This window comes from Nipponia nippon, unplaced genomic scaffold (assembly GCF_047370975.1).
Source record: "Nipponia nippon isolate SJK-2023a ecotype South Korea unplaced genomic scaffold, ASM4737097v1 scaffold_33, whole genome shotgun sequence".
NCBI classification, from domain to species: domain Eukaryota; kingdom Metazoa; phylum Chordata; class Aves; order Pelecaniformes; family Threskiornithidae; genus Nipponia; species Nipponia nippon.
Window position 1 is genome coordinate 2,686,133 of NW_028262351.1, and position 144,179 is coordinate 2,830,311.

Genomic DNA, 144,179 nt, shown 5'->3' on the forward strand with positions numbered 1-144,179 from the left:
CTAGTACCCAGAGCTTTACAAAAGCTTAAGTTCGTGCTCCTTTGTGAATGGGAACTTGCTCTGGCCTAGTACCAGAGTGCTTGTGTAATGGGGACCATGCTGGAATATAGACTTGCTGCTCGCTTCCTGCGTTTTAGCACCAAGTACAACACAGCAGAAAGTGCTTCTTTCCTTTTTTTAGTGGCAGTTTATAGAAAGTTCTTGGATGAATGATTTCTATATGTTTACCAGAACAGCCTCAAAGTACTTGGCAGAGTGTTTCTGAACTGTCTGTAAAGAACTGTTTTCACATATTGTATTTGATGTTTTACTTTGATTAGAACTGAATGTGAATGTCATGGAGAAAGCTGCTAATATTGCTCATGGACAGCAGAATGAAAAATTTATAAACAGCAGAATGAGAAATGTATAAACAGCAAAGGATTTCAGAACAGCTATAGCTTAAGACAGGTTTAAAACATTCTGTTGTGATTAAATTAAGAACCCTGATATTGGCTACCTACAAAATCCTGGCCCAGAATAAGCGATAAATGCTGCTGCAAGCCCTGCAGAGCAAGTGTTATGGAGCCTTCTCAGTCCCTATCAGTGAAGGATTACCTTCGTAATTGATCTGACTGCTCCTACAAACAGATAAAGACGTTTTCATGCATGAATCTAAGCACTGTAAAAAATGCTCTCATAGAAGAAGAAAATGTCTCAATTTCCTAAGCCAGGTAATTGATAGTCCTACTACATCCTAGGGGATGCAGTACTGGACCTGGTGGTCATCAATGCAAGTGAGCTCATTGGTGATGTCAGGATTGGAAGCAGCCTCGGCTGTAGCGATCACACACTGGTAGAGTTCACAGTCTGGAGAGATAAGGGTCAGGTGAAGAGTATAGTCAGGACCCTGAATTTTAGGAAAGCAAACTTCCAGCTCTTCAAGGAGTTAATCAACAGGACCCCCTGGGAAATGGCCCTCAGGGACAAGGGAGCAGAACAGAGCTGGCAGGTCTTCAAGGACGCTTTCCATGGGGCACAAGAGCTCTCGATCCCCAGGTGCAGGAAATCGGGCAAGGAAGGGAAGAGGCTGGCATGGCTGAGCCATGACCTGTGGGTCAAACTAAAGGGCAAGAAGAGAATGCACAGGCAGTGGAAGAAGGGACAGGTATTCTGGGAAGAGTACAGGGATGCTACCTGGTTGTGTAGGGATGGGATCAGGAAGGCCGAGGCTTGGCTGGAGCTGAACCTGGCAAGGGACGCTAATAAGAAGGGCTTCTACAGGTACATTAACCAGAAAAGGAAGGTTAAAGAAAGCGTACCCACTCTGATGAACAAATCTGGCAAGCTGGTAACAACAGATGAGGAGAAGGCTGAGGTACTCAACAACTTTTTTGCCTCTGTCTTCACTGGCAGCCTCTCTCCTCACACCTCCCGAGTCAATGGGCCATTTGATGGGGATCAGGGGGGCAGAGGTCCTCCCACTGTAAGAGAAGATCAGGTTTCTGACCACCTGAGGAACCTGAACGTACATAAGTCTATGGGTCCCGATGAGATGCATCCCAGAGTCCTGAGGGAACTGGCTGATGTAGTTGCCAAGCCACTCTCCATGATATTTGAAAAGTCATGGCAGTCAGGTGAAGTCCCTGGGGACTGGAAAAAGGGAAACATTGCAGCCATTTTTAAAAAGGGTAAAAAGGAGGACCCTGGGAACTACCGACCAGTCAGCCTCAGCTCTGTGCCTGGGAAGATCATGGAACAGATCCTCCTGGAATCTATGCTAAGGCACATGGAGGACAGGGAGGTGATTCAGGACATCCAGCACGGCTTCACCAAGGGCAAGTCCTGCCTGACCAACCTAGTGGCCTTCTATGATGGAGTGACCGCATCAGTGGACGAGGGAAGAGCTACGCATGTCATCTATCTGGACTTCTGTAAGGCCTTTGACACGGTCCCCCACAATATCCTTCTCCCTAAATTGGAGAGATATGGATTTGATGGGTGGACTGTTTGGTGGATAAGGAATTGGCTGGATGGTCGCATCCAGAGGGTAGCGGTCAATGGCTCGATGTCCAGATGGAGATCAGTGATGAGTGGTGTCCCTCAGGGGTCCGTTCTGGGGCCAGTGCTGTTCAATATCTTCATCAAATGACATAGACAGCAGGATCGAGTGCACCCTCAGCAAGTTTGCAGATGACACCAAGCTGAGTGGTGCGGTTGACATGCCTGAGGGACGGGATGCCATCCAGAGGGATCTGGACAAGCTGGAGAAATGGGCCCGTGTGAACCTCATGAGGTTCAACAAGGCCAAGGGCAAGGTTTCTGCACCTGGGTCGGGGCAATCCCCGGTATCAGTACAGGCTGGGGGAAGAAGGGATTGAGTGCAGCCCTGCCGAGAAGGACTTGGGGGTAATGATAGATGAAAAGCTGGACATGAGCCGGCAATGTGCTCTCACAGCCCAGAAAGCCAACCGTATCCCGGGCTGCATCAAAAGAAGCATGGCCAGCAGGTCGAGGGAGGTGATTCTGCCCCTCTACTCTGCTCTGGTGAGACCCCACCTGGAGTACTGCGTCCAGCTCTGGAGCCCTCAGCATGGAAAGGACATGGACCTGTTGGATTGGGTCCAGAGGAGGGCCACAACAATGATCAGAGGGCTGGAACACCTCTCCTGTGAGGAAAGGCTGAAAGAGCTGGGGTTGTTCAGCATGGAGAAGAGAAGGCTCCGGGGAGACCTTATTGCGGCCTTTCAATACTTAAAGGGGGCTTATAAGAAAGATGGGGACAGACTTTTTAGCAGGGCCAATAGCGACAGGACAAGGGGCAATGGTTTTAAACTAAAAGAGGGTAGATTCAGACTGGATATAAGGAAGAAATTTTTCACGATGAGGGTAGTGAAACACTGGAATGGGTTGCCCAGAGAGGTGGTAGATGCCCCATCCTTGGAAACATTCAAGGCCAGGCTGGATGGGGCTCTGGGCAACCTGATCTATTTGTAGATGTCCCTGTGAGTTGCGGGGGTTGGACTATAAGACCTTTAAAGGTCCCTTCCATCCCAAAGCGTTCTATGATTCTATGATCAGCACTAGTCTCCAAAAGCAAGGTCACAAATATATGTTTCTATGTGATCCCTGTGGGCAGAAAGCCCACAAATGCCTTGGACTTGTTGCCTTTTTATAGTATCTGCTGCATCCAGGGCATTTGAGATCTCTCTGCACAATCTGATACTTGTAGTGCAGTGAACCAAGGCTGACATGACACCCATCAGTCACTCAGTAACCACTCAGCTACAGTCCTGGGCATTGGAAAAGAGGAAAAGAATGCCTTGGGGTATCATGGTGGCAAAATTCCTTCTAAGAGGGGTAGGTCTTGCATTCCTTACTCAGTTCATAGCCAGGAATCAAAATGTGCTTTTTCATCTGAGTAACGCTACAAGATTTAGGTTTTAATGAGAGTAGGAATATTATGAAAATATTGGGTGCACCTTCTCTTGTTTGAAAGAGATGCTGACCTCTGTCTTGCCGACTACCGGAGACAACGGCTGGCCCCTATCATGTAGAGGACAGCATCTCAGTGGCCCTACACTGTGAATGCAGGGCATAAGTCTAAGGACATAGACCTGTACATTACATTGGAGATACCTGAGCTGACCCCACTCGTGCTAATTCTGGAGCCAGAAGTACTGTCCCTGTGTGCTAACTCAGGTCAGAAAGCCCAGACTGTCCATTGCTGTGCACAGGCTAAAAAATCATCCCTTATTAAAAATACTTTCACAGATGAAGAGACAGGAGAAACATGGCACTACAGCTCAGGACTCCCCGTCCAGGTTAGTGCTAGCGTGGGGATCTTGGCTCTCCACTCTTCAGTGGGCTGTAGCCTTACCACAAGTCCCATCAAGCTCCTTAAAAAGACACGCTCTTTAACCACATGGTAATACCACTGATGCCAGCATTTTCAGGGGGAAGTATGTCTAGTAGCCACTTGCACAAGTAGGATTGATGCAAGTAGAGAATCATTTACAGTTCCTCTCGTGTTCTTCGGTTTCTTTACTGTGCTTTGGGCTGACCCTGACCCCAGTGAGTACCCCTCTTCTGCTGATGAAGCATGCTGCTCCCGAGCCCTGAGAGCTAATACAGAAGCAGCAGCAGGTAGGTCTGTGTACAGAGAGGAGACAGAAAATTGTAGGACCAGAGTGGGCTTCAGCACATAGCGAGCAAGGAAGCCCATCAGAAGTGTCTCAGGGGAGCAGGAAAAACACTCCAACTGGTTCAGAATATATATTTATATATTTTAAGATTTTAAGGAAAAATATTTAAACCTCCTATGAGAAATATTTGACTTTTTTATACAATGAGCATTTTTAAAGGGCTGAGAAAGACATTTCAAAATTACTTTAACTAAATTTAGGTTGTTAATAGAAAAGGAATACCATATGTGGACTAAACCCTTGGTGTGCTAGAATGAAAGAATACGACACCTACTATCTTCAGCTACGTTTCTTTTCAGTTGCACATCCCTTTAATTTTCCCATCCATTAATTGTACATTCCTATCATGTAAGCAGAGATACCATGGCAGAATGTCCAAAAGTTTCATTTGCTCTTAGCAGAGTTGGATGACATGGGGCTTAAAGTGTGAGTGCCCTATCTAAACTAGCCACCCCAAAATTACTACAGTCAAGTCCTTATCACCTCATGCTGGTTTACTGATTCACTGTAAACTAATCAACATGCGCAGTCATCTCTCTTGTTGGCTCTGCATGGAATTGGTTTGATCCAGCAAGACTTCCTCATTCAGGTGCCACTGTGGAGCCTCCAGTGCCATCTGGCGTCTCACTCTCTCCTACCACAATATTGATGCAGCACAGAGCTCAGCTGGCTGCTCCTGCAGCTGATTCAGATGTCCAAACAGGGCTCCTGCAAATGGAGGCACTTGGGAAACACCGTATGGAAGCAGCCAGTTGGTGCCACAAGGGGCCAGGTCACACACAGCAGGGGCAATCAGCCGGGCTCCAGCATTAGATGTGAGTGGTTCCCTGTGAGTGGATGGCTGCACAAGAGGTAAGATGGATCAGAAGATGTTTTGGGGTCCAGTGGCAATAATTCCTTTATTATTAGTTCCACTCCTCATTTTCCAGGATATCCCGCTCTCCTCTTTTAGCCTGGATACTGGAGTTAACTGTTCCACAGATGCTGCAGCAGTGCAGTGGTGTAGGCACTTATAGCAGGCATAGCATTTCTGAGTGAATGAACTGATTTGAGTTTGGATGTTGGGTTTAAATAAGTCCAGGTCTTTAATAGCGATAGCATTACATACATACATCAAATTAATGAAGGGAAATGATTTTCAGAGTGTGGTTTGACAAATAAAAACATAATTCTTGTACTCTCTTTTACAAGGCAGACAGAAACTCATGAGCTACCTGCAGTGGTGACAGCCATATGCATTTTAATAGTATTTCAAATATATTTTTTGTAACTTTATCATAATTATCCAAGTCCTGGCATCATGATCAGTATGCATTGTACAAGATGCACCATAAATACAATCTCTGCCTTAATGTATATATGAAGCCTGAGGGCTTGATCCTGGAATGAAACTGATAGGGACTCAGTGCAGATTAGGAGACTCTGAGGCAAACGTATTCAGAAATATGAATTCCGAGACTCATTCTATCGCACTACCCATAGCAATATTTATCTGAGACCTTCTAGAAATTTCAGCCTGAAATGGTTACAGTGTGGAGACAGTTAAGGTTTCCAGATTTATAGGTTTAATGGTCAGAAGGATCAATGATGATCCCTAGTGTGATCCCCTGAACAGAACCCACATCGTCTCACTTGCTAATTTCCTCATGAAGCCCATAATATGTTTAAACAATAAGTAAGACATCAAATCTTAATTCAAAGACTTCACTTGATAGAAAACCCATCACACTCCTCCATAAATTGTTCAAGTGTTAATAATCACCATGGCCAACAAAAAGCAGGTTTTCCCTAGCCCTCTGAGATTTGCTCAGTGATATAAATTTAACCCTAAAACTAAAAGTAATAGTCTGGACAGCTCTTGGGACAGTTTTTTTACTACTCTGATGTTGTGAGTTATTTTGTGTTAAAAAGATATAAATGTTTAACACCTGCTGCTAAACACCCTCTTTAGTTACTAAGAGAACACAAAGGAATTCATTGTCATTAAAAACTGTGAATATCATTTTTCCACATAAAGAGCAGAAATATTTATTTAATACCCTTTGATATATTTAATATCTCTCCTGTATCACAATTGGCAGTTTTGTCATCTTCATGCCATACTCATCTAAACTATTGTTAGGATTTTGTTTATTCCTCTGGAAGTCCTGCCTGTTGTCCCACTGGCCATATAATTTTTAAAATACCTTTAGCTTTTTCTCATAACTGTCAATTGCTATTTCTTGCTATCAACTTCTTAATTTTTCCATTTCCACTTTCACTTGCCCTTTTTGTAATAATGTATTTTAAATTCAGATAATTCTACTTATATGAATACAGTTCTGTATTCTTCTAAATGCATACAGAGCAACCATAGGCAGGTTCTGACACTGTTTCTATTAAAAATTATCATCTCTTAACATTTCACTAATGATATGGGATGCCCAGTATGTCTCCAACACTGAAATCCCTTCTAAAACAAGGGTTTAATAAGGAAAGTGACAGGCTGCACCATCTGTGATAAGGAATTCATACCTCTCACCTTCTCACCAATACACAGCCCAAACCAGGTACAGCAGGAACTTTCTTCACCACCTCATCCTTTGCAGGCCTCTATGTTTGCCAAAAGACCAGCAAAACCTAAAAGGTAAAACATTTACCTTAGAGTAACTTAATGCCATTTTCAGCCACCGAGGTTCTCAGAACTCATCTCTTGAGCTGACACAGACAACATGAATGCCTCCTTGGCCATCCTTTCTTTACTGCATGTCCTCAAGCAACAACGCAAGCTAAAATTTTCTCCTTGAAGGTAAGACAGCAATCTCACTTTTACTCAAAATTTAATGTCACTGCCTCCTGCTAGCAGAATGCACTCTTAGCTTAAACACAAGCACTGAGAGAATGGAAGATACTTTGATGGCAAAACTGCCATCAAAACTGGTCTGTTGCCTAAGTTAGCAAGAACTTGTTCTGGTTTCCAGGCTGAGACTGAGAAGTCACTCATAAGGTTCCACAATGGACAGTAAAAACTCATGGACAAATAAACTTGAGTTAAGGCTCATTCATCCTGATCAACTGACAGGTATAAGCGAGGAGCTGCCAGTGACTAGTCCTTCACTCTGAGACCAGCCTCTGCCAGCCACCTCTCTGCACAAGGCCAGAGCAACTTGAGGGTTGATGTGAACCTCTTCAACCCAAAGGACCCAAGTCCCATGGATTTCTAGAACCCAACAGCATTTATTTGCCCATGATAAACCCCTGTAGAGAGTGGCCAGGGTTAGCACAGGCACAGAACCCACTAAGAAGGTCCTCTCTGCAACTTTTTGTCCTGGGTGAGGATAGAAATACCTGCATGTGGGAAATGAATGAATGCTCAGTCCTTCATTCTTTCTTTATGATACTTTATTCATCCTATACAATGGGTTTGTTGCTGAGGTCACTTTATTACTGAGATGCATGTCAAGGACTGGCAGTCAACCCGGGCCCATTTGTCTGTAACCACGAAAAACTCTCAGCACCATCCAGAATGTCTGTCTAGCACATGCCCCCACTGGGGGCATGCCACAGCATGGAAGAACTGCATACATAATGGATTTATCTTGACAGCATCCTTAGATGGTTGTGAAACATTAGCTCTTCAGACAGAGAACAGACAGACATGCATTCCAAGCAATATTAAATGGAGGTTAAGAATTTCTGAGTAACAGTCATCTATTACACAGACGGGGGCTGAGATAGCTAATACATATTGCAAAGGTCAAACAAGAACCTCAGTGCTTCTGTTCAATTATCTCTAATTTTACACAACCTAGTTCGAAAAAAAATTCTGCAACTTTATGTTCCCACTTGAAAAATATTTTTTCTCCTAAATTCTACCGCATCTTTTCCTAAATTCCATAGCACACTATAAAGTGTCTCCATTTCTGATACCTGTTTTATGTTTTCAAGTATGATTGTACAAAACATTTAAAAGCTAATCATATTCGATCTTTTAGAAGCCGAAAATTTAAAAAAAAAACAAAACCACCAAACCCTAGAATAACATATGTGTCACATTTATTGCATTTTCTTCATTGCTTTGTTAGTTCAAAGTCTTTACTTGCTTTTAGTCTGGTAACTTCAGTGTTTAAAATCATTTTGTGTCCTCTAGTGGCAGCCCTGCCAGGCACGCCGAACTGCTGCTCTGGGAGGATTGGGAATTAGACATTACAGTTACAGATGATGTAGAAATGGAAGAAAAACAGTTTATTACCCTTTTAAGTGAAATTTATTATCCATCTCTATAGTTCAAAAAAATTACAGTTGTTTCTAGTTATAAGATAGTACCACCAGCAAAACAAAATCTAGAGATATAACATAAATAGCAACAATAAAAAATCACATACTGAGTAAGCATTTAACTGAGTTTGCTCTTAGAAATTATATCGATGAAAATTAGACTGTAGCCATTTCCTTGCACAAAGCACTATTCAGTGTGTTTCCTACTAGGAAATTGTCCACTATGAAGATGCACAGTTTTTCCAGGGTCCACAAAGGGGTATCGTCATAATGGTGACAGTGAAAAGATGAAATGCCACCAAAGCTTCATCTTCTCTCATGGAAAATCACTTTGATTTTCTTACTAAAGCAACAAAATGATATCATAGAGGAAAATTAATTGTGCTGGTTTTGGCTGGGATAGAGTTAATTTTCTTCACAGTATCTAGTATGGAGCTATGTTTTGGATTTGTGCTGGAAACAGTGTTGATAACACAGGGATGTTTTAGTTACTGCTGAGCAGTGCTTACACAGAGTCAAGGCCTTTTCTGATTCTCACACCACCCCGCCAGCAAGTAGGCTGAGGGTGCCCAAGAAGCTGGGAGGAGACACAGCTGGGACAGCTGACCCCAACTGACCAAAGGGATATTCCATACCATATGACTTCATGCTCAGCATATAAACCTGGGGGAAGAAGAAGGAAGGGGGGGACGTTCTGCATGATGGCATTTGTCTTCCCAAGTAACCGTTACGCGTGATGGAGCCCTGCTTTCCTGGGGATGGCTGAACACCTGCCTGCCAATGGGAAGCAGTGAATGAATTCCTTGTTTTGCTTTGCTTGTGTGCGTGGCTTTTGCTTTACCTATCTCAACCCACGAGTTTTCTCATTTTTACTCTTCTGATTCTCTCCCCCATCCCATTGTGGGGGATTGAGCGAGCGGCTGTGTGGTGCTTAGTTGCTGGCTGGGGTTAAACCATGACATAACAAAATAAAGAAGGAAACATTTGGGGGCTTCAAGGAAAAGTTACCCGGGGGTGATACACATTTTTATTATTTTTGGTTTTAGAGCCTCTATTCATTCACTTTTTCTTAATTCAAGATAACCTAAACTCCTTACCTTTTCCCCAAAATATTCCCAAATTTTTTATTATAATAAAGCTTCTGCACCTGAGCAGAAAAATAAATCACAATGCTTTCAAACACCCCTTTCAGCATAGTTTCTCAGGGGTCTTGAGATGCCTAACTCCAAATGAAAATAATGAGATATCCCATACATAGACATCTGTAGCCATTTGGCTTTATTTTGGCTTTCAGTTTCACCCCCCAAATTACAAATCCCTAGGAACACATTAAATAATAAACATTTTCACTGAATTATAGCTTATCAGTCTCAATAGGATCAGAATAACATTCACTTTGTCTCTGAAAATTTAATTCCCAGTGAAGATGGTAGAAATTCCCAACCAAGCAAAGCATTCAGATACATGTTTTGTGCAGCTAAAATGCCACAAGTCAATATGTGCTATTCTTATTTTGAAATCCTTGCCCCTGCTAGTCTGAACAAGAAGCAAAGCTCAATCAGTCCAGCTCTTCTACTTGGTACTGTAGATGGTTACCAAGGGCCTAAAAAGTTGGCTTCTTCAAACCCTTTAAAAAATCTTTTTTAGGGTGATTTCTAATTTTGCAGGTTGATTTTCTTGAAGATAATCATTGAGTTTTTAAAAATGTTAATTTTAACATCCACAACAGATTGCCCGCACACAATGGTAATCAGAGTTGACTCACTGATGGGAGTGAGATGGAAAATGTAATTTCAAGCTAGTTATTGTTCCAAGTTCTCTTTGCAGTTTTGTCCACCAGGGAAATAATATAACACACTTTTTCCTTTCATAATTTTGCCTTATTGATTGTTAGTGCCTGAAAAAACATGACAGTTTCATGTAACTTAATTTTTGTTAAAATCTCAAGATAAAACTGGAAGATTTTAGAGAATAACTACTTCACTAGTTTACACTTATTTATTTAAGAAATATTATTTTCATTAGCTTTACAGATTTTATGCCTTCAAATTCTCCTGGTAGCAGTTTTTGTACCTGTTGAGCTTGACGCCTTTGCTTGTGTCCGTTTGAGATACAAATAATGAGACAGTAATTATTAAGAAAATGTCAGATCTAATGCACTAAGGGGGGCAGGGGGAAGCAGGACAGCTGCCACCTCCACCACTGCACCCAAGGAAGTAAGTCAGGCCCTCTGTTCAACTTTGTCCCTTCTTCCTGCCCTGGCCATGACAGCCTCAGCCTGTCAGGCATCAGCACAACTCCTCACCACTTGGAGCAGCAAAATCCCATTCCTGAACTGGCTTTGCAGCTGCGCAAGGCATCTTGTTCATCACTCCAGATTGTTCAATGAAACAAATCTTAAACGTGTCTATTTACACAAATCAAGTAGGTCAGCATCATTTCCAGTACTGATCACCTCCATGTGAAAAAGACTATTTCAGAGAAGACAACAATAATGATTAAGGGCATTGAAAAGTAAGATGAAAAGGGACTGAAAAGTTTGGGAAAGGAGTTGAATCAGATGCAGTAAAATGTATATAAAACAATAAATGGTACAGAAAAGGCAGATCAGGAACTAATTTTCCTGTAGTTTAACCTGTGAGGATTCATGTGAATGCACAAGACTGCCCAGATCAAATCATGATCAATGATAGGAGTAACTTTGGAAGGAATACAAAACCCCGATCACTTATCTTGATTTGCAATAGTCAGAATTTGGGATGAAATCTAAGACAGAGGTTAAACTGATCCACATCTACCTCCTGTTGGGGTTTTAGCCCTTACTCTAAGATGGCCACATGGGTGGAGGGCAGCATGCTGGACCTTGGATCAGGTACCATAGGAATCCCTGCATTTGGCAGAAGAGAACCACATCTGCATCAAAGGCAGACACTGACAGCACACTGGCTGCAGCAGCAGAGAGATGATGATCACTAGTCTTGACAGAAAAAGAGCTTTGGCAGTTCTAAGAGCGCTGATGCAGGGCTTGAGGAGCACCTCGGAGACTGCTGGGGGGTTAATTGTGACCAGGCCACGTCAGGGTGCTTCTACTAGTACCAAGTGAGCTGGCTGGGAAACCCAGAAGCCTTGATACAGAGTTGTTTGAAGTCAAGATCTTCAGCTGTACCATCCTGGGCAGCTGCCAGCTCTCTCTCAGGAGGAGACTGATGCTTCTCACTTTATCACTGATGTGGATATTCAGTATTGCTCTCTGTAAACTTGCTGCTGCAAATTTAGCACTTGGGTTTGGAGATAGTGGCACAGATGATGAAACATGAATGTGTTCCACTGGGCTGGCCACCGAGGAGCTGGTTGTGTGGTGAACTATGTGGTTCTTTGGGCACTATTGGTATAGGCTAATTAAAACAGATTTCCAGAGTTAAGCAGTGAAGGAATTTGGGGCTAACATGCTAGGCTGGGGTGAGCTGATATATTCAAAAAATGTTAAGTACACAAGCCAAGCAACAGTAATAGAAAAGTGCTATGATAATATATGCACTAACATTGGAAAAATAAAGGTCAGAAGAAAAAAGTGAACAAAAGCAAAGCCCAGGTATCAAACACTAAAACCAGTAATGAAAGCAAGCAGTGGGTCTTGTAGGATTCCAGTGAATCGCCCCCAGATGAAGACAAATTATTTGACACAAAGACCTTTGAGAAGTAACATACACTTTGAACTATGTCAGAGAAATAAACAAGAACTGCGTATCTGGCAGGATGTTGATGGGAAAACATGAAGACCTGGGGGCCAAACAGGCACAATCTCCTCCAGAGAACTTCTTTCCTAGCAGGGGCAAGAAGCTCACCACAACACGGCAAAGGCAGCGTTTACACCCAGGAGGAAGACAGCAGGCAGAAAAAAGTTTGTAGCCAGTGTGTGCCACACAAACTTTATTTCAAATTGGTCTTTAACAGGTAGAAATCTTGAGAGAAACTTGTATCCAGGGATCCAAAGACAGCTCATCATTAATGGGATCGGATCCATGTGATTAGACAACACAGGACCAGGTGCCACAGGAGTTATGAGGGGAAATGATCAGGGCAGGGAAAAAAGCACAGGGACGGGATTGAGGCTGTTCCACAGAAAACCAACATAAGCAGCATGATCACATTTTTCAAGAGAGATAAAATACACATTATCCACAACTAAAACACATGCTTTCCTAATTCTAACCTTACTTTTCTTGCTTCTTTGTAAGCAAGAATCAGCTGGAGGAGGACCACCAGAAACAGTGTAACCTTCCCATAGCATCTGCGTAATACACCTACTGCAGAAAAGTTCAAGAAGTGATGGCATAAATTCTTCCTTCTCACAACATGGAAACCCTGAAAAGAAAACAAAGCATCTGAGAAGACACACAAGCTTCATTGCCAAACCTGGAGAAGTGCTGAAACATCTTTGAGGGGGGTCAGAAGTAATCATCATGCATTTGAGTCGCAGAAATCTTGTAGACTTATGAAAATTTAATCAACAGATTTAAAGAGACTGAACTTGCAAGTATTAGAACCTGTAAAACTTAGTATAAAACACTCAAAACACGGCAGTTTGGAAACGCTACCAGATTATAACCGTGTTATTGTTCTGGCCGCGAGGCCGGAGTGCCTTTCTCGGGTGAGGGCAGAGGCCGTGGAGGAGAGGGTGAGCAGGTACATGGCTGGGGTTTGGCGCCCACACCGCGGCCGGTCGGACGCCAGGGGGCAGGCGGGGAAGGGGCGGGCCGGGCCCATCGATGGGGGCGGCCGCTCTGCGCTCGGCTCTTCCGTCCTGCCTCTCGGCTCTGGATTAGCGAAACTGGCGACGTGGGACGGTTGCCGGCCCGGCCCCCGCGCCCTGCCTCGCCCGCCGGGGTGAAACCGGGACTCGGAGCCGGCTGCGCCGTAGCGTAGCGGAGCCGGGGGAGCCAGCCGCCGCAGCGTCCCCGCCGGCGGGACGCGGAGGCAGGGGGCAGTCGCGGCGCTCTCCTGCCGCAGCCCCGCCGGCGCGGCGCGGTGTCACCGCGGCGGCGGGGAGCCCCCGGGGGGCGGCAGGGCGGTGGGGCCATGGCGCTGCGGGCCCGGGCGCTGTACGACTTCAGGTCGGAGAACCCGGGGGAGATCTCGCTGCGGGAGCACGAGGTGCTGAGCCTCTGCAGCGAGCAGGACATCGAGGGCTGGCTGGAGGGCGTCAACAGCCGCGGCGACCGCGGCCTCTTCCCGGCCTCTTACGTGCAGGTGATCCGCGCCCCGGCCGCCGAGCCGCCGCCGCCCGCCCCCTACGCCAACCTCCCCGCCGGCGGCTTCGAGCCGCTGCCGCCCCCCGTCGCCTTTAAGCCGGCGACACAGCAGGCCCCGCCGGCGGCGGCGTCCGAGCCCTTCTCGCTGCCCCCTGCTGTCGGATACCCCTTCCCGCTGGCGCCCTACGGCGGCTCCTACCAGCCCAGCCAGGGCAGCGATGACGACTGGGACGACGACTGGGACGAAAGCTCCACGGTGGCCGATGAGCCGGGCACCCTGGGCAGCTCCTACCCTGACTATGAGATGGTGGGCAGCCAGGCCTCTGGCCGCTACCGCCTGTCCACACAGTCTGAGCTGTCCCTGAGCTCCCGTGGTGGCCACCTGGCAGGCCACCCACACCTGCCCGGCAGCGGCACCAAGAGCTCGGCCACGGTGAGTCGCAACCTCAACCGCTTCTCCACCTTCGTCAAGTCCGGTGGGGAGGCCTTCGTGCTGGGCGAGGCATCAGGCTTTGTGAAGGATGGGGACAAGCTGTGTGTGGTGCTGGGCCCCTGGGGCCCTGAATGGCAGGAGAACCCCTACCCCTTCCAGTGCTCCATTGAGGACCCCACCAAGCAGACCAAGTTCAAGGGCATGAAGAGCTATATTGCCTACAAGCTGGTGCCCAGCCACACTGGGCAGCAGGTGCACCGCCGCTACAAGCACTTTGACTGGCTCTACGGGCGCCTGGCTGAGAAGTTCCCCGTCATCTCTGTGCCCCATTTGCCGGAGAAACAGGCCACTGGCCGCTTTGAGGAGGACTTCATCTCCAAACGTCGCAAAGGCCTGGCCTGGTGGATGGACCACATGTGCAGCCACCCAGTGCTGGCTCAGTGCGATGCCTTCCAGCACTTCCTCACCTGTCCCAGCACGGATGAGAAGGCCTGGAAACAAGGCAAGCGCAAGGCTGAGAAGGACGAGATGGTGGGTGCCAACTTTTTCCTGACCATCAGTGTCCCCACTGGCCCTGGGGGCGGCCTGGACTTGCAGGAGGTGGAAATTCAGGTGGATGGCTTCAAAGCCTTCACGAAGAAGATGGATGAGAGTGCCCTGCAGCTTAATCACACTGCCAACGAGTTTGCCCGCAAACAAGTCACTGGTTTCAAGAAGGAATACCAGAAGGTGGGGCACTCCTTTAAGTGCCTCAGTCAGGCATTTGAGCTGGACCAGCAGGCCTTTTCAGCTGGCCTCAACCAAGCCATAGCCTTCACCGCAGAAGCCTATGACACTATCGGGGACCTCTTTGCAGATCAGCCCCGGCAGGACCTAGATGCTGTGATGGATTTGTTAGCGCTGTATCAGGGGCATTTGGCCAATTTTCCAGACATCATCCACGTCCAGAAAGGTAACACCCTTACGTGTTTTCTGAAATGATGAAGTTTTATGTATCAGTGGTATGCACACAGATATAGAGACAAAGGGCTAAATTTGCTCTGCATCTGGCTTGCTGGCCTTGGGTTAAATCTTTCAGTGTTTACTCAGATAAACTGTTGCTAAAAATACAAAAAACACATCAGTGACAATTTTCATTCTGTGCCAAAGGCCTAGATGTTGCTGGGAATTTTATTTGTCAGAGGTTACTGTGTTTGGCTGTGTATCTCTGAAAGAAACCACATCTGCCTATACCGCTGATACATTAATGATTAACGACACTTGTTCAGATAAATAGAAGTTTGTAGCACTATATATGTGTAGATGATTTCCTTGCTGTGAAGTTAATACTATTCATATATTCTTCACCATTGTGAGAAGACTAGCCCATCGTTCATTCTTTTTGCTGATATATATGATCAGGGATGTGTGGGGATTAGAACTGTAAAAGAGACCAAGAAAACATCACATATGCTGTACAGAAATGGGTGTGTGTAACAGTTATCCGAGAAAATGCGTGAGCTTCTTTATTGAAAATTATTTTGGAGATTAATAAGTGGTGTTCTGCACCCCAAGAGGCAGAGCTTGAATTGTCACCCACAGTGAATCAGTCTTTTGTGCCCTTACGTGACATTTTCAAGGTTTTTGCATCTGGAACAGTGCCTTGAGTTTTATGATAAAAGAGTTGTAAGAGTTTTTTCAACAGATCAAAAAGGCAGTCTTTCAGTAGGTATGCATTATTGCTGGGAAAAACTGAAGAGGCAGAGTTGGTATAAAGTGCACAATTTGTTGTTATTTTAAAAAGTAAGCTTTTCATTAAAATTACATGCATTACAGATTTTTTTATTAGGTGGAATAAAACAGCAGATGATATATACTATTTAAATATTATATCCTCAAGCTTTAAGACTATATAGAGTTCTTCGTTGTAATATTTTTGGAGACTTTACTTTTGAGGAGAGGATTGGGAATAATAGATAACTTGAGTGTCTGTTTCCTTTATAGTTCTGTTTAAATTTGCACTTATTGGTTAGGTTTACCATGCTGAACCAGGGAAAGTTAATCTAAATGAGCTTCCACTAGAGCAGTGCATGAGTATGATGTATGTAGAACTGATTTTGCCAGAACACTGTCCTGGTTGGAGAAATGTACAGCTGGTCTGCGTGCAGGTGTTAATGCTCCAGCACCTCTGGGCTAACACTGCCTTCAACACAATATTATCCCTGGTACGTACTTGCCATCAGAAAATGGCATGGGCTTGAGATATTGGTCTCTTGAGTGTCCATGTTCATCACAGGAATAGGTTTAGAGCTGGGTTATGTTTGTTGTTGTTGTTCCCTTTACAAAATAGGCAAACTGGAAGAAAACTGAGAGGAAGATGTTTTTTACCCCCAGTATATCGCTGTTTTATTACTTTTAAGAGTTACTTGTAACATGGTATAACTTTTCAGTTCCAAATTGTAAACTTCAGATGAAAATATGAACTGTTTGGTGTTCTTGCAACATAAGAGCTTTCTTTTAAATTTATTAACTGGGATAGTTGTCAGTATTTGAGAATTATTGTCTGTATAGACCAAACAAAAATCAGTTGGTGATAATAGATCATCTGAAAAATAGAGTTGATGTGTCTTTCTTTCAGTGTTTTATTTTCTAGCGTATAACTTCTTTATGCAGTAAAATGACCCCAAAGTGCCCTTAGAAGTGGTAGAAACAGCAGGGTGATTAGCACATTCCTTACATGGCCATGACTTTAAAAAGATGATCTCTGAAGTTAGGAGTACTTCTCTCTTTTTCTTCTACATAGTGCAAACGTATTGCCCACTTGGGATAAAAACTGAAGCCTTTTCTAGACTCCATTTCTATATTACCCTAGACCTGAGAAGGACCAAAAAATAAAGGCTGCTATGCCCAAAACATACCCATATCTGTGGGTATAATATTAGACTGCCTTGTCCTGTTATGGGTTTGCTCCACTGCAGATAGTTGAACAGCTGCTTAATGTGATTTGGAAGTGTGTTTTGTGGTATGGACTGAGAAGTCTGCATGTCTGGGGTTTCTGAATAATTTCTGCAACTTTTCTTCTGCAAAAAGAAGGCCAGAGAATCTCTGAGCCAGAGACAAAAATTTCCCTCCATTTGGACTTTATCTTTTCTCCTAGAATTATGAACCAAAGCCATGTAAGCCCTGCTATTGCTTTGTGTATCAGCAGGAAAATGTGTTAACCATTGTGCTTTTAATTGCTTCTGCCTCCTGTGTTGAGGACATCATACATGATCTGAAGTATGCAGAAAGGGATTGTCATTTTGGTCACTTGTGTAAAACATGTGGACCAATGGACTGTGGGAATATTTTCAAACTGCTTATTGTTTTATGAATATATTAAGTATTTTATGAAATGGCAATAACTTCAATAGGAGATTTTAAAAGATTCCTCTCCTTCATCTTGTGCACCCAGCATTTAAGGAATTTTCTGTGAGGGAAGGAAGAGTTGGAAGTTCCTGCTCCAGAAGAGAGAGAGGAAGGATTTGAACTCCCACATGTCAGTTGAGGACCAACTTCTGGTTTAGTAGGCTTGAAAACTAAGCTGCACTTTTGTCATTTCTTTTGCAGAACTGGTGTATCTTTCAAGAAATACTAGTTTCAGTTGCTTTAATTTTGAGAAGAACAGCAGCCTCCCATCTTAATTTGTAATGGATAATGCCTTCTTTTCTGTTTTTTTAAGGTCTACTTGTGGAAATTCCCTAAGCATTCTTGGCAAAATAATTCCTAAATATTAATTGCTAGAGCTTCACTCAACTGATGAGATCTTCTGACTTACATAATCTTCAACATAAATGCTCACTGCAGGCCCATGCAAGTTCAGGTTCAGAAAATTTATGCACATGTGAGAATTTGAGATAGTGTATGCTAGTACTGTAGCTCATGCTGGTCTGGCTATCTTGTCTTGATATTTGCTTAGTGAGAGTAGAGAAGTTATGAGGTTTGGGGTTTTTCATTCAAGTTTTGTTTGAGGAGTTACTATAATTGGCCTCTTGTGATTCCTGAAAGTGGAAAAAATACTGCCTAACTTGCTGTTTCATCTCTGCTTTCCAGATTTCTCCTTTCTCTTAACATTATGATGTTAACGCTCAATAAACTTTTGGTTATGATTTTTGCAAAACAGATTTGAGAAAGTGGCCTAAATGTTTTCTGAGATGTAGGCAGCAATTCCATTTCCTCTGCATGCCAAGATTTAAAAGAATTATTTAAAAAAATATCTGAATGACCCATTTGTGAAAAGTAAAATAAGGCAAATGGTCTTGTTTACCTGAAGCAAACTTAATTCTAGAAATGTCTAAAGGAAGTTTAAAGAATGTGCTGGGAGTGTTTTTAGAATATCTTATAAAATTATAGGCAAAAAAACCCAAACATTCCAGCTGGGAATGCATCAAAATTTAAAGCATCAAAAAACCCCAAACAGCACTGAAACCTGGAGCTCTCTATAACATTTTCAGTGAATTATTTTGGGGGGGGGGGGGGGGGGTATGTGTGCTCATAAATAAATCAGACTAGTCAAAATTCACCTGAAATTTTATATCACAATTTAAAAGCAGTGCTCTTCTCTCTTGCCTGCTTTCTAGCCTCTTAAATTTGTTGTGCAGAGATGTTTTTTCTGTCCCTATTTTTCCTTTATCCACCTTCCCTTCCCCCCCCCCCCCGCTCCATCCCTCAGATACATACACCTTGCATGGGGTTCAACTCAGGTAACTTTACTGTCTAAGAGTTAGGCATGTAATCCTAGCCAGATGACCCTCACAACAGTAAAAAGAGATGGGTACCTATATTTCATCTGTTTAAGCACTTTGATGAAAAAGGATGGATTGCTTTAGGATGACTGTTGTATTTCTTGCCCTCTCAGCTTCCCCATTGCTGTTACAGCAATGATGTAGTGTTGTCTGCTTGCTGCTGAATCACCCAATATTACCTCCCAGTATCTGAAGGTAACCTGAGGGAAACTGAGACTTTTAGATGGCTAAAATATGAAAGAATCTAGAAACTGTATAAAATAATAGCTTCCTTGGTATGTGTTAATCACACAGAGGACAACAATAAACAAGACTAAAATTGAGCAATGGCCTTACTTGAAGAAGATTAAACAGGGAAAAAAAAATTGACTTCTATGTCCTGTCTACCTAAAAGATGTATGGGTCTTCTTAAATGTGTTTGTTTTTTCTCTTTTCCTCTCCCTCCCCCATCTCTTCTTACCTTACCTTTCTAAAGGAGCAAGATTCACGCAGTCATAATGTGTTTCTCTTTCCTGTTACCTTTTGGAACCCGTTACCCTGATATCATACAAATTTGATGATGGAGAGACATTTCATAGCTGATAAAATCCCAGTGATTTTTTTTCAAAAACAGCTGGTAGCAGAGGAAGAGTATAACTGTTCATCCCATGGGAAAGACTACATGCATTACTGCACACCAGAAAGTCTATCCAGACTGCCCATTTAGTCCCAACAGGCTGGAGAAGTTTTGATCAGAGCTCACACCTATAGATTTGACCAAAGGCAGTACATTGTCAGCTCTTGTGCTCTTACAGGTACTTGCTCACCGCAAGCATTAAGGCCCTGTCTACTGGGAGAACCTTGTGGACAGTTAGATAGTAGCAGGACAGTGTAGATATTGAAGAAGTAAAAATTATTTTGTAGAAAGAGGAAATAATTTTATTTCAAAGACTATGTAATACCTTTTCAGCTTGAAGCTTATGAAGAATCTAGATGGTGAGATGGTTCTCTCTTGCAGCTGAGAGAACTCCAGGTCTTGCTAAAAGGACTTCCATCCAAACAGGGAAGAGAAGAATTGGTAGACTAAAACCAGAAAGTAGCTCCCAGAGTTCTCCCAAATCTTCGTAAGCACATTATCAAAAACAAACAAGCTGGCTGATTTTTCTATTTTGCAAGTCACCTTTGAAACAAGGACATGTTTCAGCCTTTTCAGCATCTTTCCATGACTTCATTGTTAGACTTTGTTTGAACAGTTAAAATGCCAAGTTAATGTGTGCAGACTGTATAAACTCATCCAGCTGGTACCTTACTTATTTTAAATTGCCTGGTTCAAATAGCACAGAATTTGAAATTCTAGTTAAAAAAAAAATGAAATCACATTTGGCTTAGCCCCTAAGACATTAGTTTTATCGGCAGACTAGAGCAAACAAATGGCAAACGCTTTCTACACAATCTTGTTTAGATCTTTCATGAAGGCCATGAGAATTTAAATTAAAAATAAAAACTAGTGAAAAGTGTGTTTTGGAGTGGATGTCTCATGAAATCGGTAACAGAATAGATACATTTAAACAATCTGTTCAGGTCTTGTCAGTGATTGTTCTTGTAGCAGACCAGGGAGAAGAGATGGTTTCAGCCTTTGTTTTAGGTAGGTACACATCATGGGTGGACAACTTCTGTAATGATGATGAACTGAACTACCCTCTTTATGCCTACATGCAATACTTTCATAACAGTGTGAAAAGCAGATTCATGCTACATTGCATTTTTGCCCTGTGGTAAAAAGCAACTTGCTATTCTATTTTTTTCAGACTTACCATTTTGAATCATTATATGCATGAATAGCTATGCCAGCTAACTGGCAGTGTACTGAAGAAAGATCCATTTTCTCAAATATCATGATAATGACACTATATTTTCAAGTTGCTTGCAGTTTTATATAAGTCCAAACTCAAAGGGGTAGATCCCTTCCTACTAAAAAGGCAAACAATTCTTTTCTGCCTTTATAATACTATAATATTCTCTATTGTCCTGGTTTCAACTGGGATAGAGTTAATTTTCTTCCTAGTAGCTGGTATAGTGCTGTGTTTTGGATTTAGGATGAGAATAGTGTTGATAACACACTGGTGTTTTGGTTGTTGCTGAGTAGAGTTTACACTAGTCAAGGACTTTTCAGCTTCCCATGCTCTGCCAGGTGCACAAGAAGCTGGGAGGGAACACAGCCAGGACAGCTGACCCAGACTGGCCAAAGGGCTATTCCATACCATATGACATCATGCTCAGTATACAAACTGGGGGAAGAAGGAGGAAGGGGGGGACATTCGGAGTGATGGTATTTTGTCTTCCCAAGTAACTGTTATGCATGATGGAGCCCTGCTTTCCTGGGGATGGCTGAACACCTGCCTGCCAATGGGAAGTAGCGAATGAATTCCTTGCTTTGCTTTGCTTGCATGTGCGGCTTTTGTTTTACTTATTAAACTGTCTTTATCTCAACCCATGAGTTTTCTCACTTTTACTCTTCTGATTCTCTCCCCCATCCCATTGTGGGGGATTGAGCGAGCGGCTGTGTGGTGCTTAGTTGCTGGCTGGGGTTAAACCACGATATCTATATATTATATGTTCTATATTAATTATTAATTTAATAAAAATTTAGTATTTACAATTTTAAATTAACATATAATTTAACGATATATAATATATAGCATTTCTTATATATAATATGAATATAGCATTATGTTATTATAATGTTCACGTGTTCTGCTTTTGAATTATATATTTTAATTGGTTACATTAATGATGGTTTACCTTGTATATTTTTTACTGCAACAAGGAATCTACTTTTTTTGTCCTTACAGAGATACTGCAGCATTCAGATTTCTAAGAGAGAGCATTTAAAGGACACTAGGGAAAAAGTGGAGCGGTATCTGCATTTCGTTTGGATCTTGACTCTTTTCATATGAATTTATGTAAAGTGTCTATGCATGTTGTATTTGCTTATCTTAGGACAGTAGCGGAGCTAAGCAGATGATGATGGACAAGCAAACACCATAAATTGTGCTTGCTCTTTGCTTCCCTTCAGCCTTACAGAGAACAACATCCAAAAGCAGGTCTTTTATAGTGCCCCAATAAAGTAGGGATGAATGAGTAGGTAGAACCTGCATTTATACTTGCTTCTCTTGATAATGGTATATGGATATCGATATGCGGTCTTACCTGCCTTCTCCTGTCCACCCACATCCCATGAATCTCAAGAAAATTTTGAAGAAGTTACCATAATGATGCTTACAGTCATTTTGGCCATGACTTATATTCGTCTTCTACAGATCCAGAGGAGACATTTCTGCTCATATGTCAGTTTTACTGAAGATTAATTTATATCACACATGCACAGCATCATTTCTGATTTAGGTTGTTGTCTTGAAGTCGGCATTACGAACAGGGCATTTACAAAAGCTGTTAAGAGTCTATAGCATCGTTCTGACAGAATAGTGCCTGTTCTTAACATCCTAAATGGGAGAAATTAATGTTCAGAACCTATGATGATTACGCTGTAATAGACCAACTTAAACTCTGGAAAAAGAGAGATTTATCTTAAAAGCCTGTTTGGTGCCACTTTTAGATGTAAGCTAGTAAGAAGTACTTAAAATCACTGAAAGGTTTCATCTTGGTACTTCTGCAAATTGCAATTGCTTAAATTTTCAAGTGTCCACCCTGAAAAGCATGACCGGCTTTTCAAGGGGCAAATGTACTGCATTTCTAGCAACCAGTCTAGTTTAAGTTTCGCTCCTTTCTGTACCCCCAGTCTGCAGCGTCAGCTGAAGCCGTACCAAAGAAACTCCTTAAATGGTACATATGAGTGCTGAAAAGCACAGACTGTCTTAGAATTGGGCAAAACCAGCATTACCTAGTGTTTGCATCTTGGGCTGTGGTGCAAAAAGCTATGTTTGTGATAATAGACAGCAATATACACAATGTAGCTGGATTTTAAAATCAAATTATTCTTGACAGGCCCTCTTTCAGACATCACTGTAGGTACCTGTAAGTCAGAACTACTCAAGAACACAGTTTAGACATGCTGTAGTGGCTGAAATAAGGTTATTTGTTTGCTGAAAACACCGCCTGTGTACAATACATCTAAAAATACATTAGTTTTAAAGTCACTTCATTCAAGATTTGAATGGAAAACTTCCATCCGATTTTGCACCATTTTTACATGCGGTTACCTAGCAGTATGGGCTTTTTTTGTTTTGTTAATGGGGTTATGTGTGGCAGTAGGTGCAATAGACAGGTAATTCTGTAGCGTTTATTTAATTTATTTTGCCATCTTGCTCTCACCTCCTGTTATCAACTGTTTCAAGGGCAAACTATGACTTGTTGCTTGCATAGCAGCGTGGTGTAACGTGGCCCAGTGAAACATTCATACTGGAGGTGCTGCACTCCAAAGCTTGTAGATTCCTCTGGGGGATTCTAGAGCTGAAATGCACATTGCAAATGTGATAATTTAAATATTTTTCAGTAGTATGAGCATTTTGGAGACTCTGAACATGCACAGGTATGATTACAGTCCTTGTAGATCTGGATAAATAAATTGGCCATGTATGTTCTTCCTATGTGTGTGTACACCAACTTGCAGATGTATGCAGTGAGTCTAATCAGGTCTTAAATATGGCATTATTTTAAAAAAATAGTTATACATGTGTCGTGTCCATTAACACTGGTAGCTCTTTAAAACTGAGTGACATTTGACACTGTGCATTCTAACACCATCATTAATTGGTTATATATTAGTTAAATCAATGTAGATGTTAAAACCACCAGATGAGATTAAAATTAATCAAGTTTCTGAAATCTTTAGCAAAGACTGTTTTATTTTTGTGTGATCTCTGAATTGTGTAGATTAGAAGGTGATTTCATTTTGAACTGAAGAATGCAGTGATAGCTTTCAATGAGCTTTGCAACTGGATAACTGGAAGAACAAATAATTCTGTCTAACGTTAATAATCCTGCAGTCAGACAATGTTAACCTAGATGGTAGCAGAGTACTGTAATTTACGAGCCTAGATGTATAGGATAGTAGTATTTTATTGGGTTTTTTGAGCAATGGGCAATGAAATAATAAAAAATAAACCTCACTGTTTTTAACTGTTGTTAGGCTGCAGATTCTAAAAGTATTATAGCCATTTTCACATATCTATACACCCCCTGTAATACTAAAGTAATTAAAATTTGATATATTTTATTTTTATATTTCTAACTTTCATTATGGAAAATAGAGCTTTGTTCAAATAGTTTTCCACCATCAAGAAACATATCATCTTTGAATTAGAAAGCCTGGTTTTGAAAACGCTATTGTGTTGGCACTTTCAGAAAAAACAAGTGACTTCATCATTTTGCCTTTGATGTTGAAGATCACTTGCTTTTTTCTGTTTAAAATTGTAAAACCAGATTTTAAAGTAGCGAGTCATTCCTACGTTAGTTACTGTAATGTTACTTTTTCCCTGTGACATTTCTTTTATACACTTAAGTTTCTGCTGGAGAAGTCTTCTGTTTTTAATTTCGGGCAAATTCCCATTATTCTGCTTTCCATTCTAAATCATGGCCAGGAAATTTAAAGAATTTGCAGAATCTTAACATAGGCTGCTTTTGTTAATCTGTGCTCAAAGCATTCTTAAGCGAATAATCCATCAACATACGAAAATCTCTATTCTAGTACATAAAATTTCATCGTTTCACTTTGAATTGAGAGAGGGAAGTTTGGGGGCTTTTTTCAGAGTAGGATTTCATGTTATGTGTAATCTTGTGTGGTGCTTCTGCAACTTTCCTTGTGCTGGAGCTAATGATCGTGGAGCCCTGGGCTGAGTTGGATCATATAGCTAAGCCATTGATAAAACTAAACCACCATCTCCCTCCCCTCCAGGCCAAAAGCAGTTTTTTATGGGATTAGTCATTTGAGTCATCCCATAACATCTTTGCTAGATCTGTTGTAAGTAAGTGGGATGGCCATGTAGATAGGCTTGTTCTGGCAGCAGATTAGAGATATGTTGTTTAGAGATAATGTTGTTTCTTTCACAGTTGTTTATTTCAGAAGGAGGGTAAATCAAAAATGTGCTATATGCACATGGGCTACCCAGGGCTTGCCTTTTCAAATCTTTAAGCAAAGAGCTGTAGTTAAATAATCTCATCATTAGGTTCTTTGGTAAGGAAAAAGTACATTTATTTCACTTTCTGCTTTTGCATCCTTTTATGAAAGCCACTAAAAGCAACATGATGAATATATTTTCTCCCTTCTTTTCAGAGATGGTGTCTCATATTAGAGACAGTGTCTTGTAATAAAAGTAAAGCAAAGGGAGTCGTTAGACTCTTTCAAAGCTCTCCCTTCAATAGCGAGTAGCCTGCTTTGAAGGACACATCATGCCTACTGTTAGGCCTTTTAATATGATGGGCAGATGAATGGTGTGGAAATGTAAGTTGTTTTACTTTCTAGTAAGTAATGTACCAAATTTTATTGTGTAGCTTGCTGACAGTAGAAAGACGAAAAATTGTTTATTGCACAGGTCATTTTATTTGCACAAGATTTCTCAGGTACAACTGCTGAAAGATTTTTCTTTGTCAAACTTGGGAGCTTCTTTAAGGAGCACAGTGTTTTCTGACCCTAGCTGTCCTTCCCCGTGAGGGAGCCAACTCTCAGAGGAGCCTTTGGACTTTGACACAAGGTCTTGGGGGAGGCTGTCACACCGAAGCTTGTTGGCCGGGGGACTTCTCAAAGGCGGTGGTCAGGAATCTGGCACTCTCTGGTTTTGCTACACTTACCACTGATGTCAAGGCTGGAATGATCACCCTCCTCAGTTTTTTTTCCCATTCTGCCATATTTTATGGCTGTTGTTTTTTTCAGTATCATTTACAAATAGGGTTTACAAAAAGAGTAAGTATGGATTTGTGCTTGGAGCAGCTCGTGGCCAGGTGCCACGTTTCCGTCCCTCAGAACGGTTACTGCTTCGCACCTGCATCATTGACCAGTGGCCCCAGCGGTATGCTAGCCCTTGCTTCCCTCCCTCTCGGCAGTGCCGAAGCCGGCTGGGGAAAGGCAAAGAGCCATCACGTGAGGAGCTGCACATGTTGTTGGGCTGGCACCCAGCTCACTGCTTCACTCTCCCTCCCTCCCCCAGCTCCATTAAATATATAGGAAGCTCCCTAGGCTGGTACAACCGTCCGATTATTATCCACTATTGGTTGTTCAGGTTGGCAGTGATGAGGTAGCTGAGAGAAGTACAAAGACAATCAAAAGGGATTTCAGAGAACTGGGGCGATTGCTTGAAGGATCAGGAGCGCAGGTAGTGTTTTCCTCCATCCCTTCAGTAGCCGGGAGGAATACAGAAAGGAACAGGAAGACCCATCTCATTAACATGTGGCTCAGAGGCTGGTACCAGAGGTGGAATTTTGGGTTTTTCAATTGTGGGGCAGTTTACATGGCACCAGGCCTGCTGGAGACAGAAGGGGGAAAAGGATTCTGGCTCAACAGTTAGCAGGCCTCACTGAGAGAGCTTTAAACTAGATTCAAAGAGGAAGGGGATAAAACCAGGCTTGCTAGGGACGAGCCTAGGGGTGGCATGCCTGTGTTGGAGACGAGATCAATAGGCCAACTGAAGTGCATTTACACCAATGCACGCAGCACGGGCAATAAGCAGGAGGAGCTGGAAGCCATTGCGCGGCAGGAAAACTATGATGTGGTCGCCATCACAGAAACATGGTGGGATGACTCACACAACTGGAGTGCTGCAATGGATGGCTACAAGCTCTTCAGAAGGGACAGGCAAGGAAGGAGAGGTGGTGGGGTAGCCTTGTACGTTACAGAGTGTTTTGATTGTCTAGAGCTCAACGAAGGTAATGATAAGGTTGAGTGCTTATGGGTAAAGATCGGGGGGAAGGCCAACAAGGCAGATATCCTGGTGGGAGTCTGTTACAGACCACCCAATCAAGATGAGGAAACAGATGAAGTATTCTACAAGCGGCTGGCTGAAGTCTCGCAATCCCTAGCCCTTGTTCTCGTGGGAGACTTCAACTTACCAGATATCTGCTAGAAATAAAACACAGCAGAGAGAAAGCAGTCTCGGAGGTTCCTGGAGTGCGTGGGAGATAACTTCCTGACACAGCTGGTGAGGGAGCCAACCAGGGAGGGTGCCCCGCTGGACCTGCTGTTTACGAACAGAGAAGGCCTGATGGGTGATGTGGTGGTCGGAGGCTGTCTTGGGCTCAGTGACCATGAAATGACACAGTTTTCAATTCTTGGAGAAGTAAGGAGGGGGGTCAGCAAAACCGCTACCCTGAACTTTAGAAGGGCGGACTTTGGATTGTTTAGGAGTCTGGTTAACAGAGTCCCTTGGGAGGCAGTCCTGAAGGGCAAAGGAGTCCAGGAAGGCTGGATGTTATTCAAGAAGGAAGTCTCAAAGGCACAGGAGCAGGCCATCCCCATGTGCCGCAAGTCGAGCAGGCAGGGGAGAAGACCGGCCTGGCTGGACAGAGAGCTTTGGCTGGAACTCAGGAAAAAAAGGAGAGCTTACCACCTTTGGAAGAAGGGGCAGGCAACTCAGGGGGACTACAAGGATGTTGTGAGGTTATGCAGGGAAAAGATTAGAAAGGCAAAGGCCCAGCTGGAACTTAAACTGGCCGCTGCAGTTAAATATAACAAAAAATGTTTTCATAAATATACCAGCGACAAAAGGAGGGCTAAGGAGAATCTCCCTTCTTTGTTGGATGCGGAGGGAAACACTGCCATGAAGGATGAGGAGAAGGCTGAGGTACTTAAATGATTTCTTTGCCTCAGTCTTTAACAGTCAGACTGGTCATCCTTGGGGTTTTCATGGAGATAGGATGGAGAATGAAGCCCCAGTAATCGAAGAGGTAACAGTCACTGACCTGCTCCTCCACCTGGATGCTCACAAGTCCATGGGGCCAGATAGGATCCACCTGAGGATACTGAGGGAGCTGGCAGAGGAGCTTACCAAGCCACTCTCCATCATTTATCAGCAGTCCTGGTCAACTGGGGAGGTCCCAGCTGACTGGAGGTTAGCTAATGTGACACCCATCTACAAGAAGGGTCAGAAGGAGGATCCAGGGAACTACAGGCCTGTCAGCCTGACCTCGATGCCAGGGAAGGTCATGGAGCAGATCATCTTGAGCGCCATTATGCGGCACGTGCGGGACAACCGGGGGATCAGGCTCAGTCAGCATGGGTTTATGAAAGGGAGGTCCTGCATGACTAACCTGATCTCCTCCTATGACAAGGTGACCTGCTTGGTGGATGAGGGGAAGGCTATGGATGTTGTCTACTTGGACTTTAGTAAGGCCTTTGACACAGTCTCCCACAGCATTCTCCTGGAGAAGCTGGCTGTTCAGGGCTTGGATAAGTGCACTCTCCGCTGAGTTAAAAACTGGCTGGATGGCCGAGCCCAGAGAGTGGTGGTGAATGGAGTCAAATCCAGTTGGCGGCCGGTCATGAGTGGCGTTCCCCAGGGCTCAGTACTGGGGCCGGTCCTGTTCAACATCTTCATTGATGATCTGGATGAGGGGATCGAGTGCACCCTCAGTAAGTTTGCAGATGACACCTGTACGAGATTCAACAAGGCTAAGTGCCGGGTCCTGCACTTGGGTCACAACAACCCCATGCAACGCTACAGGCTGGGGGAAGAGTGGCTGGAGAGCTGCCTGGCTGAAAAGGACCTGGGGGTGTTGGTTGACAGCCGCCTGAACATGAGCCAGCAGCGTGCTCAGGTGGCCAAGAGGGCCAATGGCATCCTGGCCTGTATCAGGAATAGTGTGGCCAGCAGGCCCAGGGAGGTGATAGTGCCCCTGTACTCGGCACTGGTGAGGCCCCACCTTGAGTACTGTGTTCATTTTTGGGCCCCTCACTACAAGAAGGACATCGAGGTGCTGGAGAGTGTCCAAAGAAGGGCAACGAAGCTGGTGAAGGGTCTAGAGAACAAGTCTTATGAGGAGCAGCTGAGGGAGCTGGGGATGTTTAGTCTGGAGAAGAGGAGGCTGAGGGGAGACCTTATTGCTCTCTACAACTACCTGAAAGGAGGTTGTAGTGAGGTGGGGGTCGGTCTCTTTTCCCAAGTAACAAGCGATAGGACGAGAGGAAATGGGCTCAAGCTGCGCCAGGGGAAGTTTAGATTGGATATTAGGAAAAACGTCTTCACCGAAAGGGTAGTCAGGCATTGGAACAGGCTGCCCAGGGAAGTGGTTGAGTCCCCATCCCTGGAGGTATTTAAAAGACAGGTAGACGTGGTGGTTGAGGACATGGTTTAGTGGTGGACTTGGCAGTGTTAGGTTAATGGTTGGACTCGATGATCTTAAGGGTCTTTTCCAACCTTAACGATTCTATGATTCTGTGATGTTTCAGAAAATAACGTTCTTTGTAATATATCAAGGAGAACCACAAGACTAACTTTTTTTTGTTTCCCATGTCTTCTCTCATTCCCTTTGCAGTTGTTTTGCAATAATTCTTTCACTCAAGGTATAAAGTAGAGTAAGAAGAACATGGGTGCTTGCTGAAAGAGTGTTGTATTAATCATAACTGGCATACATGTAAACTGTTATCTCACTACTAGTGAAAGAAATCTATTTTCTGTGTTTTAGCATAATTAATCACTAAAGTGAAAGAAATATTTGAATAACTGCAGTGATAAAGGTATTACAATTATATAGGATTTTAAAAAATTAACGTATTGGCTCCTATAAGCTGGGTAGGTTTTTAAGTTCAGTATTTTGGACTGAGATACTGAAGACATTGATATATTGGTGACTTAATGGATGACACACATTTCCGAGAGTGACTGACTGAATTGCAGACCTCCCTGACTTCAACAGATACTTAGTGCTGCATTCTAGCAATGTTGAGCCAACGCATCTTTGTGTTTCATCCCATATGCTATGTTGCCGTATGCAGTTAAATCATTGCTGCTACAGCAATTTCTTAGATGCTTTTCAGAAAAGAGTGATACAGTTACGAAGCATATCATTAATTACTGCTTGTGTTTTTTAAGAATCGAGCAAGCTCAGCTGTTGAACAGATGTCCACTGTACTAAGCACTGTGCAAATAAAGAGCAAAAAAGGGCTCCTGCCTGAAAGAATTCCCTTTCTCTAGGCTTGTCTTTATTTGGATTAGTAACTAAAGACACAGCTGACGTTTCGCTCCTGACTGCTGTATGCAAATCTTCAAAGCTGATGTTCAGGTAGCTTGGGGAGAGGTGGAGATGGGGCAGTGGGAAGATGATACACCCTTAGCAGGTACTGCTCGTCTTCAGCTTCCGATCGCCCATGCTGGCAGGTGCAGGGGAGACCTAGCTTCAAGTGAGACAAAGGAGTTGAGTGAAGAGCAGTCTTGATTGCAGTCTTCATGAGCTGAGCCCTGAAACTTTTTCCTTCTGGTTACATTGCAGGCAGCAACTTGGGCTTATGTCATGTACGCTAAGTGTGAAGAACCAGTGTAGGGCTGGTTGCTAGTAGGCTGATCATACCATGCAATTGGAGAGCTTGGAGACACACATGCATCAGCATGAGTTTACATGTATATATGCATATGTATAGTGTGTGTGGGGGAGTAAGTACAAGCTCAAGTACGGATGCAAACCTACCCTTAGTTGACTGTTCACACAATCTCAAAGCATTTATTAGTGTAAAAAAAAACTGCAGGTGATGGGAAAATATATTGCTTGACCCAAACCTGAGTGCTCTCAGGTTCAGGATTTTTTTTTTATTTAGTTTTCCTGAATGCATTTGCGTTTTTCTGCCACATTGCAGCCTCATGTTTGCATGTCCAGCTTACTGATTCAATGCACTTTTTTCCTGATAACTCCTCAGCACCTATTTAAGTTGCTGTTTGTATTGTGTGTTTCATAAGTTGGAAGTATTTATTTCTAGCAGGAATTTTATGTTGTCCCTGTCTTCTTGGCTGCTGGCACATTACTGTAAATGTCCCTTGTTAAATGTGTTTATATCATCTTGTGTTGTCTAATCTCATACTTCAAAACAAGCACTGAAACCTGCAAGTTTCTCTTAAGCCCTTAGCAGCATTCAGTGAGCACCACTGTCTGTTTAACATCAGTCTTTGGGCAATGAAAAACAGCATCACATCTGCTTTTCCCCACCTTTAAGAACAGAAATAGATGTAGCACACCTTTTTGCAGTGTCTTTGATCCAGGCTCTCTTCGCTGTTTTAAAGCTAGTCCTGATCACTGGAACATGATCTCCTGACAGAAGGTCTTTTCCTCAGACCAGAAGCTTTAAATGTATGGGCAAGTCTTTACAGAATCTGTAGAGCTGGAGCTAAAAAAAAAAAAAAAAAAATTTTTTTTTTAATGTATTCCATCCCTCTGGGAACAGTGCATTGGCAGATATTTATCCCAGATGTGTATTCAGCTCCATCTGGCTTCCAGTAAGTCCCAAATTCCAGTTTTTCACAGCCTTGCATGTATTCCTTATGTATTCTTATGGGAAATTGAGACAGGAACATAAATGTGTAAGACACATCTTGTTTATTCTGTGTCACTATATGAGTCTGCTTTGGGTGAGTCTGATTTGGGTAATATTTTGTTTTTGTAGGATGTAATTAGCTATTTGGAGGAGGAGGTCTGTCAGTTCTTTTGCTCTGTGTTTCTTCTAGCTCTTACAAGATTGTGTTAGCTCTACCTGGATGTCTACAACTTTGAAATAAACTTTTAGATTCTCTAGTACTCAATAATTAATTTTTGGGTATCTGTAGTGCCAAAGCAGAATGGTGTATTGGCAAGATTTTGTGTATTCAGATCTCCTTTTGTTGTTTCACAAAGATTGTGAAAAGTTGTGATGTTTCACAAAGTCCGATTTCTGAATGAGGCTATTTTTCTGGTGTTCATGTAGGCTTAAATTGATTTGATTAGTTTTCTAGTGCTTTCATTTTTTTCCACTGCTGGTATATTTATCTGATATTCTCTGAAGGACACCATCTGATTTTTAAGATTGTGAAGTAGGCATGTTTTACTAAATTTTGCAAGCTAGAGCCTTAAAAAAAAATTTTTTTTAAACAAGATTCACTATTCTGTGATTTTTGATCTGAAAAAGCTTTTATTTTATTCCTTTTCATTCATATATATATGCACACATATAAATACATTTAGAATGAGCCTTCTATGAATCCTTGTTGTTATTAAATCACTTGTTAAAGTACAGTAGTTGAGTCTACATTGTCCTCACAGTTCAACTATTTTGTTTTGTTCTTTACACAGGAGCCCTTACCAAAGTAAAGGAGAGTAAGCGACATGTGGAAGAGGGGAAGATGGAGCTCCAAAAAGCTGAGGGCATTCAGGAACGCTGTAACATTATTTCTTTTGCGACCCTAGCAGAAATTAATCATTTCCACAAAATTCGTGTGAGGGACTTTAAATCACAGATGCAGCATTTCTTGCAACAGCAAATACTCTTTTTTCAAAAAGTGACACAAAAGCTAGAAGAAGCTCTTCACAAGTATGACAGCATTTAATCTCTGAACTTTGATTTGTGGACTTTCCTCAGTATGAATGTGACTCAAGCAGCAGAGCAAACATTGCTGCTGCTGAAGAACTGTTGCCAGTGGTAGATGGTGGTACAAGGATGGTTTTGTGTTCACCTGGAATCCTGGTTTAATCTCCGTTTACATAGAAAGGCAAGAGTTATAGGGCTATGTAGTAGAAACAGTACCACTCATTGTAACTAAGTTATACTGTGTATGCCTACACTACCATTGTAACTTTTTTGAAATAATGAATATACTATTTGCCTTATTGCTTTTTGAAATATGGTATTTTAGTGCATACTTTGTAGACCTCAAACCCTTTTGGATCTTTAAGGAAGTTGGCTAGATAAAAGCCTGCTTCAGATGCCTTTTTACTTTCCTAGATTTGGATTTCCTAAATTCAAACGATTCTCTGTTTACAGACTCCTAGTAGAATCAGCCATGTGATTCTGTGCCTTTAGACTCTATTTTTCCTTTTTTAGTAAGTCACATTTTTATGATTGAATGAATGAAGGGTTGATGCCTATAACAGGAACTGATTATGAAACCTCATATTGACTGGAAAAAAATCAGCTGCCATCCAGTTTGCACAGCAAGTACTGTCTTACAACAAACGTCGTCTCAAAAAGGAGAGCTTAAATCTATTCACACTTGCCCTGAAAATGGAGACTACTTGTTACATGTACTAGGATGTTAAGCACATATACAAAAATACACCACTAAATCCCCTTTCCAAAATGAATATTACAGTGAGGGGATTTTTTTTAGCATAAAGCATTATTGTGAGTGGAAATTTGAAGAGCTAGCCTAATAAAAATGATGTTTATCAAGGGGATATGAATGCAAGCTGTGTGGCTAGAACATTTTTTTATGTTTGAAATGATCTGCTCATTGTTCATTGCTGATTCAGTTTATCTTCAGACTTGCATCTACATTGCCAGTTGTCTGAGTTGAGACTCAACTGTGATTCATTAGTTTACTAAGTTACAAATTTTCAGGGATGTTCAGTAATATAAATGATCTGAAATAAGTCTTGGCTGAACTGACTTGGAAAACAGGTTGCATTTTAATGTTTATAACACTCAAGAATTAACAGTTGTCTTAATTTTTGTATAAATATTTTTGACAAGCAGGGTGCATTTATATATATGTAAACACTATCTTTTAAAGAGGTTTCTGACTTATTTCCCTTGAATTAAGTCTGAAGTCTGTGTTTATAACCTATTGGTTTCCTTCTTATAGGTCAGTATGAAAGAGGGTTTTTATTTATCCTACCTTTTTTCTCCTAAAGAAAAATAACAAAACCTTCCAAGGAAGCAAAATGTTTAGTTTTTTTTGTTTTAATTAAATTAATCAAAGATAGCTTAAACAAATGAAAGCCTGGAAAAGGAAGTTAAGCAATAGTTACATTTAAGTACAAACCATTCCTCACCTATGCAGCAGAAATGTACAGTTCTTTTGCTTGATCATGTAAGTTTTTGTAGCTTAACCCCACACCTCTGTTTTAGAGGAATAAATGTAAGAATGTAGTTTTGGTTTTAAGATTCATCCTCAGATGCTTGGAGATTGCTATTTTGAGCATGTTGCATTTGGCAGTGCTGCTAGTATGTACCCAAAGAAGTAAAATACAGAATAACAAAGAGGAAAAAAACAGTATTTTTAAAAGAAAGGACAGTCAGTGAGGAAATTCTCCATTTCCAGGCTATGAAAAGAGTGCTGCAAACAAGGTTGACCATAATATAAGGACCACAGTCATAGGGCTGACTTCCTCTTTATCTTCCTCATGGTGTCTCGTTCTACATTCAAAACTCACCACTTCCCATAATAGCTCTTCCCAGCAGTACTCCAGCTTCTCATATGTTGTTTAATTACATGAGATAGTGATGAGCTAAGTTTGAGCTGAGTTCCATGGCTTGTGTTTGCTTAAGCCAGATACTGTCTTATTAAATGTCTTTGCAGTAATTAGATCAGACTACAATCAAATTAATTCTACGTGGAGGTATTAAGATCTGTTCAGAAATTGATCTTGTTCCAGTTGAAGTATTCTAGGCGATTAGTATTAATGACATGTACGTGTCCAGGGGGAAATTAAACTGTGATAGGTATACATACAACATTATCAGATAGGTACAGTTTTCCCAAATAAACTCTCATGACCTTCACCTTACTTTCTCATTTGTGAATTTCTGGGGTGGGGGGAGAGTGGGGGTGCTAATTGGTTAAACTTGATGTACCAAAAAAACTTGACTGGAATCCTGGATCTGAATTGTTGCAGAGTTTGGAAAGGTTCAAATCTGCATCCATATTAGCATCTTCCTTTTTTCCTTACTCATTATAGAGTTGGAGTTAAATTGATATAGGAAGCCTAAACTCCATTAATGCTTACTGCACTATGTGAGAACTACAGTTTTCATTTTATTTGGAACAAGTATCACATTGACCACTCATGACTGATGGACTACTGCATGGTGTGGTCTGAGATCCGAATGTACTCTACAGTAAAGTGAATGTATATTGTGTGGGACTGTGGAAGCATCAAAGGAAATCTAACAGAATCCTTTTAAATAAATGAAGGTGGAGGAAAGCAAATTAACTCTACAGAATAATGTTAAATGCCTTTGTTTTATTCCATACCTATAATTTGTTTTTGATGCATCACAATTTTTGCATTGACAGTAGTTAAGTATCTGGTATACTTGCTGGGGGTTAGAGAGGTTGAAAGCTGCAAGATCCACTGAGGTATTGGTTTCTGTGAAAGTGCTGAATCCAATGAAAACTGTGGAATAAATCCATCAGGGGAATATATCTACTTAGAATGACCAGCAAGTGGAGTGTGAATAATGTTTCTATTTAAATTGTAAGTTTTAGATTTTGAAATTAACAACCTGCTAAAATGATTAGATCAGTGTGATTCCGAGCCCTTTTGTTGTCTGATACTTGCAGAGAAGATAGTTGCCTCTATTTATGACTTGTGCATGTTTTCTAGATTCTCTCTACCAGTTTCAGGGTCCAATGGCATGATACACTTGATTTAGAAGTGTTCTAAGACCCAGCTTAGTAGGAGTAGGAAAATTATGTGGTGATGAAATATTCCAGACAAATACCAACAAAATCTGAAAAAAATATGGGGCATTGTGGTTACTCCAACCCCTGCAACAGGAACTGCAGATACTTCAACCCCCACGACAGGTACTGCGGCTACTCAAACCCCAGCGACAGGCACTGCAGCTGAGCCAGAGAACCAACCTGTGCCGGTATCAGTCGCCCCTATACACAAGAAGAAATCTTGGAAGTGAAAGTCAACTCGTTTAGAAAGGGATGATGAAAAAGCAGGGCCATCACGAGGAGAGGAGGAGGAAGAACTCGTTTATAAACAAGATAGAAACCACCTGATCCCTATCCCTGAGTGATCTGCAAGGTATGCGAAAAGATTTCAGCTGTCGTCCAGGCGAGCACATTGTCACCTGGGTGCTCCGATGCTGGGATAATGGGGCCAGTAGCCTGGAATTGGAAGGTAAGGAAGCCAAACAGCTGGGATCCCTTTCTAGGGAAGGGGGCATTGACAAAGCGATTGGAAAAGGGGCACAAGCCCTCAGCCTCTGGAGGCAACTCCTGTCAGGCGTGAAGGAAAGGTATCCCTTCAAGGAAGATGTTATATGTCACCCAGGCAAGTGGACCACCATGGAGAGAGGTATCCAGTACCTGAGGGAATTAGCCATGCTGGAGGTGATTTATGGTGACCTGGACAACAAGCAGCTATCCAAAGATCCAGATGAAGTTCAGTGCACACGATCCATGTGGCGGAGTTGGTACGGAGCGCACCAGCGTCATATGCAAACTCTTTGCCAATAATGACCTGGAAAGATGAAGAGGGACCAATGGTGGATGAAGCGGCTAGCCAGCTCCAGAAATACGATGAAAGTCTCTCTTCCTCCCTCGTCTCGGCTGTGGAGAAACTGTCTCGGGATTTCCAGCAACTCAAAGAGGATATATCCTACTCTCCACCTGTACAGACCAGTATCTCAGCCATTAGGAGTAAGCATCCCTCTGCTCAAGAGAGAAGATATAGTGGATACACACCACGGGGCACCCTGTGGTTTTTCCTGCATGACCATGGAGAGGATATGAGGAAGTGGGATGGAAAACCTACCTCGACCCTAGAGGCACGGGTACGTGACTTGCAAGGAAAAACAACTACAAAAGGTCGTTCTCCCAGGAGAGTTGCGGCTCCAGTTTCCAGCGAGCAGTTCCCCAGACAGGGTTGAAGGGCTGATCTTACTACTGATTGTAATGAAGGAACTCCTGACTCGCATTTACAAGAAGTGAGAAACGGATACTATGACCAGGACTAGAGGGGCCCTGCCTCCAGCCAGGTGCAAGAAAGGGACAACCAGGTTTACTGGACTGTGTGGATTTGATGGCCTGGCACATCAGACCCACAGGAGTATAAGGCTCTAGTGGACACTGGTGCACAGTGTACCCTCATGCCATCAAGCTATAAAGGGGCAGAACCCATCTGTATTTCTGGAGTGACAGGGGGATCCCAACAGCTGACTGTATTGGAGGCCGAAGTGAGCCTAACTGGGAAGGAGTGGCAGAAGCACCCCATTGTGACTGGCCCAGAGGATCCGTGCATCCTTGGCATCAGGAGAGGGTATTTCAAGGACCCAAAAGGGTACCGGCAGGCTTTTGGCATAGCTGCCTTGGAGACAGAGGAAATTAAACAGCTGTTTACCCTGCCTGGTCTCTCAAAGGACCCTTCTATTGTGGGGCTGCTGAAGGTCAAAGAACATCAGGTAACAATTGCTATCAGAACAGTGCACTGGCGACAATATCGCACCAACAGAGACTCCCTGATTCCCATCCGTAAGTTGATTCGTTGACTGGAGAGCCAAGGAGTAATCAGCAAGACTCGCTCACCCTTTAACAGTCCCATATGGCCAGTGCGAAAGTCTAATGGAGAGTGGAGACTAACAGTAGACTATCAGGGCCTGAATGAAGTCACGCCGCCACTGAGTGCTGCTGTGCCGGACATGCTAGAACTTCAATATGAACTGGAGTCAAAGGCAGCCAAGTGGTAAGCCACAACTGATATTGCTAATGCATTTTTCTCAATCCCTTTGGCAGCAGAGTGCAGGCAACAGTTTGCTTTCACTTGGAGGGAGGTCCAGTACACCTGGAATCGACTGCCCCAGGGGTGGAAACACAGCCCCACCATTTGCCATGGACTGATCCAGACTGCACTGGAACAGGGTGGGGCTCCAGAACAGCTGCAATACATTGATGACATCATTGTGTGGGGCAACACAGCAGAAGAGGTTTTTGAGAAAGGGAAGAAAATAGTCCAAATCCTTCTGGAGGCTGGCTTTGCCATAAAACAAAGTAAGGTCAAGGGACCTGCACAGGAGATCCAGTTTTTAGGAATAAAATGGCAAGATGGACGTCGTCAGATCCCAATGGATGTGATCAACAAAATGACAGCCATGTCTCCACCAACTAGCAAAAAGGAAACGCAAGCTTTCTTGGGTGTTGTGGCTTTTTGGAGAATGCATATTCCAAATTACACTCTGATGGTAAGCTCTCTCTATCAAGTGATCCGGAAGAAGAACAATTTCAAATGGAGCCCTGAGCAACGACAAGCCTTTGAACAAATTAAACGGGAGATAGTTCATGCAGTAGCCCTTGGGCCAGTCCGGGCAGGACAAGATGTAAAAAATGTGTTATACACCGCAGCCGGGGAGAATGGCCCTACCTGGAGCCTCTGGCAGAAAGCACCAGGGGAGATTCGAGGTCGACCCCTAGGGTTTTGGAGTCAGGGATACAGAGGATCCGAGGCTGGCTATACTCCAACTGAAAAAGAGATATTGGCAGCATATGAAGGGGTTCGAGCTGCTTCGGAAGTGGTTGGTACTGAAGCACCGCTCCTCTTGGCACCCCAACTGCCAGTGCTGGGCTGGATGTTCAAAGGGAGGATCCCCTGTACACATCATGCAACTGATGCTACGTGGAGTAAGTGGGTCGCACAAATCACACAACAGGCCCGAATAGGAAACCCCAGTCACCCAGGAATCTTGGAAGTGATCGTGGACTGGCCAGAAGGCAAAGATTTCAGAATATCACCAGAGGAGGAGGTGATGCATGCTGAAGAGGCCCCACTGTGTAATCAGCTGCCAGAAAATGAGAAGCAATATGCCCTGTTCACTGATGGGTCCTGTTGTCTTGTGGGGAAGCATCGGAGGTGGAAAGCTGCTGTATGGAGTCCTGTACGACAAGTTGCAGAAAATGCTGAAGGAGAAGGTGAATCAAGTCAGTTTGCAGAGGTGAAAGCCATCCAGATGGCTTTAGATATTGCTGAATGAGAAAAATGGCCAGTACTTTATCTCTGTACTGATTCATGGATGGTGGCAAATGCCCTGTGGGGGTGGTTACAGCAATGGAAGCAGAGCAACTGGCAGCGCAGAGGCAAACCCATCTGGGCTGCTGCATTGTGGCAAGATATTGCTGCCCACATAGAGAACCTGGTTGTAAAAGTATGTCATATAGATGCTCACATACCCAAGAGTCGTACCACTGAAGAACATCAAAACACATATGAGTTGATTCACATATGAAAACATTCATATGATGAGTTGAAATATATATTTTAACTAAGAGACACATAACCGAGATAAAAATGCTATCCTCTGTTCTTCTTTGAATAGCTTCCATATATTTCCATTAGATTTGAAGGACTCCATCTCACATCCTAAATATGTTAAGTTTTAAAGTCCTAGTGCGGTTATTGTCATGATGGTCTAAGACTATAAGAGAAGCAGTATTCATAAATGTAGGAACTAACACCTGAAGAAAAGAAACTGAGCAACAATTCATAAGGTTTGGGATATGCAAAAGCTTTCTCAGCTGCCTCTTCAGGACATAGTATGGGAGGTTGCATACCCAAAAGTGCATGTGTGTTTTCTCCAGCTGCATTACTTACTACTCTGATAAAAGATTTCACCTCTTCCTTCCTTGTATTTCAAAAGCAATTGCACACCTGAAGAATCTTTCAAAGACAGTTACTTAAAATACATCCATCAGTAAGTAAATTCTGTGTTCCTATTAGGTGAAAAAATAAGTGTTTGAATCTCAGCTAAAACAGAACAGCATTTGATCTGAATCAAAGACGGGCCAGGGAGCTGACACCATATGGTAACACCAAGTAAATCTTCTGTGGAATGAGATGCTGGATTGAGATATTGATATGCCAGTCCATAAAGCCCAAACTGATATGTACGGGGGTATGAAGAATGGTGTGATGAAAACAGATTACACCTTACCATTCCACTTCATTGCACTGCTGAGTTAGCCTGACTTTTAATTCATAAAAGTCTGTACTAGTCATATATCTAAGTGGATATCAAAGAGAGAAGCTTTAATAGTGACCTATTGCACATATGCATAAGAAGAGTGTTTCTTTAAAAACAGCAGCTTTCCAGAGCCAAATCCACAGCTGAGGTAGATTTTCTTGGGTTGGAGGCAAGCCAAACTATTTGGGATGCTCCTTCAACAATGCAGAAATTTCAGGCTCCGCTCAATGAGCCTGATTTTGCTCTGCCTATGAGTTGCTGTAAAAAGGGAGCAAGCCTGCTCCTGGTAAGCAAATTGAGTTTGGGGTCAGACTCATATGAGCTGACTCCAGCTCCAGCAGAGTAGCTGTGGATGAAGCACAGCATTATAACTGATGAAAAAATAGAAATGACAGTTTGTAATTTGTAACGAATGATTACACCTGCTTTGCATTGTACACACCCCATTCCTCACATCATTGTTAAAATTATTAATAGACATCTTACTACACAAAGTGGAGGGTGGCATTTGGAGCAAGAGAGGGAGGTCCTGCCGGAGGCTGAGATGACCATAATGCGCTGCCTTGCTCTCCACCTGCTCACTGCAGCAGTGTGCAGATCTCACCAATGTTAGTGTAAGAAAGCTGCAAGATATGATTAATTGCTAAGTGAATTTTTGTATTACTGATATTTTCATCAAGAATATCCAATTCCAATATTTGTTCACTTCAAAATAACTGTTTCTTGGAAACATCTGTTGTTGCCATAAGTAGAACAAATGCACCAAGACAACCAGATATAACAAAGGCAGAGGCTAAGGCATGTGATGCTTTTAGTGTAAACTGTGCTGACAACTAAAATGCGTTCTTTTTCATGACTAAATAAAAAAAGAGAAATGTGAGGTTTTCTCTAGTATTGCAATTAATGTACTGGAAACATTTTAGTGGAGCTTGGATCTTGCAGGGACTAGCAAATGTTCTGTGCAAGCTTACCAGTTTCCTGCATTAATGGGCTGGCTGCTGTCCAAACTGAGCCTCCTGTATGAAAATAGACAGTTTTAAAGAGATTACTCAGCAAATTCTTCATTTTCAACAATGAAATAAACAGTATAGTCAAGAAATACCTTCCCAAATCTTTGCAGTGTTTGCTTTTCAATAGCAGACAAGAGTGTATGAGGGAAAATTATATTAACATACACTGGTAATTCCTAAACTGAGTTCCTGAAAAAATGTACAGTTATTTCAGGGGACTTTATATTTTGCATATTGGATACTAACAGTGCTCTAAATTTTAGCCCCAAATAAAGGGAAAAGCCTAAAGAGTTGTGTTGTTTATGGAACATGGATTTGACCTTATATCATAGAATCGTACAACAGTCTGGGTTGGAGGGAACCTTTAAAGGTCATATAGTCCAAACCCCCTGCAACGAGCAGGGATATCTTCAACTAGATCAGGTTGCTCAGAGCCCCGTCCAACCTGACCTTGAATGTTTCCAGGGATGGGGCATCTATAACCTCTCTGGGCAAACTGTTCCAGTGTCTCACCATCCTCATCGTAAAAAAATTTCTTCCTTATATCTAGTCTAAATCTACCCTCTTTTAGTTTAAAACCATTACCCCTTGTCCTATCGCAACAGGCCCTGCTAAAAAGTTTGTCCCCATCTTTCTTATAAGCCCCCTTTAAGTATTGAAATAAGGTCTCCCTGGAGCCTTCTCTGCTCCATGCTGAACAACCCCCAACTCTCTCAGCCTTTCCTCACAGGAGAGGTGTTCCATCCCTCTGATCATTTTTGTGGCCCTCCTCTGAACCCTCTCCAACAGGTCCATGTCTTTCCTGTGCTGAGGACTCCAGAGCTGGACGCAGTACTCCAGGTGGGGTCTCACCAGAGCAGAGTAGAGGGGCAGAATCACCTCCCCCGACCTGCTGGCCACGCTTCTTTTGATGCAGCCCAGGATACGGTTGGCTTTCTGGGCTGTGAGCGCACATTGCTGGCTTTTTGTCTATCGTTACCCCCAAGTCCTTCTCGGCAGGGCTGCTCTCAATCCCTTCATCCCCTGGCCTGTATTCATACTGGGGGTTGCCCCGACCCAGGTGCAGGACCTTGAACTTGGCCTTGTTGAACCTCATGAAGTTCCCATGGGCCCACTTCTTTTAGCTTTTCCAGGTCCCTCTGGATGGCATCGTGTCCCTTAGGAGTGTCAACTGCACCACTCAGCTTGGTGTCATCTGCAAATTTGCTGAGGGTGCACTCGATCCCACTATGTAATTGATGAAGATATTAAACAGTACTGGTCCCAATACAGACCCCTGAGAGACAACTCAGGGGCAATATCCTGGACTGAGAATCTATGCAACTTTTGGAGAGGGACTGAAGGGGTGGAGGAGGAAAGTACAAATATATATATTATAATCACTGAAATAAGAAGGGATGAAAAAAAGAAGTAGGAACCTTCCCTTGTTGAGGTGGCTAGCAATATCTCTAAAACCAAAAAAGTTAAATGCTCAGAAACCTTGGAGGAACTGAGAATCTGAACCTGAATTTTTCAGATGAAAGTTCCCTAACCAAAACCCAAATCTGAATACGTCTTGAATTTTGCACAAGTGAAAACCTACTTTGAATCTTTAATAACGTGTCTGAGGATCACTTCAAGTTAGATGTGCAGAAATATCATAGTGCTCAGCTGTGTTGTGCATTAAACAAGGTGCTGGAGGGAATAATTTTCTATAAAGACAGGTAAATTTCTGTATGTCTTACATTAGGCAATTTTCTCCCTCATTAGCAAGACCCGCTTTCACTTTACAGAGCAAAATAATGCCTGTCCAACACATAGTTGTATCATTTTAGGTAACTCCTGCTCTTAAATTTGAAAGATAAAAATTACAAAAGTGACCTAATATTTGCAACTAATTACAAACACATTCATTATAGATTTTAAAACGTGATATTTGCTCTATAAAGTCATAGTGCCGGTGCTGAAGTTATTGCTGGAAAACTAGATACTTTGGCATGTATTTTTAAGAGACATTACTAAATCAAAACAGCTCTTTGATGTGCTCAAGTTGGCATAAGAAGAAATTTTTTTGTCCGCTTCCAATGTTAGCTGGGAGAAATGAAAACTGTATTCTAAATGCAAAAATCTTTGCCGTAGCAGGCGGACATGCTGTCTTAACTCTTCTTGCCCTGCTCCTTTCCCCGTGTAAAGCAGCCAGATGTCAGAGGGAGCACAAGCTGCCCTCCCATTGTGTGACAGCGATCTTTCCACAAAGGGAATGAGCCAATAATTTTATTATGAGCTGAAATGTGTTGCATCATGGGATAAGGTGCATTACCGTGCAGGTGGAAGGGCACCAGAGGTGGCCACAGGGCTCCAGGGCACACAGCAGGGAAGGAGAGCAGCCATTCCTCTGGGCTGGGCCACAGGCAGAAAAACAAGTAGGTCAGTCTGATCCACCAGTGAAAATCTGATTTAAAATCAGGCAAGTTGAAGTCGAGCAGATTTGCAGGTCAAAATGGAGTTTGCCCAGCTTACGGGAACCACCGGTCAAAATGGTGCCAGAAAGGCAATTTTTACCTGGTGAAACCGGCATTCCTTTCCCTGCAGGGAGTGGCAGCTGGAAACAGGATGCTGGATGGGGCAACCAGGGCAGGGACGTAGCAGAGTCCTGCAGAGATGGCTGGTGGGTGCCTTTAGCACATGCGCTCACACCAACCTGGCTGCCAGGCATCAAAGTGTTTCTGAGCCATTTACAGAGTTGGTCCAAACTGTTTGAAGAGAAGCAGAGTGTGCACTGCCTGCACAAACAAGAGCTAATACAGTTGCCTGTTTCTTTAGCATAGAACTAATAAATACAAAGAATAATTTCTTTACTTAGGAACAGTTTCTTAGTTTTAACAATCGATAAAGCAAATGGACCTGCAATATAAGAGAGGCCACATTTTTCTAACTCCAAAACACTCATGCTCCATCAAGCCGCAAAAGCCTGATACACAGGACAGATTTGTATCCTGTACTCTGTTTTATGTCCTAGAGAAATAAAAGCTAAAGATATTTTTAAATTTTTCCTTCAAAGATAAAATATAATGTTATTACCTCTAAGTGCAACTTAAGTGAAATAAATTAATATGCAGTAGCTATAGGAACCTCTCCTTGATTTGGACCCATCAGGGAGGTAGTGCCATAGGAAAGAGTTAATATCTATACTCTGTTGGTTTGGTCATAATTTAATCATAACTCCAAATGACAGGAATTTGAATATATTTCCATTCAGTTTATTTACATTTTGGAACATGAAGGATGAAATTGAGTATCTGGAAAACTATATTGCATATAACTTGAGAGATAGGTACGGTTAGATTTCCAAGTGTAGATGAGAGCAATTTCAAGCTTAAGGTTGAATAAATGAACAGAAAAAAGCAAATGTCAAGCAAACCAATTACACATTCAATTCAAACAGGGCCTTTTATGGGAGCACAAGAGTGGGGAGTCACCTCTAATATGGACCTGGGCAGGGAGATGAGTGGAAACAGGCGTTAACATCTGAAAGACAATTTGGCTGAATTCAGGAGCCAAAGCAATCCTGCTCAGGCTTGTACTACAGAGGCAATCATGTTGCCCCTTACATGTAAGTACTTGTTTCATGTCAATTAACAAATGCCTCACAATTTGAACTGTGCCTGGTTATGTGTAGAGAATGCAGATTTATGTAGTAAGACCCTGCAAAATGAGCATGTAGGCTTTGGGCCTTGATCTCTCCACTACTTCTTGTACTCCCCCAGCACCAGAGAAGGAGAAGGAAGCAAACAACAGAAATTAGCTGCTTTCTTTTCCTTGCTGTGTCCCCATGACCAAGGAAAGAAACCTCAACCTTTAAGGATGCAATTTGCTATCCTCTATCCAGAACACCTCATTTGGCAGAAGCAGAATGAATAGTTGCAGGCCGGTTTACTGCACTGAGTCAGCTCACTGATGGGTCAGAGGAACCCCCTCGCTGGCCTGAGGAGGGTGGCACACAGGTAGAAACGCCTCTTAGAAACACCTCTCCTTAGCAAACTACAGCTTCTTTGCAGCCCCAAGCAACTAGCAAGTTTTTGTTCTTGCTCTCTGAATTGCTTCTTCAATCTTTGGCTCACTGCTGCATGACAACACTCTGCCAGGCGCCTGAAATTTCTGCCATAACCAGTTCTCTTTGAGATTACCATTATTTTCCAAATTATGGTTTCTATATCTATATCTTATCCCCAGAGCCCTGTGCAGTACCTGTAGAAAACTATGACCTGCTAAGCGCTAAACTTGGCCAAGAGATGTTTACTCCAAGTGACATCAATATAGATCAGGCATAGTCAAGACTTACCTAAGTCCATCCTATCTGAATGCCAAAACCAATATACCCTTGCCTAGATGAGAAATATGCAGAACTCCTTTAAAAGATTAGAAGATCCCAGCCATTCAGAAACACTTGATTCCTTGAAAATATGAATGCAGCACATAGAGCACACTAGAAATGAATACTCTCAGAAATGTATATGGCAAGGACAGAACTAAATATATTCACCACAACTATCTCAAAACAGCTTTAATGTGCTGAGGACATCTGTGGCCAGAGACATGAAAATTGTCAAGAGTCTTGACACTAACACTTCTGCCAGAGATGAGTGATGGAAGAAATGAGGAAGCCCAGTATATTGGAGGGAGTTCATTTCTTTCCAGGCTTGGAATAAACTGGAGCTTAACATCTTTATGAGTAGCTGGCTGTTGGCAATCAGTATAAAGCTGGTATAACAAAAGCACCCTAGGATCAAATCTCACATACAAATGCTATCTCATTTAAGCAGCCCAGCAGACCCAATGCATATCAGATTGTATCTATGGAGCCAAAATGCAGGTAGTATTTCCTGGGCTCTTCTTTAGTGTCTTCAACACTGATTAAATCCTGCCTATGGTAGGCAAACAGACCCAGCTGAGCAAAGAGCTATCACAGTCCCTCTGAAACCACTAAAATTTTTCTGGCTGGCCAGCCCAGCTAACGTAACATCTGGCATCAGAATGCATCCAGCATATAAGCAAAGATCAGGTGTGTTGCTGCTCAGAGACAAATGGGATCCATCTCCCTGCAGACTGTGAAAGTCCTTTTTCGACAATAATTCATCGGGATGAGATCACTTAGCTGACAGTGCATCAGACCAGATGAATGGCGACCTAACAGCGGGCTCCCACGCCACCCCTGCTGCTAACTCGGCAGGTGCAGATGCAGCAGGACCGGTCTAAGGAGGGGGGGCACATCTGAAGCCCATGGGTCCAGCTGCAGGGCTGCGGGGCAACACATTGGTAAGCAGCAGGGCTGCTCGCTTCCCCCGCTTCCAAGCAGGGAGCAGGATGCTGCTTACTCAGGGATCCACAGGCAGCTCTGGATGGCTTAGCTGGGGTTTGTAATCTAAATCTCACCGCATTTGTTTTGCCCACACAACGAGGCTGCAATAAATAACCATAGTATAAATGATGAGCCATGAATCCATCCTGTTTCTGGATCCTGTCTCACAAGGTGGGGTAGGAGAAAGGCTGTGATGGGAGGGCATGGTCACAGGCATGCAACTGGTTTGGCAAGGGCACAGAGAGCAAACACACTCACCAGTGTGCACTGAGGCTATCCCAGTGATGGAGAGGGTCAGCTGGTAACACCACTCACAGAGTATACCGAGTTAGTCAAGGATCAAACAAAACCCCGCTGTTCCCTCTAATTCATACTCATTTAAAGAATGTTTCAGTGTGGTTTTGGCAATGAATGCAATGAGCTGAATTTTGAGGAAGGATACTGTAAAGTGAGTCTTTTAAAGGACAGTTATTAGTCAGGGATGATTTATGTAATTGTTAGCATGGCTTGTGCAATGCTACAAACAAATTAATAGAAGTCAGAATACAGCTACCTTTTAAATCCATGCCCTAGATAGAAAACAGACACAGGGGATTTTGTGATTTGATCATGCAGAAGAATAGTCAGCTTTTGGCAACTAGATGATATGTTGTTGATTATATGCACAATTTGTTGAATGTTTGAAGTGTCTGAGGAGGGGAGACCTTCCAAGTAATTTAGAATATATATTGAACTGGTATTAGAGAAAATAGACGGGAGAAGCAATACCAGCAAAAAGAGTACAAAGATGACAGTCTGGCAAGGAATCTGGACTTTCTGTTTCAGAGCAGATTAAAAGTGCATGTGTCCTATCAAATGAGAGTCTATATAGAGAGATGTTAAAAGATGTGGGGGACAGATTAATTTCAGTAGAGCCACCTCTAGCATACAAAAGGCCTGCAAGCATATTTAGGATGTAACTTGTGTAAACACAATCAGACACAGTATTCCATCACATAAACCCAGATGTGCAGTGCAGTGGTACCCTTCCCCTTCCCAAAGCAGCCCTGTTTGCCTTCATCTTGGATAATCCAGCTCTACACATCAGACTATCTCTAAAGATTTAACTGCTCTTTGGGGCTACTATAGAATCATAGAATCGTTAAGGTTGGAAAAGACCCTTAAGATCATCGAGTCCAACCGTTAACCTAGCACTGCCAAGTCCATCACTATACCATGTCCTCGAGCACCACGTCTATCCGCCCTTTAAATACCTCCAGGGATGGAGACTCAACCACTTCCCTGGGCAGCCTGTTCCAATGCTTGACCACCCTTTCGGTGAAGAAGTTTTTCCTAATATCTAACCTAAACCTCCCCTGGCGCAGCTTGAGGCCGTTTCCTCTTGTCCTATCGCTTGTTACTAGGGAGAAGAGACCGACCCCTGCCTAGCTACAACCTCCTTTCAGGTAGTTGTAGAGAGCAATAAGGTCTCCCCTCAGCCTCCTCTTCTCCAGGCTAAACAACCCCAGTTCCCTCAGCCGCTCCTCATAAGACTTGTTCTCTAGACCCTTCACCAACTTCGTTGCCCTTCTCTGGACACGCTCCAGCACCTCGATGTCCTTCTTGTAGTGAGGGGCCCAAAAATGAACACAGTACTCAAGATGCGGCCTCACCAGTGCCGAGTACAGGGGCACTATCACCTCCCTAGTCCTGCTGGCCACACTATTCTACACTATATTCTACACTATATTCTACACTATACTATAAGCTACAGCAATTGCTAAAAGCACCCAAGAAGGCTGCTGCAACAGAGGCTCCTACAGTATCTATACCCTGTGCACAGGGACGGCATGTGAGGATGGAGAGTGGGATAGTGGAGGGCTCCTTGTGTGAGTTACAGCACCACCACTGCAGCAGCTCTGTAGTAGCAGTGGGGTGGTGCACAGATGCCCGAAAGCAAAGTTGAAAACCTGAACAGAAAAAGACAAGAAAATGTTTGAGCACTAAATGAAAGACACAAGGAGTTGGAGCCTCTCCAAGGAGTTTGCCTTGATTAGTGTAAGGAATTAGCGCACATCTTTGCTTTGCATTTTGTGTTGATTGCAATGGCCAACGTAAACAGCAATAAACTGACAAGTGAGATGAGTAAACCAGATGCAAAAATAGGTGTGCTTTAAATCATATCTTATCATGCAGCGCAATCTGATAAGAGAGCCAGAGCAATCTTTGTTTCCAATTACTTCAGTTACAAAGGATTTGAGCAGAGATCCTTTACAAGGAATATTTCAGAACGGGAGAAAAGTAGGGTGGGGCTCTATGACATATCTTTGCCTATCAAGATGTAATCAAGATTGTATCACAAGGCTGGGACCATACAATGGACGAATCCAAAGGATTTCATGCAGAAGAAAGATTAGTCAAATTTGTGTTGTCCTTTGTGATCCCACATGGAAACTCTCATAATTTTTGAAGAATAGAACTTGACACAGTGTCTCCTCTAGAGCTGCTGTTTATAAAGAATTGTGCTCCTTCCCTGCCACATGTGTAATACTGACAAGAAACTTTTTCTTTAATCTGGCATTGGCTTCCCATTCTGACTTTCCTCCTTTCCGCATTAAGAGGAATTTCCCTCCCAATAGGAAATCAGGAGAAAATCTCTCAGCAGCTGGAAAAAATAATAAAAGAAGAGGATGAGAAAATTTGAATGTATGGAAGAATAAACTCTCCTTGAGTCTGACCGCTAACAAAAAATTAGCTTGCAACTGCCTTCAAATAAATACATAATTTGTGTTTCTGCAATACTAAGCAGCTGCTGCCTTGGCAGCCCTGGAGGCAGGAAAATGAGAATCAGAGCTGCCACTAAATGCTCCCAGCTGGGCTGCAGCATGTCTGTTCCCCAGCCAGAAACAAAGGAGCAACTCCCATCTTTGGCCATGCAAGCCCTGCATAGAGCTTTCGGACCCTCTCCACACCACAGCAACCAGCATCTCCATAGATACTGGTGTGGTGTTGAGTAATGTGCAGCTGGTATGAATTATTTATGAACAATTTAGAAAATTAGGCTAACGATTCACATGAATTTGCTCACAGTTGTTGGTGCAGTAGGAGGGCTGGGATGGGGCTTTCTCCGCTGGAGTGGGGAGCCCAGGCCAGCAGCTGGTATAAGCAGGATGATGTCTTATGAGGGGCTCCACTCACCCCTGAGGGCTCATAGGGGCAAGCAGAGATACCTGAACACCCAGGTTAGACAGGATTAGCATCTGTGATGATAATACTCTGCTAAGATTGGCCTGGCTGAACAGAGAGCTTTGGCTGGAACTCAGGAATAAAAGGAGAGCTTACGACCTTTGGAAGAAGGGACAGGCAACTCAGGAGGACTACAAGGATGTTGTGAGGTTATGCGAGGAGAAAATTAGAAGGGCCAAAGCCCAGCTGGAACTTAATCTGGCTACTGCTGTAAAAGACAATAAAAAATGTTTCTATAAATACATTAGCAACAAAATGAGGGCTAAGGACAACCTCCATCCTTTATTGGATGAGAGGGGAAACATAGTGACAAAGGACGAGGAAAAGGCTGAGGTACTTAATGCCTTCTTTGCCTCAGTCTTTAATAGTCAGACCAGTTGTTCTCCAGGTACCCAGCCCCCTGAGCTGGAAGACAGGGACGGGGAGCAGAATGAAGCCCCCATAATCCAAGGGGAAATGGTTAGTGACCTGCTACACCACTTAGACACACACAGGTCTATGGGACCGGATGGGATCCACCCAAGGGTACTGAGGGAGCTGGCGGAAGCGCTCACCAAGCCACTTTCCATCATGTATCAGCAGTCCTGGCTAACCGGGGAGGTCCCAGGTAGCTGGAGGTTAGCAAATGTGACACCCATCTACAAGAAGGGCCGGAAGGAGGATCTGGGGAACTACAGGCCTGTCAGCCTGACCTCAGTGCCACGGAAGGTTATGAGCAGATCATCCTGAGTGCCATCACATAGCACATATGGGACAATCAGGGGATGAGGCCCAGTCAGCATGAGTTTATGAAAGGCAGGTCCTGCTTGACTAACCTGATCTCCTCCTATGACAAGGTGACCCGCTTAGTGGATGAGGGGAAGGCTGTGGATGTTGTCTACCTGGACTTTAGTAAAGCCTTCGACACCATTTCCCACAGAATTCTCCTAGAGAAATTAGCTGCTCATGGCTTGGATGGGCATACTCTTTGCTGGGTAAAAAAACTGGCTAGACGGCCGAGCCAAAGAGTTGTGGTGAACGGAGTTAATCCAGTTGGCAACAGGTCACAAGTGGTGCTCCCCAGGGCTCAGTATTGGGGCCAGTCCTGTTTAATATCTTTATTGATGATCTGGACGAGGAGATCGAGTGCACCCTTAGTAAGTTTGCAGACGACACCAAGTTGGGTGGGAGTGTTGAGCTGCTGGAGGGTAGGAAGGCTCTACAGAGGGATCTGGACAGGCTGGATCAATGGGCCGAGGCCAACTGTATGAGGTGCAACAAGGCTAAGTGCCAGGTCCTGCACTTGGGTCACAACAACCCCATGCAACGCTACAGGCTTGGGGAAGATTGGCTGGAAAGCTGCCTGGCAAAAAAGGACCTGGGGGTGTTGGTTGACAGCCGGCTGAACATGAGCCAGCAGTGTGCTCAGGTGGCCAAGAAGGCCAATGGCATCCTGGCTTGGATCAGGAATAGTGTGGCCAGCAGGACCAGGGAGGTGATAGTGCCCCTGTACTCGGCACTGGTGAGGCCGCATCTTGAGTACTGTGTTCATTTTTGGGCCCCTCACTACAAGAAGGACATCGAGGTGCTGGAGAGTGTCCAAAGAAGGGCAACGGAGCTGGTGAAGGGTCTAGAGAACAAGTCTTATGAGGGGCAGCTAGGGAGCTGGGGTTGTTTAGCCTGGAGAAAAGGAGGCTGAGGGGAGACCTTATTGCTCTCCACAACTACCTGAAAGGAGGTTGTAACGAGGTGGGGGTCGGTCTCTTTTCCCAAGTAGCAAGTGATAGGACAAGAGGAAACGGCCTCAAGCTGCACCAGGGCAGGTTTAGATTGGATATTAAGAAAAACTTCTTCACCGAAAGGGTAGTCAGGTATTGGAACAGGCTGCCCAGGGAAGTGGTTGAGTCCCCATCCCTGGAGGTATTTAAAAGACGTGTAGATGTGGTGCTCAGGGACGTGGTTTAGTGGTGGACTTGGCAGTGCTAGGTTAACGGTTGGACTTGATGACCTTAAAGGTCTTTTCCAACCTAAATGATTCGATGATTCTATGATAAAGCTCCTCATTCCTGGAAGCCTCCACTTTTCTGTGGATCCCACAAGCTGTGTGTAAGGACGTGCCAATCCCACGTAGCTGTCTGTCTCTGCTTCTGAGCAGCCTGATTCAGTCACGTCTCCTGCTGAAGGGTTCATGAACTGTCAGCAGGTCCAGCTGGATACCTGCATAATGACATCAGGGATCTGATTCACACCAGGAGGGGAAGAACTGTAGGATTTCCTTCTTGGAAGTCAGTAGGAGAACCGACTGAGTAAGAACTGTGGCAACTTGTTGTAGATAGGGATAATTTGTCAACTAACTGTAACAGGTGACCGTGTTGTCATCGTTTCTCATTCAGTATAACATGTATATACATATTGGTATACGTTTAATTTGCTCTTTGTAAATTGCTTCTTTTCAAAGGGGAAAATATTCAATAACCTCAAGAATAAGAATACCGATACACTTTTTCTTATCTCCTGTTGGATTCTTTGTTGGAACTTTCCTAGGCAAGAACTGGTTTTCACCCCATAAGCTGCCTAGGAGCAAATCTCTCCACCTAAAAAAATTAGTTCTGGGTTAGATGCCTTACCTCAGAAGAGATCTGGTTTCTTTAGGGAAAGCAGCATTAAAAATGAATCCTGGAGCAAACATCTAAACCCTGGAGGGGGAATGGATGTTCAGGTGTATTGTTATCCTCAGTGATTTTAATGCAGTACTTTTAGGCAGCTCCCAGCTCAGCATGCCATATTTTGGAATTGTTTGTCTGAGGCAGTGAAGCTAGGTTTGAAAAGGGGTGGACTTGCAAACTGAAGCTCCAGACCTTATATTTTGAAAATTAGTTTGTTCCCAGCATAGCTCTTTCTTCAGGACAAATAATGATATGAAATAATTCTTATGTTTTATTTGGAGACTAATGTGGGAAATACCAAATTATTCAGGGTCAAACAGCATCATGATGGTATGGGATACAGCGTAATGCTCCCATGTGACTCGCTAGGACAGGTGGGCAAATGTGAGCGCGCAGAGCAAAGCCAGGACTGGCACCTGGGTTTCCTTCCACACACTCTGAGTACTGCCAGACAGCACAGCCCAGCTGCCCTCTGGGGAATGAACACTGCAAACTGCCTAATTTTAATCCTAGTTTTAATGGATTTCACTCAAACTGGATTACTTCACGGGTACATGCAATCCATCAGACAGCTAAAGTAAACACTTTGTTGGGTCATGGTCTTCCTACAGCCCATCCCATTTAAAATCCTGTATGAGATCACTGAAATATCTAAGTAGATTACATGCTTACCATTGTAATGTGGGGAAATGTGTTGCGAACAAAAGGTTTGCAACCAGCATGTGGCTGCTATCGCTTCAGCCAGTCACACTGCTGGGAGCATCCCAGCCCTGCTCCTGCCCAGGTGCTGGGGCGTGGCACTGGACCCTGCATGCTTTAGCCATTTAGAGCATTCCCTGTCTAAAGGCAATGTAAATTTTAAAAAGAAATGGCATATTCCTATTTTGTTTTTATGGACATACATTTTATTATTTTGAAATACTTTAAGGGGTTAATCTATTTCCTACTCTTCTGTCAACACAAGCCAAATATCAAAGGTGCATATGACAAAATATCTGTGAATCCAACCCTTGTGGCAAATGGAAAGCTGTCCACACTGTATTAGAATCATAGAATCATCGAATCATTTAGGTTGGAAAAGACCTTTAAGGTCATCAAGTCCAACCGTTAACCTAGCACTGCCAAGTCCACCACTAAACCACATCCCTGAGCACCACATCTACACATCTTTTAAATACCTCCAGGGATGGGGACTCAACCACTTCCCTGGGCAGCCTGTTCCAATACCTGACTACCCTTTCGGTGAAGAAGTTTTTCTTAATATCCAATCTAAACCTGCCCTGGTGCAGCTTGAGGCCGTTTCCTCTTGTCCTATCACTTGCTACTTGGGAAAAGAGACCGACCCCCACCTCGTTACAACCTCCTTTCAGGTAGTTGTGGAGAGCAATAAGGTCTCCCCTCAGCCTCCTTTTCTCCAGGCTAAACAACCCCAGCTCCCTAGCTGCCCCTCATAAGACTTGTTCTCTAGACCCTTCACCAGCTCCGTTGCCCTTCTTTGGACACTCTCCAGCACCTCGATGTCCTTCTTGTAGTGAGGGGCCCAAAAATGAACACAGTACTCAAGATGCGGCCTCACCAGTGCCGAGTACAGGGGCACTATCACCTCCCTGGTCCTGCTGGCCACACTATTCCTGATCCAAGCCAGGATGCCATTGGCCTTCTTGGCCACCTGAGCACACTGCTGGCTCATGTTCAGCCGGCTGTCAACCAACACCCCCAGGTCCTTTTTTGCCAGGCAGCTTTCCAGCCAATCTTCCCCAAGCCTGTAGCGTTGCATGGGGTTGTTGTGACCCAAGTGCAGGACCTGGCACTTAGCCCTGTTGCACCTCATACAGTTGGCCTCGGCCCATTGATCCAGCCTGTCCAGATCCCTCTGTAGAGCCTTCCTACCCTCCAGCAGCTCAACACTCCCACCCAACTTGGTGTCGTCTGCAAACTTACTAAGGGTGCACTCGATCTCCTCGTCCAGATCATCGATAAAGATATTAAACAGGACTGGCCCCAGTACTGAGCCCTGGGGAGCACCACTTGTGACCTGTTGCCAACTGGATTAACTCCGTTCACCACAACTCTTTGGGCCTGGCCATCCAGCCAGTTTTTTACCCAGCAAACAGTACGAACATCCAAGCCATAAGCATCCAGTTTCTCCAGGATAATGCTGTGGGAAATGGTGTCCATGTGAATTTCAGTACCTCAGAGCTTAAATTTTTTTCCTTGTTGTCCTGGTTTCAGCTGAGATAGAGTTAATTTTCTCCCTAGTAGCTGGAATAGTGCTGTGTTTTGGATTTAGTATGAGAAGAATGTTGATAACACACCAATGTTTTAGTTGTTGCGAAGTAGCACTTACACTAGTCAAGGACTTTTCAGCTTCCCATGCTCTGCCAGGTGCTCTAGAAGCTGGGAGGGAGCATAGCCAGGACAGCTGACCCAGACTGGCCAAAGGGCTATTCCATACCATATGATGTCATGCTCAGTATATAAACTGGGGGAGTTGGCCAGGGGGCAGCGATTGCTGCTCGGGGACATGCTGGGCATCGGTCGGCAGGTGGTGAGCAGTTGTATTGTTTGTCACTTGCTTTGTATTTTATTATTGTATTATTATTATTTTATTATTATTACTACTACTACTATTACTACTATTTCATTTTACTTCTATTATTAGACTGTTCTTATCTCAACCCACGAGTTTTCTGACTTTCACCCTTGCAATTCTCTCCCCCATCCCACTGGGGCAGGGGGGGAGTGAGTGAGTGTCTGTGTGGTGCTTAGTTGCTGGCTGGGGTTAAACCACAACACTTGTGTTCTGATCTCCTCAGAACAACTCTAAATATTTTGTGTCAATTGCTTGAATCATGAAAAAAAAAATATTTCTTTGCCATTGGCTTTTAGTAAGACAGTTTTTCAAAGTGAATTTGGGATAATTAGGTCTTGTTCTATGTATATGCTATAAAGGCATCTGAGATTAATATATATATTCATATGATAATATGTTACTGGACAGTAAGTCATCACTCTCCTCATCCTCCTTCACTTTCCTCCTTAAGTTGTCTCTGCACTAAAGCTGAGAAAATATTGATAGGCATTAGACAGCTGGCATGCAGAGTCCTTCCAGTTTATTGTGCAGTCTCATATATGATTCTATATGTCTACATGACGAAAATGAAGATGCAACTGTGATATATGTTAAAACTGTGCTGTTTTCATCTAGCCACAGTAAAGTCACAGTGACGTGCTTTATCTCCTGATAGCAGTGTGTGCACCTGGGGCTTAAGGGGTATTTTTACTTTCTTTGGCCACTAATATACGTCAAAAAGCGTCACCACGTCTCCACTGCCTTGGTTACCCACAAGAATAGGCTCAAACTTGAACAGGCCATAATCACATCTATTGCCTACTATCCCTTGTACCTCTTCCATTTGTTGGAGCTATTCACTTAGTATAATTTGAGAGGAGGAAAAGGATCTTCAGCCCTTTATTTTGTGGTTGTTCAGTGCCATGTATGAGGCTGTAGCGTCTTGGCACTGCTGCAGTATGAGCAAAGAGGGATTAATTAAGAGGCTCAGAACATGTCCACAAACAAAACAGCAGTGTGGGTTTGGAAACACTGTCAATAGGAAAAACAAAAACAACTAAACAAAACCTTTTCCTGCTGTGAGGCAGCCATTGTGTTTTATTTACATCTCTCAAATATACCGGGGTCTTGGATTTGCCATACAGGATGTTTCCCCTTGCCAGACAAGCTGAGAAGGCTGTGCTTTCAGTTTAATGATTGTGGGAGTGAGGGTAGTAGAGGTCTTCAGTTGTCCACTCACTCTCATTTATGGTTTGTGTTTTAAGGAGAGACAGATGGAGATCAAAATTCAGCTGAGGGGATTGTCCCAAGCTCTACTAGTCTACAGAGAGCCAAGGTAAGAAAGACTGTAACAGTGGAGGCACCACACATGCTATGAGAGTCCATATATCACCACATTTTTTCTGCTTTCTAAATTACCATGTTGTATTATAAGTTCCACATGAAGAATTTTAGCAAGGGGATATAGGATGTCCTAATGGTAGAAAATAAATATGTAAGCTGCACGTGAACGCAACCCAAAATATGGATCATATTTTTACTACGATACAGGTGAAACAGGTTAGAAGTTTAAATTTTACAGCCCTCAAGACTAGTGTTTTTATACTAGGAGCACAGGAATAGGTACTTCTGAAGACTCTGATCTGGAAACAGTCCTCGTAACAATTCCTTTTAATAGGACATAAGGATGCTAGTAATAGTATAAAATGCCAAAAAGAATGATGAGCAGGGACCCAAGAATCCTGAAATGAATAAATCTCTGCAACATAGTAACTAAATCCATGAGGTATCTTTGCCAAGACATAGTCTACTGTAAAATTTTACTGCTTTGTTCAGTAGTAATTTTTAAATGCCTTAACAATAAGAATCATGCTACTTACCCACAAGGTTATTTATTATACAGCATAATAATTCTTAGTGTTTAGAAAATGTTTATGAACATCTGGTGAGACTTTCATTTATTGAAATAATTAATAAAACTTTTCAAGAAACAACGTAACTCAGCTACTTCAATATGCATATGAGAAAAAGTTCTTTATAGAGCTTCACAGATTTGAAAGACTTTGGAAGAAAACTTGGAGTTTGAAGAAGTTAACATAAAGAAGGGAAAAAAATCAGAAGTGGAATATATCATTAACCATAGGAATTCTATCACTTAACAAAATAACATTACAAAAAGATTAAAAGATTGATTTGAAATCAGATAAAACTAATATCAAAGTCATATCGCTAGTTCATTATTACAAAAATGACTGGCATCCTAAGTAGATTCATATTCAGCCAGGCAATGCCAGCATGCTGGATCACTTCTCTTTAGTAATAGCCTCACTACTCTCTTCACCAGTTAATTACACAGAGACGTCCTCAGCTTCACCAAAAAAAACCCTCCCATCTTCCATAATGTTTCTGCAGAAGCCAAGTCTTTCATATCTAAAGATAGGCATTTTGTTTGCAAAAGCACTGTTTATTTTCTGTCCTAGTTCTGAGTAGGTTTTGACCTACCACATCAAATATATGATCATTTTTATTACAGAAAGAAGCATTAACTCCTTCTTTACATCCCCAACCATATTTATTAACCTTTCATGAATAATAGACTGTTTAGTAAAAAATTTGTGCTCCTGTGTGTGACTAACTTGGCTGAAAGCATGCATATAGTACTCATTAAAATACTAAAAGGTTTACCTAATTGTAGAATTGTCTTGAAATCCAGAACTCAAAAATTAGTCATAGATTTATGAAAATACTCCACCACCCTTGGGGAAAACACAGAAAAAGCACATGATCATCATTAAAAAGATTTTTCTCTCTCTGCTCTTTTCCTACACAAGACTACGTTGTTTTAAGTATTAGGGCTAGTCTTCCTAGTTCCTACACCTTGTCTTTTTTCCTGAATATCATTCATTATTTTCCTTGTGACCATCTCTCTGGGCCTGACAGCTCCTATTCTTGTTTTGTCCATCACTTTTGGTCACATTATATCCACAGCAGTTCTTCAGTTTATGACCTTCAGTTATGACCTTACAGGCAGCCTCAAGTCAGCTTCAGTCCCCAAGCTATTAAATTTTTAAAATATGTGCTCATATGTTAAATCTCTCAAAACCTTCTGGATATTTGACTGGAGAAAATTCAAAGAATAGTAGCAGTACAGCTAGCTGCTGCTTCCAGTTACAAGGGTTGCCCCTTGACTTCCTCAACACTATGAGGTTGAAAATGCTGTCTGTGGTGAGCTATTCTGTCACAAGGAGAGAGGGGGAGAAAAAAAATCTGCAGAACATATAGCTATCACCAATTTTCAAAGATAAAGTACATATAGTATTTGTATGCATATAATTTGCATGAGCACAATAAAATTGTTTCTCCCCTTAAGCATCTAACAGGTTTATTCATAAGACAGCAATACCTCCATATGTGACAAAGAGATTAACAAAATTGTAGACTTACTTTCTTGAGAATGTTTTCTGTAAGAAGTAATAATAAGGACCTCTTTTTACATCCTTCTCTATTCACAGCATGACAGAGCAGCTGAGACTAGAAGGCACCTCTGGCAATCATCTAGCCCAACCCCTTGCTCAAAGCATGGTCACATAGAGCAGGCTGCCCAGGGCCATGTCCAGTTGGGCTTTGAATATCTCCAAAGATGGAGACTCCACGACCTCTCTGGACTTTTCAGCTTCCCATGCTCTGCCAGGTGCACAAGAAGCTGGGAGGGGGCACAGCCAGGACAGCTGACCCAAACTGGTCAAAGGGCTATTTCATACCATATGACATCATGCCCAGTATATAAACTGGGGGAGTTGGCTGGGGGGCAGCAATCGCTGCTCAGGGACGGGCTGGGTGTCGATCAGTGGGTTGCATCACTTTTTTTTTCCTGGGTTTTGTTCCTCTTTTTTTTGTTGTTGTTGTTTTCCTTTTCACTATTATTATTATTATTATTATTATTATTATTATTATTATTATTATAATATTTTATTTTATTTTACTTCAATTATTAAACTGTCCTTATCTCAACCCACGAATTTCCTTACTTTTGCCCTTCCGATTCTTTCCCCCATCCCACCAGGGGCGGGAGGGTGAGCAAGGGACTGTGTGGTGCTTAGTTGCCGACTGGGGTTAAACCACGACAACATTGATAAAATCCCTCTTGAGTCTTCTCTTCTCCAGGCTGAACAGTCCCAGCTCTGTCAGCCTCTCCTTGTGCGTCAGATGTTCTGATTCCTTAATCATCTTCATGGCTCCTCTGGACTCACTCCAGTAGGTGCATACCTTTCTTGTGCTCAGGAGCCCTGAGCTGGACACAGCACTCCAGATGTGGCCTCTTACCATACTCTGGCCTACAGCAACTTTTCATATACAATTCCAGGGCTCATGAAGAGGTCAGTCTGAATGGAAGGATACAGATTTTATTTTATTAAACTAATTTTAAGTATCAGAACTGCAGAAACAAACCACATAAGCCCTAGGGCATCATTAGAAGATGAGTCAAAGGCTATGCCTATCTGCCAAATACAAGAGGGCCAGGAGCGAGTCTGAGCACTGGCAATGTGATTGTCTACACTGATTAACTGCTGGCTCACTCACTGGCTCCGCTCAGGGCTCCTCCAGCCAGCTCCCTCCAAAGCAGTACTTGGACATGAATAGGGAGATGGCTGACTGCAAGAACCATTCCCAAAAGACAAATCAAGTAAAATGGTACTTGAGAGACACCAAACAATTGTGTTAGCTCTTCAGCATGGGACTCTCAGGTTCAAGTACTATTGGCATCAGAATTCATAGTGCTGCTGGGATATTTGTTTGCATCCAGACTTTCCCAGTTTCAATTTGGAAGCAGAGGGAGAAACTCAAAAACAGCCAAAATGATGCTACAAAATCTGATATGGGCCATCAAACACACCTGACAGGGAAGGAGCTTCTGAATTTAGCCTAGGCATGATTAGCATGACTAACTCCTAATTTCTTACCACCAACTCAAGGAGATTAAATTTTAATTAATTACTGATTACTAATTACTGTTTTATAACTGATCATGTTTGTTCTCAAAGGAAATTAGAAATGACCAGACTCATCATTCTTCATTTTTATAGGCCTGTGCATTTACCCAGGTGTCCAGAGTAAAATGATCTAGACACAAACCACTAGGTATTTCTAGAACAATGTGTCTTAAGAATAGCTTTTAAAAGATCCTTCACCCAGCTCTTGGTTTTCAAGATGTAGTTTAATACTGAGAGGCTGGAATCAAAATAATGCTGCTATAACTCCAACCACAAGAGACAACATTTACAAATTCCATTTTCTAAATATGTTTTCAGATTGTAGCTCAGTTCTGGTTATCACATCCCACACCTCAAAGAAAACCATTTCTTTCTACCATTTAGAAAGACTTGTAGAAATGTTAACAGCATCAAGACACTGCAAAAGCAGCAGGTGTGAACTAAATTAAACAGGAAGTATTCTGATGAACATGAATTTTGGTGGTGAAGGGAAGAGAGAAAGGGAGAGAAAACCCTTTTCCTGATCTCTGCAGGGAAGGAGGTGATATTTTCCTAACAAGAAAACACACGTTCACAGAACTGCCATTTATTTTAAGCCAACTGCTGTATGAATCAGCAATTGAAGACTCAAGTTCCAAACAGTATCAGTGTCAGCAAGCTACTCATCCAAAGGAGCAGTGATTTTGAATCCTCAAAGAGTCAGAATACAGATATGACACTGAGATGTTTTTTGGTGGCATTTCAAAGAAAGTTCAGGATCTCACTGTTGTGTAAAGGCATCTTCCAAGGGAAAACTTCCATGGCTGTAGTGAAAACAAGAGGAGTGCAGCAGACTGACAACATGATGGTTCTAAAGATAACTAGTATGTTCTAAGTAGAGACATCTTCATTAATAAACATCTTTTCTACAACTTGCTTCTACAAGAAGCAACTATTTACCACCCTGGCAGCCAGTTGATTAATTGAATCAATCTTTCTTTCTGTATTGTATCTCCTCTCTTTCACAGGAGACAGCAGGTCACCATTCAGGCTTGCAGTATTTCTCTTTTGTTTCTCCTTGTTTGCATTCCTGAACATAACTGCAAGCTCCTGTTTTATATATGTTCAATCTACTTTATCCAAGGAGCAAATGCTAAGGACACGTTGTTATCATGCTGTGGACTGGCAGTCAAAACAATTCATACACCAAATAAACTTCTCAAAACCATGGCACTTTAACCATCTCCAATCAAAGAACCATGAAGAGGAGGAGGCTTGTGCATCCTTCCAGTGAAGCAAAAGGTCACTCTTTGAGACTATGCCTGTTGCATCACTTGGGCATCAAGGACTAAAAATGTGTGTGGGTCAGGATATTTAAAGATCCCTTCCAACCCAAACTATTCTATGATTCTATGATTCTATGATTCTATATCAGAAGTTCATTTTGCATTCAGGAAGCAAAATGCCCTGAATTGTTTGCATTCATAAGCAACAGTATTTTAGGAATGGCCTAAACCCCAAGAAAATAGTCAGGCAAGATGGGTATTGCATGATGAACAGTCAGCTAGCTCTGGGAGGTGAGCAAGCATTCACTTTTGCAGTGAGACTTTGCACTAAATGTACCCAGCCAGTAAAAAGGCTCTGGTGATTTTATTTGAACCAGGACACAGACACTCCTGATGCAAAACTAAAGAAAAGAAGTGGAGCCTCTGAATAGCAGAAAATGCAAAGGAAAAGAAGAATTTGAGGCAAATTTCTATGAACCAGCAATGAAGAACGAAGCTTAGGAAACAGCAAGAGGAAATGAAAAATAAGAATGAAGGAGTAAAGTGAAGATGAAGAAAGTTTGCAAGAATGAGAGCTAAAATCCTGCCTTTCCTGCAGGCCAGAGGAGTTATGACATTGGCTTCAGCTGAGCCAGGAGTTCATTGAAGGAGCACTGGAGCTGTTAGGAGTCCAGTCAAGATTACTTGGTGGAAGAAAAGATTTGAGGTAAAACTGAAAGACTTAGTGTGTTAAAAGCCCCAAGGAGAGCAAAAGCATTTTGAGCCAGAGCAAAGTTCAGCTGTGCTGAGGTTTTTAGGACTAAGAATACAAAAAACTATTACTGGCTTCATCTCTATAATCTGCTGTCCTGCTGACACTCTAGAGGGAGCTGAGGAAGACCATCCCTGGAGCCTTTTTTTTTTCCTGGGAGCTACACGCAATCAGTGTATGCTAAGATATTTCTACCTAGATTAAATACTTGGGAAAGTCTGTGATTTTAGAATATTTCTGAAGAGCAGGTTAGTAGCTGTGTCAGTTAGAAACAGCTTAGAAAATACCATAACTCTGGGAAGCAGAGCAGTTGTGCCTGAGTGGTGGCTGGCTATGCACTGCTGTGACAGGTTTGGACAAGCAGGTATACAGAGGTGAACCGGGGGATTAGACTAAGGGGAAGACTGATGTATGTCGTCGTGAGTATCACTACTTACACTGCTGAAGGACCTGAGCATTGCAAATGGGAGTGGCTAATGCACTTGATTCCTGGATGCTGAAGAGTACCAGCACATTTTTAAATAGTTACCAATCTGCAGAGGAAGGAGAGAAATTTCAGAAGAATTTATACCATGTTATAAATGTGTTTCATGGATTTATGAACAATAACGAAAATTGAAACAAAAATCACTGCAAATCCTGTGTGACTTGGCAGCTGTCCTGGTTTCAGCTGGGATAGCGTTGATTTTTCTTCCTAGTACCTGGCATAGTGCTGTGTTTTGGATTTAGTATGAGAATAATGTTGATAACACACTGATGTTTTAGTTGTTGCTAAGTAGTGCTTACACCAGTCAAGGACTTCTCAGCTTCCCATGCTCAGCCTGGTGCACAAGAAGCTGGGAGGGGGCACAGACAGGACAGCTGACCCAGACTGGCCAAAGGGCTATTCCATACCGTATGACATCATGCCCAATATATAAACTGGGGGAGTTGGCTGGGGGGCAGCGATTGCTGCTCGGGGACTGGCTGGGCATTGGTTGGCGGGTGGTGAGCAATTGTATAGTGTATCACTTGCTTTATATATTATTATATTATTACTATTACTATTGCTATTGCTATTGCTATTGCTATTACTACTATTCTATTTCATTTTACTTCAATTATTAAACTGTTCTTATCTCAACCCATGAGTTTTCTGACTTTCACCCTTGCAATTGGGGTGGGGGGAGTGAGCGAGCGGCTGTGTGGTGCTTAGTTGCTGGCTGGGGTTAAACCACGACAGTCCTTTTGGGCGCCCAACGTGGGGCACGAAGGGTTTGAGATAATAACAGATTAACCAGAGTGTATTAAGGAATTTGTATCTGTTAACAGTTTCTGGTCATAATATTGATTCATCTGCTCTTGGTATTAGTCTACCTGAATTGCATCATGCTCTTGTTTTTGCAAGTACATGTTAAAGATTGGTGTTGGGTGTTGCAGTTTGCTGTGCTCTGAAGTGATTAGTGATGTTTTGCCTGGGAGATTTGTTATTAAAACACTGACCTTGAGCGCTATCTGGTATTTGGGTTCTGTAATGAAGCCATTACTGTACTTCGGGTACCACCTCATGGAGACAATTAGCAATTATACCTCTTCCTCTGAGAGGTTTTTTATGGAGGAAATACAGAATGGCACCCTCACTGCCTTCTTCTATGATGTTTCCTCCTTCATTACAACAACTTTTTTGTATCTTGAACATCCTTGGGTAGTTAAGATATATCCATTGGTATTTCTTGGGTATATTGTTTCGGTTTTGTCTAAGGTTAATAAGCAGTTTAAGAATATCATCCAGAGATCTGCTCCAACGCTGGATAGTTATGAGTGGCAGGGTGTGTGGGAGAGTATGGGCAAGTACCTAGGACAATGGGCCCCTCCATTGTTTTGGAACTTCACCCCTGAACAAGTGCAGAATCCTGAAAAACTAGTAAAGTATTTGGAAAAAGTATGCTGTCACCCTGACAATTCTAGGGAGACACAAATCACTGCAATGTGCTAGGGCCTGGCCCATGCCTACCGAGCCCTATTCAACACTATTCAGAACCTGCAAGGGGAAGAGAAGGTCTCTGCATCGGATGACAAAATGACAGCCCCCGTGGCTGCGCCAGCCCCCGTGCCAGCCCCCGCAGCTGTGCCAGCCCCTGCGACAGCCCCCACGGCTGAGACAGCCCCTGCGACAGGAACTGCAGCTGTGCCAACCCCCAAAACAGACACTGTGGCTGCGCCAGCCCCCACGACAGGCACTGCGGCGGATCCAGAGAACCAACCCATGCCAGTATGAGTTGCCCCTATAAAGAAGAGAAAATACACAAGAAAATCAACTCGTGTAGTAAGGGCTGATGATGAACCAGGGCCATCAAGAGAGCAGGAACAGGAAGAGGCAGAACCCATAAATGAGATGGTAACCACCCAATCCCTATCCCTGAGTGAGCTGCAAGATATGCAAAAAGATTTCAGCTGTCATCCAGGCGAGCACATCATCACCTGGCTGCTCCGATGCTGGGATAATGGGGCCAGTAGCCTGGAATTAGAGGGTAGGGAAACCAAGAAGCTGGGATCCCTTTCTAGGGAAGGGGGCATTGACAAAGCAATTGGAAAAGGGGCACAAGCCCTCAGCCTCTGGAGGCGACTCCTGTCAGGTATGAAGGAAAGGTATCCTTTCAAGGAAGATGTTATATGTCACCCAGGCAAGTGGACCACCATGGAGAGAGGTATCCAGTACCTGAGGGAATTAGCCATGCTGGAGGTGATTTATAATGACCTGGACAATGAGCAGTTATCCAAAGATCCAGATGAAGTCCAGTGCACATGACCCACGTGGTGGAAGTTTGTACGGAGCGCACCAGCGTCATATGCCAACTCATTGGCAATAATGACCTGGAAAGATGAAGAGGGACCAACGGTGGATGAAATGGCTGGCCAACTCCGACAATACGAAGAAAGTCTCTCTTCCTCGCTACAGGCCTGTGTCTCGGCTGTGGAGAAACTGTCCCAGAAGGTCCAGCAACTTGAAGAGGATATATCCTACTCCTCACCTGTATGGACCAGTATCTCAGCCATCAGGAGTAAGCATCCCTCTGCTCAAGAGAGAAGATATAGTGGATACACACCACGGGGCACCCTGTGGTTTTACCTGCATGACCACGCAGAGGACATGAGGAAGTGGGATGGAAAACCTACCTCGACCCTAGAGGCTCGGGTACGTGACTTGCAAGGAAAAACAACTACAAAAGGGGGTTCTCCCAGGAGAGTTGCAGCTCCAGTTTCCAGCGAGCAGTTCCCCAGACAGGGTAGAAGGGCTGATTTTGTTTCCGATCCTAATAAAGGGATTTTTGACTCGCATTTACAAGAAGTGAGTAACGAATGCTATGACCAGGACTAGAGGGGCCCTGCCTCCAGCCAGGTGGAGGAAAGGGACAATCGGGTGTACTGGACTGTGTGGATTTGATGGCCTGGCACATCAGACCCACAGGAGTATAAGGCTCTAGTAGACACCGGTGCACAGTGTACCTTAATGCCATCAAGCTATAAAGGAGCAGAACCCATCTGTATTTCTGGAGTGACAGGGGGATCCCAACAGCTGACTGTATTGGAGGCCGAAGTGAGCCTAACTGGGAAGGAGTGGCAGAAGCACCCCATTGTGACTGGCCCAGAGGATCCGTGTATCCTTGGCATAGACTACCTCAGGAGAGGGTATTTCAAGGACCCAAAAGGGTACCGGCAGGCTTTTGGCATAGCTGCCTTGGAGACAGAGGAAATTAAACAGCTGTCTACCCTGCCCGGTCTCTCAAAGGACCCTTCTGTTGTGGGGTTGCTGAAGGTCAAAGAACAACAGGTACCAATTGCTATCAGAACAGTGCACCGGCGACAATATCGCACCAACAGAGACTCCCTGATTCCCATCCGTAAGTTGATTCGTTGACTGGAGAGCCAAGGAGTTATCAGCAAGACTCGCTCACCCTTTAACAGTCCCATATGGCCAGTGCGAAAGTCTAATGGAGAGTGGAGACTAACAGTAGACTATCGGGGCCTGAATGAAGTCACGCCGCCACTGAGTGCTGCTGTGCCGGACATGCTAGAACTTCAATATGAACTGGAGTCAAAGGCAGCCAAGTAGTATGCCACCATTGACATCGCTAATGCATTTTTCTCAATCCTTTTGGCAGCAGAGTGCAGGCCACAGCTTGCTTTCACTTGGAGGGGGGTCCAGTACACCTGTAATCGACTGCCCCAGGGGTGGAAACACAGCCCCACCATTTGCCATGGACTGATCCAGACTGCACTGGAACAGGGTGGGGCTCCGGAACACCTGCAGTACATTGACGACATCATCGCATGGGGCAACACAGCAGAAGAGGTTTTTGAGAAAGGGAAGAAAATAGTCCAAATCCTTCTGTAGGCTGGCTTTGCCATGAAACAAAGTAAGGTCAAGGGACCTGCACAGGAGATCCAGGTTTAGGAATAAAATGGCAAGATGGACGTCGTCAGATCCCAATGGATGTGATCAACAAAATGACAGCCATGTCTCCACCAACCAGCAGAAAGGAAACGCAAGCTTTCTTGGGTGTTGTGGCTTTTTGGAGAATGCATATTCCAAATTACTCTCTGATGGTAAGCCCTCTCTATCAAGTGACCTGGAAGAAGAACGATTTCAAATGGGGCCCTGAGCAACGACAAGCCTTTGAACAAATTAAACGGGAGATAGTTCATGCAGTAGCCCTTGGGCCAGTCCGGGCAGGACAAGATGTAAAAAATGTGTTATACACCACAGCCGGGGAGAATGGCCCTAGCTGGAGCCTCTGGCAGAAAGCACCAGGGGAGATTCGAGGTCGACCCCTAGGGTTTTGGAGTCAGGGATACAGAGGATCCGAGGCTGGCTATACTCCAACTGAAAAAGAGATATTGGCAGCATATGAAGGGGTTCGAGCTGCTTCGGAAGTGGTTGGTATTGAAGCACAGCTCCTCTTGGCACCCCAACTGCCAGTGCTGGGCTGGATGTTCAAAGGGAGGATCCCCTGTACACATCATGCAACTGATGCTACGTGGAGTAAGTGGGTCGCACAAATCGCACAACAGGCCCGAATAGGAAACCCCAGTCACCCAGGAATCTTGGAAGTGATCGTGGACTGGCCAGAAGGCAAAGATTTCAGAATATCGCCAGAGGAGGAGGTGATGCATGCTGAAGAGGCCCCACTGTGTAATCAGCTGCCAGAAAATGAGAAGCAATATGCCCTGTTCACTGATGGGTCCTGTCATCTTGTGGGGAAGCATCGGAGGTGGAAAGCTGCTGTATGGAGTCCTGTACGACAAGTTGCAGAAAATGCTGAAGGAGAAGGTGAATCAAGTCAGTTTGCAGAGGTGAAAGCCATCCAGATGGCTTTAGATATTGCTGAATGAGAAAAACGGCCAGTACTTTATCTCTGTACTGATTCATGGATGGTGGCAAATGCCCTGTGGGGGTGGTTACAGCAATGGAAGCAGAGCAACTGGCAGCGCAGAGGCAAACCCATCTGGGCTGCTGCATTGTGGCAAGATATTGCTGCCCAGATAGAGAACCTGGTTGTAAAAGTACGTCACGTCAATGCTCAGGTACCCAAGAGTCGGGGCACTGAAGAACTTCAAACCAACCAGCAGGTGGATCAGGCTGCTAAGATTGAAGTGGCTCAGGTGGATCTGGACTGGGAACGTAAGGGTGAGCTATTTCTAGCTCAGTGGGCCCATGACACCTCAGGCCATCAAGGAAGAGATGCAACATAGAGATGGGCTCGTGATCGAGGGGTGGACTTGACCATGGACACTATTGCACAGGTTATCCATGAATGCGAAACATGCGCTGCAATCAAGCGAGCCAAGCGGTTCAAGCCTCTCTGGTATGGAGGACGATGGCTGAAATATCAATATGGGGAGGCCTGGCAGATCGATTATATATCACGCTCCCACAAACCCGCCAAGGCAAGCGCCATGTGCTTAAAATGGTGGAAGCAACCACCGGATGGCTGGAAACATATCCTGTGCCCCATGCCACCACCCGGAACACTATCCTGGGCCTTGAAAAGCAAGTCCTATGGAGACATGGCATCCCAGAAAGAATTGAGTCAGATAACGGGACTCATTTCCGAAACAACCTCATAGACACCTGGGCCAAAGAACATGGCATTGAGTGGGTATATCACATCCCCTATCACGCACCATCCTCTGGGAAAATGGAACAGTACAATGGACTGTTAAAGACTACACTGAGAGCAATGGGTGGTGGGACATTCAAACATGGGGATACACATTTAGCAAAGGCCACCTGGTTAGTCAACACTAGGGGATCTGCCAATCGAGCTGGCCCTGCCCAGTCAAAACTTTTATGTACTGTAGAGGGGGATGAAGTCCCTGTAGTGCACCTAAAAAATATGATGGGGAAGACAGTCTGGGTTACTCCTGCCTCAGGCAGAGGTAAACCCATTTGTGCGATTGCTTTTGCTCAAGGACCTGGGTGCACTTGGTGGGTGATGTGGGAGGATGGGGAAGTCCAATGTGTACCTCAAGGGGATTTGATTTTGGGTGAAAATAGCCAATGAACTGAATGGTATGATGTTAATTGCTATATAATACTGGATGTCATCACTTCAATGATTACTATATGTGCCATATCAACAGTATACAGTAAGAATCGCCCAAATTAATGAAGAATGAACTTTGAGGAAACCAAGCAAAGTGCAGTGGTGATGGAACCAAAACTGGCTTCAGCATGCAACAATCCGACACCACACACCATCTTTCTTGCCCTGAAAGACTGTTAGGATGGATGAAGCCCAAAGTCACGGACTAAATGAACTCAACAAATGTTTTAGAGGGAGAGCCTATAGACTAAGGAAATTATATCTCTGTGTGTGTGTATATCTATATATCTATATATCTATCTATATCTGTCTCAAAAGACTGGAAAAGTGGTGGTGATTAATTGGAATGTATTAGAAAGGGTAAGACCTGGGCATGACGTATATGGTATGGAATAAGGGGTGGATACTGTCCTGGTTTCTGCTGGGATAGCGTTGATTTTTGTTCCTAGTAGCTGGTATAGTGCTGTGTTTTGGATTTAGTATGAGAATAATGTTGATAACACACTGATGTTTTAGTTGTTACTAAGTAGTGTTTATACTAGTCAAGGACTTTTCAGCTTCCCATGCTCAGCCTGGTGCACAAGAAGCTGGGAGGGGGCACAGCCAGGACAGCTGACCCAGACTGGCCAAAGGGCTATTCCATACCGTATGAGGTCATGTTCAGTATATAAGCTGGGGGGAGTTGGCCAGGGGGCAGCGATTGCTGCTCGGGGACATGCTGGGCATTGGTCGGCAGGTGGTGAGCAATTGTATAATGTATCACTTGCTTTGTATATTATATTGTTATTGTTATTGTTATTGTTATTGTTATTGTTATTATTACTACTATTACTATTACTATTACTACTATTCTTTTTCATTTTACTTCAATTATTAAACTGTTCTTATCTCAACCCACGAGTTTTCTGACTTTCACCCTTCCAATTCTCTCCCCCATCCCACTGGGCTGGGGGGAGTGAGTGAGCGGCTGTGTGGTGTTTAGTTGCTGGCTGGGGTTAAACCACGACAGCAGCCTTGAAAAGTTCCTCATGTGAGCATTTTAGATTTTTTTTTTTTTCAGCATGAAACATGATTTCTGCTGAATCTTTGATCCTTTCTTTGCTAAGCCAATTTCTCCAGAAAAGAGTAGAGGATTTAGCTCTATTCTGCAAATCAGTCACATGCCTTTTGAAAATATTTTCGAAATAGTATTTCTTTTTCCTCCTTATCAGGGAAGAGGAAATGCAAATATAATCTACTTTGGTCATTGTGGAGTGAGTAGGATAACATCAAAAGAAAGAACTTAACCGTTCATCATATTTCTACACTCCTTAAAAAAATCAAAACAAGCAAAAAAGTCAATAACTTATAACAAGATGCTGGTGACAAGTGTAAGCTTGAACTGAGCAATAGGAAGATCTGACGAGAAAAAGATGAATGTTCAAAGCATTATATTGATATAAGATCAACAACATATTGATCATAGAATCATAGAATCATTTAGGTTGGAAAAGACCTTTAAGATCATCAAGTCCAACCGTTAACCTAACGCTGCCAAGTCCACCGCTCAACCACGTCCCTGAGCACCACATCTACACGTCTTTTAAATACCTCCAGGGATGGTAACTCAACCGCTTCCCTCTGCGGCCTGTTCCAATGCTTGACAACCCTTTCGGTGAAGAAATTTTTCCTAATATCCAATCTAAACCTCCCCTGGTGCAACTTGAGGCCGTTTCTTCTCGTCCTATCGCTTGTTACTTGGGAAAAGAGACCGACCCCCACCTTGCTACAACCTCCTTTCAGGTAGTTGTAGAGAGCAATAAGGTCTCCCCTCAGCCTCCTTTTCTCCAGGCTAAACAATCCCTGTTCCCTCAGATGGTCCTCATAGGATATTGATATTAATATTGACATTAATATAAGCATTTTACCAAATATGCATTATGTTTTTGTTAGATTCACATGCCATTTGTGGTACAGATGATCTCAGTTTCTGCTTCAGAGATTTTATGACATAGTGTAAGTATGTACTAACCCTTGTGCTAATTATCAGATGTAGATTACGTTCATTCTTATTCCTTTTGTAATTCTCATGTCAGAAATTTACAACAGATTATTTTCCACTCTCTGATGCATTATGAAAAATTAATTCATTTTATGAAGTTACTGTGGTTTGGCTGAGAGAGAAAGTGTTTTTTATGGAATCTATAAAACATTTTCCTCTCTCTTTGACAAAAACATTTACTGGAATTTGCACTGAAGGAAAAATGTGCCAAGTTAGAAGATAGATGGTTGGCACAGTGTTCTATACATATGTTGATGCAGGAAGATTGTTCTTTTTGTGAAGGGTGTAGCTCCACAGAAAAGAAGAAAGGAAAAAAATATCCTTTGAGGAATTCTCAGAGCTTTAACTTAAAAGAGAGTCTGCTTTAAATCTTTCCATGTTTGACATGACTAAAAATAGGATTTTGCTTTTTATCTGCCTGTACCCTACCTTTTGTTCCCAGAGCCTCCTCTGGGAGGAGACTTTGTCAGAGAAACCTGTATAGTGGTACCCACAACCGGTAGCTTGGTAGGCAGCAGTGGTGCAGCCCAAGAGCTGCAGCCAGGCTGGGAGTCGGGACAGACTTAATTGGGACAGGGTTTGGAAGAAGGCTTGGGGAAGAAACAAGCTGAGCAGTGCAGCTTTACTTCTGGGGTGGGAGAGCTTGCAAAATGGGAGTCTGGAGGATCCAGGGACTAAGGGTCTGGGTCAAGTGAGAGAGTTAATCAAATGGCCTGAACAACGCACACTGGACCTGGTTTGGGGATAGGGATAGGTACATTGGAGCATTGCTCTTCTGTCTCTCTTCACCATCTTCTTTCTAGCTCTTGGAAGAAAACCAGCCTCAAAAAAAAAAAAGAATGTCTTGTTTCTCTCTGACTTGCAAGTGTTACTAGTTAATATAAAACCATTGGAAGACTCAGAGTGTTATATGAAGTTATTGCAAACCCAATGCCTAAATATAATTACAGTAACACCACCAATGTAGACACAACTTCAGAAGCCTCCAAAAACACTCAAAACTGCGTATTAAAATAAGATAGCTTTTAAAAACCAGGACAAGTAGCCAAAACCAAGTATCCCCACCACCACCTTTCTTCCCACCCATGGTGACCTTGCAATGCCCATCCTTTTTTCTTCCTGCTCTTGCTCTAACAACTTCCAGCAGCTTGCTGTACAGAGTCTCTCCTAGGTCTTGAGGAGGTCTGCTTGTTCTGTAGGCATCTCTGAGGCTTCGCTGTGGCTTGTTCTTTGCCACAGACAGGCCTCTGCAACTGCTGCAATGCATCCCGGCCTCCCCAAGCTCTCCTTCTCACCAGCTGAGCACGCTCAGGTCTCAGACCAGGCACCGCTTCCTCCCCATGGGTTTATCTGACTTCACGAAGAGAAGCCAAAAAGAGGGCAAATGCAGCAGCCTTCTGGCCTGCAGCTCAGCTGCATTACACACAGAATAAGCTATGAACACACAAAAATAGTTATGATATTTAATTTATCATGTTTACCCTGAAGTGTAGTGTATTTCCAGTATACCAAAGACCCAAGGAAATGATGTGGCTGAAACTAAGCAACCACTACACCAAACTCATACCAAGCCAAAAAAAACAGAGACACCCACTTACCACTCAGAGAATATTTCTTCAAAAAACAGCCATGCCATATCTGATTTCTTGGTCATAATCCTCAACGGATGCTTAAACAAGCATCTGAGGAATTAAAATCCTTACTGAAAATTAAGGACTCAAGAGAGTCATTAGTTTTAGTACCTGTTATGACCTTCCTGATGTCCCCTCCCTGCTGCACAGGGGTTAACAGCTCTTCCCTCCCTGCATCGCCCAGGATGCAACTGCACATTTATCTACTCAGTTAATGTAATTAAATATAAGTAAAAGCAGTCCAGTAGAGCCTGCATTTAGCCTCAATTTTACTGGTGTGATTAAGCACCCCTGAGCTCAAAAGCCTTTCCTCGTCCCTCCTGGCAGTTTGAGGCTATGGGTCTGTGAGTGGCAGAGCTAATCTAACAGGTTGCTGCTGTAAGGGAAGGACTTGCTTTGCTCTCCCTGCTCCTAGCCCAGGGCTCTGATGCTTGTCAGACCCTTCCATAAGCAGATTAAACCAAGATGAGGGATTTTTTTAATTGTTGAATTTAATTGCTTGGGGAGAAGTTGGCACAAGGTAATAGGAGAGACAGAGCAGTGCTTTTTGGGCCAGTGAGCTGCTGGGTTGCCTTATCCCATTTCACAGTAGGCTACCATTAGTCTCCTGATCAGATGAAGGATATTGTCTCTCTATTGACTTCAGAGGAGAGGTGAGGGTGATCAACGTGCTGATAAAATACTGTCAAGGCAAGTGGTGATCTGAAATCCTCAGATCAAGAGCAAAGTACCCAGAAGATGCTCCTCGGACAAACATGTCCTTAACACACAAAAATTCTATGGTATGCAAGAGGTCAAACTACGTGAGCTAATGGTCCCTTCTGGCATTTTAAAAATATAAGAAAACAGCATAAATAAGTAAATAACTTGAAAACAGCCCATTGCTAGGATCCAGGATTTTGGTTTGGACTTAAATCTAGTTTTAAAGTGTCCCTCCTCTCCCTGCCAAGTTTTTTAGAACTGAAAGGACAGAAAATTGATCCAGAAGTATGGGCTTCTAGAAAAAGAAAAAGGAAAAGGAAAAGGAAAAGAAAAAGGAAAAGGAAAAGGAAAAGAAAAAGAAAAAGAAAAAGAAAAAGAAAAAGAAAAAGAAAAAGAAAAAGAAAAAGAAAAAGAAAAAGAAAAAGAAAAAGAAAAAGAAAAAGAAAAAGAAAAAGAAAAAGAAAAAGAAAAAGAAAAAGAAAAAGAAAAAGAAGCCTTTACTCATGGACTTAGATGAGATAAACTGGCGAGTACCTTAAACTATGTTTCAGTCAGAAGTTGCTGTTCTAGCACTGCTTTTTTCTTCCCCTCCATCCAAAACAGCTATTGGAAACCTTTTGAGTTTAGATATTGCATCAACAGTGGGTAAATAGAGCAGCTCTTTGGTTCTGGCATGGGACCAGGATGAGGTCAGATTTGCTACAATAACAAAAACAGGCAGAATTTAGAAAACGATTTAACAGTGGCAACTGTATAACTGCTGACACTGGCTGATTGCACTCAAAGGCAGCTGTACCGTAAGAGTCAGGGCATTTATTTTCTTGCTCTTTGGCATTCTCTTTCTTCAACTCTTTATATACCACCATTTCTATGGGAGATTATTTCAGAACAAACACTGTGGCCTAGAACTTACCATGTGACTGAAGTTGCTTCATTCAGGACTTAACTGAAAAATACTTTTTACTTTAAGAGCTAATGTGAAATTGGACTTCAAATTGTCTTCTATCCAGATAAACATTATGAAGTCTTCAGTGTTAAGCACTTGCCTTTATTTTTCTCTGGGTGAGACTGATTTAGCTACTTTCTAGGGTCTAGATCTAAATACGCTATTGACAGTTTCAGTAAAAACTCCCGCTGTGGCTAAGAATGAAGTCACTTGCATCCCCCTACCTCTGCTGGCCCAACAGGCAAGCACAGTGCTATGGCTGACATTGTACTTTGCACTTCCTAGCAGCCTGTGATTTCAGTTTTATTTTTTATTCTTCTGGTTTTTTTTTTTAATTGTTTGGGGTGCTTCAACCCCTCCCAACCCCCAGTTTCTGTAGGAGTCAGGATGAACATGCTGTCAGTAGGTGTGTATAGGCCTCCAGATTTTTTCAGTCAATGTCCTAACACAGAATTGAACCTTGAAGCTGAGAGCAAGCAGAACAGCGTGAGTCACTGTTAAAGGACAGGAACACGAGGGCAGTTTAAAATAGTTTCTTTCTCCCAAGAGTGGTTCCTTTCCGAGGCCAGCTGCTGCTTCAACCTGAAAAAGGCTGCGAGCAGTTCTCTTTTGATTTGGGCTCTGTTTGGGCTCATACTCCATATTTATTTGCTGTTCCTCTCTTCCCCTGGCTCTACATTTCACTATCCTTTTCTTGGATTTTTCCCTTTTCCTCTATTTTTTGTTTCCTTATAGGCCTATGTTGTGGCAATGAGAGTGCTCATATGCCTGGAGATGTGTCCCAGCTGCATCCCAAGCCTATACCTGGATAAGATGCAGGTGTGCCCTCCCTCTTCCCCCAGAAGGGACCTATGCCATGCTCTCTCAGGTGAACCCATGTGGACTCCAGAAAGGATGAGGACTGTGAGGCATGCTGTATGGACCTAAGATCCTTGCTGGCCAAAATGTTTGCTGATTGCAGAAGGAAGCAGCTTCCATACGAATCGTCATGACTCTTTTTGTTCTGAAGTAATTTTCTATAGAAGCAATGGTTTGTAGTCTGGCTTTGTTAAATGTTAAATTTACCTATTTAATTAATTGGACATAATTGAAAAAAAATCCACTGTAAACAAAGTTGAGAAATAGCAACTTAAAGTTTGTTAATGTATTTATGGAGATCAGTCAAGCATACAATGGCAAAGTAATAACTGAGTTTGCTCTGTACATAATTTCCTTATTCTGGATTATATCAGCTCTTGCCCGTATACAATTAGTGAACCTGACATACCACAGCTAATGTTCTGCCAAATGCTGAATCCACCCAGACTCAGATATGTGTGCTATACCCAGGCCACTCCCAACTTTTGTGTATGTGGAGTTTCACACTGGGTAAACTTCAAAGCATTCAAACTGCAGTGCGATCAGGATGAGTGCTTCCCATGCTGGTAGGGGTAAAACCAGCTTAGTCTACAATACACTTTTCTCAAACCCAGAAAGGTTTTGTTTTTAGGAATCACACTGTAAACCAAGACATACAGGCTAGCTTTCAGCAAAGAGCAGGGCTACAGCAAGGTGAAAGTCTTTGGAGAAACAGAGGCTGTTAATCCACATGTAGCTCCTTGCCACTGGAGGCAGACTATGGTAACCACTTAGCTCAGACAAAACTCCTCATCTAAGCACTTCCTAAAAAAGTCCATGTTAAATTTAGTTCTGGTAGGTTTAATTGCAAAGAGCAACACAGTGCACAGACATAATACAGTGTGGAAACGTTTCTATGAGGCGACATTGCTTTTTGTGTGAGGAGTTCCCAGCTAAAACCTAGACAGAACAAAGACTTGAGGCACAGAGAGGAGAGAGCGCCTGGGCTTTCTAGTTTTTAATCATGATTACACAGAAGCACTAAGCACAAAGCCATGGTCTGTTTGCTGGGCTGGTGACATGAAACATCTGCCTGCATGCGTTGCTGTCTTTTGGCCAAGCATGTGAAGGCTTGATGTGCTCCCTTTCCACATGCCTGCCCCACTGCCTGGTGCATGGTCCTGCCAGCCCCTAGGGAACAGGGCAGGCAGCAGGGCCTTGGACACCCTGATTTTCCTGAAAATCAAGAATGCTAACAGTGGGAAATGGGAGGCATATGTTTGCCCATGTGCCATCTGTTTCACAGCACCAAGCAACGCTGCAATTGTCTGTAGATCAAGCAACTGGTTCAAGACTCCCACTGATGCTTTGCAGTGTAGCAGTGCAGCAGTGCTCTGCTCGTCCTTCCCAGGGTTTGAACTTAATGTCTGACACCCTAATAACTTCTTTCCCCCTGCAGGAAGGTGAATGCACATAACCCTGGGCATGGGTGAGCCCGGGGATCCCTCAAGGAGGGGATCTGTGATACAGACCGTGTGGGACTCCAGTATGGGGAATGAAAGGATGAGGGTGTAGAATGAGCCCTGATGTGGGGAAAAATGTGCTGTGGGGGATCTGGGGAGAGTCCTGCCAGCAGGGAGAGAGGAAGCACAAGGAAAGAGTAGGGCTGCACACAAGAGAGGGGAGAAGGAGGGACCACAGCCCCGGGGAGAACAGTAGCGTGCATACACAGCTCTGCTTTAGAGGGGGCTGCAGAGGTGGGCCTGCCCATGAGGAGTAAGTGGAAATGAGATATATTTAGAGATGCTAGGGCTGGAAGAAGTTTACCTGAAGATGCCTGGGAAAGGGAAGGACTGGCTGGGGCTTGCACAGCCCCCTGCGAGAGCAGAGCCTGGGAAATCGCGCCAGGAGCTCTTGCATTACAGGAGACTGGAACAGAGAATGGTAAGGTGGAACGCTTCCCCACTGGAGGCGTGTCGTGGTTTAACCCCAGCCAGCAACTAAGCACCACACAGCCGCTCGCTCACTCCCCCCCGGTGGGATGGGGGAGAGAATCGGAAGAGTAAAAGGGAGAAAACTCATGGGTTGAGATAAAGACAGTTTAATGGGTAATGCAAAAGCCGCGCCCACAAGCAAAGCAAAGCAAGGAATTCATGCACTACTTCCCATGGGCAGGCAGATGTTCAGCCATCCTCAGGAAAGCAGGGCTCCATCACGCGTAACGGTTACTTGGGAAGACAAATGCCATCACGCCCAATGTCCCCCCCTTCCTTCTTCTTCCCCCAGCTTATATACTGAGCATGATGTCATATGGTATGGAATAGCCCTTTGGCCAGTCTGGGTCAGCTGTCCTGACTGTGCTCCCTCCCAGCTTCTTATGCACCTGGCAGAGCACAAGAAGCTGAAAAGTCCTTGACTAGTGTAAACTCTGCTCAGCAAGAACCAAAACATCAGTGCGTTATCAACGTTATTCTCATCCTAAATCCAAAACACAGCACTCTACCAGCTACTAGGAAGAAAACTCTATCCCAGCTGAAACCAGAACAAGGCGAATGCCCCCAAGCCTTGCTGCTGGCCCCAGGTTGAGCTGCCACAGAGCTACAGGAGCTGAAGAACAGTCCTTGGGGACCTGGGCCTCAGCCATCTCTCAAGGGCTCTGCTTGGAGAAGTGCCACTGTGGGAAGGGAGAGCCAAAGCAGCAGTAATATGCTCTGCCTCTTCCTAATTAAATCTCAAATGCTGATGTCAGGAGCAGGCAATTCCAAAGTGTTGGAAGTCAAGCAAGTGGGGAAGAAGGCCAGCTTGGCTGAGCAGGGATCTTCTAGAACTTAGGTGGAAAAGGAAAGTGTACGGACATTGGAAGCAAGGACAGGCGACACGGGAGGATTACTGAGATGCTGTTTGCCACTGTAGGGAGAAAATTTGTGTGGTCAAAACTCGATTAGAGTTCAAGCTGGCCAGCACTGTGAAGGACAACAAAAAGGGCTTTTTTAAATGTGTTAACAGCAAAAGGGGGATCAGAGATAACATTGGTCCATTACTTGATGAGGTCGGTCACCTCACAAATAGGGACGTAGACGAATCGGAGACGTTTAATGCCTTCTTTGCCTCTGTCTTCAACGCCAATGATGGGCCCTGGGACCCCCGGAGCCCTGTGTTGGAAGACCGTGACTGGGGGGATGATAAACTCCCAGCCGACTCTGAATTTGTTTGAGACTTGCTGCTCCAGCTGGATGCACATAAGGCTATGGGGCCTGATGGGATTCATCCCAGGGTACTAAAAGAGCTGGCTGATGTTATTGCGGGACCTCTCTCCATTATTTTTCAATAGTCTCGGGAGTCTGGAGAGGTCCCAGTCAACTGGAAGCTGGCAAATGTCCCAATTTTCAAGAAGGGTAAGAAGGAAGCCCCTGGTAATTACAGGCCTGTCAGTCTCACTTCAGTGCCTGGTAAAATTATGGAGAAGGTTATTCAGGGGGTTATTGAAAAACACTTGAGAGACAATGCGGTCACTGGTCATAGCCAGCACAAGTTCATGAGGGGAAAGTCCTGCTTAACTAACTTAATTTCCTTTTATGACAAGGTCACCCAACTAGTTGACCAAGGGAAGCCAGTAGATGTGGGGTTTTTTTGATTTTAGCAAAGCTTTTGATAGTGTCTCTCACAGTATCCTTCTGGACAAAATGTCCAGCACACAGCTAGACAAGTCCATAATACGATGGGTGAACAATTGGCTGACGGGTCAGGCTCAAAGAGTTGTAATAAATGGGGTTACATCAGGCTGGCAGCCAGTCACCAGTGGGGTTCCCCAGGGCTCAATTTTAGGGCCAGTGCTCTTTAATGTTTTTGTAAATGATCTGGATGCAGGAGTCAAATGTACATTAAGTAAGTTTGCCGATGATACTAAACTAGGAGGAGCTGTGGACTCCCTTGAGGGTAGAGAGGCCTTACAGAGAGATCTGGATAGACTAGAGAGCTGGGCAATCACCAACTGTATGAAACTTAACAAGAACAAGTGCCAGATTCTGCACCTGGGATGGGGTAATCCTGGTTATACGTACAAATTGGGGGAGGAGAGGCTGGAGAGCAGCCCCGTGGAAAGAGATCTGGGGGTTTGGGTTGATGGCAAGTTGAATATGAGTCAACCATGTGCCCTGGCAGCCAAAAGGGCCAACCGTGTCCTGGGGTTCATCAAGCACAGCAGAGCTAGCCGGTCGAGGGAGGCGATTGTCCCACTCTACACCGCACTGGTGCGGCCCCACCTCGAGTACTGTGTGCAGTTTTGGGTGCCTCAATATAAGAAGGACATCAAACTATTAGAGTATGTCCAGAGGAGGGTGACCAAGATGGTGAAAGATCTTGAGGGCAAGACTTAGGAGGAGTGGCTGAGGTTGCTTGGTTTGTTCAGCTTGGAGAAGAGAAGGCTGAGGGGTGACCTCATCGCAGTCTACAACTTCCTCAAGGGGGGCAGCAGAGGGGGAGGTGCTGATCTCCTCTCTCTGGTGACCAGCAATAGGACACGGGGAAATGGAATGAAGCTGCGTCAGGGGAAGTTCAGATTGGACGTTAGGAAAAGGTTCTTCACTGAGAGGGTGGTCAGTCACTGGAACAGGCTCCCCAGGGAAGTGATCATGGCACGAAGCCTGTCAGAGTTCAAGGAGCGTCTGGACAATGCTCTTAGCCATATGATTTAGTTTTAGGTAGTCCTGTGAGGAGCAGGGAGTTGGACTCGATGATCCTTATGGGTCCCTTCCAACTTGAGATATTCTATGATTCTACGAGACTTCTCCCCATGCTAGCTTAAGGCTGTGGTTCAGTTGTTCTGTGCTTATTCAGCCAAACATTCAAGCATGCGGTTAACTTTTGGGCACATGATTCAGTCCCTGGGACTCTGGTGGGCCTAAATAATGTGCTTAACTTTTAATTTGTGCTGAAACACTTTGTTGAACAAGAAGTTCAGGGAGTTAGTCCACTGAAATCACTACCTCCAGAGTCACTAAAAACAGAGAGAAAGGAGAGAAGAACCAGGCCTGCTCTTTCCCTTTTGGCTGAATCTGTTAATGCCAGCAAAAGTTGGGATACTTAAAAAAAAAAAAACACACACACACTTGTTTCGACATTATTTATGGGATAACAGAAACCAAGACAGGAGACCACCATTAAGCAACTGCGTATCTTAAAAGACACTGCATAAAAAGGCCAACTATGATATTGAACCTAGTTTTCTTCTCCCATCACTGCAAAATTGTCATAAATGCTGACATTAGAGGTGCTGCTCCGTGATGCCAGAAAAAGGAGAATTAGGACTGATTTTTACAATCATCTACTTTGAGCAATTCATGTTGATCACATGAGCATCCAAACATTTATGTTTTATTTATAAATAACCCAACCCTTTTCCAACTCACGTCCTGGTAAAAGGGCAGTATTCAAGCCACAGAAATCCTTTGTATCATGTAGTGCTCATTAAACTTTGACTGATGCCTGTTGTATACTGAATGCTTTGTTTCAAGCTTGCCGAGGTCGTTCTGGGATGCTTCCCCACAATGTTACTGTGGCTGTGTTTAACAAGCACTTAAAACTCAGAGCATGTATTTGTAGCAAAAATGAGAATATGTGGCTGTATGTCAAGTGCTATTGAAAATCGCAGCCTCCCCCAATGCTGGGGGGAGGGAATTTCTGCAATTATCAGCAGGAAACTTCTGGAAGTCTGAAATAATAAGAGGAATAATAGAAATCTAAGTGTGATTTAGGAATGTAAATACTTTTCCATTCCAGTATTGGGTATCTGTAAATAGTTTGGTTTCAGAATTTTTTTAAAAGTTCCAGAAATATGACTATATATTTCAGAGTTGCTGGGAAGCAGTAGTCAAATACCTCTTGCTCTGGTATGATGCAAAATTCTACCTGTTTACATAAATTGTAAGGTTATTAATGTGAAAGCCACACTCTCTCAAGCTGGCCAGCTTGAAAAAATCCCAGTTAGTAGCCCTTGGGACATTAATTTTATGTCCCTTAAGAACAACAGGAAATAGTGTGGTGTTTTCTAGAAGCTGAGTTTTATACAGACCCACTGTGTGCATCACCCACAGCACCACAATCCACAAAAATTTATGATCTTCATTCTAGCATTCACTCAGCAGTTAGCTTGGAAATCATTGAGCCCTGGGTATGTCCTTTACCTCTGTCTTCAGATGGGAGATAACAATATGCTCACTGTGAAAATTTCAGTATCCTTTCCTCCTTCACAGGTGTCTAGGAATCTCACTGTATAATTTGCTGGTGTACCCCCTTATCAGGTTCAGAAGTAAACATCAGATGACTGTGTGTGATAATTACTGTGCCTGCTGCATTTTATTGACTCATTTTAACAGCAGGAATTGCATCATTTGTAAAAACAAGTCACTTTTTCCCCCTCTCAGAATTCCCATAAAAAGTTCAATGATTTAGAGTCCACTGCCTTCACTTTCATAATTTCTACAAATGCATTAACACTGAATTTTATAATGTGTTGCATAGGGAAATTATAGGCCTGTTTCTAGATTGGCAATGGAACCATTCAGTTGTCACAGAATAGCAGTGTGATGCTGACATTAATTTCCAATAGCCAAAGTTACACCCTTCTTGAGTCCTGTGGGACTATGCAAAATTTAAGGAATGTTTAGGGGAAGGGAACTGGGGAAGAACAAAGTGGGGACTAGACAGAAAGGGGTATTAAAGGACCAGTCACATGTAAAATGAGGCTGTCAGTACATGTGTCTGAGCCCCGCTCCTGATCCCCGCAGTCTCTCCTGCCTTCTCATTTAATCCTTTTTCTTAACTGTCTCTCTGCATAATCTCACTTTCTATCCTCTGTGTGTGTTTGAGGGCTGCAAGGACTAGGTGCCAGCTACGGGAGAGGGGACTAGCAGGAGTGGATTTGGTGCCAGCTACTGGAGTCATGCCAAGGGTGTAGGTGCCCTTGGTGGTGTCATCTACTGAGCGAGTGAGGGTCCCAGTGCCATCTGGTGAATGTGCAAGAGCTTATGAACCCAGAGAGTGTCGTGTGTGTGTGTGCCTGCACTAGTGACCTCCTGTCTCTGCCAGCCCAAGAGGAGAGGGGGTTTGGCTGTCTGTGCTTGTGTGTTATGTCGTGGTGATGCAGGTGGGTGCTGCTGAAGGCAATGCCTTGTCTGTGTGACGGGACAGTCAAGTGAAAAGGAAGTTGCAGCCGAAGGGTGTGATTATGGTTTGTATTTACAGCTCTTGCTCAATAGAAGGGGCTGAGCTAGTGGCAGTTATTAGTTGATTTATCACTTCAGATACTTGGCCCGGCACTAGAGCCCACAGCTGGGGTGTCAGTTTTAGATGTAAGGCCTGATTGAGGTCTTTATCCACTCTCTATGGGGACTGATCTGGAACATATAGTCACATCAGCTTTGACAAACCATTCACCTCAACATCTTGCCAACATGTCCAAGTTCCTTGAACCTCGTTTCATTCTATCTTTCCCTGCTTCATTGCTGTGGCTTTTGCTTTTTCAGTGAGGTTAATGTACTGATTATACCATTCTGCAGTGGAACGAGCAGATGCTCACATTTCTTCTTCTCTTGGTGGCATGGCTACGTGAAGCAAAGAGTACTGAGTATTTTCCAACACATTTTTTGGGATTTAAATTCCACCACTGCAGAAATTAATATAAGACATTGCTACAAAGTCTTATTCTTTCCAAAAAGCATTCTCCAAGGATAGAATATTGGGTAAAACAAGCTGGAGTAAACTTATGTGGAGGGTGTTTAGTTTCCTCCTGGATGAACTTTACAGCTGCTGTGTATTTTGGAGCATTACTAAAACATACATTATAAAGAGAGACTGATGGAATGTAGGTTGATTTATTGTGTTTAGCTGTATATCAGGAATAGTATCAGGAATAGTGTGGCCAGCAGGACCAGGGAGGTGATAGTGCCCCTGAACTCGGCACTGGTGAGGCCGCATCTCGAGTACTGTGTTCAGTTTTGGGCCCCTCACTACAAGAAGGACATCGAGGTGCTGGAGCGTGTCCAGAGAAGGGCAACGAAGTTGGTGAAGGGTCTAGAGAACAAGTCTTATGAGGAAAGGCTGAGGGAGCTGGGGTTGTTTAGCCTGGAGAAGAGGAGGCTGAGGGGAGACCTTATTGCTCTCTGCAACTACCTGAAAGGAGGTTGTAGCAAGGTGGGGGTCAGTCTCTTCTCCCTAGTAACAAGCGATAGGACGAGAGGAAATGGCCTCAAGCTGCACCAGGGGAAGTTTAGATTGGATATTAGGAAAAACTTCTTCACCGAAAGGGTAGTCAGGCATTGGAACAGGCTACCCAGGGAAGTGGTTGAGTCTCCATCCCTGGAGGTATTTAAAAGACGTGTAGACGTGGTGCTCGAGGACATGGTTTAGTGGTGGACTTGGCAGTGCTAGGTTAGCAGTTGGACTCGATGATCTTAAGGGTCTTTTCCAACCTTGATGATTCTATGATATTTTTTTGTCTCTAGAACAGAGTTGTCTTACTTTGTAAAAAATATCTTTTGCTCTGCAAGATCTACCCTCACACTTTGTACAATGGCATATTGACCATCTTTCTATTAAAACTTTATATTTTTACTGACAGTGTAAGAATGAGGTAATGAGTTGGTTTAACTGTGACAGCTATTATCAGAATTAAATCAATGGTGCAGAAATAGTGGTTACTAACATAATGCGTAACAGGTGTTTGCATCCTAACTTTCCTTTTAATGGCATCCAAGAATACGGCTTCAAATTTGGATGCACTTCAGTTACAGAATAAATATTGTTATTCTCTCTGAAGAACTACAGGCCTGTCCCTCCAAGAAAATGCTTAAGATGATAATGGAGAGAAGGATTGACTTCAAAAGGATTTTGTATAGAGGTAGGAAATAACCATTACCCATCCTCTCCAAAATTTTGCATATGTTTAGCGCTAACTGTAAAATTGTTTTCCTGCAGTTTAAAGCTGAATAAAATTCCCAGTGAAGTCAGTCAATAAGCACCACAGTGTCAAATCCAAAGAAGTAAAAGTAAATATTATTTCTGCCTGTCCAGGTCAGAGTATTTTACTTTTAAGATAAGCTGCTTAGGACCTTCATTTTTTTTTATAAAATTCCCCAAGGAAAATCCTTCCAAGCGCACTTTCAGCTCTTTAATTCAGAGGGAAACATTATGCATAGCTTAGAGATGATGCACATTTCCCTTGCTGGTTTCCTGCAAGCCTCTCGGTTCCTTCAGGGATCATTCATGTTACAGCATATTCTATCCCTGGTTTGTTAATCACACAGATAATAAGGAAGAATATTAGGATCTATCTGAAATGTGAATATTTTATCACAAATTCCAAGCACTCATTGAAGTGTTTGCTACCCAGTAAGGCACTCAGTGGAAAGATTTTGCTAAACTGTGATTAACTGCTCAACTAAGGCCTGAAAGTCCTTCCCTGAAAAGATGGTGGTGCCAGTGAGTTCGAGTGTCAGATCTGTCTGCCTCTAAACAGATTCCTGTCATCACTTCCAGGTTTCCTGGCTTTTAAACCAAATTCTTAGAGCACTGCCAGTGCACTGCAGCATGTTATGGTTGGAAGGAGTCCAACAGCAATTTAGCTTTAAGTATAACAAAGGCAGGAAGCAGGGAACATAGGCACCATATATTTCTAAGCCTGCCGAAACATGCTTCCATAGATGCATTGTTGAACAACAGGGGAGTATTGCCAAAAACATTGATGTGACCTTTAAGGGGAAAGTTACTGTTACTTGTAACAGGAGCTGAAACCCTTCCTTTTAAAATATAAATCATTACCATTAATTTGGCCAGTTACTTTTGTAGACGTGTTTCAAGGCTGCATTTGTGTTTTGTATCCCATCATTGAGTTACTCTCCCTTTGCATGCCTGGTATGTAGATGGAATCTGTTTCACTGCTTTTGCTGATTAGATAACAAAACAGACTGTAATGAAAATTATAAAGCTAAAGGCTATTTGTAAGAGCTGATTGAAATCTTTCCAATGAATATTTCAACAGGATTTCATCTAAGATTCACTTTCATAAAATATTCCCAAGCAATGTAATTACAGATATTTTTTTCTTCAGGATGAGTATTGAAAAAAATTCTTCTATATGTACATTTTGATATGCAAATATTTTAAAAATATTTAAGAATACAGTTTCATCTGTTTTATAACTAACCCCATCTTTTTAATTCTGTGAAAAGTTTCTTCTATAGTTTATTCTCAAGAAAAATACTTCCTGAGGACTGTTTTTAATTCCACTTCCCTTTGCCTTGCCATCTGCATTTACTTGAAAAGCATAGGGTAAACTGAAACTTATTTGTAATATTGAAGATTGCTCTGCTCTAGTTAAAGCTTTTTAAACTCTTGCTCTTTCATTTTAACTAGTTTTTCTGCTTTTTCATCTTGGCTTATATTTTTTTGCTGAGGAATGAGGTTCTTTTTCAGGGCCTGTTCTACATTCAATACTTGAAGCAGGGAAAAAGTGGCATGGCTTAAGCACTAAACAGAGACTGCTCTCCACAGCCTCTCTGTATCTTTGCAATCAATCAGTTGAGAAGCCAGCATTATTAGAGAGTGATAAATCTGTCCTGGGCTGCTAGTATAAAAGTTATATCAAAAAAGCTATATGTTAGCATAAGTTATTCCTGGAGACAAAGTTTGAGTTCCAAACTCCAAAACAAACTTTCTGTCTATCATGCTGACTGTTTCAATGAACCTCTGTGCCTTAGCCTCCATCTATAAAATGAAAATTGTCACACTTCCCTACCACACACAGCTATAGCATGGAAGCATTCATGATGTTTCTGGGAACCTCAGGTATTGCAATAATGTTGGAAATGAACAAGAGAAAGAAAAAGATATGACTCTTCCCTTTCTATGCCAGAAATAGCAGGAATAATTCTACTTCATTCTAAGGCAGTTGAGCTTCTGAATTTCTAGTGTTTATCAGATTTGCATTTTGATGGCTACCTGATTATTTGTTAGAACTAGGAAACAGCCAGAGATGCCTGTGTGCTATCTTTGCTTGGTCAAAGGTTGATTTTATCTGAGGATATTCTTGAACCACAAGACTTGTCTGAGCATTCTGAGCCGTAGACAAATTCAGATCCAGTGTCAGTCTTTAAATTTGTGGCTAAACCTGATCATTGAGGACTGAATCAAAATCTAAGTTCCTGGTGTTATAGAACCCTATTTATTGAATTAGTTCAGTACTATAATAGTGACAACTCTCACATTGTGCAAAGATTACAGGTCTCTCAAATGGCCATAATATATAATGGGACTGGAGCTGAGTTTCTTAGCCCAAATGTTTCAACCATTATAAATGCATAACACAGAAAAAAAAGAAACCAAATTATTTCTAGTGCTCAGGATTGAGATCAGAAGGATACTTGAAACAGACCTAATGTGCTGTGGTTGAGAATTACTAAGGTAAATTGATACATTATGTGTGTTATTGAAAAGATTATTTCACACCTCAAATGTAAGTGCATTTTTTGGAAGTTCTATTGATTTATGCAATAACAGCTGCTCCTGAAACTTTCTCTGCTAATGATTCATCAGGATACACACTCAGGGAAGAGCAGAGGCAGAAATGATGTTGTGTCTGGAAAGGTGAAGGCAAGTTACTGAGAGAGATGCAGGCAATGGGGAGGGCACATCCATCAGTTGGTGACAAGGTGCTCTTTACGTAGGATACACATGGTGTGTGGGAAAGGATATGGTGTCTCTTCTCCACCAGGGTATCTTAGAAATGCACTGGGCAATATGAGCAACCAACCGAACAGTGGAGTATTTTTCCTCCTTGGTACGGTGGTCTTTTATGTAAGTAAATCAGTAATTCTTATGACGCATCTCTAGACCTATAGTTTTAGGCTGCTGCTATGAAAGACTCAGCTCTGACTGCTGAGCTACAGTTCATTGTTGCCTCCCTTGTGCTGTCTGGGAGAGCTGAATTGTCCAACTGGGAGATCAGGTGAGTGTCAGAACTAGGACAAGGGAAGGGACAGAAGCAGCCACCAGGCATGCCAGAGACAGAGGAGGGGAGCAGGATTTCTCCTTTGACAGGGATGAGCTGTGAGATCTAATCACCCCATTTTGTGAAACCACACCCTCAAGCTGCTATTCAGCAAAGCAGCTAAGCACATGCTTCAGTGTTTAACTTAAACCTGTGACACCTTGAGCGTAAGGGGACAGATCTAGTGTCCTCAGTTACTGTTTTCAACATGGTAAATTTCTAAAAGAGCTAGCTTTTTTTGTCACAAAGTGTTGACAAGATTTTGTCACTTTTTAAAAAGATTTGGTTCCCATATAGGAACTCTGGGAACATATGCTGGAGTAAAGCGGCTGGACTTAATCGGCCTGCTTATAGGAATGCTTTAACATTTAAAAGGGTTGGATTTCAGTAATTACTCAAGAGAAAGAATGTGTGGATTTTAGGTGTTGTAGATACCAGTTAGCTTAGCTCTGTGTTCACTACTGGCCATATGTCATCTGCTCACTAGTGTCATCAACAATCCCATGGAAATTACAGGACCTGACAATGAACGCTGTTTTTTTAAGTCAAGTCCAATCCTAAACCTAAGCTAACCCTCGTGCTGAACACACCTCAGTAATGAGAACCTGTCCCAGAATTAGGTGTAGCCTATCAGCCCTTGTTGCTATTAAATGTCCTGGCTTCCCAGACACTGCAGGAGAGTCTAGAAAGAACTTGGGGCCTTACTGTCCTGAAACATAACCCTAATCCCCAAACTAATGCTAGTCATAAACAGTCCCTGCCCATCAGATGGCAAAACACTGAAAACTCATTTTAAACATTGTGCACAACCCCTCATCTTGATCCTTATCCTAGCCATAAGATGTTAGTCTTCCTAAATAAGTAATGCTAAATTACTCTTACCCATAGATCAGCAAACCTTTTGTTGCACTATCAACATATCCATCATCAAGTGAAATTCACATGTTGCAGTTCAGTACCTCAGGACTCTATGGCAAACCCCAGCCCCCCAATTTAGCCTTAAACATGATTCAGCAACTGAAACTCATCCCAAAATTAAGCAGAATCCATTCACCACCAGCAGCTCCACCCTTCCTTTCGCCAGGTGGAGTCTACAGGAACCAACAGTAGATCAAACACATAAGACAATGTTATTCTAAACCTTAATCCCAAATTTAATCACTTCCATAACACCACCACCACAAATCCAGTCCTCTTTAGGAACAATGACAGGCCATTTGCCTTGGCAGAAATGGTTTTTATGTAAATTGTGTAGATGTAGGAAAACTGAGGAAAAAAAAAAAAAGTTATTCTTAACCTTCTTTTACCTTAAGCCTAAACTGAACCTTTCACCTAAAAAAGACTCTCGTACACATCTTTCAAATTGTGCCTTTTCTCAGCTTGGTCCTTAAGTCCTACAGTGCTGCCTTCTGATGAATACTTCCCCAACCATAAACATAGCCTGGAAACCCCTGTTTCTGCGCAGGTCCCCAAGAATCTCTGTTGAACTCTGGCCTCAGCTTTTGCTCCAGCAGTACTGGTATTGAACTGATGTGATGAACTGATCTACTCAGCTGCTTCTGTTCTAAAATCTGCTTTCTTCCTCCACAACCACAACTCTCACCTTGAGGCCTACAGTTCTCGAACTTCTACCAAACCAACAAAGCACTCCTGCCTAGGTGACTGTAGTCACCAAACCTCTCCAAGGCCTTATATGGTCCAGTAATAAACCCTGAATTCCTGTACTTTAAACCCAACCCAAACCTACAGCTTAATGACTCCTGTTCTCCAGACACTTGGACAATGTAACACAACCCCTCATCCTAACAATACATACCTTGCAGAACCCAGCTATAAACTGAAATCTGTGGCCTCTACCATCATGAAACCTTTCTTCCAATATTTAACTGATGCTCTTAAGTGATGATCCTTAGAAATAAACACTGCACTTAATTCATCCCTTGTGTAATTCTATGGGCTTCAGTGGAATTACAGTAGAGAGGAACCCGGCCCATCATCTTTTAAAAGAGATTATATCATCTGCCTCTGTAATAGCTTTAAAGAGGTTTCCATTCCTTAAAAGTAGTGTTATATCATGACTTGGGTTCTGTAATTTATCAGAATACACTGCAAATGTCATTCAAAGCATGTTATTTAATTTTCCAAAGTTAATGGGTAGTGATTGATGCCAGGAGTATAAATGCATGCCGGAGTGCTGTGGGAGCTCTTGCTGACCTGGAAGCCTCTCCTTTGTGTACTTTCTTGGAGACCCAGTTGCAGGCAGGCTCATGTATGGGTGTGGGACCTAACCAACCTGTTAGTGTGCGAAGCTTAGGTCAGATTTAATTAAAACCTGCTTATGTCACAAGCCTATTGTACCACCTTGTAAGCAGTGGCTCAGGTGGTACAGAAGGAAATAGAGGTTCTCTGGGACAACTCTACTGTTATTGTGTATATTTTGGGCAGCACTGAACTAACTGCTATTACTGAAGATAATTCCTTCCAAACACATATGAAAAAATATAAACTTCATCTTATGAGCAGAAACAAGCCATCATCTCTCATGGAAGCTTTGCAGACACCTAGCCATGGCTGCTCCATGTATCATAGATGTGTAAGATTTCATAAAATTTAAAATTACCCCAGCACCTTGCAGACACTTTTGGAAGATGACAAGAAATCAATGCATTCAGATATAGGTGCAAACTAACTGTAAAGAGTGTTTACTGGTTGTTGCCACCTGCTGAACTGCCAAGTTTGACACATCTCATAATTGGGAAACATCTGCCTCAAATGCAGTGGTACGGACTGCTCTATTAACTGTGTGAAACACTCAAATACCTAACTGCATCACAAGATGAGAGCTTTCAAAGAGCATTGGATGATATCCATTCCTCTCTATAGGATTATCTTTGTTATTACACTGTAAATATATTCTGGCTATGATTAGCATGAACCTCTCTTGATGTGGCCCATTGTTATGAACAAGATGTTTCTCTGCGCATCATCTAAAGCACAGAATATAGGCCAAGTGTTTCAGAAGCATATTCATTACTTCACACTGGGAATTGCCACAGTAAAATATTAAATACAGTCAGGCCAAAATAATAGCTACTTTAAGGGCTCCATTGTGTCATCAGTCAAATGCAGATGGCCCAATTAATATATTATAAGCTTAACTAAGAGCATGGTATGAAAAGCAAGCTTCTTCCTCCAGGGCAAGTCAAACATCTTGCCTAACTTTTGATGCCTACAATGAATATGTCTGCAGGTGAACAAATAGCCCTGGACTCCTTTCTAGCACTAGTGAAGAGAAACATGTTTTAGATGCAATTCACTTTGGCCATGTTAGGAAATAGGTGAATTAAACTTGCCTCTTTCTACTCTTTCATCTATTGCTATAGTGACAGATTAGAGTCATTAGCTCAAACCATGCATAAGGTGACATAATTTCCATAAACTATGAATAAACTGTTGTCACCAGATGTTCAAAAGAATTATATCAAGCCTTGAAAAATCAGATCTTAAAATACAAAGCATTAAGTATTCAGTAATGGATTTTACTACTCTTCCTTTTACCTAGGAAATATTCCTTAGGCCTCTTGAACTGATTTCAGCAGGTGCTTGTTTGCTCTGCTAGCTCTGAGATGTAGGAATAGTAGCCACTGGATGATCAGGAGAAACTTAGCTCTCAAATCCAACTTTCTTTGGGAACAGGAAGAACCCACTGAAACCATCCACTTGGACTTTCTAATAGGGCTAATGGTACCAGTACCTTGAATATAATTCTTTAGACAATTCTGCATTTTCTATATCTTTTATAAAAAAGAGACAAGTTCCCAAATTCCTTCACACCTTTCTTCTTTTAAAGGCCATGAAATCATATGCTTCGCTTCATGTTGGAATAGTGTATTAATTGCTTGATAACAGTATATATCAATAATCTCTCCATGAAGTGATAATTAGAAATAAGCCACCTTCTTTAGTATAGCACTATAAATATGAACCAGATCTGGTAATATCAAAGGAAAGCTATAGAATATGCTCCAGTAACTAGAAGGAGAAACTCGTTCCAAAGTGGCTTCCAGGCCACTCAACCTACTCACCAAGCGAGTCCTGCTTGATACTCACTAGTGACCACACACTCGCTTGCATACGCTCACTTGCTCCAGTTGCTGGCATCATGGACAAACAGACCCAATGACATGTGGTCTGACTCCAGTTGCACCCCCATACACACGCACAGAGTAAATTGAAATGACACCATGTGACTTTGATGGTGTCAAAAGCAATCATAAATAGCAAAAGTTTGCATAGACTACTCAAAACTAGACACTAAAATGTCTACACACACTATATTAGTGAAACAACTGCAAGTGAAGAACAGTTAATTGTAATCAACTTTTGGATGTGTTTAATACCCAGGAAGATGGAGTGTTAGGTGCATAATAAGGTGAATTACTTCAAATGAATAATTATTTGACTAGCTCTAATCACAGCCTAGTGAATTTAACGCTGGTTGTGATTATCTTTACAACTGGGAAATACTGTGTGCTACTCTACCAAATGAAGTACTACTCAAGCCTGCCACAAGAGAAATGGGTCCATGCTATCAGTCAGTGGCTGCACCACTGTGCTGGATGGCTGCCATTTCCCCACCTTCGCTATAAATCCAAATTCCTTTTCTGCTGCTTAGCATTACAATAAAGCCAATCTATTTGCAGACACTAACAACCTCTTTTGAGATTTGCTTGCACAGAGGTGATAAAATTACTTCAGAAAGAAGAGTAAGACTAGCTCAGAAATCCCCTGCTTGCCTTATTTTTTTAAGCAGAGCCAATTTCTTTAGTGTGTGTAGAGGAAGTAGAAATCTAGTGTGTGTAGAGGAAGTAGAAAAAAAGGGAAAAAAGGAAGACCCGGGGAACTACAGGCCAGTCAGCTTCACCTCTGTGCCCAGCAAGATCATGGAGCAGATAGTCCTGGAAACTATGCTAAGGCACATGGAAAATAAGGAGGTGATTGGTGACAGCCATGTTGGCTTCACTAACGGCAAATCGTGCTTGACAAATTTGGTGGCCTTCTACAACAGGGTTACAGCGTTGGTGGATAAGGGAAGAGCAACTGACGTCATCTACCTGGACTTGTGCAAAGCATTTGACATTGTCCTGCATGACATCCTTGTCTCTAAATTGGAGAGACATGGATTCAACGGATGGGCCACTCGGTGGATAAGGAATTGGCTGGATGGTCGCACTCAAAGATTTGTGGTCAACGGCTCAATGTCCAAGTGGAGATCAGTGACGAGTGGTGTTCCTCAGGGGTCAGTTTTGGGACCAGCACTGTTTAACATCTTTGTCAGGGACGTGGACAGTGGGATTGAGTGCACCCTCAGCAAGTTTGCCAATGACACCAAGCTGTGTGGTGTGGTTGACACACCTGAGGGAAGGGATGCCATCCAGAGGGACCTTGACAGGCTGGAGAGGTGGGCCTGTGTGAACTTCATGAAGTTCAACAAGGCCAAGTGCAAGGTCCTGCACATGGGTCGGGGCAATCCTAAGCACAAATACAGGCTGGGCAGAGAATGGATAGAGAGCAGCCCTGAGGAGAAGGACTTGGGGGTGTTGGTTGATGAGAAGCTCAACATGACCTGGCAATGTGCGCTTGCAGCCCAGAAAGCCAACCGTATCCTGGGCTGCATGAAAAGAAGCATGGCCAGCAGGTCGAGGGAGGTGATTCTCCCCCTCTACTCCGCTCTCGTGAGACCCCACATGGAGTACTGCGTCCATCTCTGGGGCCCCCAACACAAGAAGGACATGGACCTGTTGGAGTGAGTCCAGAGGAGGGCCATGAAGATGATCAGAGGGCTGGAGCACCTTTCCTATCAAGACGGGCTGAGAGAGCTGGGGTTGTTCAGCCTGGAGAAGAGAAGGCTCCAGGGAGACCTTATAGCAGCCTTCCAGTACAAGAAAGCTGGAGAGGGACTTTTTACAAGGGCACATAGTGATAGGACAAGGGGTAATGGCTACAAACTGAAAGAGGGTAGATTTAGATTAGATATAAGGAAGAAATTCTTCACTATGAAGGTGGTGAGGCACTGGAACAGATTGCCCAGAGAAGTTGTGGATGCCCCATCCCTGGAAATGTTCAAGGCCAGGTTGGACAGTGTGGGAATAAATGAGATAGATAGTGTTTTACTTTGACGAGATGCAGCTGTGCCCTTGAGGCTTGTTACAAACAAGTTTGTGAAACTTAGAGGCAGAAAAATAAGGATGAGATTGGATACATCCCTGAAAGAGGAATTCGCGTGCACCAGCTTGAAGAACCAATAAGTAACGCTGAAGAGACGTGTGGACGCAAGACAGTAGCCAATGAGATGGGTTTTGCTTGCTCGTGAACACTAGATCATATTATAAAAGGGATAGATTGTAAAAATAAAGTGTCATTGTCGTCGTTGTCGTCATCTTCGCTTGTCTTCGCTTGCCTTCTTCGCTTGTCTTCGCCTAAACTCATACGCGGAGTCCGTGATTAATTGCCACAGGACAGGGCTTTGAGAAACCTGGTCTAGTGGAAGGTGTCCGTGCCCATGGCAGAGGGGTTGGAACCAGATGATCTTTAAGGTCCCTTCCAACCCAAACCATTCTATGATTCTATGATTCTATGATTCTATGATTCTATGATTCTATGATTCCATGATCTTATCCCCCATGAAAATATCTCAATAAAACAGCCCATTTGTTGTGCCTATGTCTCACCCTGCAGCACTGGAAAGGAAAAATTTGCAGACGTAGTCCTCAGTACCCTCAAGAGACAAACAAAGAGCCTCTCAAAATGCTATGGCCTTGCTTTTCATTTCCCTCTTCCTGTAGCAAACATTCCTGTAATAACACAACGCAACTATTGTAAGGTGTGCTCAGCTGCAAGACCAAGTGGCCAGCTGGTAACAGTGATGAAAAAAACCCAGCAATTCATACTGCAAAAACTAAACCCAAGAAGGTTACAGCCATAAGGTCATGCCAATGCCTATGTATTCAGTTGGGCTGTTTCTTTCCTTTGAGGATCCACCATTTAAATTCCACGGTCCAGCAGAAGAGATTCTAATAAAACACTTTTTAGTCTCTTTTTCATTCAGTTTTATAAAATGCTTCCTTAAAGGATTTTGAGGTTAATAAGCTCATCTTGACTGTGTGCCGCAGTGGGTGGATTCCCAGCTAAACTCTTCAGGGCTATATTGATTCACAATATTCCCAGTAACCATAATGCTGCTCTTGAAGTTTCATCTGTTGTCACAGACTTGTTCTTTCTTTGTCAAGGCTTATAGTGCCCTAATACCATGGTCAACATCCCTGGTAATGCTTTGTTCTTCTAATAAGAATAATCCTCTTCCATTGTCCCTTCTAATACTTTCTTCTGGCATTAGTAATATGCAAATACTGAGCTGAAGATTATATACTTTATTTTTGCTTGCTGTTGTCCTGAGAAATGTATTCTATTTATGGCACCTGGTTCCAATTTTCCTTCTCATGCATAGCAATTTGGGGAAGCCTGCCATACTCCTGTATGTAAGAGCAATCACGGCATGCTTTTGTTTCAGAGAGCACCCCAGCCTATGGGTCCTTTCTACTGCCTGAGAAGTCGATCCTTGTGTTCACTTGCCAGATTGTCCTCAGCTTCCTCAGCAGATGTGTAGACCCATCACTGGGGTCATGGCCAAGGATAATACTGAGAGGGAGACAATGCTACTCAAGCCTAAGGCCTTGTTCTCCACCCACTGTTCCGGAATAGGAGTGTCCACACATGGAGTTAATCAGGAGTAAGTCCCTATGCAGACAAGTCCTCACACTAAACATACCACTCTAAAAGATGCTGAGGCCTCTAACCACATCCTGGGTACTAGATGTTCACCACAGATTCCCTCATCACTGTGACTTTATGCTGTAATCTAAGCCTGAGCTTTCAGTCTTAGCAAAGATCAAAGAGTATGTACCCAGAGCTCTGCTATTAACTTAAAGACCTTTTACAACAATTATTAATGTGATAGCTGTCATGCTTCACCTGCACATTTGAAAAGCCAGACCCTTCACCAGCCTCGTTGCCCTTCTTTGGACATGCTCCAGCACCTCAATGTCCTTCTTGTAGTGAGGGGCCCAAAAATGAACACAGTACTCAAGGTGGGGCCTCACCAGTGCTGAGTACAGGGGGATGATCACTTCCCTAGTCCTGCTGGCCACACTATTCCTGATGCAAGCCAGAATGCTATTGGCCTTCTTGGCCACCTGGGCACATTGCTGGCTCATATTCAGCCGGCTGTTGACCAACACCCCTAGATCCTTTTCTGCCAGGTAGCTCTCCAGCCACTCTTCCCCAAGCCTATTAACACCAACTTCTGAGTATTGATTTGGGTACTGAGAAAAGAAAAAAACAGAGAACATAAACAATCAGTCAAACACTCAGGAGAACATCTTTCCTCACCCCTTCCTAGTCCCATCTTCCCTTATGTTTGCCCGGGGTTGCAATCAGACGGCCCTAATTTCTTTGGTGAGGCAATGGGTAGCGCGAAAGTTTGGGTATAAAAGCAGGTGTGATGGCTTCTTCTGGACTGGCCAGAGACCTGGTGCCTTTTTAAAGTGACCAGAATCAAGAACACCATGGGCATCATCATTAACTCCATTTACAGCCATGGGACCAACTGTAGGAAAAGCAGCAATTAATGTTGTGTCAGGGATAATAACACATCCAACCATACCAGTGTGCATTAATCATCCATCCACTAGTCACAGGGATGTGGAAGCAATGTCTGTCTGTTCTTAAGCATTTGTACCAGTAAGAGTTGTAATCAGTAGTGTCCTGCTCCTCTCCCAGGTGCTGGGAGTGACAATATCATGCTGGCTAAGGACAAAAGCATCCCAAGGACTGCAGCCAAGTTGATGATGCTCTGTGCACAGAGTCATCACAAAGTGCTCCCTGGATGCAGTGTTTCCAGTGGGAGGAGCATTGTACAATGACTGACACAGTGGAATGAGCTGGATGTGTTGTTATTGTTTCACTTTTCATGGTGTTCAGATAGGATAGGATAATTATCAATCCCATTTATTTTTTGAAACCTCACACATAGGAAGTTCCCCTGTAGCTTAATTTCTGCTGCTGTGAGAAAGTCATCATTTGGTTCTTCTAATTTTTTGAGCCTTCAACAGTAGTCCAGAGTTTATTTATACATTTCTCACATGCACTCCACCCAGGTCCTATGAGTCTGTCTTTAGACTTGCAGGCAGTTTGGATAGTTACTGGAAATCACCAGCTACTTTCATTTTAATTTTCAAGTCTTAAAAACGAAAACCACTGTAAAATGAACTTTAGCTTATCAGAAGCTATTAAAAATCTGCAGATGTCAGTGTAGTATGGAGGCTTGTGAATTTTCGTAAAAGCTCGAGCTGTTTAACATCTAAGCTTTTTATAGAAGTTTCACTGCTACCACAGTCAGTCCCCTGTAGTATCCTGCTATGCAATAACACACTGCCAATGAGTACAACAGAAGCTGAATGAATCATGGGACAGATTGGAGAATATCGCTAACAGGGAAAATGTGTGAACTCTATTGGACATGCACCACCAGGTCCACACCGACACCTGTATTTAGGACTGCAGGAGTGCAGGTAGAGCAGCAGAGGTGTAATGCCTGTTGTGAAATGTCCTGTCTCCATTCAGCAATCACTTATGCTGCTGAATAACAAACATTATCAAAGGCTCAGTGCAAAGCAGACAGTGAGCTTTGCAACTAGCTAGAGCTTGAGTTAACTTTTGTGTGTTCATATATTTTAAGTTAATTTGAATTAGTCTTTTATTCTTCATATTTTCTGGCATAGATACTATATTTTTGCCCTGACAGGCCCTTCTATCCACACAGTCAAGTATTAATGTATACAGGGTGTATTTTCAGGGTGACACATGACTAACTGATTAAATTTTCATTTACTGTGCTAAAAAATTACCTTTTAAAGACCACAGAACACTTCATCGTGTGATGCAAGCTAAGCTTCACTGGTGTCTTTTCTAAATTATGGATGTTGTCTTAGATTCTTGCTACTCTACCAGGCTCCATCCAGCTCACATCTCCCCTATGGAAACAACTGGTTTCCGCATGCATTTTAATCTGAGGTGTTCTTGTATGGCCCTATAGTTTTAATCACTTTGCTATGATCTCTGTTTCCTCCACCTTTTTTTTTTCTTCCTTGGGAAATCTGCATTAATCTCCAACATCTGTCACCTATCGACTTCTTGGGAACAAAGGCTGATGTCATTACAATTTCCAGACATGTGTCACATTCTTTTTCTTTCTATGAGAGTGATCTGTACCTCACCTCAGGCAGTGCGGTAAATCCTTTACCTGCACCTAGCATGGCTACAGCTTGTGCACTTTTCCAGAGGTGTGCTGTCAGGGCAGTTCCACAGAGAAGGTCATGGCCCCAACAAGTATGAAGCAGTCTGTGCCTCCAGGCAAGGTGAATGTGAAGCATCCTACCTTGGCTGGTTTATGCTTATTGCTGATAGCAGACCTGGAGGAAACTGGCTGGATTGTAAAGCTTGAATATTAAAAAAAAAAAAGCTAGCTAAGACCATCAGCCTCTTCAGTTTTGCTTGCAAGGATAAAGAAGTACTTCAGAACCTCATTAAGACAGAGTTTTAAGTGTTTGTGCTTGTTACAGAAACAGATCAGTGTGCTTCAAGGTATGCCTATTCAATTGAACCAGCTCACTGCCACAAACTTCCTTTCACAAACTTCCTTTCACAAACTCTTGGATTTCCTTCATGCTTTCTTAATCCTCTCATGGGAAATATAACTGCCTCTTAGATGTCAGCATTTAGATATAATGATGATAAATGCTATATAAAAGATGATGGCATCCAGAGTATATATGATGGGAAAAAATTAGTCCCTTGCCACCTATGGTGATTCAAAGTTTCATAGTGCTTTTTGAAATCATAGGTATGTTCACTCTCCTTTCCTGGTCAAATTTCAAGTTAGAGAACATGCTGTCAGCTTTACTTTATGTGGCTTTCTATAGACTGGAAATCTTTCCCTTCACTTCCTTTTCTCCCAAGTTTCTTCCAGTACTTGCTCAGTCCCATCCCAGAGGTGGTTGAATGATGTTAACTACTCACATAAAGGTATAACTTGCAACTGAATTATTATTCCTGCAAACGGTAACATGACTTCAATACAAATCATACCTTCTGCCATATTAGCCCCTTATGTACCTTCCTACATCAGTCTAAACTGATGATGAAACCAAGGCTCTACTCAAGGCAACCTCTTTGTGCCTTGTCATTGTCAGTAGATGCATGAGGAAACTGAGCTCAGACTCTAATTTCTCACCTAAAAGCTACGAGTATTCGATACACTATTTCCACTTTCGTCCAATTTCCAATCAAGGCTTTCTCCTGCCTGGAGTTACAGAAATGAGCTTCTCCTCCGCTAGTAACAAACCACATCAAACTTACAGTGACTTTGCTGTAGGTAGGTTAATAAGATAATGCATACATTACTCTCTCCATGTTTTCTGCTTTTCTTTCTCCTCTATCTCTCTGCATTATCATCTTCTGCATTATCTTTTCTATATTTTCCTGTTTACTAGCTGTGAATATCAGAAGTGTAGAGGGATCAGAATGAAATAAATGGAAGAATATAGAGTGCAAATAAAGCAAGTCAGAACATTAGTAACTACTCTAGCAAGCTCTCTTGCACTGTGTATGGTTACTGCAAATTAAGTCACACCCACCTGAATTTAAGAGAAACTGTTCTCTTTTCTGTAGTTTGATTTTACACTGCAGAATTTCACAGTGTTTTATCCCTGTGGCCCCATTTCATTGGGACTGCAAAAAGAGAAACCTCTGTTAAATCCCACAGATTTTACAAAAAATTCTATACAGGCTTTGAAATAGAGTGTGCAAAACTTTTTTATAGTATATGGCTAATAATATTGCTCCTGAATACCCTGGTACTGTAACTGAGAAAACGTGGTTCATTTTGCACAGCAAGCAACAGTGTACTTTTTATCTCAGCTACGTCCAATAAGATTCAGTATTTGTCAACAGTCTGTGTATCTTCCTGTAAAATCCTATGGAACTTTGTAGGAGGAATATAAAATTTTATCAAAATTGTTAAAATAGCCTAGTCAAAAGGGTATTACTGTCTATAAAAATCCATGAGAAACTGCAGATGTCCCTTCTAATTGTGCTTTTTAATCCCTTGCAGCTCTGCATCTTGCAACCACAAGAAAGTAGCTGAAACAGAAGAAAATAATGGGGAAGTAAGCATAAAATATACTCATATGGGCCAAAACTTTAACACTCTCCATCCATGGCAAACATTTCCACTGAAATTCAAATTTAGCAAGCTTTTTTTTTGTTGTTTTATTTTTTAATTGTTTTTATTGGAAATCAAGGGTCTGATTCAGTGGGGTTTAGAATCCTTACTAAGGACAGATGCACAAACAGTGGCCAACCAGATGCAAATAAGAATTCACTCAGTAGATCTGCTGAGACTGCCTGTAAGATACAACCCATATCGAAGTGTCAGTATCCTGAAGCTTGAAAATGTTATATTGTTACATCCACAGCCTAATCTCTAAGGTACTTTTGCAGCTACTATATGCTGTACAGTAGCCTGTGTATAAATAATAATACCTAAACTGCAACTGCATCTCAGTAGGTCCAGTGACATGGTATGACACCCAAAGGAGCTTTGGACCACCCAAGATGCCAGCAGGATTCTTAGCTCCTTTCAGAAGAGAAAGCAAACTAGAATTATGCTCACATATCCTTAGCATTCAGCAATCAACAATCCAAAGCAAGACAAACCTGAAGAGAAGGATCATCCTTAATCCACTGCTTTGTGAATGCACATTGCTAGGTACACAGAAGAGTTCTTTATCTTAGAAAAAAAAAAGACACATAATTTTCAACTAGTGATCTGTGGAGTGTGCATGTGTGTGTGTTAATGTATGTGTGCTTCTAAGGGGTCTTGAAATGATGAACAAGATAGGCAAACCCATATATGTTATATATCTCTCTACATACATATGAAATTTCTAAGGGGTCTGTACCCCTTCGGAAAAAAGGATGTAAAGGTCTGTGCATTGAAAAAGACTGAAATAAAGGGACTGGCTGACTTCCCATTAGGGGAAGGGTCATGAGCTAGACAGGATTTCAAGTGCCATCCAGTATTCATGGCTTTGCAGTGATTTAGAATTGCTGGTCTGTAATCAGGATTACAACTGGAAAACTTGATTTCCTGATGGTTTAACTCTATCTCAGGAAAGTTCTGAGTACAGAAAAGTGCCAATGAGTGAAAGTGGATGCCTTTTTGCTTTCCTGCGTTTTGTGGCTTGAACCCAAATCCCCAAAGGGAATGAATTTATACTGCTATAACCACTATAAGAGCCATCACCTTTAGACTTAGCTCAATACTGAACAAGTACAAAAAGAACAGCCCATTAAATGATTGCACCAGATTATGGCCTAGCTATGTTGTTAAAAATATTCAAAACACCTCCCTGCCATGGATCATTCTTTATTTCTTCTTTCAGTATGTGTAAAACTTCAAACTCCAGAGGTGGCCTGTCATATGCACTACATCTAATGGAGTAGGCATGGTTGGTGTGTATTGTTTTAATGAATGGTTTAAAAGCAGAGTTCAAGCATTTAATTTTCTGATCTTTATTTAAGTTGAACCTTCTGTAGTATTTTAATCTATATGGCATGTCTTCATGCCATCCAGGTAGATTGAAAAAGAATTGACATGTTTTCAGACACAGCACTATGAAATAACCCCTTCTCAGGTATTATCCAGTGCTTTTTAGAAGTCATTCATTCCCTTTCCCCAAAGCTTTGACCTGAAGACACATCTGTACAATTGGATGAATCTTTAGAGAATGTGTTTGATATATATGCCAAGTCTCCTCTTTACAGAAACCTTGCTTCAGAGATCTTGAGAGTGATATGAACAAGTCTGAAACTTTTTAAATGTTGATGTGATATTTAGCCAATATTTAAGCAGCTCACAAAGAGTTCAGCATAACCAAGAGAAATGTATTTTTCAAAGGACAACAAAACAGCCTGTGTAGAGTATTGCAATGTGTCCACTTTCAGCTGGCACCTGCATGCAAAGTCAGAGTTTTTTAATATTCTTACAAACAAGAGTCATTCAAAACTACAGCACTGAAAGATTTAAAAAAATGGGAAAAAGGACTTTGTACCTTTTCCTGTTTTTCTGGAAAAATTTGGAGGATTAAATGAACTACCAGATTCTAAAGACTTTTTGAGTCACCAGCTAAAAGGCATGTTGACTTTTGTAGGCCAGGATTTCTCTTTTCTACTTCAGACCTTCTGCTCGTCTACTTTATAGTGGCCAGTTATAAACCCAGGAGAATCCTTCTTCCCCTTTCTGACTGCTGTCTGATACATTTTTTGAGTTTGTGTGGGCTTTCTTTCCATCACAGTTTGAAATTTTATTTACATTACTTTTTATTTATAGGGGTTACTATTTTCATGCTTGTTATTTGTGTCATTGGAAGTGAATGATGCACACATGGCAAGTAATATTAACCAAAATATTAACTAAAACAACTATGCAGAAAGTTTGGATAATGTTATTACCTAAGCAAATTCAAACAGCAAACATTTCTGTGGCAGGAAGCTGGAGCTAAATAAATGTGCATGATAAATGAGGAACCTTTTTTTTTTTTTTTGCATTCTGGATGGTAAACATCTGGAGGAAATTGTCAGGAATGGTGACCTAATGAAATGAAATGATGTGCCCTGTCAGTTCCCTGCCTCAGGTTCCTCACAGTAAGATAGAAATACTCATTGTCTACTTTTACCTCCTACAGGATCTACTAGATTTTCCTGAACCTGATGGCACACAGACAGCCTCTACCTTTGTTGGCAAGACACAGCCATAAGGGTCTGCCAGTGTTGATTTCTTTGTAGGACAGGGCCACAACATTTGCAAAGCATTTGGCCAACCATCCTGACCCTACAAGCTGCATCCCAAAATTTCCCATATGGATAAGAGCCACAGAATCAGATGTACAAGAGGACAAGTGACCATACCGGGGGAGTGGGATATCCTAGAAGGATTCTGTATTGGGTCTGGCTGGGATGGAGTTAATTTTACCTATAGCAGCCCTCATAGTGCTGTGCTTTGTATTGATAGCTGGAAGGGTGTTGATAACACACCAGTGTTTTGGCTGCTGCCGAGCAGTGTTCACGCAGCATCAAGGCTGTCTCTTGGGAGGAGACATAGCCAGGACAGCTGACCCAGACTGACCAAAGGGATATTCCATACCATATGATGTCCGCTCAGTAATAAAAGCTATGAGAAAGGAGGAGCGGGGGGCATTCGTTGTTTACGGCGTTTGTCCTCCAGAGCAACCTTGTGCATGCTGGGGCCCTGCTTCCTGGGGGGTGACTGGACATTGCCGCTGATGGGAAGTAGAGAATAAAATCTTTTTGTTTTCCTTTTGCTTTTCGGCATGCAGCCTTTGCTTCTGCTTTCATTAAACTGTCCTTATCTCGACCCACAAGCCTTTTGTTATATTTCCTCTCCCCTGTCCAGCTGAGGAGGGGGAGCGATAGAGCAGCTTTGGTGGGCACCTGGCGTCCAGCCAGGGTCAACCCACCACAGATTTGCAAGCAGAAACCACAGGCAGGGTCGACAGCTGCTCAGATGCCTGGGTTGCAGCCTGGGACAGAGCCAGGCTGCGCTGCACAGGGTATGCAGCTGGACCAGGCAGTGCTGGCCGCACCGCAATCCCAGCCTCACTGCATCTCCAGCTTCACCATATCCCTGGGTTTGTTTCCTCCCATTGCTGAGGACAGCAGCACGGCCTTATAGCCAGGCATTCAACTGAGCCCTGGGTGGGAATCCCACCTGAACTGCTAGGGAGCTGCCAATGGCCCAAGAGACAGCTGTAGGCCTTCCTTGTTCCAGCAGAAGGGCTTCCTATATTAGCTGGTCAGTACCCGAAATAGAAAAAAATGTTTATCTTAGACATTAAAAATAGCAGATGCTGGGTTCATTGGGTCATAAATAGAGCAAAATCTAGGAAGATGCACAGGTTAATGTGCAATGTGAACCAGATTTCCTTTCAGAGTATGTCTTTTTTGCATCATTTGGGCTTTTAAGGTCCTCTCCACCTGGAAAGCTGGATAATTCAATTAGAACCTTCACTTTGACTCAAGACCTCATTTGCCTTTTGGAGGTAGCACAATAAATCACAGTGTTGTGAGCAACAGTACAAGACAGTTGTTCTGCCCTCTGCCTTGCTCATTGATCAGACTGACAAGAGCACATCTGTCTCCAAGATCTGGAGTTGGTCTTTGTTCCCCTGGCAATCTGGCTCCAGGAGTGTGAGTAAGAGCCAAGCAACTGAAGTAGAAATAACACCAAGTAGGAAACAAGTCATTTCCATGCAGTTGGAAATGCATGTGCAGAGAGCGACCATGTGTAACTTGAAATTGTGTTTGTGAATAAATATTTCAGTTATCATTCATAGTCTCAGTTTATTGCTGGCAGTGGTCCTGTGCTGAACAGTGATGGCATTGCAGCTGAGCTTAGTATTCAAGCTCAGTTGGAAAATGTTTTCTGCCAATTTTAATACGAGCTTAGTAGTTGAGCATGGCATTCTCTACACACACTACATTTTGGAGGTGGAGGAATTGTTTTGCAGAGAAAGTCAGCCAACAAGGCTTGTTTTGCAGCCAGCAAGGCATCTCTATCAGCAAGCACATTTTCTCTTACAGGGACTTCACAAGAGACAACCCACTTGAATTTATGGGTTTGTGAATTGCTGTGTCTCCATTCTCTTGTCATGGCCAGGGCTACCTGCTTTGAGGGTGGCATAGAATTCAACATGCATTTAGACAAATATAATGCTATCCAAAAGAATCATAGAATCATAGAATCGTTAAGGTTGGAAAAGACCCTTAAGATCATCGAGTCCAACTGTTAACCTATCACTGCCAAGTCCACCACTAAATCATGTCCATACATAAGATCCTGAACAGCCTGAGATGACTGAAAATATAGAAGAGCTATATAGACTGGGACTGGAAAGAGGCAAAGCAGAAGAGATATTATAGACATTGATAAGCTCATAAATACCATGAAGAGATTTTTGGATTAGACTGTTCTCTTTTCCAATATCTAAAAGTACTTTTAAATTATGGAGTCCCTCACCATAGGATCTTATGTATGCAAAAAATTGCATACATTAAGGACTGACTAAACAAAACCATGGAAGATAAAGCCACTATGGGCTATTGAATACAAAAACACTCCTCTGATTCTGAGAATCCACAGACTGTTGGATATTAGGAGCATATGAGCAAATATTATGTATGCATCATCTCTTGATTTACATTTTGGGTAGGCATCCAATATTGGACACTGGTGGACACAGGATAATGGGGTGGATGGACCTTTGCACCAGTATGGTGCTTGTTGCATATGTATGTTCTTAAATTGCTGTTGCATTGGTCTGCTGGAATTATCTCACTCTTCATAGGTATGTATATCGTATGTGCACTCAGTGTGGAACAAGGCATCTTAATAAATTGGTGCTAACATGGAAGAAATGGGCAGTATTTTTTATGCTATCAGTGGGAACTATACACCCAAATGTCTTAAAAATGTCACCTAAGTGAGAATTTTTTTAAAACATGCTATGTCTCTGCCATGTACAACACATTTTTTCTATAAATGAGTCTGTTTACTCAGAAGGAAACAGGTCTAAACTAAGAAAGGCCTCATGAATCTTGGGAATAAATGTGACTTCTGGGCATACTTACATTCAAATGGCACATTCTGCTTTGTCAATTTGTGTAATTCTTGAAAATCAATATGTCACTTTGTCTCGATAAAGGCTAAGTGCAGATAATGGATTAATTGGATTATTACGGTCCCAGGAGAGCACAGATGCACAAAAATGCATATAAGATGTGGGACTGCCCAGCAACAACTGAAAATACTTTTACTTTTGATATGCAGATCATGATCTGACTTTTTAATGTAGTGATCCAACATATGGTTTACAGTGGAGTTTTGGAAGGATAATCAGTATTGGTTGGGTTTTTTTTTTTTATGTCAAGGAAGATAAATAACTTCTCCCAGTATCATTCAGTGTATGAATATTTCAGCCTTCCTGGATTAGCACCTTAGCTTTACTGGTGACAGGTATGTCACAGTAAACACCCTCGTCCTCATTTTAAGTAATTCAGAGACTGTATCCTGCAGATGATATGTGGCATGGTTTAACCCCAGCCAGCAACTAAGCACCACACAGCCACTCGCTCACTCCCCCCTCCCCAGTGGGATGGGGGAGAGAATCGGAAGAGTAAAAGTGAGAAAACTCATAGGTTAAGATAAAGGCAGTTTAATAGGGAAAGCAAAAGCCGTGCACACAAGCAAAGCAAAACAAGGAATTCATTCACTACTTCCCATTGGCAGGCAGGTGTTCAGCCATCTCCAGGAAAGCAGGGCTCCATCATTCATAACAGTTACTTGGGAAGACAAACGCCATCACTCCGAATATCCCCCCCTTTCTTCTTCTTCCCCCAGTTTATATACTGAGCATGATGTCATATGGTATGGAATAGCCCTTTGGCCAGTCTGGGTCAGCTGTCCTGGCTATGCTCCCTCCCAGCTTCTTATGCACCTGGCAGAGCATGGGAAGCTGAAAAGTCCTTGACTAGTATAAACTCTACTCAGCAACAACCAAAACATCAGTGTGTTATCAACATTCTTCTCATCCTAAATCCAAAACACAGCACTATACCAGCTACTAGGAAGAAAATTAACTCTATCCCAGCTGAAACCAGGACAACTCTTTTAACAACCTGTCTTATGTCAGAATACAGCAAAGGGATGTAAGTTTCAGAAAAAGTGAATAGCATATATACAGTCATCTTTAGTCACTGCATCGTTCACATAAATCAACAAGGGTCCTATAGAAATAAATAACTTCAAAAAATTAATAGAAAAGGACTACCTTATTCTTTGTGCATTTTGACAGTGCCTTATTATTTAAGCAGTTGGCCAATGATCTTTTCCACTTTCATTCCCTCCCCATGTTTCCCTTCCATTCTTTAACCCTACATCAGATCATGGAAAAATAAAATTGAAAAGGAAAGAAGGAAAGGTGCCTTGTGGAACAAAAGGGAAAACAAAACACCATGGGTGTGGAGGATGGAGGGAATCTGCAACAGTTGATTTAGCTGTAATTTAGTGCAGTTTGTAGCCTCATCTTTCCAGACTGCCTAGCAAGAGGCCACATTGCCCAACTCAGCGTGTTTCAATGAAAGAGAAACCAGTAACTATTGCAAACAGTAAATGTTGACATAATTAAGTTACTAAGAAAACCTGAATGTTAGTCATTCTCCATACTAGACACATTACAGGCAAGGTTGCATAAGCGTTATTCACATTAATACCACTGCTTTTTTGTCTTGACAAGGGTCTATGACAATCAGGCAAAATGCTTTTTTTTGTCATTGCATGAAATGAAACAGCATTTTCCACAAATACATTGAAAAGAAACATGTTGGGCCTATAGCATGGTTGTATCCTGTGAACAGAGAACAGGTTTATTTCAAGGAAGGGAGCATTGCAGACAGTTGCCAGAAGGACAGATTCAGACACGTGTGGGTATCTTCCTCCTCCAGTTGCTATCATTATTACATTTATAATAGAATTTAAATGCCCATGAAGTGACGTTAATCCTGTATTCAAGAATTCTATCTTAACATTGAAAAGTCTCAACAATGAACTGTCTGTGAGACTACATCAAGACTACACCACACTTTGAAAAAGAAAATGTCATTACTAGAAGTCACAGTAGCTGGATATATGGAAGACTGAACCACTTAAATTCAATTAGAGTTACTATTGTAGGCAAGGGCTCTGTGGCATGAACCAAGGAGGAGAAAGGGAGAGATAGGTGTATAATATGGGCAGGATGAACAAGGCAAGGAGAGGGGTGGAAAAAGGCATGAGCAAGCGTGGGACCTTATAGAGTTTTGGTGGTGCGGGTGGGTTCTTCCCCTGTGGTAGGAAAGGAGGTGGTGGGTGCCGTTGCAGGCCATGGGACCGTCTGCATCCTGGGAAAGGCTCACCCTTTTTACTTCTTAGGCTGCAACCTAACAGTATCCTTCCCCTGTTATTTCCCTTATTGCAATAGTTTGCATTGTTTTCACCCTAACAGTTTAACTATCACAATTCAAAATAGCAGTGTTGAAGGATAAGTAAGCCTTTTAAAGAGGTATCAGCTTGTCTTTATTTGTATTTTGTCTCATTTAATTTAAGTGCATTTAGGAATCTCAGGACAGGCATACAGCACCCATCATGTGGGTCTTAATATTAGAAATACAGCAATACTGAAAACTTGACATTAGGGACTCTCACAACACTTTTGTCTGGGGAAAAAAAAAAAAAAAAACAACAAAACCAGAAACCCTCCACAGTTTAATGGCATAAAAAATTAAATTAAGTCCATTCATTATGGAAAGATTACTTAGACTGCATATCCCCCAGAGATTCTGGCCTCTTTACCAATTACTCTGGTAATTTCCAATTATATGGATACCTGTTCTCTGGATACCCCGTTCAGACTGCCATCCTTATTTCATCGAGGACACTAAACAGCAGCCAGATGGCTGCTTATTATAAGCCTTTTAGGAATTTGAACCCAAAGTGATAAGCAAAGTGTGCTTTTCTCAGTTTTCCAAGAGCATGAGCTGCATACATACTGTGAAAATGCAGGGCATAGCAGCTATAACATTTTCCTCCAGTGTCATAGACAGTTCCTTGCCTTACTCTTTAAGGTAATATAAAAAGTTCATTCAGGAATAAATGCCAATGTCATTTCCTTTTGAAAAGGAATATTAATTTCTTCTGTTTAGAAATGGGGAAGCACCTAAAGCGCCTCCACATAGGGCAGTAGGAGATGCTCTTGAAGCATTGCACTGTGAGGATTGTCTTTGCTGGGCTTTGGCACAGGCAACTGGCTGCAGCCACATGGTTACTTGACTCTTCCAATATAAGTATTAGTTAACAAAAGCCTAAGCAAGGGTTAGGCAACCCTTCCCGCTCTGCTCTTTTCTTCCAACCCTTTAACTCCTGCCCCAAACCAAAGCCTCACTAGACTTTGAGAAAAACATCTGTGATGACACTGACTGAGTGCACTGGGGCCAAAATTTAAAATCTAAGGTATCGTCAATTAGACTCCAAAATGCCTACCAGAACACCTATATAATAGCCAAATTTAAACCTAATTTTTTCACCAGGGCACTTCTGTTTGACAAGGCTTGACTCAATCCTTGAGTTCATAAATATTCAGACTTGAAGTCTGTTAAAGCCTATTAATGTCCTTGGGTTACAATACATATTTAAGAAAGACTTTCAGGCTTAATTTGAAGACTTCCAAATAAACAAAAGCACAATGATGTTCCCAAGTATGTTTTTGCAATAGTTAAGGTGTGCACTCAGAAATGTTTCCTGTTATTTCTAAATTTCTTCACAGTCAGCATCAAAGTTCACTCTGCCTTCTTTTGTCACATGTAGTTGGAAATCTCCACTCCAGAATTTTAACCTTATAGGCCATCATCAAGCCAGATCTTGGTCATTCATTTGTAAAGGAAAATAATTGCGGCTTATTAGTCTTCTCATGAGAGGGGGAGGTTTGATTTCCTCAAATATTCCCCCTCACCAAATCACTCTGGTTTAGGTTTCTTTCCTACTTTAACTACTTTTCCAAAAATGGACATCAGCACTGAAAAATCTGCTCCTTTTTGTTCCCATCAATGCAGTACTGAGATAATACTTCTTCCTTAAGCCACTAGAGCCAAGGATTATCATCTTTGATCTAAAGCATTGGATTGCAGATCAGGTCATCTGTAGTCATTTGTAGTTCCTGTTCAATGTCACTGCTTTCTAGGAGGAGGCAAACTCCACTTTGACTTACAGTCTTTTCCCTCAGATATAGTTGTGTGTGAACTTGGTTGGAGGTTTTTCAGAAGTCCAGTCTCCCATTACAACTGAAGCACAGCAAAGAAAAAAGGGTGTCAAAAGAAAAAAAAAAAGCCCAATAACTAAGAGTACCACAGGGAAGAGGAGAGGGAGGAGAAACTGTAGCAGTGTGGTAATAGTGTTTATCTTTGACAAACGCAGAACGTGTTTTAAAACATAATTCCTCATTCTTCAGCTATCTACAAAATATCATTTTACCAGATTGCTTCCATGTAGCTGTTTTACACATTTCAGTCTTTCAATATATGCAACACTGAAAGCTTCTTTGAACTCTGAATTGTTCTTTCTTTTTAGCCTGGTTTTCTAAGGGAACAACCCCTGTGCAACTATGCCATCTGCCTGTCTGCCTCCCAACTCCAACTTCAGTGCAACAGCCAACTTCAGCCAACTTTGAAAGAGGTGCAAAGGTCTCTAAGATACAAGTTCTGCAAGATACTAAGTTCTTATAAGTTCGTTGAAAATTGGCAGCCAAAAAGAGGAAAGAAGCCCAATTTAGTATCTCCTGATGAGTGAAAGACAGGCCTGATTCAGCATTTTTTCTATTTGAAGAGACAGCAGCCATCTGGCCAGTGTGTACGCACATTTTGGGTGGTTTGTCAGGATACATGTAGCTCTGAACCAGCCACAGGATGCACTGAAACTTTTCTTTGTAAGATAAGCGGAAAGGAGCTGAAGGTGAACCTGAGGAAGGGCAGGACTAGGGCCTATAAAGCACAAATCCATGGGAAGCTAGACTTCATTTATCTTGCTGTTCCTCATCTTCCAATGATTCCTTTTAAAGAAATGACTGCCTTTTTAATGAGGACAAGGAAAGGAGAACCACTGATAACTTTTGGGCATGGTGTCAGATCATCAGTGGTTTTAGTTGGGTATTATACAACAATAAGGAGTATCAGCACATCCGAGAAACTAGGAAACTCCATGAGATCCCACAAAACTCAGTGAAGAGATAACAGCATTATACTAATACACCTTTTGTGCCATCTTGTCCCAATGCATAGTCATCACCTCACACCATCATTACCATATGTAAAAGACGGCCGTGCAGAGTGCATGAAATATTAGAGCTGATAAAATTTTATACCAGCTTCCTATTAAATATCGTTCTCATTTGTACTTGATGAGGGGCCTTTCTTTGTGCTTAGCAATATTGTCCCAAATCTATTCATAGCTTAGACACATGCAGCTGTTTGTATCACTTTCAGATTAATACAGAACTGGGTTTTGAAATGCCCTGACCTGAGAAAACTGATGGCAAATCGCAAGGGATTTTGAAGTTGAACCCCGCACCCTTATATTATTATTCCTACACTTGTAAAAGCAGCATTTAATAAAAGTTAGTTCTGCAGCAAGTTTGGGCAGTGTTCTCTGAAGGCTGTCTCCTGCATTTTTAAAAACAAGCCAAAATACCTTCTTATAAAGTGATTCCAAGGCAGCTTAAAACCAGCATAGATAAGAAAGAGTGTGATGTTGTGCTGCACACATCTGAGAGACTCTGCCATGGTAGAGTCACATCTGCTTCCAGCTGAGCTCTTTTACCAGATGTTAGAATAACATTAGAAGCTGAAGCAGCAACGGAAAAACAACTTGTCAAGACAGAAGCAGAAATAGATGAATATAAATCATTAAAACTTGAAAACAAAGTAAGCATTGTTGCAAAAGCAATGGGAAAATGTGTCTGTCAGGTAACTGCTGTGTGACAGTACAATGTTAGAAAAATTGCTTTGCCTGAGACTGCAAAGACGTGATTTCTGTGGGACTGTTTATCTGAAAACAGAAAACAAAAAAATAAAAAAGTTGTAAAACAATGGGAAAAAAAATCCCATCATTAACATCTAAGAGTAGTTCTCTGGAGAAGAAAATTTATGCAATGCCTTTGTCCTAGAAGATTTGAATGCTTAGAAAACACCCCACTGGGAGTCAGTGGCTTTATATAAAAAAATTAAAAATAAAAAATGCAAGCTAGTGAGTTAGACACGCAAACACATCGAGAGTATGAAGAAGCATTAGATATCTGAAAAACGTTTTCATAGTAGCTAGTGAAATGTGCCTGGAACTGCCTGAGTCAACCAGTAGGAAGGAGCAAGGTTTAGATCACGAAAGGGAGGTTGCTTCCCAGCCTCAGGCTGCAGGACAGGGCCAGTGCCCACTCAACACCGTCTCCCAGTGCTCCTTGTTCAGTGACTCAGGTAACAGTTAAACCAGCTCAGCTGTTTTCCCCAGAAAGCCCAGAAGGTTCCCCTATAGGGGAACATACCTTTCCCTTTGTGCTGGTTTTGGCTGGGATAGAGTTAATTTTCTTCATAGTAGCTAGTATGGGGCTATGTTTTGGATTTGTGCTGAAAGCAGTGTTGATAACACAGGGATGTTTTAGTTACTGCTGAGCAGTGCTTACACAGAGTCAAGGCCTTTTCTGCTTCTCACCCCACCCCACCAGCAAGTAGGCTGGGGGTGCACAAGAAGTTGGGAGGGGACACAGCCGGGACAGCTGACCCCAAATGACCAAAGGGATATTCCATACCATATGACATCATGCCCAGTATATAAACTGGGGGAAGAAGGAAGGGGGGGGACGACGTTCGGAGTTATGGCATTTGTCTTCCCAAGTAACCGTTATGCGTGATGGAGCCTTGCTTTCCTGGAGATGGCTGAACACCTGCCTGCCGATGGGAAGCAGTGAATGAATTCCTTGTTTTGCTTTGCTTGTGTGCACGGCTTTTGCTTTCCCTATTAAACTATCTTTATGTCAACCCACGAGTTTTCTGACTTTCACCCTTCCAATTCTCTCCCCCATCCCACTGGAGGGGAGTGAGCAAGCGGCTGTGTGATGCTTAGTTGCTGGCTGGGGTTAAACCATGACACCCTTGCTCTTTACATGCAGTAGTGGAAAGGTCAGAGCACTCACCTGATTTACTGTAGTGTTGACCCTAGTTCTCTGGAAAGCACTCTAAATGATGGTTTAGTCTCTGTCTCCTTGCTCATTTGATATTTTTGCAAAGAGCACCTATGGCTCACAGCTTTGGGCTCTCTCCAGGGAGGGGAGCGGGGACACCTTTCTCAGTCAGAGAGGAAGAAGGTTTAAACCTGGATTTCCCCAATATTATATCAATGACCCAGTCACTGAAACCATCCCTACCTGCCACCACCAACTCTTTCCCAGAGTGTGTGGGGTTTGTAAACACAGTGGCAAGGAAGCATGTAGTTTAGTTTATTAATCCAGCCAAGGTGTAGGCTAGAGCAAGGTGCCAAGACTTTGCTTACTCTTCAGCAGTTGTACATATATGCCCAGTGGCAGAAACAGGACTTTTAACAGATTTTGGGCCATACTACAGCTGTGTAGCTTAATTGTCACAGCTGAACTGGGGGTTAAATTTGGCAGAATGATGAAAAATTCAGATCATTTGCTACCTTGAATTGCCAGCCCTGGGCTCCCTATCCTGTCACTGAGGAGACTATAAGTCTAAGACAAGCCCAAAGAACAACCAGTCTGATTTCAGCCTCTCCCAGCCAAACCAGGCACTGTCAGGACTCCGGCTACTAGAAGTGTTGAAGGTTTCGTGAATGGTGATGTATGTCACTCTCTATTGGAGACTGACAACTAAGCAGGTGCGGTGATATCCAGGTCTTTTTTGTGATTTACATCAGAGTGAAAGAGCTCACTAGATGTTCTTCCTTTTTATCAGTGGCTATGGCCAACACACCAGATTTAACATGCTGAGCAAAATCCTGGTGCCAACAGTGTTCGCTCCCATTACATGCCCCCCCCGCCCCCCCCCCCCCCGTGAGAGACCTCTCAGAGCTAGGTCTGAAGGAGAAAATTGGCACAGAGAAGTCACTTCCAACCAGCCAGGCTACAGATCCACTGTGTAACTGTGTGCATTTCTAACACATTATTTTCAAAGGATGTAGGCGTCCTGTGTGTCTGCCCTGAAAGCACGAGAGACCATGCCGTTTCCTCTGTCTGGGGAATCTTCAAAGGCAGATTGCAGAGACTTTGAGCCAGGCATCTCCTTCACCCCTAATCACATGTTGTGTAGAAGCTATTAGTCACTTGTGTCACCCATTCTAGCAGGGGACAAAAAGTTGAGCTCAGTGGAGTACTTTGTAAATATAAATATCTCCTAATAGAAAAACAACAACTTCTGTTCCTCTATGGAAATTTTCAACAAGAAAATAAAATAGCTTCTTGAGATACTTGCTAGATCCACCTTTGGTATTTCTTAAGCACATGCTGTCAGTATAACCAGTTGGATGATTTCCCCATACATTATCCAAAGCACATTTCCAGCTACAGCTGCTCTTCACTTTCTACAGAAAGGCAGTCATAGTCTCACTGGAGTCTGCACGGGCCACACAAACAACTGGCTTCATAATTTTTGCTATCTTTCATTTATTATATCAATAGCTAAGAAAGAAACAGATCCATGTCTCACATCATCAGCAAAGAGTGTGAAGAAGGTAGGGCAAAATATATTTTGCTACTTATTATATTTGCTACTTAAATCTATGTACTGGAATGGCTTCTCATTGAACTTTCCCGTAAACTTAAGAAACATGTATTGGTGACTTGTGACCAGTGAACATCAGATCATGTAACAGTTCCATAACAGAGACAAGTAAATATCCTAGGCAGTAAGAACTGTTTGAAGAAAATGACAACACCCACAACTGACAATGACATCAACTGTCATATAGATTGCAGCTCTAACGCCTGGGAGGTGATGCACTGTTTACAACTAAACTATTGCAATTTCTCCTGGCAGTGGCTCTGATTTATGTACATGTGTATATAGTCTTGTTCTGGATTTGTGCTAGGCCTTTCCTGTAAGAAAGAAAGAAAGGAAAAGTATTAAAAAAAAGGAAGCTAAAACTCTAAAGCAGAGCGTGGGTGTGTCTAGGTTTCTTAGCAAAGTACTGCCCTCTGCTCACAGCTGTCAGCCTGAGAATTTCCCAGCAGGGTGGAAGTGGGGAATCAGTGAAACCAGAGTAGAGCTCTGCTACCTGACAGCCCCTGAGAGCATCTCCTTCTTCTGCAGCTGCACTAATCAAGATGCAAGAGGACCTCTCCCTGATGGCTGAAGCAGTGCAGAGGCTGGACAGAGTGAACGCTCTCGCCCTTAGTCTGTGAAACAGCCTGGTATGACATGAAAGAGGCTGTCAAATGATCAAGGTCTGCCAGGCACAGCACATGCTGCAGCTGAACTGAGTGTTGGGGGAACGAGCAGCTGCTTCCCAAGCTGTTGCATCACTGAGAGAGGCACGATGAACCTACTGTTTTAGAAACTTTCAGGCATTCTGGGGAACCAGTGAAATGGAAATAGGGTATAATGTGTATTTAAGTGTAACTTGTGGATTCAGATTAGAGTAGGCCACAACTCAGATTAGTGGTGAACAGTTACCACCCCATTGGCTCTTGAGTGGCTCGCACAGAAGTCCTGGGCTTCTAAGGCCAGATCCCATACGCAGAACCAAGGACCATCAAAGAGGCATCTCAGAGTCCCACAAATTAGCACAACATGGAAGACTAAATGAACTAAATGAACCTAAGTCCTACAACCAGGAGCAAGGTGATTTAGGGAGGAAAAATGGGCAACTTGTCTCACTGATGCTTATGCTGCAGCATTCCTAGCAATGTATAGGACCTTGGACAGACAATCCAGATTGACTAAGAGATGCTATGAAGTAGGCAGTTGTTTGTTCTTCTAACTGATTCATATCACTTCTGCTTACTTCTACACCTGATCTAATCTTAGTCCTAGAGCTGCTCTTCAACAGTATTTTGTGCAGCCATGTATAAATGAGAACAGTCCTCAAACTACTTTCATTTCTTTCAAGGGCTAAGCTCAGGTCCATCTTTATCTGCATTAGTTAGCTCAGTGCTCAAAATCAGGACCTCTGTTGCCTTACATATAAATACCTTTCAGTGTCTGCAGATAACTAGATTTGCCGTTAATCATTAATTGCAATTACAATCAGTCAAAACCTCAGGCAAGTTCACACTGTTCCTTTCTGCACTTTGACCAAGACACTAGGAATATTGCAGCTCTATTTTTAAGGCAATATTCATGCCATCAGGCTTTAACATCTGAGTTATACCCTCGGCAACTCAGTTCAGCAAGACTGGGCAATGGTTATATAAGGAAGGATTTCAGTGATCTGATCTGATGAATCCCCACTACTGGCCTTCTTGACAGCCAGCCACCTTTGTAAGTCAACATTCAAAATGTTCATGCCATAGCAGATTTGCTTCTACTAAATCTCCTGCTAGCTGCAGAGGGATGGAGAAGAAAAAGCAAACTGATCTTCTAACTCTTGCCACCTCCCCCAAGCACAATGCTCTCCTCTAATGGGAAGAAAACTCATCATCTTGATTCTTGCTCTTCCCTTTCTCCGGCAGCATGGTGGATCATAGCCCACTTCCTACAGGCACAGCCCAGCACATCGCCTCTGCCTTTCAAACAAGCCCATGGGCCTGCTTCCAAATGACTTCCCCTTGTTTTCAGAAACTTCCCGTCTAACCCCAGAGAACTTGTCTCATCCTCCTACCTTTCCCTGCCTCTCTAACCAACCTCTTCCTCAGCACCCCCTGCCAGCAAAGCAGCTTCCCTGGCGGCTTCACATGTCTCAAACCAACTTCCTATGTGTCCTTCCCTTACAGATTCAATTTCATTTATGTGTACTTGAATATGTACTTGTATATGAAATATGAACTTTTGATTCCTCTAATTGTTTTTAATTATCTTGAGAATTTCTTCAGCAATGTGTTTTCATGTACCATACATAAAAGTTGCTATGCAAAATGGAGTTGTACAGTGTATTAGCTGGAGCAAATCACTTTGATCAGTCACATGCTATAAATTGCTCGTATTTATTCTGATTTATTGCCTGTGTTCTTGCAGGAAGTTCTGACTCCCAGTACTGTCCCATACCAATGCTCAATCTGCTCAGTCTTCGTTTTTCCCCAATGAATTTATGAGACCTGATGCCCCTCTCACTGTGATGCCATGGAAAGGTTTTGCAGATAAAACCTCAGTCTGCAAACCACATCTAAGTGGTGGTTACCAGCACATATAAAGCATTACCACAAAAAAACCCAAGAAGCAAGACTGGAAATGATCACATAAAGCAAGCGTTTCGCCATACAGAGTCTCCCTACAAACAGATGTGAAACTATGTATTTCACCAGCTGCAATGAAAGAACATTTTGTTCTGGGACTTCATTTGGGATATGCAAGCTCTGGCAGGAATTATTTAGTTTGAAACAAGTGAAGATAAATTGTTTCCATTGAATATGCCAGGACAATTATTTTAAGCCTGTTTAAAAATATTCACAGAATGTACATCACAAGGACTGACTTGAAAAAAATGGTGCAAGCAGAATGGATGCTTGTAGCTCAGGACACATAAATAGATTCACTGCTGAATTAGGCCTTGCAGGTCTTAACAGGCTACTGCAGCAAAAGTTGTAGCTGGCCCTTACTAATATTTTAATAAAAGGAAAACCATAAAATGTTTATGAACATTTCTGTCCTATTTTCTTTTCTTCCCAAACCAACATTTTCTGAGTTGTATAAGGGTTTGGGGGAGGGGGACACGACCCTGAGCGTCACTACTCCTGACAGTCAGGATTCTGCGTCATGGTACAGGGGAAACTGCTCCCCAAGCCACCAGCATTTCTGAGATCTCAAGAAAAAAAGAAGTTCCTTATCTCAAGTTACAGGAAGAACTACAAAGCAGCTAAGTTCTGATAAAGAAAAATCAAAATCAAGTCAAACAATGCATTTGGTGTGAGGCTAGAGTGAACACGCATTTTTGATCAAGAATAAAAGATAATCTAACAAACTTTAGCGATGAAAAAAATCAAAAGATCTTTTTATGATATAACAGCACTAATGTATTAACATTTAAGAATTTGATATTTTAAAATCTTCTAAGCATGTGCAATGAAATAACAGAAAAACTTACTGAAATAAACCCAGTGCAGTCCTGTTTGAGCAAGTTCAAATCAATGCATTTATTTTGATGTTACATGCATGCAAGTGCTGAACACAGCCAGGTAGACACATGATGAGGTGTCTCTCCTTTTCTGGCCATATGCATTATGTTAGAGGCACAATGCTGGGCACAGCACAACAGCGATCTCAGCACATATGTAATTTAAAAAAATAAACATCAGAAAACTTGGAAGAACACTGTTACTGGCAATGGGATCCTGTTGTGTTTCTGCACTGACCACAGTACTTTATAGGTCTTTAAAGAAAGCACAAAAACATAAGTATGTGGATTATAAACAAAACAATTTATTGATTTTATATATGTTTTCAAGGCACTTTCATGCTACAGTCTAGAACTCCATTTGGTAAGAAAGGGAATCCTTCATAAAACCCAAACCCCATCTTCACTAAATAAAACACACAACTTCAGGGTTAAGTGAAACAATCAAAAAATTCAAACCAGATCCTGACCATAAACTGTTTGTTCCTGGAATCAAAAAAAGAATCCATAAGTACAAAACGTTTGTTTTCTTGGTGATTAATTGTTATTTGGGAAACCCAGGATGAGATTCATCCCAGCGAGTTTTTACCATCTCAAAGGTGAACTTCTAGTCTAAGCCAGTAATCTCAGCTCATCTAGAGTTAACTCCTCTCACCTATATTAAATATCTATGTAAGAACAAGATGAACTGTCCTCTGCCAGAGACTATTCTGTATTGTTCATAGGGAAAGCTTACATTAAGCAATATCAGATTTATTTTTTTTACTATGGATTTAGGATAGGATATTAAAGAAAAATCCATATGTAGTTATCAGTTACAGTATTACCTCTGCATTTTATATGAAATCCAGTAATCACTGATACAATATACTTATACAACAAGATATTTATATCCGTATAAAATTTTTATCAAAACATTCCATAATATGGCAGGTATGTATCACAGCTGTATCACAGCAGCACCAACTGAGGGAGAAGAGTGAATGCTGGCACACTTCACTGATGAATTAGGCATTTAGGCTGTTTTTGTTAAAAATAATAAAAAATAAAAATAATTTTAAAAAAAATACCTCAGTGCTTTAAAAATTGAGCCCAATCCTCAAAATACAATTCCATAATGCCTGATCTTCTTGAAATGAACATCTGTTGTCAGCCAAAAACCATTAAACCATTTTGGAAACAGAGAACAAGAGTTCAGCCCATTATGCTTAAGCCAAAAAAGCCAGCACAAATTCTACTACCACCTTTTCTTTATTCATGTATGATTTCTTGCTCAGAGCGTACAAATACTGACACTCAAGAGTGCCCATTCAATTGTGGGGTTCTAATTGCATTACTGTTTTTTTGACTCACTCGATATTGTGTCATGGTCTCATTTTTTACCATCACCAACATTACAGCAGCTCTATGTTCCATCTCCACTGCACACTGAGCACCGCAAAACAGTGTTGATAACACAGGGATGTTTTAGTTATTGCTGAGCAGTGCTTACGCAGTATCAAGCGAGTAGGCTGGGGGTGCACAAGAAGTTGGGAGGGGACACAACTGGGACAGCTGACCCCGACTGACCAAAGACATATTCCATACCTCTCCTGGTTTCAGCTGGGATAGAGTTAATTTTCTTCCTAGTAGCTGGTATAGTGCTGTGTTTTGGATTTAGGATGAGAAGAATGTTGATAACACACTGATGTTTTAGTTGTTGCTGAGTAGTGCTTATACTAGTCAAGGACTTTTTCAGCTTCCCATGCTCTGCCAGGTGCACAAGAAGCTGGGAGGGGGCACAGCCAGGACAGCTGACCCAGACTGGCCAAAGGGCTATTCCATACCATATGACGTCATGCTCAGTATATGAACTGGGGGGAGTGGACCACTGCTCGGGGACAGGCTGGGAACCAGTTAGTGGGTGGTGAGCAATTGCATTGTACATCACTTGTTTTGTATATTCTTTTATCATTATTATTGTTATTTTCTCTTCCTCTGCTGTCCTATTAAACTGTCTTTATCTCAACCCACGGGTTTTACTTTTATTTTCTGATTCTCTCCCCCCATCCCACCAGGGGGAGGGGGAGCGAGCAGCTGTGTGGTGCTTAGTTGCTGACTAGGGTTAAACCACAACATATGTGCAGGTATCTAGAGAACTTCTCACCTCCAGTGTTCTGGAACTTCACTCCCAAACAACTGCAGGATCCTGATGAAGTGACAGAATGCTTGAAAAAAAATGCCATGGCTATTCCAAAGAGGCACAACTTACCGCACTGTGCTGGGCCCTGGCCAGCATCTATCAAACACTGCTCAATATTATGCAGCACCCTCAAGGAGAAGAGAGGGTCTCTGGATCTGAAAACATACCAACAGACACTATGGCTAAACCAGACACTATATCAGTCGCTCCTATAACTAAAAATAAACAATGGAAGCGGAAGTCAGCTCATTTAATAAGGGATGAGGAAGCTTCTAAGAGGGAGCAGGAGAAAGAATAAGAAGAGGCAGCATGTTCTGCAGCAGAGAAGTCACAAGAACAGGAGGAGGAAGAGGCTGAATAGATGGACTATAGATGGACTGGCCATACAGCTCTGAGAATACGAAGATAATCTCGCTTCCTCCATGTGGGCCTGCGTCTCGGCTGTGAAGGAACTGACCCAAAAATTGTCTGAGCAATCTGAGAAGGATAGGCCTTCCTCACCTGCACCAACCAATGTCTCAGCTATTAAGAGTCAGCTTTTTTCTGTTCAAGGGAGAGGGTACCGGTGGCGCACACCACATGCAACCCTGCGGTTCTTCCTGTGTGACCGGGGGAGGACGTGAGGAAGTGGGATGGTGAACCTACCTGGAGACTAGAAGCTCGCGTACAGGAACTACAAGGAAAAACAACAGCCAAAAGGCGTCCATCCAGGAAAATTACTGCTTCGGTGTCTATTGGGCAGAGTAGAAGGGCTGATTGTACTTTTGACCCTGATGAAGGGACTTCTGTTTTGCAGTTACAAAAATCAAGTCATGAAGATTCTGACCAGGAATAGAGGGGCCCCGCCTTTGGCCAGGCGGAGGAAAGGGACAGCCGGGTTTACTGGACTGCGTGGGTTCTATGGCCTGGCACATCAGCCCCACGGGAGTATAAAGCTCTAGTGGACACCAGTGCACAGTGTACCCTAATACTATCAGATTACAAAGGGGCAGAATCCATCTGTATTTCTGGAGTGATGGGAGGATCCCAAGAACTGTCTGTGTTGGAAGCTGAGGTAAGCCTAACTGGGAATGAGAGGCAAAAGCATCCTATTGTGGCTGGTCTGGAGGCTCCATGTATCCTTGGCATAGACTACCTCCTCAGGAGAGGGTACTTCAAAGACCCAAAAAGGGTACCGGTGGGCTTTTGGTATAGCTGCCTTGAGTACGGAGAAGATTAAACAGCTGTCTAGCTTGCCTGGTCTCTCAGAGGATCTGTCTGTGGTGGGGTTGCTGCGGGTTAAAGAACAGCAGGTGCCAATCACTACCACGACAGTGCACCGGCGACAATATCGCACCAATCGAGACTCCCTGGTTCCCATCCATAAGTTCATCTGGCAACTGGAGAGCCAAGGAGTGATCAGCAAGACTTGCTCACCCTTTAACAGTCCCATATGGTCAGTGCAAAAGTCTAATGGAGGGTGGAGACTAACAGTAGACTATCGGGGCCTGAATGAAGTCACGCCGCCACTGGCTGCTGCTGTGCCAGACATGCTAGAACTTCAATATGAACTGGAGTCAAAGGCAGCCAAGTGGTATGCCACAACTGATATTGCTAATGCGTTTTTCTCAATCCCTTTGGCAGCAGAGTGCAGGCCACAGTTTGCTTTCACTTGAAGGGGCATTCAGTACACCTGGAATGGACTGCCCCAGGGGTGGAAACACAGCCCTACCATTTGTCATGGATTGATACAGCCTGCACTGGAACAAGGTGAAGCTCCCGAACACCTGCAGTATATTGATGACATCATTGTGTGGGCAACACAGCAGAGGAAGTGTTTGAGAAGGGGAGATTCTTTTGAAAGCTGGTTTTGCTATAAAACAAAGTAAGGTCAAGTGACCTGCACAGGAGATCCAGTTTTTAGGAATAAAATGGCCAGATGGACATCGTCAGATCCCAATGGATGTAATCAACAAAATAACAGCCATGTCTCCACCAATTAGCAAAAAGGAAACACAAGCCTTCTCAGGCATTGTGGGTTTTTGGAGAATGCATATTCCAAATTACACTCTGATGGTAAGCCCTCTCTATCGAGTAACCTGGAAGAATAGCGTTGAATGGGGCCCTAAGCAACGACAAGCCTTTGAACAAATTAAACAGGAGATAGTTCATGCAGTAGCCCTTGGGCTAGTCCGAGCGAGCAGGACAAGACGTGAAAAATGTGCTTTACAGCTCAGCCAGGGATAACAGCCCCACCTGGAGCCTCTGGCAGAAAGTGCCTGGAGAAAGTTGAGGTCCACCCCTAGGGTTTTGGAGTCAGGGATATAGAGGACCTGAAGCCCATTACAGTCCAACAGAAAAAGAAATATTAGCAGCATATGAAGCAATTCGAGTCGCTTCAGAAGTGGTTGGTACTGAAGCAGAGCTCCTCTTGGCACCCCGACTGCCGGTGCTGGGCTGGATGTTCAAAGGAAGGGTCCCCTCTACACATCATGCAACTGATGCTATATGGAGTAAGCGGGTCACACAAATCACACAACGGGCTCGAATCGGAAACCCCGACCACCCAGGAATCTTGGAAGTGATCATGGACTGGCCACAGGGCTGAAACTTCAGAGTGTCGCCAGAGGAGGTGACTCATGCTAAAGAGGCCTCACTGTATAATCAACTACCAGAAAATGAAAAGCAATAAGCTCTGTTTACAGATGGATCCTGTTGTATTCTGGGAAAACATCGAAGGTGGAAAGCTGCTGTGTGGAATCTTACACTACAAGTTGCAGAAACTTCTGAAGGAGAAGGTGAATCAAGTCAGTTTGCAGAGGTGAAAGCCATCCAGATGGCTTTAGATATTGCTGAATGAGAAAAATGGCCAATGCTCTATGTCTGTACTGACTCATGGATGGTGGCAAATGCCCTGTGGGGGTGGTTACAGCAATGGAAGCAGAGCAACTGGCAGCGCAGAGGTAAACCCATCTGGGCTGCCGCATTGTGGCAAGATATTGCTGTTCGGGTAGAGAACTTTGTTGTAAAAGTACATCACGTAGATGCTCAGGTACCCAAGAGTTGTCCACTGAAGAACATCAAACCAACCAGCAGGTGGATCAGGCTGCTAAGATTGAAGTGGCTCAGGTGGATCTGGACTGGCAACATAACAGTGAGCTATTTATAGCTGGATGGGTCCATGACACACTAGGACATTTAGGAAGGGATGCAACATACAAATGGACTTGTGATCGAGGGGTGGACTTGACTATTGATGCCATTGCACAGGTTATCCATGAATGTAAAACGTGCACCATATTCAAACAAGCCAAGCGGCTAAACCCTTTTTGGTATAGAGGACGATGGCTGAAATATCAATATGGGGAGGCCTGGCAGATTGATTATATCACACTCCCACAAACCCGCCAAGGCAAGCGCCATGTGCTTACAATGGTGGAAGCAACCACCGGATGGCTGGAAACATATCCTGTGCCCCATGCCACCACCTGGAACGCTATCCTGGGCCTTGAAAAGCAAGTCCTGTGGTGACGTGGCACCCCAGAAAGAACCGAGTCAGATAATGGGACTCATTTCTTAAACAGCCTCATAGACACCTGGGCCAAAGAGCATGGCATTGAGTGGGTATATCACATCCCCTATCATGAACCAGCCTCCGGGAAAATCAAACGATACAATGGACTGTTAAAGACTACACTGAGAGCAATGGGTGGTAGGCCATTCAGGAACTGGGATACACATTTAGCAGAAGCCACTTGGCTAGTTAACACTAAAGGCTCTGCCAGTAGACCTGGCCCTGCCCAATCAAAACCCCTGTGCTCTGTGGAAGGAGATAAGGTCCCTATAGTACATACAAGGAACTTGTTGGGAAAAACAGTCTGGGTTATTCCTTCCTCAAGAAAGGGTAAACCTATTCATGGGACTGTTTTTGCACAAGGACCTGGGTGCGCTTGGTGGGTAATGCAGAAGGATGGGGGAGTCCAACGTGTACGTCAAGGTGATTTAATCCTGGGTGAAAATAATTCATGATTTGAGTTGTATGATGGCAGTGTTACATGATGCTGTATGTCACCATTACTGTGGCTGCCATAGATCAAAGCTATTATAACAGGAACCTCTCATGCTAGCCAAGTTAGAGGCAAGACGAGGAATTCATTGCAATGTTAAAACTTAAGACCTAGTTCAAAGGGACCAGGGTGGAGACTGTAATGGATATACCTTTAAAATGTTGTATCCCATGATCTGAGTTGTATGTTACAGGAATTGCTATAGCAGGAACCACCTGAACCAATGGACAACAAGCCTTACAAGAAGCAGTGCAAGTGCAGCAGCGACCCCACCTAAGCTGGCTTTGGTGCCCAATAACTCCATGCAACACACCACCTCTCCTGTCCTGAGCGACCACCATCACAGATGGAGCCCAAAGTCATGGACTAAATGAACTCAATGGACATTTTGTGGACATTTCTGGACATTTTAAAAGGGTGGTCCATAGACTAAGGGAATGATATCTATGTATTATATCAAAGGATGGGAAGGGGGGTGGTGACTAATGAGGATGTATTGGATAGTGTGGGACCTGACATGACGTAAATGGTATAGAATAGAATAGAATCATAGAATCATAGAATAGTTTAGGTTGGAAAAGACCTTTAAGGTCATCAAGTCCAACCGTAAACCTAGCACTGCCAAGTCCACCACTAAACCATGTCCCTAAGCACCACATGTACACATCTTTTAAATACCTCCAGGGATGGGGACTCAATTACTTGGCTAGCTCCAACGCCCTCACTAGAGCAATTATTTCGGCTCGTTGTGCAGATGTGCCCTTAGGGAGTGACTTTGCTTCCACCAGTTGGTCTGTGGTGGTCACAGCGTATCCGCCATTTGAATTCCATTCTTTACAAAACTGCTCCCATCAGTATACCACGTGTGGTCAGCTTCCTCCAGCGTCTCCTCCTTCAAGTCTGGTCTGCTTGCATCTTTTACTGTGGTTGGTTCTGGGGTCCTGCAGATGGTTTCCTTTTGGTTATTCCCAAGCTGTCTTTATTCCTTAGAAATCATGAATCCCAGATATATTATTTCTTCTTTTCAAGATCTGGGCTTTCTGTAATGAGACTCGGTAACCACTTAGTCCATTGAAAATTTAACAAACTCACAGTCCGTTCTTTGCATTCTTCATCCTTTTCTGTGGCTATTAAAATATCATCCACGTATTGCAAAAGAATCCCATTTCCTGGGGGCCTCTCCCAGGTCTCTAATTCCGTAGCTAATGGATTTCCAAAAATGGTGGGGCTATTTTTAAATCCTTGGGGTAACACTGTCCAGGTCAGTTGGGTTTTTCGTCCTGTATCAGGGTTTTCCCATTCAAAGGCAAATAAATTGCGGCTTTCAGGAGCCAAGGTGAGGCAAAAGAATGCATCCTTTAGGTAAACCATTCATTCAACTATCTATCTGATTTATTGCCCGCAAATCCTGCACCAATCGATAAGTTTTGCCATCAGGCTTTTTGACAGGCAGAATAGGAGTGTTATACTCTGAAGAGCATTCAATTAATAGTCCGAATTTTATAAATTCTTCTATAATGCTCTTCACTCCTCGCCTGTCTTCCAATTTCAGGGGATATTGCTTTACCCTAACAGGCTGTGCTCCCTCTTTGAGTTTAACAACAACCAATTCAGCATTTTTAGCCTTTCCCAGTATTCCTGAGGCCCACGCTCCTGGGTATAATAAATCTCTTCCCAAGAGTGGTCTAGGGGCTTCAGGCAGGTAGAGACATTTATGAATCCCTACACTTTTCCCAGTTTTAAATTTTAATGGTTTCAAAAAGAAAGCTTTCTCGACCTGTCCGGTTGCTCCCACAATATTAACATTTTGTTTACTTAAGGGCAATAAAGTCTGATTTAATACTGAAAATGTGGCACCTGTATCTACTAAAAATTCTACAGGTTTCTCTTCTTTCCCTAGCTGAATTTTTACCAAGGGTTCCGCTTGGGAAGATTCTCCCGGTTCCCGTCAATTAGCTTCAACGTCAGTAACCATCACCGACTTGCCCAATCTCGGGCAATCCTTTTTCCAATGCCCCGTTTGCTTACAATAAGCACACTGATCCTTCAGGAGGGGTTGATTTCCTTTAGGTGGGGCACTTACACCACTTCTCACGGCTCCTCTCCCTCCATTAGCGCTGTTTCCCGATGGGTTCCGAGAGGGTACTTGGCCCCCCGTGGTGCGCAAAGCAGCCACTGTAACATTGGCAATTATTTTGCCCATTATTCTCTCTTTCTGACTATCTCTATTCTGATATACTTGCCATACAATCTCCAGCAATTTCTCTAAATCTCTTGCATCTGTTCCTTGCACTTTCTGTAACTTTCTCCTGATATCATCTGCCGATTTTCCCAAAAACAAGAATATCAACTGACCCTTTCCCTCCTGGGAGGTAGGGTCTAAAGGAGCGTATTTCTGCATTCCTTCATACAATTTGGACCAATTTACTGATTTTGGGACAGCATTTCTTATTCCATAAGCAATCCATTCCCTATATTGCACTAATAGGTCCCGGGCTCCTGTCTGGTTAGGGTCCCAACGAGGATTGGTAATTGGAATACGGTTATCAACTCTTCCCGGCAAAGTCCCAGACAGAATCAGAGCCTGTACCTGTGCTCTGGCCGCTCTCACAAGCATCTGTTTCTCTGACTCACTAAACACCGCATCCAACATTGCATCCGCATCCTCCCAGTCAGGGTCCTGAGTTTTCACAATCAATTCAAATCCTTTAGAATTCGCCAACCATCTAAATCTGCTAGACTTTAATCCTGACGGGTCCTCCTGTCCCCATTGCCTGCCTTAGTGGAGCCTATATAATAGGTCCCACCTTACTTCGAGTTCTGGCAGTGATGGGGGGAAATCCAATATCATTTTCTTCCCTTTCCCTTGCCTCCGGTCCTTCACTTCCTACAGCACCAGCATCTCCTTCTCTATCACCTTCTCTTTCTGGTGGAGGCAAACAATCCTCTAATCTCTCCTTCTGTGAACCAACCTTTAAACATCTTTGTCCAATGCTGCAAGCCGAGCAACATCTTTTTAACTTGCCGTTTTGCTTATTTTTCTCTTTTTCTATTGCCAGGACCATAGGGTCCTGGGGTGCTAAATTAATTCCACATTCCTTTTGCCACTCAGGGTGATTCCGCAGAGTTAAAAACATATCTGCATAAACCACTTCATCCCATTTTCCTTCTCGTCTTAAGAATAGCATAAGTTGTAACAAAGTATTATAATTGAGAGTTCCGTTAAAAGGCCATTTTTCTCCATCATCCAACTTATATAATGGCCACCACTGATTGATTGCAATATTTTATCAAAGTTTTACGATTCACACTTCCTCCAGGTGGTCCCCCAATATCTTTCCAGTGAGCCAAAATGCAGCCCAAAGGGCTCTTTTTCAAAACTTCACCCTGTTGGTTTCCCATTTTGGAATTTATAAAACACAAGGACAGGGACTAAAACTCAAACACACACAACTGACAATTATTATAAACACAACAACATTATAAACACAACAGCAACAGCTGCTACTCCCAGATAATAAATGTCGACATAAGTTAATCAAAGATTTTCAAATACGTGTATATCAGACATATATGTATATCAGATGCGTATATGTAAACCAAAATTAGATACAGATGCACAAACAAATGACCGTACTAACCAGATGATCAATACAAATCATACATGCAAATGTATGCCACCTGGCAGGGTTCGCACGAACCGCGACTTCTGAGCAGCTTCAAATGACCAGTCCGAAAACAAAATAAAATGCCTTTCTTACCAGTGGTCCTTGTCTGTCCCTGCCTGGATCCGCCGAATTGAGGAGTCCCTCCAGAAAAGTCTCCGGGGCCAAGGGAGTCTCCTACTCAGGGGTTCCTGCAGCCGGTCAGAGAGGGTCCCATCTGGTTCGCCAAAACTGATACAAAGATTGGTGTTCTCCGAACCCCCTTGCTTTCTATATTTCCTCACCGAGGTGGGAAGCTAGGTGTAGTTGGGTAAGGAAACCGATGTAATGAAACTCAATAACAACAGTGTTATTAAGCAGGCATTTTATTGCAGCCCTGGCCAGCACTGGGGATTCTCCACCATAAGTGCTCCACTGATTTGGTAGACTTTCAGAGATTATATACTATAAAGTCGTACATATTCACAGGATTTCCGAGAAATCATTTACATAAACATGATATTTCCTGGAACTTATTAACATACGCAAATGCACAATCCGCATGTGCAGTCGTCTTCCTTGGTGGTCTTTGAGTGGTCCTCGGGGTCTTCACATAAAGGCTCATAGTCTTCTTCACTGTGTTCGCTGATTGACCTTTGCTTCAGTTCTGGGACCACGTCCTTCAAGGCTGCTGTTGTCATCCCCTTGCAACTTTCTTATCTTCCCTGCATTTGTTCTCCCAAGGCCCAGTTGTCTGAGATGGGATTATCCGGGAGCCCCCTTATCTTACAACCATTCTAACTACTCCCTAAATGACAAAGGCCTTTCTTTTGTTTAGTTAAGTGACTAAGATATTTAAAATATCCTCCTTGCCCCTAGGCTTTAATTCTTTCAGGAGGCATTTTGATGCAGTGGCTTCGTCTATCTTGGCTTTAACCCTTTTACTTTCCATATACCGACTGAGAACTGAGTTTGCGCAGAAGCAAATGTCAATCAGCACATACAGTGAAGAAGACTACGAGCCTTCATCTGAAGACCCCCAAGGACCACTTGAAGACCACCACGGGAGACGACTGTGCATGTGCATATGTTAATAAGTTCCAGGAAATCTCATGTTTATGTAAATGAATTCTCGGAAATCCTGTGAATATGTATGATTGTATAGTATATATTCTCTAAAAGTTCATTAACTCATTGGAGCACTTATGGTGGAGAATCCCCAGTGCTGCCCAGTGCTGCAATAAAGGATACCTGCTTAATAGTAACTTTGTTGCTATTGAGTTTCATTTCAGGGACTCTCTGAATATTCCGTTTCTCCCCTGGGGAGATTCGGACTGTGAGGAGAAGCATCCGTGATTTTTTGTATCAATACTGATTTAATTCTTAATGGCTACTATAGGACAAAACAAACAAAAGTGCTATTAAAAGGATATGTTGGTTCACGATAACTTTCTAAAGCATACCTCTAGGTCTTCAAGTTGGAGAAAGCAAATTTTTCTAACAAGAACAGGCACAATATACATCCTGTAAATTCAGTGGTGTTTAGTATCAATCTTCCTAGGTTTATCTTTTTTTTAATTGCTAAGAGAACGGAATTGGTGAGGATTTCTTTGTTTACCTCTTCAATGACTTTAAATATAACGAAGAAATTGTAGCTTGCTGCAAAATGACAATACTTCTAAGATGCCACAGAAAGTACTGGCAGAGAAGAAAAAACACCTCATGTTACAAACTACTGTGTTATTCAAGTGTGTTTAATGAGCAATTAACTTTCTTATATTGGCTGCAAAACAAACGTCCTTGAAAAAATTTCTTGGAATGCAATAGTGTAAGAGACTGGAATGTCAAACCATTGTCTCAAAGCTTGCTTGTGTATGCTTGCCTGATAATTGCAAAACCCACCCTGCGACACTGCAGCCTGCGGGGAAACTTATGCAAACTTACTGAAGCAGCAGACCATTCTTTTGCCTATCAGGCACCATCAAAGCAAGATACCAACCATCGTCTGGGCTGAGCCAGCTGCCCGCCAAGAATATACATTGTTACCTGCCGATGGTCACGTATAGGCGAGACCCAGGCGAGACCTAAAGCACGTGAACAATGCGTGGGGCATATACGCATGTACCGGACTGTGGACACATGCCGTATATAAAAGACCGTGGAAACAAACCGCGGTGTGCACCCACCACCGAAGAACTGAAGACTGAGGACCGCTGGATCCATGGTGGTGACTATCCTTTGCTTATCTTTCCGAATGCTTGCTTAGTTTCCTCCTAATATTTCCTGCCTTTCCTATCACTCCATTCTTCTGCTTTTATCCAATAAAAACGTCCTGATAGGCGGCATTTGACCTCGTCTGTGTCTTAATCTCACTCTTGAGATCATTACAAACCTTCCCCGAGCCCAAAATCAGACCGGGACTTTACAAATAGTGATTTCAATTATTTTTTTTTAATAAGGCAATAAACCACAGGGCACAGGGAAGAGTTCAGCAAAAGTACTAACTTCTTTTATATAAGCTAGCTGCATACTACTTTTCAGAAGTGAATTTTCAAGTTCCACAATACAGAATGATGTCAATGAAAATCTAAAGAACTAGTCTAACTCAAAATACTTTTCAATTCCAATCAGATTTACAAGTTTCTTATTACTAAACAGAAACTGAATGTCTTATTCCCCATGTTATGGAGAATATACAATGTTTGTAATATCAATTTCATTTTCTCACTGATGCTTAACTTCATGTGGCTATAACACACTAGACAGTGAAAGCTTATTTCTTTTCTGGCCCTTATTCCTCATTCTCTACCAGAATAAATAGCAAACTAGTTAGGTGTCCTGGTTTCAGCTGGGATAGAGTTAATTTTCTTCTTAGTAGCTGGTAGAGTGCTGTGTTTTGGATTTAGGATGAGAATAATGTTGATAACGCACTGATGTTTTGGTTCTAGCTGAGTAGAGTTTACACTAGTCAAGGACTTTTCAGCTTCCCATGCTCTGCCAGGTGCACAAGAAGCTGGGAGGGAGCATAACCAGGACAGCTGACCCAAACTGGCCAAAGGGCTATTCCATACCATATGACGTCATGCTCAGTATATAAACTGGGAGGAGTTGGCCGAGGGGCAGTGATTGCTGCTCGGGGATGGGATGGGCGTTGGTTGGTGGGTGGTGAGGGGTTGCATTGTGCATCACTTGTTTTGTATATTCTTTTATCATTATTATTGTTATTATTCCTCTGCTGTCCTATTAAACTGTCTTTATCTCAACCTGCGGGTTTCACTTTTTTTTTCTGATTCTCTCCCCATCCCTCTGCGGGCGGGGAGGGTGAGCGAGCAGCTGTGTGGTGCTTAGTTGTTGACTGGGGTTAAACCACGACAATACCTGCAATAAGTCACTTAGTTCTACTTGTTTGAAGTGAAAATGGCCAATACAGATACCTCCGACAGAGAAGAAAAGCATACACGTTATTACAGCTCAATTTCTTACACAATTTACAAAGTTCAAAGGGAAATTAGCTATACATTAATAAGAACTAAAGCTATAGAGAAAAAGTGGCATGTTCTGACATGGCACTGTCCGATAAACATATGTAAAGATCATATCCATAGGCAAAGACAGTAAAACTTCAAAACCTTAGCTGAAAGATTTTCTGTCTGACATGCTTAACTGTTTCGTCTAATGCTCATAAAAATCACACATTTTAGGAACAGAAGGGAACAGTGTCATTATACAGTTGTCGTGCTTTAAACCCAGCCAGCAACTAAGCACCACACAGCCGCTCGCTCACTCCCCCCACCCCAGTGGGATGGGGGAGAGAATTGGAAGGGTGAAAGTCAGAAAACTTGTGGGTTGAGATAAGAACAGTTTAATAATTGAAGTAAAATAAAATAGAATAGTAGTAATAATAATAGTAATAATAATAATATAATACAATAATAATATACAAAGCAAGTGATACACTATACAATTGCTCACCATCTGCTGACCAATGCCCAGCACGTCCCCGAGCAGCAATCACTGCCCCCCGGCCAACTCCCCCAGTTTATATATTGGGCATGATGTCATATGGTATGGAATAGCCCTTTGGCCAGTCTGGGTCAGCTGTCCTGGCTGTGCCCCCTCCCAGCTTCTTGTGCACCTGGCAGGGCATGGGAAGGTGACAAGTCCTTGACTGGTGTGAGCACTACTTAGCAACAAATAAAACATCAGTGTGTTATCAACATTCTTCTCACACTAAATCCAAAACACAGCACTATACCAGCTACTAGGAAGAAAAATCAACTCTATCCCAGCTGAAACCAGGACAACAGTTCATCTCCCTCATAATGCAAGACAAAACTCATCAACTATTGCAACAAGATCAATAACATAATTGGATTAGAACATAGTTTTAAGAGAAACATCCTGTCTTCATCTTGATTTATAAAGTTCAAGTGGAGATTCATTCCACCACAGTCCTTGGTCAGGTTGTTTCAAAGTTTGATGATAACTAATAAAAGTGTCAATCTTTTTTCCAGTTTTTATTGGTCAAGTTTCAATTTCTGGCCAATAGATTTTCTCATTCCTTCACATACTAGATCAAATGGCCACTTTTAAAATCTGTAAATGTAGATTAAGACCAAATTATCTTTTCATTTTTTCCTCCAGTAAAGTCAGATGATTGAGCTCCTTTTATCTCCCCCGCTTAGATTTTCTGAAAATAGCTTACTGCACACAGAGCACACAGTTATATTCAGATTCTGCACAGACATAACCCATTTCAGTTGCAAAAGAATGTTTTCTATCGAGGTACATGATCTGCCACATTTTAGTCATTCAAGTATGAGACCCTGTATCACAGTTCAGATTCTTTAAGCGCTTAATATCACAGCCAATCAAGTCAATAAAAGTCCTCTTGGAGACACCCATGAGGACTGTGTACGGCTGAAATGAATCTGATACTTGGAGTTTTCATAGAGCAAAAGGCTACTCCTTCTGCCAAAAACTAAAGGGTTCCAACCTGGGACTGCTGGTTAATGGCACCAGAACAGCTCTTGTTGAAAAACACTGTTACAAGCAAAACAGTGGAAATTGCCAAGACTCTGCTAGTATCCAAGCAGAGAGGAACAAAGCCGCCTCTTGAGTTCATTAGTCGATGCCCTATATTTAATGACACAGAAAATCTGGGGAATTGCATTGATAGGTCACATATGCCTGGTTGCTTAACATATATAAATGGATCAGACAAAGAACAAGTAACTGAGATGCTCTTTGAAGTAACAATCTACCCCTGAACTAGTTATTATAAAGTAAATGTTTACCATAGACTGTGTAAAACTGAGGATTTCCTGAGTGGTATTATCAGAATTTACTCTGATCAGCCTTCCAAGTTTTGGGGAAGTTACAATCATAAAAGTTACAGTTCCATTTCCTGCATTGGTCACATCATTGGTTACAGCTTTCAGATCATGTCATGAAATAGGTTTCCTGGAACCTAAAAAACATCAGTTAAAATTAACATAAATTTGCAACAGGAATTTTTCCCAAAGAGTGAGTTTTATATGTACAACTCGCCCTCTCATCTAGTTATTCTACTTAGCATTTTAATAACATTTTATAAGATCAGCAGGTTTGCCCTTTTTCTAATTATCTTCTAGTTACAACTCTTCCACAGATTTTTCAATCAAAAAGTACATCAGTAGGAAGTATCTTTGTTTTACAGAAATGAAAAAAAGTACAGTTCCCTTCAGCACATGTAATTGCTAAATACTAGCTTCTGCAAAAACAACCTGAAGTATGGAATAGAACACGTATATGAAGCCTTGTCCCTACATTACATGTCTAGAATTGAATTCAAACTCCAGCTGAAGTCACCATCATTAATGTTTTTGGTAATCCCAGTTGCCCACAGAAGGTAGGGTGATTTGTCTGGGAGAAGTCTTAACAGAGCAAAGTTTCTAGTGAACACACATAAACCAAAATCGATTATTACCAGAAGCCTGAACTACACTTTATCGATATGAAAGATGATTTTCATTAAATGAAATTAAAAAATAAATATTGAACAAATTAGGAAGAACATCACACAACAGAAATAACAGCCTCAACTGAAATAATGTATTATTAAGATGAATGGAGACTGAGGGGTAACAAAATTCTTTTAATACATAGCACCGCACTAACCAGTACCTTCTGTCTTAAAGATTATAAAGAGCTTTCTGGAATTTAGCCAAACCAAGACAATTTTTGACATAGCTGTGACAAAACCAAACCTAATAATTTCCTAAAAGAAAAAAAACCAACAGTTTTATTTGGCTTCTTTATGATGCACTGTTTCATGGCATACACTCAGCAAACTAAATCTGATGTTTACTGATACTTTTGGAAGAGCAATAGGTCCCCATAATCCTGTTCCCGCTGCCCCCACTTCTGCCTCCATTTTTACATTTTGTTTTTTCTTGAGCAACAAGCTTTTATAGGTATCAATACATAATTTCAGATACTAGCAGTATATATCCTTGAAGTCTGAATTATCAATTCATCTTCACTAAAGCATAATGTTTATAGAGGAATAACAAAAAATAACATGTTCCTGCTATAATATGCAGAAGAAAAAAATATGGTAAGCAAACTGAAGAATGGGAATGTTTTGCAAGCCATTAGTAACCTCAGGGTTCTGCCTGTTTACATGTAGTTGTGCCCTGGCTCAAACTACATCTACTTTGAAACAGAGTTGTTATAATCAAATGAGATCTTCTGGCTCTGTTTTCCTCTTTTCACCTACCCATTCCTCTCTGTATCCATATTGCTTTGAAAAGCAAAGCAGTCCCTCGGGTCTAGAAAAATTCTCCCACGCTATATCTAATTCAAGAAGTCTCTTTCCTCTTCCTCTCTCTTCTTTTCCCTTTTCTGTGTGACAGGCAGAGACGGAAGCACAACCTTGTGTTGTGTGTACAGCAGATGTGGTCAGGAATGTAGAAATGAGAGCAACAGTTAATCAGACCACGTGTATCTGCAAACACAGTTATTTCTCAATAACCTCCTCTTTATGCAAATCAGGCCCCAGTGCCATAACAAACTAAGACATAATAGCTTTCAAACATGGTCACACTGTAGTGATGGATGTTACTGCTTCAATTTTTCATAACCATACCAGGTTATCTCACCACCACCATCACAATGCAGGGACATGGGGATGGAGGAGGTGTGTATTTCTGTGCCACAAAGCCCCAGTTTATTCTTAATAGACCTGATCTCACTCACGAGCCAGGACTTGATCACAAGGGACTTCATTGCACAGCAGAGGCCGAAATACAGTCTAGGGCCACAGACAATAGTGTCTCCCACACTTTCTGTGAAATGGGATCTTCATCCAAACATAACCTTCTCTTTCACCTGCTTTTTTCCTGAGCCCCTGCTGCAGTTCAGCTCAGGTCCTACACCTCAACAGGGAGAGGAAGGTTATTTGTCAGTCAACAGACTGGGTGAAGAAAAGGGAAGTGAGAACATCCTCTGCCTGTTCCCAAACATGGGAGGTGACTGATCGCAAAAGCAACGCCACCCAAACACTGGAGAAAGGAACAGAGAGAGAGGGGAGGAAGACACACAACAGGGATGAGTGATGCAGAGAAGGGCCAAGCTAACCCATACAAGCAGAATGCAACAGCATAAGGCCATCATCAGTACCTAATAATTTTGATATCTATTTTTACTGCCTACATTTAAGATTTGGAAACTGCTCTGGCATGAGCATTCTGCCTATCACTGCTAAACAGTTATGGATCATCTCATCTACTGACTGATCAGACAGCTCTGTTTCTGAATACCTACAAGTCAGGCTGCCTCTTCTTCTCAAAGAGCAACTCAGCTCATTCCTTCTTTAAGCGATTGCTTCCCTAAGAGAGGAAATCCTCACATTCTAGATATCTAGCAAGTGTAAGAAAAAACTCATCTATCAGTCAATTTACTGAGCACACTGAATAAAACAAGCTTCTATTGAACAGAAAAAAATCCATAAATTGTATAATCAAATCTGGTATATCCAACACAAAAGAAGACAGCAGTGCATGCTCTTATAAAATTGCAGAACAATATGCCTGAGAGAATAGTTTACACTCAGTCATGAAGAAATGGCAAATTCTTCACAATAAATTCAAATTTTACTTCCCTACAGATGACAGGACAAGGAGTAATGGTTTTAAACTAAAAGAGAGTAGATTCAGACTAGATATAAGGAAGAAATTTTTTACAGTGAGGGTAGTGAAACACTGGAACAAGTTGCCCAGAGAGGTGGTAGATGCCCCATCCTTGGAAACATTCAAGGACAGGCTGGATGGGGCTCTGAGCAACCTGATCTAGTTGTAGATGTCCCTGCCAATTGCAGGGGGGATGGACTAGATGGCCTTTAAAGGTCCCTTCCATCCCAAAGCATTCTATGATTTTATGATACAGAGAAAAATTAAAATTTCCTGCAGTGCTATAAAATATAACCGGACACTGGCTATTGTTTTTATGTGTATTAAGTATTTGGTACCATCATTGTTATAATAGTCATTTCACGATGAGCAAGTACAACTGAAACCCGTACAGCTCCAGAATGTCTTTAAAAAGTGTCATAAAGAGAACAGGTAAAAAAGCTAGTAATATTTTTTAACACCGAAAAGGAATTTTGCTAACTCAAAGTAAGCAAAAGTTCAGGAAAAACTGTATGCTTAGATGAATACAGCTTGCAGTGCTGAAAGAAATATTGTATTTTGCAAACCAGAGAACTGATAGATAGCCTAGAGACTTTGCCTTCTATGGAAGTATCAGGAGTACTTTTCTGACAATTATCTTTGGCTTAAGATAGAATTCCTGTGCCTGAGGCAACCTTACATGCCAAAATCACAGATTAATAAGCCTTGTAAGTGGATTTATGTGAATTTTATATCGGCTGAATTAGAACATCATTCTGCTACAATCTCATTTTTTGTTGCCTGTGTTTAATTGGCTTTTGTTGCAAGCTTTTGTTTATGCAGCTTATATTCAGGAAGTTTAAGAAACTGAAGTGCTCATTTTCTGTATCAAATTAATAAATCAAGGTACAAATTAATACCTATAGAGCTTTCCCAATTCTCAATCTCTCTCTGGCTGTACAGTTCATGTTCAGAGAAAAAAGAAAGTAGTACAAACAAGAAGTATGAAGCAAAATGTTGTTGAGAGAAGGCTAATCTTTATTTCTTCTTTAAACCTGCAATTAATGTTAGATTACTAAATCAATGAGGGATTACTCTTGCCAATGCAAAGCAGTAAATGGCTCTGATGAGACTCTCAACTCATCAACTCCTGCAGGAGTAGGATTTCATTAAAAAAAATACTCAGCTGCTGATCCAACTAGTTCCAAATGCACAAATATAATCAAAGTTGTTCAATCCTTCTGATTCATCAGTGAGTCTGTGCTGCTCTCTGTAACTCTGCTCAAACAATAAGAAAGTGAACTAGCAATCTGGTCAGTTTAAGTGTGCTATTCATAGTCCCACAGACACAAGCTTCGCTCTCCTTTTACCAGGCAAAAATCACAACCAGCTAAATTCTATTAATATAATATAGAGCTTTTAAACTAATCTGAATGGGGAACGTTCAGAGCTTAGGCAGACAGTGTTATTGTCACACTGTGCTTATATATTTCACTGCCAGTTTCCATGACTGAGCACATGTGCATATCAAAAAGTTAGACTATAAAACAATATGTTGTTTGAGAAAACATAACTGTTCTTTTAAAAATCAGACAGACAGATGTTCCCAGGTACAGTTATCTATAGTTTAGTCAGCTAGCTATCTGACAAATAACTGTATATTATGCAATTTTTTCAAATGGATGAAATCATGATAATCTGTTAAAAACAGACCTGGAAAGACTCAGAGTCTTTTGTTCACTTCAAGGCTAATGACTAGCGTCTGAGCTGTGATGCTAAAAATCTGTCGAGGTGCAAAGTTTAAACCATCTGTTACCTGAAAGTTGAAGCCTCTAGACATTGCTCCTGTAGAAAACAAAAACATAAATTTATTCTTGTATTATTCTGTTTGTCATCCAAAACATACAAACATACATTGGACACCTTTTGTTCTTGGCTACAGTGAAATATATCCAAAGTCATTCTGAAGCAATTTTTGATCAGTATCTTTGTATCTTAATTAGAATTAAATAAATTCATAATGCAGAGAACACCTTCCCAAGGAAGAACTACTGTTTGTGGTGGTGCATTCTCCCCCTGCCTTTTCTTCTGGTGCACCTGGCAGAGCATGGGAAGCAAAGCTGCTTTACAATCTCAGTAACTCCCATCAAAATTTGGCCTTTGTGTAATGAGTTTGGCGGTTAAGCGTCCCTTGACTGTATCAGAAACTCTTACATGGCTAAGGTGGGAGCAGCACTGTCTGTACCAGGGAGGCAGCCCTGGCAACCTTGGAACATATTTTTTCATCCGTATCAATTGCCTCCTGATAGCCTTGGAGCCTATCTTATCTGGGCTGTAACTTGGGAGGATCTGTACCAGCATCACTGGAATTTTTGAAAACTTCAGTAATTTCCAACACAAGTTGTGAAAGCAGGATGGAAATTTACTGATGCCTAAAGTCAATCATTTCATGACCCTATAAACAGCAGTACTTTCAAATGAGACCCTTTGAGCTCTCCTGGACTGCAGCGGGCTGCACCAGAATCTCCCTCTGAGTGGGACACCTCTCAGAGCTGCGAACTCTTAAGTTGGAGGCCGGACAACAGGACCTGGGCTGATCTCCGGTGCTTTTCACTCCTTGAGCCTCGACCTTCACCTGTTGAGACAATCATTTGACGTGAGTATTTCACTGAACTCAAGGGGAATTTTTACTAGGTACCTTTATATATACCCTGACCCCAATGGAGCTGAAACCAAGTTAAACTTGGGGAGACAATGGCTCCCAAATTTTCTACTCCTTGTATATCTTAGGAAGGACCCAAGCACCAAAGCAGTCACATTTTGTCACAGAAGTAATTTGGGGAGAAAAACAACTAGAATATTCTTTCATTTTGATTTAAATTTAAAGGACTGAATCAACTCACAGGTTGTTTCCTTTGCCTCTACACTCCACTTCAGCTTTGCTGAAGAGGATATGTTGTCACAGCTTAAACTATTTCAGAGGTTATGTGTACTCATAATAAATGCACATTTTTTTCTTTAATTTTAGGACCTGTATGTATTTTGGCAACAAGTGATAGCAAAATACCTCCAGGAGACTGAGAGGATTCCTGTAAAAATACATCTCTCAGAACTGACTTATTGAGGTGTACAGAGCTTCCTAAGTCTTGCTTTAAGTAGAGGCTCCCCAGATTGTTTAATTACATAGAAAGAGAGAATGAAAAATTAAAACATTAACTGTTGCAGTTACCATTGCTCTTCTACTTGCTTCGCCTAATTTAGCCATGAGATATTGCTACATGAATTTATATCCTGAAAGTGAGAGGTTGCCATGTACTTTTGCTTAAAGATCAGCACTCCTTGCCTAACTACAAATTAACATATCAGAAGAATCAAATGTGGGTTCTGAGATTATAGTTAACAACCCCCCTAGGCGATCCTCTTATATCCAGCCAGGAACTGAAGCAGCTCTGGAAGATCAGGTCATATTGTTCTTATTTTAAAAGTTTTTATGCTCTGATGTTTTCTCTTGATAAAAATGCACAAGCAGTTGTGCATTTAAAAAGGCATTGAGGAGTCTACTATTTGCCTCAGGTTGGGAGAAAAAGGCTTCCTTAGCTTCACTTGCTTTTTTGGCTAATGCAGGGCAACTGTCCGATTGACACAATCAGACATTTTGTCATTGGCAGAGTCAGGAACAGAACTAAATCCTGAAGTGCTGCTTGGGTAGAGCATGTATTATTTTATCACAATTAATTTTTAAAGGTGCATCTGATCAGAGGTGAGAAAAAGGACACCAGAAAGAGGACTGTAAAAACTGCACTGAAAAGACACTGAGGCTTCAGAACCAACAGGAGTTCAATTCAGTACTCCCCTAAGGAAAACACTGGCAGGTTTTAAGGGCCGAATCCATACTGTGAAAGCAGGATGGGAGCACCCTGGAGTGAAGAGAGGGTGGAAAAGGGAAGGAATTCTCACACTGAAAGAGGAGTACAGAAAAGGAAAGTTATGTTCTGGTTCTGCATTTATGTTGATGACAGAACAATTGGGGATTACAGAGGAAACAAACACAAAATTTAAGGGGAAAACATGAGAACAAAGAGGCAGATTTGCAACTCACAGTGCAGAATAAGCAACATAATGTAACCCTGAGGATGGAGAGTCACTGCCATGTACAGGCGCAAAAGATCTGTGGTACCATGAGGAGTAGCCAGGGGATGGAAGAGCTTCCTCAGCCATGAAAATGCTACTCTTCCCCTTGGAAAAGGCTAGAGTGAGTAGGAAGAGAAGAAGTCAGGCTATGGAGAACATGAAATGGAGGTAATTCCCAGGAGAATCCAAAAAAGCTACCATACACTAGAAGACTTAAGGGCAGAACCACTGAAGAGGACAGGGGTAAGAAACCTAATGACAGCAACCAGATAAGGAAAGGCCCCAAGATAAGGCTGGGAGTGAGAAGATGAGAGTAATAAGTACACTTCCAGAAACAGTCCAAGATGAAGGAGGAAAGAAAATCACAGACGGAGAAAGGAAAAGAAATGAAATGTCAAAAGTACTTTCTGAAACACTGGAGGACATGAGGCTGAGCAGATGGCAGAGCCAGAGCAGCTGCATGATCTGGCACATAACCTAGGCAATTTTACATTTCAAATTTACTGTACAACCTTCTTCCATCTTCTTCCCCAAAACTGGTTTATTCCTTCTTTAGCGCCTCCTTTCTTCTTTCAGCTGATGTAACATGATAATAGAGTTGAAGCAGGAGAAGACCAGGAGAAGACCAGAAGACCCTGTAAAGCCTCTTCCTCAGGCTGGAACCCTGCTGGGATCTTCATTCCTGTGGCTTCCTGGCACTGCCTCTTAAGGATGCATGAAGCTGCCCTGACTTCTTTTTTTATTGCCCACACATCCTCTGTGTAGCTACAGCACAAATAACCCAGTCTCTAGATCTGGCCACTGGCAGAAAAGAGTCAATGGTTAAAGCTGAATTCCTTCACAGCCTGAAAGGTAAGTTGACATCACCCACATGAACCATAACTTCATTGCCTAGAGCTGCTCAGGAACATGACTACACTGGCAGGTATCTGAGAGACTGTTGGTCCATGAATAGCTCTGCGCTGTACCAAGACAGAAAGGCTTCAGGAGATTCTCAATGACAATGGTCAAAACAATGGATTTCATATCTCTGAAAGCTGCATAGCAATGTTCCCCTACTGCAAACCTGGGTTTAGAAAGAAGGCTGCTACCAACTGAACCACTAATATACCAAGGTTTCTTGGTGAGTGTTGTAGAAGTCCCTTTTTAGCTCAAATAAGAATCCAAAGACCTGTTGAAGCCTTAGACTGCAAGCTGTGAACTTTCACCTAGATACGCGGACCGCATGCTGAACTCCTACCTAACTACATGAAGGAAGGCCCTGAAACAATAGATTTTTGATTCTAAGAAATCTCAGGTTATTAGGTTGTTCTAGTTGTGACATTTCATCTTCTGGACTTCCAGGCCTTGAAAGCAATTTGTTGTTTCCATCACTGAATCAGATATATTCCCTCCCAACAGCATCAGTTTAAGATTGCACAAACTGAGCAAAATAGCTTTTTCTTTCTATAAATCCCACTGGAAAAAAAGAAGTGAAAAAAACACAGATGTTTTATTAAGCAGACCACAACAAAGCTTCCTATTTGATTTTGTTCTCAAACCATAAAAGTGTGCATTCCCCCAGATTATGTTCTTTCCATTCTAAGTAAAACTCAAGACTAACAGATGAAGTCCTCAGCACACCAGCAAGCTCACCTCCCACGCTGATATCACCCTTGAATTCCTTGGGTACTGGGAGAGAAGCAGAGAGACCTCTAGATTAGGATCTCCTATTGCTTTTTCCAACATGCTGCTTTTTTAGCAGCACCTGTTGGGATGTCAGCTTCAAGTTCTGTACCCGTGCACTGTGCCCTGGCTATGCTTGAGCAATTGTGTGGTCTAAAGGAAATTGTGGCTTAATATTTCATTCATACAGCTGATGCATCTTTTCACCTGCTGTCAGAGATGACTAATCTGGTGAAGATGGACTCAGTTAAAATGTTTTAGAAATGAATGAAATACCCAATTCCCTTGTCATATCCGCAGTTACTCACTCTCTGAACATGCAGAGTTTTAACACAGTTCTTACTTCCTCGGTAAGGTTTAAGAAGTGTTCCCTGGTGTTCCCCAGGGCTCAGTATTGGGGCCAGTTCTGTTTAATATCTTTATCGATGATCTGGACGAGGGGATGGAGTGCACCCTCCGGAAGTTTGCAGATGACACCAAGTTGGGTGGAAGTGTTGATCTGCTGGAGGGTAGGAAGGCCCTACAGAGGGATCTGGACAGGCTGGATCGATGGGCCGAGGCCAACTGTATGAGGTGCAACAAGGCTAAGTGCCGGGTCCTGCACTTGGGTCACAACAACCCCATGCAACACTACAGGCTTGGGGAAGAGTGGCTGGAAAGCTGCCTGGCAGAAAAGGACCTGGGGGTGTTGGTCGATAGCTGGCTGAATATGAGCCAGCAATGTGCCCAGGTGGCCAAGAGGGCCAATGACATTCTGGCTTGTATCAGGAATAGTGTGGCCAGCAGGACTAGGGAAGTGATCATCCCCCTGTACTCGGCACTGGTGAGGCCGCACCTCGAATACTGTGTTCATTTTTGGGCCCCTCACTACAAGAAGGACATCAAGGTGCTGGAGCATGTCCAGAGAAGGGCAACAAAGCTGGTGAAGGGTCTAGAGAACAAGTCTTATGAGGAGCAGCTGAGGGAACTGGGGCTGTTTACTCTGGAGAAAAGGAGGCTGAGGGGAGACCTTATTGCTCTCTACAGCTACCTGAAAGGAGGTTGTAGCCAGGTGGGTGTCATTCCCTTTACCAAGTAACAAACGATAGGATGAGAGAAAACGGCCTCAAGCTGCGGCAGGGCAGGTTTAGATTGGATATTAGGAAAAACTTCTTCACTGAAAGGATAGTCAGGCACTGGAACAGTCTGCCCAGGGAAGTGGTTGAGTCCCCATCCCTGGAGGTATTTAAAAGACGGGTACATGTGGCACTTAGGGATATGGTTTAGTGGTGGACTTGGCAGTGCTAAGTTAGCAGTTGGACTTGATGATCTTAAAGGTCTTTTCCAACTTAAATGATTCTATGATTCTATGATTCTAAGACAGGAATCTGGATCTTCTATTTAAGTACCAGACAGGACGGAAGGAAGTCAGAATTACATTTCATCCAAGACGTTTCAGGCTTTTCGTTCCTCCTGGCTTGGTGTTTGGGATCCGTGCTCAGCAGAGAGGAAGGGAAAGGGTCCATTGTTTCTCTGAGTCCCTAAGCATTTTGTTGCTGTTCTTCCTCTGTGGTTCTTGCTCTCTGCTAACTACCTCAGGAGCCATTTTCTACCAAGATAGTGAGACTAACTTGTACTTTGTTATATCCCTCTGAAATCATCTTGGTCAGTGATTATGATACATTTAGTATCTCTCTGAAGAATTATTATTATTATTCTTTCATGCCACAGTAAAAAGTTATTTCTATTGTTGTTAAGTGCCTTTGGGAAGCAGAGTTGTCAATCATGATCATGACAGAATCATGGCACCAAATAGGGATGCCTTTCCCTCTGCATGGATGCTCGTGGCCACTTTGGTTGGTTTTATGTTTGACCAACCAATTGCTTTCATATTTGTCACACTTAGGAAGACAAATGATCAAGATAATAGATGAAGGTTAGGTGTTCAAAGGTCAATGTTAGACAAAAACACTTATTCACAAACCCTGTCCCATTTTCAGAAATATCAAGTTCTGAAAAACTAAACTTTCCTAAAAGCTCACAAGTCACTCTGGTTTCCACAGTTCAATATCATGTTGAAAAAGATTAATTTCACCCAGGATATGCACTTATCTGTTAAATCAGCAGATATTTTACATATTCCTCTTCTTCCCTGAGGACAATCCTATAATGTTCTTATTATTTCCTACTGGTCAAATAACACTAAAAAGGCCTTGATTTACTTGCCACTGCGTTTTAGCCTTGCGTGATATTTAACCTCCATTCAGCAACTGCAGGGTAATGTACTCCCTTGATGAGTTTGGGCACTGTGTTATCCTCATGATATCTCTACATATCTATAAATACTATTTGAACACAGGGGCCAGAAGAATACTGCAGTATTTATCTCAGTTGAAAGCATGGGGTAGTATTCACCTGACCTAACTCAGGCAACTGCAGTGTAGACACCTACCACTGATCTATTCTCCCTAGTTGCCCTATATAATCTATAGAGAAAAATAAGTTCTTTCAGTGAATTACTCTCACCCTCTAGAGGACACCAAGAGTAGGTCGGATGAGTGTGTAAAGTTGTTGGGACTGACCTTGATATTGGTAAAGATGAACTTAGCTCATTTTACCCCAACAATACTATGGCATTGTGCTGCCACAGAACAAAGAACCCCAATGTGAATGATGATAGGCTGCTTCGCTAACGGTCCATAAAGGACTGCTTAGTGTTGCCAAAGTTAAGTGAACTTAGGGGAAAGGTAATGCCGGCAGGGGGAGATCACGACCACCGACTCAAGGACCACCCACTCAAGAAACCCACCGACCCAAAAGGTTAAGGAAGTAAAGGTCTCGAGAATCGTAGTGAGCATGCGTAGTAATTTACATGGCAGGCAAAGAATTTTAACCAATCGTTTAGCAAGGCGACAATGAATATGTATTAGATGATAGTATAAATAATTGTTAGTTTACATCAACGGTGTGCTGGTTTGTACCATGCACCCGTATTTGCTCATTTACGTAATAAAGGAAAATACCTCGACTCTGTGTGTGAATTGGGCAATGCACACCGGGTAACAGACCCAAGTTTTTGGGACAACAGTTTTTGGCGACCCAGATGGGACTGCGCTGACAGCCTCGCCCGGTTTGTCTTGCTGCAACCGATGGGAGAAGGGAACTGAGTGGATTCCAGCGCGCACCGACCTGTTGATCGGGGACTCCATCGGCTCCTCTCCTACAGTCGGGCGGTAAGTGACACAACGGTGCAACTCTTTTAAAAAGAGGTATTTTCAAATATTGGGAAAGGGGGGGATGGGTGAAATCTCTTGAGAATCAGTAAGCTGTTGGCAAGCCCTGCATAAGGCGTATCAGGGAGGATATGCGGCAACGGCAAGCACTGCATAAGGCGTATCAGGGAGGATACGCGGCAGTGGCATCACCCTGCGTGAGGCGCATCAAGGAGGATACGCAGCAGGGGAATAAGTATTAAATTCTTTTTGGTACCGAAATAGGCTCTACTGCTTCTCAGGAGGCACCCCTTTGTTCTCCTCTAGGATGCATCCTAAAACATTGGAATAAATTTGGTGGGGACCCCATGACAGAAGATAAATTGAAAAGATATTGTAATCAATGGTGGCCACAGTATCATTTGGAAGATGGGGGAAAATGGCCTGAAAATGGGACTTTGAAATATAATACTATTTTGCAATTAATGTTGTTTTGTCGGAGGACAGAAAAGTGGGATGAACTCCCATATGTAGATTTGTTTTTCACCTTAAGAAACGATTGGGAGACAAGAAAGAAGTGTGGTTTGGTGGATTCTAAATATCAGAATGGAATTTATTTGGTTAAGAAGAGAAATGGTGATTCTTGCTGTAAAATTGGGAAAAAGGGAATGGAAGAGAGTGAGGAAGCGGTCCAGTTGTTGGTTGCACCTTCTAAAGTAAATGAATCTGAAAGTTTGAATGAGGAAAATATTGTCAGTCCAATAGCTGGGAGAACGAGGGTGAGGAGTCAG

General features: G+C 42.6%; 1 protein-coding gene across 3 annotated transcripts; it reads left to right on the forward strand.

Annotated features, from left to right (window-relative positions):
• Positions 1-13,311: 13,311 nt before the first annotated feature.
• On the forward strand, positions 13,312-115,369 carry LOC104011930 (sorting nexin-18-like). Of its 3 annotated transcripts, XM_087770741.1 has the most exons (3): positions 13,312-15,078; positions 55,796-55,866; positions 60,529-60,643. In XM_087770741.1, exons 1-3 carry the CDS (start codon positions 13,521-13,523, stop codon positions 60,592-60,594), a joined length of 1,695 nt encoding a protein of 564 aa, XP_087626867.1. In that variant the 5' UTR covers positions 13,312-13,520; the 3' UTR covers positions 60,595-60,643. The 3 variants fall into 3 exon arrangements, with proteins under 3 accessions (XP_087626867.1, XP_087626868.1, XP_009462516.2); XM_087770742.1 differs by lacking the exons at positions 55,796-55,866; positions 60,529-60,643 and adding an exon at positions 115,284-115,369; XM_009464241.2 differs by lacking the exons at positions 55,796-55,866; positions 60,529-60,643 and adding an exon at positions 32,129-34,556.
• Positions 115,370-144,179: the final 28,810 nt, after the last annotated feature.

What these genes read in the sequence shown, in the direction of transcription:
- LOC104011930 (XM_009464241.2), top strand. Translation starts at nt 13,521, where the DNA reads ATGGCGCTGCGGGCCCGGGCGCTGTACGACTTCAGGTCGGAGAACCCG. An exon ending in CATCATCCACGTCCAGAAAG is followed by an intron (nt 15,079 to 32,128) that starts GTAACACCCTTA and finishes TTCTTTACACAG; the next exon opens with GAGCCCTTACCAAAGTAAAG.